The sequence below is a fragment of the Primulina huaijiensis genome, chromosome 15 (assembly GCF_012295235.1).
Source record: "Primulina huaijiensis isolate GDHJ02 chromosome 15, ASM1229523v2, whole genome shotgun sequence".
In the NCBI taxonomy this organism is placed as follows: domain Eukaryota; kingdom Viridiplantae; phylum Streptophyta; class Magnoliopsida; order Lamiales; family Gesneriaceae; genus Primulina; species Primulina huaijiensis.
The window spans coordinates 24,155,686-24,291,592 of record NC_133320.1 but is presented as its reverse complement, the minus strand read 5'-3'; the positions used below and the strand labels follow the sequence as shown (position 1 = coordinate 24,291,592).

Here is a 135,907-nt window from a genome sequence, read left to right as displayed (position 1 = left end):
ATTCAAAAACCTATGCCATTACTTCGAGACTTGGATACTTCCCATATTTTCCAAGATATTTAAACGGCCATTGCCTATCAAAATACATCGTAAAATTTTTTATAATTACTCGCCACCTAAGCAATAAAATCACTATCATTTAGAAAAAAGCAAAGAAATTTGATCTGAACATGAAATTTATAACTGCAATTCAATACTCCTTGATACGATTTGAATAATAACAACAATGACAATTCATTGCATCCCTTAAAAAATCAAACTGAAATAGTATAAGAAAGAAATTACCAACAGATTAAGCAGTGAAGTGAACCAAAGGCAAAAATCAAAATGAAATTATGAAAAAGGATGGAGCAAAAAGATTAAAAAATAAAAAATAAAAAAGAAAGAGAGAGAAAAAGGACCTTGCGTGAGAGATCAAACTGACTAAGAATAATCTCAGCGGCCTTGAGCGTTTTGTCGATGTTCTCGTGCGCCCTCCTTATTGAATGCGTTCTCAGCTAAACGAGAAGCAAACAACATGAATTATATCACACATATCCACCGGCAAATGTTCATGCATTCATGTGCAAAAAAAAACCAATTATTGCGATTATTATCTCAGTGCCATCGTCCATCAACTTAAAAAATTGGGAAAAGAGAAAATCAGTAAAAGTGCCTGAGTGGGGCGCATGGCGGTCTCTAGGGCAGAGAGGCGGTGGTCGAAGGAGCCGAGAATGGTCACCATGTTATCGGTGATAGCCTGCGTTTTCTCCATGGATTCTCTCATCTGAGCCGCTCGTTCGCTTAGGGTTTCAATTTCTGCGTCGTGTGTCGCCATTTTTTCAGGTTTCCGAACAGATTTATGGATCATTCTGCGAAACGAAAAGGAAAACGTCTGGGGGGGAGTGGGATCGAGAGGCTGGGCTTTATATAGTTTTCTGCTGTTGATCTAACTGCTTGCTACTCATTTCTAATATCCAACGTATTGGAATTTTATATTTTATTAATTCAATGTTCATATAAATTTTGGTATATTATTATAGAATAAAAACAATATGATAATTTTAAATTTGCCAGAATTTTCAGAGTTAAACTTGCACTATCAAAATGAATAGGAGTAATATTTAATAATGATAACAACTGAAAAATTATTATTCAGATCTAGTAGTTTAATGTGAAAATTTTAATTAAATTCCCCAGCTTTTATTTATGAGTAGGTCTCTTGTGAGACGATCTCACGAATCTTTATCTGTGAGACAGATCAATCCTAACGATATTCACAATAAAAAATAATACTCTTAACAATAAATCCCAAAAGTTCTTGTAACATAATGTGGAAGTGGAACTACAAAAATATTTCGTGTGACTTTTGCTTTTTTTATTAACTATTTTTATTTAGCATCATTCCTAAAGAAGCGTAAATCGAAAGCACTGCCAATCCGAAAGCTGCCGCCTGCCAACTCGCCCATTGACTGCGGGAGATTACTTGGTTTTCAAGCAACAACTCCGCCACAACGCGTGAGGAGATTACTTGGTTTTCAAGCAACAACTCCGCCACAACGCGTGACTATTGGGCTATTATCTTCTCGAATGTTTTTTTTAATACAATGGGAATTAGATTTTCGTGTAATAGGAGATTTCCAATTTCAGACTATTCTGACAATCGTTTTTTTTATTAGTGTAGTAAAATTTTCCTCTTTGGGGAAAAAAACAAACAAAGCTTCACTCTCTAAAATTACTATGTAAACAAAAATTGCGGTCACCTTTTTTACGAATGATTAATAAGTACCTTCTAATATTTTTGCGTAAACCATGTCTTTTTTAGTTGGAAAAAATATTGTTAGTATTGAATTGAAACCTCACTCCAAATTTGAAATCTTTATGTCAGATTGACTACAAATCATCGACATCAAAACCATATTCGGGGGAAAAAAAAAAAGCAATGACAATAGATAATAGTGAGTCAGTGACAAGAGTTGGAGTTTGAAGCAGTTTTAATTTGAGAAATAATACAGAAATAAAATACATTAAATAGGACGAGATGGTTCATCTTTTTACATAGAGGAGTCATATTCATTTAAAAAAAAATTCAAATCGAACACGAAAGGTTTACTAAAATTAGCTTCATGGTTGAGTTAAAATTATAGTTAGCCTCACTCTTATTAGTACTTCGGATAAAAATCATCATCATCACTCAGCATATGATATTAGAACCATTTCAAACACCCCGTATATTCTCTTCAAGGACTAGGAACTAGCAGTAGCAAGAAAGCAGTTGAACAAGAAGAGGTATACCGTATAATCTTCTCAAACTACCACAAAACAAACAGATCGTGTTCATAATATTGCTGTGAGATAAATGCTGTCAGTAGGATGCTTCTAAGTTCTAACCTCTTTAGAGATCGAAATTATTTAAAGTAATAAGAATCCTTAAACCATGCAACATTCTGAAAGCATAAGTTCAAACAAAAGTGTTGGCAGATCCTACCGTATGTGGTACTTGTACACTTGTTTAATCGTCTCTTACTCGTCGTTACTTGTTTTATACACCAAGAAAGAAGTGGTTCTAGTATAACTATATATGAAAGCTTTCCCAAGTGAGGTGGGTTGAGAAAATGCCAATTGCATTTGCTCCAGATATACGTCTGTGCAGAAACTTTTCCTGAAGGCAGGATATACAGATGGGAGAGGCATTGTTAGAAATATTCGAGAAATAAAATAAACAACATTTTCACTTATAAAATGTCTATAGATTCATTTAGAAAAGAATTTTAGCGTCATTGCCACATTTCTCATGGTATGCATATCAATGGAGCAAACCTACTCTGCTTTAACAGTTGGAGTCGTTTTGCTAGCATGAATCAAATTGATTATCACTTGAATTTTTGTATTTTGCTTAAGCTAAAATTTCATCTAATTCGTTTGAGCTCAGTTTGAGAAAAGAACTATTTTGAAGTGGAATTTCACTCCTAGTAACATTATAGATTGGGTTTGGGATGGAACTTTTGTTTCCAAGCTCTATTTTGACTCAATTTGATTCTAAGTACAAACCAGCTCCAAAACCTCAAAAACCCAGATTGTATCATTTGCCTCCACCGCTGATAAAATTTTATGGGAAGTATTAAAAGCCAGCATTTTGTAAAATATACCAGTCCTGACATACCTTGCAGCATCAAGCAGATAAGAGGCTATGTGCTTTCTTCTGTTACATGGAGCAACCCAAATGGCTCTAATCCCACAAGCAGCAGGCACAGAATCCTTCTCGCATAAAATCACTCCATCAGGGCTCCCTTCTTCGTAAGGTTTAGCAGAAGATTTTTTCATAATTTCTCTCTGAAGATTAACACCGCCAAATACAAGTGCAACTGCACTTCTTGCTTCTTTTGCAGGCACGTTGTTGTATTTTTCATCTACTGTGCATGGGATAATCTTGTGAGCTTTCTTTATTGGTTCAGCTACCAGACATCCTGATATCCGTTGGGATGAAACAAACATGTATACCTGCTATAAAAAACAATGCATAAAGCATCTCCCCAGTTGCAACTTTTAGCAAACGAGTGAATTCCACAAATTTTGCCAGTTCAATCAACAGGAAAAAATTATACTCTCTACCAATCGTGTAGAGAAACTAACAGCAGGTTTGGGTTATATGATGACAAAGGACCAGATATACAAAACAATCAAACGGCCAATCCCTGATAAGGAGCGTAAGTCAGGAAATTTGACACTTGATGCTAATAACACGGTAAGATACAAGAATGATAAAGAATCTAAACAAAAAATGAGGAGAAATTTATCGAGAGTATGATATCAGCTTGCAACCTTACACTGCTTATGAAGTATCCACCCCTCTCCAAGCTCCATCTCCATCATGTGCACAACATCCTGAACCTGAAAAGTGGAATATTGGCTATACATCACAGAAAAAAACTGCACCAAATTCAAGTCATGCAAACAGCGAAAAGTATAGCCTTCGGCAACCTTCTTTTGTTGTGTGACAGGATCACACTCTTGCACCAAAATTACACGTCCTTTTTCAAGTGAATCAATAATCCTTTCGCTACGCCAACCCTTGAAATGATAAAAAAAAATCGCATCATTTAAATCGAGTGATAAAAACATTAATGTAAATTGTAGGTACACAATTTCGTGCAGCCGGTTTCTTGAAACCTTGAAAGGGATCCCATGAGTGTAATTCTTGTGAAATGTCTTGTGAACCTTCTCGTCACCTTCGTCCCCAGTAGAATACATGAACCCGCATGTTTTACATGTATGTAGAAGAAAATCAGACTGCCCGACCTCCAAGTATAGCTGGGCATAATTTCTCTTCTTGTTTAAAATATTTTTACACTTAACCAGCCCAAATTTGTCCATTTTCCCTTCGGAATCCTGTTTCTTCGATGCCTTCTGATTTGATGCATGATTGTTCGCACTACCAATCCAAGAAAGTATTATCGAGCTTGGTAAACTTGTTAATTTAGTGTACACATGTATTTACCATAAGATCGCACATGCTTTAATATATAGTCATGCCTTATTACATATACTAAGTACAGGCTACATAGCGATTTGTTTGAAACAGCTCACTCGTATCCAAAACAGGGTATAACTGATGCATAATAAAACGNTGTGACGTGTGAGAAGGTAGGTATTTTGGCATTTAGAACCGTCGCAAATGAGCGACGATCTAAAAACCGTCGCTGATTCCAATAAAGCGACGGTTAAAAAACCGTCGCTAAAATTAGCGACGGTGTATAAACCGTCGCTAATTAGCGACGGTTTTTATATATATTCCGTCGCTACAATATTCCGTCGCTTTCGTGGACCAGCGTCCGTGCTTACAAAACGCCGACGCTACTCTACGTGAGCAGCGTCCGCGTTCCGTAAGCGCGGATTGCAGTAGTTTTGGAAATGTTTTTTTTTTTACATTATTTTTGAAATAAATTTTTAAAATTAAATTATTTTTTAAAAAACCCAATCAAATAGCATACTGTGTTTGATATGCATATTTTAGACCTTTTATTTGACCCACTTTTTCTTGAATTTAACAAAAGCAGTAGTACCTAAAGTGAACATAATTTGTTCGCCTTGGTCTCTACAAAGATGGGCCAAGTACTCTGCCAGCTACCTGTGTAGCAAAACCTCTTAAAAAGATCCCACCTGAATAAAGATTATTTATATTACAAGTATTTAATTTACTGTATATTTTAAATTTTAATTTTGGATTTTGGCTGGACCCAACTAATAAAAAATATTACTTTTTTTTATGAATCGGGTCAAGTGCTGGTCTCACGATTATACATATGTGAGATCTCGTTTTTTGAAACCACGTTTCTACTCTATTAGTTACATTGTATATTTTTTCGCAATTTTTTAAAAATCAATATTCTGAAGCTGGTCTTTTTTATTTTTATTTTTATTTTTTGTCATCCATCTTGCTAAGATACGGGCCGCTTCACTTGGAAAATGGGCCACTAATTCATTAGTGTATCATCCATCACTCTCAATTAAGACATTTTATAATATAATAATTCTTTTTGTTAAAAGAATAAAATATCTATCTTAAGACAAAGATTCTATATAATATAACTCGAATAAGCCACGTATCACTACTTTCGTGGCTGTCTCTTTAACACATGATCGAGTAAAACATATATTAAACTCAAATTTGCAATTCGTACATTTGAATATTTTATGATATTTGATTGGTAAAAAGATAGAAAATGAATGAAGCGATCGATCAATTGAAAGATGCATGCACTGCCACCAAGGTTCTAAAAAGCGTGAAGCGTCTCGAAGCGCGGATGTCGAGCTCCAAGCTTTTCAAGTTTAAGCGAGATTAGCACAGGCTTAAGCGTGAAAAAACGTTTTTTATCTTTAGTGTAATTGTAATTATCTCAAACCAATAAATAGATAAAATAATACATAAATATGATAAATTTAAGTTTGATGCATTAATTCTCATATTTATAAAATCATAAAAATATCAAAATTACAATCTTTATTTTTTTTACAACTAGACCACATTAAAAATATTAAATATATGTCAAATCATTATCAGACACGCTTAATCATAATTAAAATTAAAAAATAAAAAACTAAATTATAAACTTAATTTATTATTTTAAAATAAAAGGACATACTTTCAAAATTAAAAAAATTAAAAAAANGGATAACTTCTTTTAAGGTCACAATCCATCTCTTTTGGAGATTGAATTGACTGTTTATTCCTCTTCACTAACATACTCCTAGGTGCCCCATTATTCATGCAGCTATACAACTTTTCATAGAACCCATTATTATTTATCTCTAAGCAAAATATTCGTCGGAAGCAAATATGTAATATAAAATGAATAATATTTCATATTAGGGTTTTTATTATTAGATATTATCTATGTTAACCGCTCTCAAATCCATTGTCTTCTTGTGGGAAATGCGAAGAGTTTTACTTTTTATTGTGAATATTGGTAGGATTGACCCGTCTCACAAATAAAAATTTGTGAGACCGTCTCACAAGAGACTTACTCTTTCTTGTGATCCGGATTTTATCTATCATGAAATTATTTAACAATATAAGTAACCAAAAATTCTAATTTTTCCGAATAAGTTACCATTACGATGAGTTAATAGACGTGGCGACGACTATAAGCTCGAACGAGAGCGGACGATTATCTACACAACTAAGAATCCGACATTTGTCGTGCCGACAAAGAGGTTAAGTCGTCGATTTGTAAATTATTAAAAGTAATGGCCAATGGCCATACGTCTTTCCTCCTATTGGCTATTTTATTGACTTTTTCTATATTTTTAAAAATTTTGTCGAAAAAGGAAGGCCCATGGGGGCGTGAGCTCAATCGCTTTGTTTGATTAGACACGTGGGGCTGACAAATGCGAATCTTTGTTGTGCCGTTCCCGTGTGTTCAGGGGATGTAAGGTTGACGCGTTCATAGTTCGCGTGGGATCCTACCCTTCGTTTTTCTACTAGTTATACATACATCTTCGCCTATTAAATATTATTGGTCTCAATTATTTGTAATCGATTTCTTTTTTATATATTAATTAACTGCGTAACTATTTGGGCATCATTATAATTTCCAATAAATTTATATTTTTCATGTAGATTTTTCTAGCTCTGTATATATATAGTTAACACAAACAAATATCACAAAAAATTTTATAAAATCGTCTCACGGGTAAATTTTATACAACGAATCTTCAACCAAACCAAATTCTATAAAAAAAATTATTACATTTTGTTCCTAAAATTAATAGAACTATTTATCCTCGAACCAACGTGCTTAATTAGCTGATTGTTAAAGGGCCAAAAAATAATTATTAACGTGGTAGATAGCACCTTTAAGCGAACAATTTGTTTAAGCCATTTTAAATATATCATAATTTTTTGTAAAAATCCGAGTAACACAATTTTTAACATGGCAAATGTTTACAAGTGATTCTATATTTCTCCAGGTGCATTTTTTGTAAAAGATGTTTGCGCGGATATCTTGATTGAAAACAATTGTGTGACATGTCATTATTTTTTGTTTTCAAATGAGATGTTATCTCAAACATCTTCTTGTACAAATACATTAAATGTGTTTATCCTGATTTTTTTTTTTTGGGAAAAAAAAAAACCAAGTATATAGCCTCTAATTTCAAGTAAAAATATAACAATTAAATTAATAATAAGCTAATTATTCTTACGTGTTTTATACGTGTGGAGTATCATCAGTGACAACAACGATAAGGAATTGGAATCCATTAAATTAGGAGGATAAAAGTTGAGCAATTTAATCTCTATGTGTATGGGATTTTGGCAAAAGAAAGAATCCCATGATTCATATAGTCAAGAGCCACTCTAAGTGATCGAGGAAGAAAAGAAAAGGGCCCACATGAAACTTCGTGAATCCTTACAAAAAAGATTTCACTAGATCAATCATAAAAATAACACCCGAGCAAAAGTAATATGAACAGTCTGATTCGTTGATCATCTTTAAAAACAAAATTATGTTTTAATTTCTACTGATATTATATCGTAGAGTATTTTGCTTTGAAAATGTACTAATTATCATATTGTAACATCAACTACACATTTAATTTATCATATCGGTCCCAAACAAAGATGAAGATTGAAAGTTCCGTTTCTACAGTGTGAATGTGATGAAGGTAAGTGTTGTGTGTAGCATAACGTAGGTGTTGTGCGTAGATATTGTAACACCCACGAAAACATGCAGCGGAAATTATAGTTTAACACATTAACACGTAACTGGAATGATAACAATATGAGATACGAGATCTAAATTATGCACAAGTATAAAATACTTGCGCGGTACCTCAGGGCAAAAATTAATTCACTAGAAAAACTTGTAAGTTTACAAAAATCAATACTAGTGAAAGAATAAAACAACTCTCTTATTAAGGTGAGTAGACAAATTACATCATAAACCTCTAATAAACTGTATAACCAATATATAAAATATAAAATTGAACCATTTCACGAATAAAGATCCAAAAGACCATTTTAAAATAAAGTTACTCATTATATTTGTCATCGACAGGAGAATCTAATGAAGTGAGGGGCCTTTTGGAAATAAAACAAATTAAACGTGATTTTGATGTGATAGGAGAACGACAGGTGACAAAGCAAAAGCCAACATCAATAACCTTTAAATAAAGTTCTTATTAAACATAATAGATATTTTTTTTTTGCGTTAAAACAATTTATACACCTGGTGATTTAATTATATATAAGTTTATATTAAATTATTAAAATTTTGCCCTAAATTGAATGTATTTTAGAAGATCATGTTTTTATACAAATGATCTTCATGGAATCTATGGATTTGAAAATTTAAAATATTAATTAATTTTATTCTCTATTGGAAATTATTTTATAAGAAAATATTTAATTAAATAACTAAATGAAAAGATATTTCATCCATATTTTAAGTCCAAAAAATCATCACGTGTATACGTCATTAATTTTCCCAAATACTTGAAAGTTATGTATATTAATAAAATCCTTTTCATTATACTTTTAGGTGCTATTTCTATCGATTTTAATATTTAATATTTCAAATGATTTATCTTAACTTTTTCCTTTGTAATATTATATATATGTCCTAATTCTCCCCACAACCACTACACGATTAATTTATTGTATAATAGAATCATCGTAATTAGAATATCAAAACAGTTTTTTTTAAATAAAGAATATTAAAACATTATATATACTAGTTACTATGCACACGCGATGCGTGTGTATAATCTTTTCTATTATTATCGATGAACTAAAGTGAAATTTGATAATTTATGGATGAACTAAATTGATATTTGAATTGTTGAAATAAAAATAANCAATTTTGTCGCTTTATTGGTATTTTTGAAGGACCACTATTCCCTTATTTAAAGTAATTGACCAATAAACAAGGAAACGGGGGTCCTCCAATTATGGTTTTCTTTCTAAACTTTTTGGCGAAACCTAAAGTCTAAAATTACAAACTATCATAATTAATTATATTAAATTTAAAATAGCCTGCCTGTCCCCATTATATTTTCTTGCATCTCCTAGTTATTTTTTTAATTAATTAACCATATACATACAATAAATTAATTAGTCTATCACAACCAATGACTTGATGCGAACTAACGTTATTATTAAATAACGTTGTTTAAGTGGTTAGTTGAAGGATTAAACGTGTATAAGTGAACGAGATTGGTTTTACTTCTTAAAAAATTTGAATTTATATATATTTTTAGAAAAAAAATGAATTTTTGAAAAAGTTTTTCGAGAAGAGAAACGGAAAATCTCTATCAAGAACAATTATATATCCCACCCCAACCAAATCTTGCATGACAATTCATTTAGGCAAATTTATAATTAAATTAAACTAAAAAATACTTGAGACGGTGTCACAGATCTATTTTATGAGACAAATATTCTATTTCATCACCCATGAAAATACAGTAAATTATTGGAATATTTTCCATGTTTGGCTCTGATATATTAATTCGAAGTATCGAACTTCTGTGTTGTTGCCACTACAACAAAAATGGCTTTTCGCAGCGCGCAAATTCGCTTTTCGCGGCGCACATTGCACGCTGCAAAGTTGAAAGCTGTTGAAAGTTCAAGATAATCCGCGGCGTGCATAAGCACGCCGTTAATACAAACTATTACTCGCGGCGCGCATACGCACACTGTTGATAGTTGAAGCAATTAGCGACGGTTTCAATATTCAGTCGCTACTATTAGCGACAGATTTTATTTTAATTCCGTCGCTGATTAGCGACGGAATATTTAAAACACCGTCGCTATATTGCGACGGTGTTTCAAAAATCCCGTCGCTAATTAGCGACCGAATTAAAATAAAATCCGTCGCTAATCTTGTTATTACAATAAAAAAAATTACGTTTACAATTTAATAAATCTTAAAAAAACGTACACTATAATAACAATATTCATCTTAACTAACACTTAAAAATTTACAAAAAATTGAAACAAAAAGCGTACCTTAAATCGAAATTTAAAAAAAAATTGAAACAAAAAAACGTACCTTAAATTGAAATTTAAATTGCTTGAGAGAGAAAAATTTTAAGTTTTATGGAGTGTTGTGGTAGAATGTGGTTCGACAGGTGGTATTTAAAGACAATCTGCGACGGTTTTTGTTTTACCGTCGCCATTAGCGACGGTTTTGCTTTTAGCAACGGTTTTTTACTAAACCGTCGCTAATGGCGACGGTTGTTAATTTGTCGTTAATAGCGACATACGTATCCCGTCGCTATTAGAGATGGTTATGATTTAATCGTCGCTAATTTGAATGTTGCGACGGTTGTATTAAACCGTTGCTAATGTTAGCGACAGTTTGACTACAACCGTCGCTAATGTAGCGACGGTTTTGCATCGGTTTTCAAAAAACCGTCGCTAAATATTAACGGCGCACATTTTCATGCATGCTGTCGTTTGTTTAATTTTTTGGCGGCACACAGAACAGCACGCTGTGGATATTCACGCCGCGGATAAGTAATATCCACAGCGTGCGTTTTAAGCACGCCGTTGATACTGTCAAGTGCAATAATATCAACAGCGCACATATGAGTGCACGCCGTTAAAAGCAATATTCGCAGCGTGCTTTTAATGCACGCCGTTGATGACGTGCTGCGGAAAATCATTTTTCTTGTAGTGTGCAATTCATGCAGACTGAATAATACAGAGACTATCCACACTTGACAATTGACACCATCCAATGATTCAATTAAAGGAGACATGCATGCTCTGCGTCAAATCAACGAACCATTTAGTACTCGATTGAATTAATTTACAAATAAAAAAAGAAATGAATTACCTCTACACGTTTATATATACTCCATCTGTATATTTCCTTTCTTTTTGTTTTTGTTTTGTTTTAAATATATAATTAACTTTATATTTTCAGTAACATATTTTTCTATTAGTCCTAGTATATTCATATAAATTAAATATTGAGAAATGTGCAACAATTTTTCAAAATTATAAAATATGGAAGTAAGTTCATAAAAAAATAAAAAGAATATGTTGGACTACCTCGCCCTAGCTCGCCCTCCGTACGAAAGATAACAAATGTCATGTGGATAAACGAGTGAATTATAAATGTGAACATCTTTTTCCAACCCAGTTGTGGGGACCCGAACCTAATTCAATACTTAATTGTTATTAGGATCAAATATAACAACTAAGTAATGTGGGACATAAAATTTTTTAATATACAAGATATACAAGTGCGGAAACGTAAGGTAATCAATTCTAATACACATATACATCTAATGATACAAATCCTGTACACCATTTATTTATTTCAGCTAAAGTTTAGTTACTAGATCAAGTACTAAACCACTCTACTCTAAGTCCGGATCTCCACGCTACTCCCGAATCTCTCATCCTCTTCCTGCTCCAGGTCCTGCCCCACCTGTTGTCATGCACACATACAAAACAAGACAACAGCCGGATAACTCCGGTGAGAAATACATCCCAATATAAACAATGTATACATGCAATCCTATAAAAACATATATCAAAGCATATAGCAACTATCATTAACATGTAGCAAATCAACAAACATGAATGATATAAAACTGTAAATCAACTAGTCATCTCAGACTCGACTCAATCGACGCGTCATCTCAGACTCGACTCATTCCTAATCTAGGGATCCCGGGGTCTGGATATTGACAAATATATCGAATCTCAGTAGATAGGAATGAATCAACCCTACACGGCATCGATATAATGCATATACCCAGTATCTGGGCGAATCAGCCAACAGAATAAGCGAATCAGCCCAAGGACTCAGCGAATCGGCCGAATAATAGGCGAATCAGCCAAAGACTAGGCGAATCAGCCTATGACTCAATACATGCATTATCTATGAATCAATAGATCACACACATCAATTCTCATAAATTGCAAGTATCAATGCAATAAACTGAAGTATGTGATTTAGGGAAACTCGAGTCAAACCTCACTCGAGTTGTGCAATCCCAACTCAACATTAGTTTATACCTTTAACTCTGTTACTCTGACTAAGTCGAAGTCTCTGATTCAAAGCCTGTTAATATCAATCTGGCCATCACAATATATGGTATCAATACACCACTCGATCAATACTGGATATAATCAGAATTCAATCAAATTTCGTTTTAACAGCATAACGTCATAATCTCAATGTACCCAGCAATACCATATCAATCAGATATCAATCCCAACACCTCATAATCGATAACAAGTCAATTCTGATATCAAATCAACTCCAAAATTCATAACAATTTCATATGGTATCTGTTCTTCACTCCGGTTTCGATTATACGATGTCTAACATGCCAAGAACATCCTATATGAATCATATCAGATTCTGACAATACCATAATTTCAAATCATATCAAAACGTAGCAAAACTTACGTCCAGTTGTAGTCTACGTCGATAGGAACACAGTACTGAAGTCAGATTCAAAATCTGACGGACGGATCGAACTAAAAAGACGTAAGGATTTCTTCGAACTTCCCTCGTTTCCTTTCTCCGTTTCTTCTTTTTGATTGAAGGCATGAACATATATATATGACCAGGTGCATGGCTAGAATACGTGTCATCATTTTTCACAACTTTCAGGCGGCGCTCGGGCGGTAACCGATTACCGCTCGGGCGCGGAATGTTCTGCCCGAGTGCTCGACTTGTTACACACTGGCGCTCGGGCGGTCATTTTCTACTGCTCGGGCGCCAGACGTTCTGTCCAAAAACCACCTGTTGATGCACTGGCGCTCGGGCGGTCATTTTCTACCGCTCGGGCGCCAAAAGTTCTGTACAAAAGATTAGTCTTGTGATGTACCGACGCCCGGCTACCCCACTTGAGTTCCTAAAATCTCGTTTCTGTCCAGTAATTAATGTCTGATTACCGTGATTAAATCTCGGACATTACACCAGTTGTTTTAGAGATATTTGGGAGAATAATTTTTGACATACTTTATTTTAAAATAATACAATGTTATTTTTTTAAAAAAATATTTGACCAAAATTATTTTGCTAACGAAACCACTTTTTCATATATCTCTCGTTAAGACTCAAGAGGAAACAGGAGTTGAGAGTTAAATGGTTTCATATCAACAAATTATTTAAAGTAAGCACCCACTTGTAAATCACTATTTTATATAAAACAAAATCACACACACACACACACACATATATATATATATACTAGGAATGATCATGTGCATCGCACGTGGGTGATTAATAATGAAATATATACTAAGAAGATTTAAATAATTTTTAAAATCGTTTAAATAACATCTTGTTTATGAGTATTTATTGATCTAAATATATCAAAACACAATAAATAAAAATACATCATAATGATAAATCAAATATATTCACTTATTTATATAACATTTTTCAATTTGCATGACTATAACATAATGACAGCTCTATCAAATTAACAAAGATAATTTTCATCCAAATATCATTCACAATGAAAAACAATAAAAATAAAATTAAGAGAATAGTAAATTTTTCTAAAATCAAAATCACAATGTATTTAAATGGAGTGCATATAGTGACTGTCAAATAAAATTCTCTTAATTAACTAAATTATCATAATGATGTTAAAATAAAACCCCTAAACTTGTTATTAAGTTAAATATCAATTGTGTTTTTGCTAACTTTTAACTCCTTGCGAATTTTGTTTAACTTTTTCTTTTTTTAGAATAGATATTACACATCAACTCAAATATTTTAAACTGTATAGTAGCTCAATCATCATGATTCGATCGATGTATCCAACAAAGACAATTATTGCACTCCAACAATATCAATAATTACACTAATTGCAATATATGAGAATTGATCTCATGACTTTGACTCTTATATATACCAATTGTAGGATCATGCATTTGCCGCTTTACCAAAGGTTATAACCAGGGTAACGATGCAACATTAACTAAAATCTTTTAAAATCGTAAAACAATTCAAACGTCACATTTCGATTGTTATACCTTACATAAACAATTATTGCACCTAACAAATATGATATAGTTGTTATTTTACATTCTAGAAATCATTTTTCTAAATCAAATTTATTCTCACTAATCAAATAATTTCATCGAACACAAAGTAGTTTTAATTACTAATAATAATTTAAACACAAATATTAATTGTTAGGGTGACCACTATATGTCCTCACCTATGCTTCATTAAATTGCAATCATAATAATAATGCACAATGAATTGGTAAACATAACTTAGTTAATTTATTAAGTGAGTAATATTAAATAACAATTTTGTTATTTTGAAATGTGAAAAATAGCTTATATATATATAAATTCATCATATATAATGCTAAATTAATTAATATGTAGAAAAGAGAAAAAATTGTTTTTTATGTATGTAATTTCATCATATACAATTAGAAATTAATTAATAGGTTGAAAAGAACAAACAGTATAACAAATAATATATTATATATGATGATTTCGTAATAGAATAATGTTAATATAATCATATTTTGTATTATGTTTAGAACGCAATTGAAAATTGATAACAAAATATATAATAATAGAAACTTTAATTTTAAAAACATTTTTTTATCTAAAATATTATCATAATACATAATGAATCATAAGTGAAATCACTAAATTGTTGAGTAACTATTTATTTAATTATTACTTAAATCAATTTATTGGAATTTGTCAAAAATTTAGCATTTCTTATCATCTACATAAAAATATCAAGAGCTTCATAAATTCATTGATATTAATTAAAAAATTTAATTTAAATACATAAAAAAATTCTTAAGTTCCTAAAAAAATTATTTTATAGTTATATCTGAAATATTAAACATTTTATTAGAAGTTTTTTTCTTATCAGCTATATAAAAATATCAAGAGTTTCACAAATTTATAGACATTAATTAGTAAAAATAACTTAAATTAAATATATAAAATTTATAAAAAATAATATAACGTGTTTATAATATTATGAAAAAATTGAAAAATATAGTTGAAGAACTCACAAATTTTATTAGTTATATTTTAAAAATTAAAGCGAGTTACACCCATATATGGTACAAGGTTTTCTACCCCGCAATGAGATGTACAAGTAGTAAAACCACAATTAAAAAATAATTCATTAAAAAAGTAATTTGAGAATAGTATTGCAAAATTGCAATTACAGAATAATTTTACGTTAAAAAAATATTCTTACAAATAATCTTTAACATATTTCAATATTTACAAAATATACGATACTTCTTAGTTCATATTTTAAAATCAATTTGTTATAAAAGTAACTTATTTATATGTAAAATAAAAGAAAAGATAAGATATAAATATTAAATATTCATTAGCAACCATGAAGAAATACACTAATTTTAGTAACAAATTTTAGTAGCAACAAAGAAAAATATTGGGTAAATTGATAAATTCAATATGCATTAATATCCAAAGACATTTAAGATAGACAGTAAATTATAAAAAAATCCATTAAAAATTATTATTTTAAAATCAATTTGTTATAAAAGTGACTTATTTATATGTAAAATAAAAGAAAATATAAGATATAAATATTAAATATTCATTAGCAACCATGAAGAAATACACTAATTTTAGTAACAAATTTTAGTAGCAACAAAGAAAAATATTGGGTAAATTGATAAATTCAATATGCATTAATATCCAAAGACATTTAAGATAGACAATAAATTATAAAAGAATCCATTAAAAAATTATTATTTTAAAATCAATTTGTTATAAAAGTGACTTATTTATATGTAAAATAAAAGAAAATATAAGATATAAATATGAAATATTCATTAGCAATTATGAAGAAATACACTAATTTTAGTAACAAATTTTAGCAGCAACAAAAAAAAATCATGGGTAAATTGATAAATTCAACATGCATTAATATCCAAAGGCATTTAAGATAGACAATAAATTATAAAAGAATCCATTAAAAAATTATTGATTTAATTTGCTAAATTAAATGAATAAGGGTATATTAAAACATTCACAATTAGAAGTGATATATTTATATGTATGTTAGATGTTAGATTTTACTAAGAAATGTAAATAAATAATTTTTCTGGCCTAAAATTTAAAAAAGAAATAGGAATGTGTATTAATGTCCAAATCCATTTAAGATGGACAATGAATTAAAAAAAACTCCTAAAAAAACATATTAATTTAATTTGCTAATTTAAATTAACAAGAAAATTTAATTAAATAGTTTTTTTTGGCATAAAAGTTAGGAAAGAAAGAGGAATGTGTATTAATGTCCAAATTCATTTAAGATGGACAATGAATTGCAAAAAAAACTTTTAAGATAACCTATTAATTTGTTTGCTAACTTAAATTAAATTAAATAAATGAATCAGGACAAATAAGGAAATTCACAAATGAAAGTGGTATATTTATATGTATGTTAGATGTTAGATTAGATTAGATAATTATATTATATATAAGCTCTGTGGATGCCTGCCTATGACCGCCTGTTTCTGTTTTCTGATATGATGTGTGTCCTCTATCTTTTTCATGTAACTCAATATTCTCACACACTGCTGCTTGCTGATGATAATTTCTCCCAAGATTGAAGATCACTTTCAATATTGATCTGCAGATGACGATGAAGAAGCACGTGTACGCTCTGATTGGTACATATATCACCAATGATACAATATATATATATATATATATATATATAAAATTTATTTATTTTAATAGTGTTTATAGGATTCTTGGTTTTCCTGATAGAACTTAGAAGGTAGCAGCTCCAAGGGGTTGCAGAAAAGTAGATTGTACAGTGTGTTGGACTTTTTGGTATGAGGGTTCTTTAAAGGAATAATAATTTATTCATTGTTGTTATTATTTTCTGAATATTTCAGGGTTAATCCCGCTGTGGCACTGATTTCGTCTTTGGTCAATTTTCATAGATTTCAAGAACAGAAATTTCATCAACAGGTACGCGCGAGAGATATATATATATGTTTCATGTAAATTCGCAGTTGTAATGATCGGTGTTTATATTCCTCTCCAAGATTGATGGCTACGTACTTTCATGGGAATTCGGAGATCCTAGGAAGTGGCGATGGATTACAAACCCTTATTTTCATGAATCCTGCCTACGTTGGATTCTCTGACAACCAACCGCCAGCAGCTGAAAAAAGCAGCAACTTCGTATTCCTCAACCCCAACTCATCAGGGAATTCGCTCCCTTTTTCCAACGCGCCGCCGTCACATACTCAACATTTTGTCGGCATCCCCCTTCAGAGCTCCGATTCAACCGCCGTAGCTGCCATGTCAACCCAACAGCAGTCTCAACAGCCGAATGTATCGGCTCTCCACGGATTCCTTCCGGGAGTCCACTACAATCTTTACAACCAGCATATCGACCTACAGGAGGCGCGTGAGGTTTCACGCTCTCATCAAGGACTTTCTTTGAGCCTGTCTTCCCATCAACAGCAGCAACCGCCGGCAATGGTGTATGGTTCTTTCGAGCAGGAAAGAGAGGTTCCCACTCAAGCAGTCGTGACCACCGTTTCTACTCTACGTGGCGGTGATTTTAAGGGTACTTCCGGAGGATCGCCATCATCAACTTCCGGCGTTTTAGCCGGCGTGAATGGGGCGCAGAGTGTACTGTGGAGTTCCAAGTATCTGAAAGTGGTGCAGGAGCTTCTTGATGAAGTTGCTAATGTTGGGAAAGGAGAAAAGAGTAGAAATGAATCCGACAAGGGGATTAATGGGCAGCTAGAGACTAATGGAAAATCAAAGGCTGCGGCGGCCGATGCGGCGAATGAAGATAGGCAAAGTGGTGGAGAGAGCAGCGCAAAACGTGGGTCTGAGCTTAGTACAGCAGAGAGACAGGAAATTCAGATGAAGAAAGGGAAACTTGTTAACATGCTTGACGAGGTAGGCATATTATATTTCTGTTTTCGGTTGAGTAAGAATATATGACAAGGAGGCTTTTAAAATCTGAAGTTGAACTAAAAAATTAAAGGGTTACCATCATTTGATTTTCATGTCAGGTGTGTTCTTTTCCAACTGTTCTGTTTTCATTATTACAAGAAAACTTGATTGCGATTTCTATTTCTTTTATTTAGGCCTGCCAAAAAGAAAGAGTACTTTCCACTGCAATTCCGTATTCAAGAACATGAAATCTGTTCAATCATAAACCAAATTTCTTCTTTTTTAAGTGTTTTGCATACTGTATTCTTTCATTCAGCATAGAATTATCGATATTTCTCACATCCAATTTATAAAGTTTAACCATGCAAACATGTGTTCTAAAGGTTGAGCAGAGGTACAGGCAATACCATCACCAGATGCAGATTGTAATTTCTTGGTTCGAACATGCAGCTGGAATAGGCTCTGCAAAGGTTTACACAGCCGTAGCTCTTCAAACAATCTCGAAACAATTCCGGTGCCTAAAAGACTCAATCTTGGGCCAAATCAAATCTGCAAGCAAAAGTCTAGGTGAAGAAGACAGATTCGGAGACAAGGTGGAAGGTTCGAGACTCAAATATGTTGATAATCAGATTCGACAGCAAAGAGCTTTGCAGCAACTGGGAATGATCCAGGAAAACGCTTGGAGACCCCAGAGAGGACTGCCAGAAAGATCTGTTTCTGTACTGCGCGCCTGGCTTTTCGAACATTTCCTCCATCCGTAAGTTGTTTCGAGATTTCTTGAAGTACCCCCTCTATACTTTTCTGCAAGGTTTATGAGTTTTCTCCCATTGAATTTGACTGAATTTGATTGCCGTTGGTGTTTAGTTTTGAATTTGACTGAATTTGATTGCCGTTGGTGTGTAGTTATCCGAAGGATTCAGATAAGATCATGCTTGCTAAACAGACAGGACTCACCAGGAGTCAGGTACAAGTTTATTCATTCCGTAGATTCTTGATCGTTTCTTGTACTTCATTTTTGTATTTGTATATAATCTATATGTCATTTTACAGGTGTCTAATTGGTTCATAAATGCTCGGGTTCGACTATGGAAGCCGATGGTGGAGGAGATGTATTTAGAAGAAGTGAAAGAAAATGAGAAAAATGGATCCGAGGATAAACATCGCAAAAGGGAACAAATCGATGAATCGATCTCGAAATCTCCAGAAACGAGCCCAGGCACCAAGAAACCGAACAAAAGCATCATCTCAAGTCAAGAAACACACCAGCCATTAAACCATAAAACTGCTTCAACAATGGCAATACCTACAAATTCGACGTCCCAAAGCGGAGCAAACATCAGAAACCAACCAGTTTTCAACCTCGTTGCATCGTCCGAAAGGGAAAGAATCACCCAACCGAGTCCCAAGAAACAAAGGAATCCTGAAATAATAGACTTTGCCTCCAAGACAACCGATACCGGGCTGATGTCCCTAAAATTTGGCACCGAGAGGCAAACCAGAGATGGTTTCACATTTATGGGGGCTCCCACGAATCTCATTGGAGGGTTTGGCTCGTATCCAATGGGTGAACTGGAGAGATTCGGATCTGAGTCATTCCAAGCTCCATATTCCGGAAATGGCGTTTCACTCACCCTGGGCCTCCCCCACTGCGAAAGCCTTCCCATTTCGGGATCGCATTCAACATATCTCCCAAATCAAAGCATACAAATAGGAAGGGGAGTTGAAATTGGTGAAGCAAACTTCATTACTTCAGAATACTAAGTTCCTTTTACAATGGCGTGGAGAAGGAAGAAGATTCATATAGAATAGTATATGTATATATACATTTCGAGTTCTTACAGATAGGCTAGGATCTTCAAAAGGATATATATGGGTTGTGATTGTACATTAATTTTGTTGCTGCAGATAAGTAGATGATTGTGATACCGAATATGTAGACGCCTGCAATATTGGGTGGGTATAGAAGAATAAAGGGTGAAACTTTTATATTATATGTATATATATGGATCATTTCATCATGTATAAAGATGCAATATTTTTCTGATTTGTTCAGTTGATTATGTGTATTTTGCTCAATTGACAACTGGGCATACATCTCCAAGTCCAGATTCTGCTTTGTTCCATTTCAGGGAGACCGAATATTAGCAGACAGATCGAAGCGAAGCTAAAGCGATAAATAAGACCCTTTTTAAAAAAATTCAATCTAACAAGTACGATTGAAAGAGATCCATTCATGATTCTGTAGAAGATGACAAAATTATTCTAAATACCAATTAAAATAATTTTGTAATTTCAAATACATTTTGTAAACTAATTTGTAACAGTCGTCGTTGTAAATAAACAAGTGCGAGAGAAAATATATGTATCATATGGCCAAAATCTTGTTGCTTCAGAGTACGATGGATCGACTGGAAACCAGCAATAAACTAAAAGTGGCGATTGATTCTTTGTATACTGAATAGAACGACAAATGTTTCTTTGAATAAAAAATCCCAAAAAAGAATGGCTGCTTGTATGAGTGGGAGATAATCAGTAGACTAACTTTACAGCTTTATCATTTTGAATCGAATTTGCTGCGCACCACAGGAGAGCGAAGACCTTATCCTGTAGAGCTTGCTCCAATGTATGTGGTAAAGAGAACATTACAAAAAATGAAAAGAAAATAGCCTTTTGGTTCCAATAAAAGATAAGATGGCTAGAGGTTCCTTGAAAGATCAGTCAAAACGGCTGCCTTTCTTCAACATGATAATTCTTGAAAAAACCATGCCGTATCAGACTTTATATGTTAGGTCTTAGTATTAAATATCTTGCATCTGTGTTCATATTCTAAATCTTTGTCCATGAGTGAGTTTATATTATTTCAAGTGTTCTGCTTCTGATGAGTTTGTATTAGATGTTCGTACGAACACTTCACTGCAAAGTAAAAAATACTGATAAACTCTATATTTTTTGTTTTGAAGTGTTAATTTCATCAAAACATCTTGTACAAAAACAAAAACAGCTGAGATAGCTACTCCTGAGAGAGCATAGACGTTATGGAATCGGCTCTAATTTTATGTGGTTCAGTCCTTCGGTCTTAATAATACTGTTGGGCCTCCCAACGTATATTATTACCCGAGCATTATTCTAAGAAGCCCAATGTTTTAGTGGAGGCCCAATGTTAGTCATTTTAAATTCCGATTCCAACACGGAACTGACTTTTCTCTTTATTTTTTTTTTTTATAAAAAACTAAAACCCATAACCGCTATTTTTGCTGTATTATGGGGAAATCCAAAATGTAAATACAATATTTTGCAAACCACGATTATAATGTAAACTACACCAGACAAGTCTTGTGTGACAGACTCAAAGTTTAGATAATAGAGACAAGAAAAAAATTGAACTCCTAACCTCTTGATAAAAACTCACCTTATTTTACCATCCAAACTACCTTGGGCAACACTGAACTGACTATTGAGCCGAGCAAAGCAGAATATATACTGAAATAAAATAATGATACATTATTGTAAAACACTTGTGATATTGGGTGCTAATATGGGTTCATATTTTATTCCAGCGAGTTAATATTTTTGATATAGATATTTACAATTTATATATTACGGAGTTGAGGTAGAAAAATTGAAAAAAAATGAATTAGATAAGGTGAATAATTCTTCACGAGACGGTCTCACGGGTCAATTGTGAGACGAATATATTATTTGAGTTATTCATGAAAAAATACCACTTTTATATTAAAAATATTATTATTTATTGTAAATATAAGTATGACTGGTTCGTCTCACGAATAAAAATCCGTGAAAATGTCTAAATCTACTCATAATTCTTATGTAATAGATTTATTCATACATCATTGGATAAATTCATACTACATTATCATAAGGATGAATCATAAGCTAACATTAAATAAATCGGGATAAGACCAGGTTGAAGAAGATTTTATCAACGTGGATGTGAATTAATAATTATACAAGTCTCTTTTTTTCTTTTTTTCCCAATTTAGACAGTGATATGTCATATCGACCCATTAATACTCTTGGTCAATTGGCTTATTTAAAAACACAAAATTGGCCAAGTTGATGTAAAAAAAATTCAAATAAATAAAAAGTAATTGAAAATGAAGCTATTGCAAATTCCGTGTGCTTCGTGCCATATGCGAATAGGGTTGACCCGAGGGGCCCAGACAGTGAAGGTTTAAGCAGCCAATTATGAAGTAAGTTGTTTGACATAGTAATAATTTAAAATACATAATAATAATAATAATAACAGATAGCTATCAACAATTAAGGGAAGATATGCCGATGATGATGGATTTTTATCAATAAAACTGTCTTTTCTTTAAAAAAATTATTTAATCCGAAAAAATAAAAGTAAGCATAATGGTGAGACACCCAGGGGGAATATAACTTTTTAGAGTAGGTCTCTTGTGAGACGATCTCACGAATCTTTATGATATTCACAATAAAAAGTAATATTCTTAACATAAAAAATAATACTTTTTTATGAATGATCCACATAAGAAGATTCGTCTCATAAAATACGACCCGTGAGACCGTCTCACACAAGTTTTTGCTAACTTCTTACACTAAAGAGTTGTTTTTTGAGATTTAATAATTTTCGACCCATGTAAACTTTTGTTTTATTGAATTTTATATTACAAGAATTAAAAGTCAAAACGGAAGTTGCTTACAATTAATCTACGAATCTAAAAGTTATTAGTACAAACAATAATTGAATATATAAAAGGGTTTGTGATTAAATGGACAAATGCTATTTGACCTTTCTTTCTTGTATAATTTAAGAGAAAGTCAAAGCGTCGGTGGCAGACAACCCATTCCAGCTCACAAAAATTTCCACAAATTTATTACACATAACAAATAAGAAAAGTCTAAGTCCAAATCCCCAAAATATTTAAAAATTTAAAAAATCCATCTAACTTAATTCACACAAACTACACACAATTGCGTGTGTTGACTTTTGAAAATTTTGACTTCCCCACATATAAAACCGATTCTCCAATACCTGAATTTGCAAAACAAAAGCAAATCAACGATTACAAGATTCCATATTCTCCCGAGTCCTAAAGCGGAAGTTCAATAATTCTTGATTCTTGATATATAATTATCAGAAGAAATCAATGGCGGAAGTTGAAATTCCTCCATATTATCTGTGTCCCATTACTCTAGACATGATGAAAGATCCGGTGACGATCTCTACCGGCATCACATTCGACAGGGATAGCATCGAAAAATGGATATTCACTCACGAGAACAACAAATGCCCGGTCACGAAGCAGCTCCTTTCCGACTCGGAATTGACCCCAAATATCACCCTCAGGCGCCTGATCCAATCCTGGTGCACCATCCACGCCTCGCATGGCTTCGAAAGACTCCCCACACCAAGATCTCCAGTTAGTAAGTCTGAGGTTCTGAAGCTACTCAACGATGCCGAGTCTCCACAAATGCAGATGGATTGCTTACGAAGACTTAAATCCATCACTTCACAGAATCTGACCAATAAAAGATGCATGGAAGCAGTCGGAACCGCAGATTTCCTGGCGTCGTTGATTGTAAATAAAACCCTGGAAGCTTATCGCGCTGATAACGACTCTGCAGATAAATCGGAATCGAAATTGATATGTGAGGAGGCTTTGAGCATTCTTTGCAGTCTCAATCTGTCAGAATCGTGGTTGGAATCAGTCAGCAACCAAGAATTAGTCGAATCCTTGACCAATATGATGCAATTTGGGAGCTACGAATCACGGGCTTATGCAATCATGCTACTAAAGTCAATTCTTGAAGTAGCCGATCCAGCTCGAATCATCATCAACCTAAGTTCCGAATTCTTTCTTCAATGTGCACTGATCTTGAATGACGAGTTCTCGAAAAAGGCTACAAAAGCCACGCTCAAAGCGCTGATCAACGTATGTACGTGGGGGAGGAACAGGATCAAAGCAGTGGAAGCAGGCGCGGTTCCTTTATTGATCGATCTTTTACTCGATTCGTCGGATAAAAGGGCTAGTGAGATGATGCTAGTGGTGCTGGACATATTGTGCCAGTGTGCGGAGGGGAGAGCCGAGCTGCTGAATCACAGCGCTGGAATGGCCGTTGTTTCGAAGAAAATACTTCGGATCTCTCAGGTGGCAAGCGAGCGGGGTGTGAGGATTTTGCATTCGATTTCAAAATTTTCGTCTACGCCCGGAGTTTTGCAGGAAATGTTGCAGATTGGCGTGGCGTCCAAATTGTGCCTAGTTCTTCAAGTGGATTGTGGGAGTAAGTTAAAGGAGAGAGCAAGAGAAATTCTTCGATTGCATGCTAGGACTTGGAGGAATCCTTCATGCATACCTCATAATTTGATTTGTGCATATCCATCTTGATCGGATGGGAATCAACACATTTTTAGAATATACAATAATTAGTCGGAATTTTTTTTTTTTTAGCTAGAGAAATACAAGGTCAACCAGAATATTGGAGGCCCTATAGAACAATATTTTCTTAAAAAGATTTAGTTTGAACTTAAAATTTGAAGTTTCCGAACTTATTATTTGTGTGACAAAGTAATAAATATAAATCATTTGTATGCTACATTAAACAAGTCGAGTTTAACAACAATGGAATCTAAACAATAAGCGAATTATATGTACAATTGATTGGCCACAATTCAATTCGAAGTTGTCAATGTAACAAGTACTGCCAGCCTTCGGAGACCCTATATTCCTTACATTGAAATGAGTTTTCAATTTTCTATGTGCTCTTAATTATATCTGTAACTACTATTTGTTAATTTTTCATATTTAAATTTGTAGCGTTAAATTTCACATAAGTAATTTCCATCTCTATATATATATATATATAGGCATCACGTCAAATTACTTTTAGTCTTTATTTATTTGCTCTTTTGTCTAAACGGAATCACTGGTTTGGTACATATAAAAACAAAGGACGTTTTAATCGTGGCATAAAAATTAAGAAATTGTAATCGTGGCATAAAAATTAACTTATTGTTTGTATCGGAACAATTACTTTGAAGTTTGAACAAAATTCCAAATAATGATTTAAAGATTAACATAAATATATGAAACCATCCGAGATATTAAATCAGGCTTTTCCTGATTCAAAATCTCAGAATAAATACCTAATATTCTCCCAGAATGAACAAAAACAAGTATTCAAGCAAATACAACAACGAAAAACGTAATCATGGTCGAACAAAGTTAACTTGTCAAGATTGAAACTCAATGATCTGTAATTAATTGATTACTTCCATGGCCGAATGGATAGAACAATGATCAAGATGATAATCAGCAGCAGAATAATCCCATAACAAGCCCATTTCCTCGAACTCTTCTGATGTTTCCTAGCAACCTCGAGTTGCTGAGTCCCACCTCTCACAAAAGAACTAGCCCTATTCACCTGGCTCTCGATATCATCAAGCTGCTCTCCCTGGCTCTGCACCAGAACCGCCATGTCCAAGAAAACCTGATGCAATTCCCGCAGATTCTTCTCTATTTCCTTCACCGCATCGTGCCTCTCTTGAATCTCCATTATAGTATCCATCACCTGTCCTCTACCCTGCTGCTCTATCGCCTTCTGTAGAAAGCTCTCGCTCTCTCCTGTTTCTATCAACTGATCCAAAACTCTCTCATCCGGATTTTCACCGGTCACCGTGTAGTATCTCCGCTGAACAGTTTCCCTGTACTCGGATCCAATCTTCTGTCTCAGGTCGTTGAATCGGGCCATGGTTTCCTGGAGCTTCTTTCTCAAGCCGTTGACCACGGATGTTCGAGTCCGGTCGGAGGAGCTTCCTGGGCCGCAGCCGGGGATGCTCCGGTTGGCGGCGTTGGAGCGATCCAGTGCTTCTAATCTGACTTTGATGATTTTGGCTTTCTTCAGAGAGGCGGAGATATTAGCCTCCATTCGTGATCGGAGATCTTTAATGGCTTTTGCGTTGTGCATAGTCTTGGTTTGCTCGTGCGATGCCTGGAGCTGGGCGAACAGAGATTCCAGGTCTTGGAGCTCGTCTTTGATGGCTTCCACATCCTCGAAAAACTTGTCGAGATTGACTCCGCCTGTGGAGCCTGAGTTAGTCATCTCGATTGAATGTGAATTTGGTGGCGGGGATTGATCTTGCTCCCGGAAACGAGAGAAGGATCCTGAGAAAAGATCGTTCATTTCGTAGAATCTGTGTGAATGAAAAATAGAGTTAATTTCTGATCAATTTTGTACTTCAATTTATGACATTCAAGAGTGGGGAGCTGGTTCTGTTTCAAAACAATGGAGCGATGGTGACGAGAGAAGGAGGTTTAGAGTTTGATGCATGGGAAAATGTACCAAGAAATGGGAAGTTTGGTGAGATAAGATGAAGAAGAGGACAATGGCCGATAGGAGTTGACCAGGTATTTGTCCACTCGATACATATTATGTAAATTGAATCATTTTTAGATAATACTTTTTAAAATAATACATAGGACCAGAAAAAAATTTACAATTTTTACTCTTAACTTGTATTTTGAAATTTAATTAAAAAAGCACATTTTCACTATATATCCAAACATACATTACGTACTTATATATACATAACACTGTTATATAAAATATTTTTCTTAGATTATATGTAAGATAGTGAATATAATATAGTTAATTGATATATAATTTGAATTTGAAATGAGAGATGAGTACACGAGACCGGTATCATGGAGGCGGGCTGGTTCCTTGCACGACTTTCCCCACCCAAGTCAACGAAAGCTAAAGATTTTCAAGATGTAAATTATATAGAGTTTTGATATGTTGCACACCTATCGTGCACATTTATTTTAGCACCAATGAGATGTCACTCACCTATTAGATGCACAATTTTTCTATATTTCATCACATCCAATAAATGAGTGACACCTCATTGGTGCTCACATAAATGTGCACGGTAGGTGTGCAGCATATCAAAACTTAAATTATATATACATTTAATTTGACATATATATAAAACATTATTAAGAATCAAATGAATGATCTTGGCCAAAAAATTTATGAGGTCAAATATTCATCCATTTTTATTTTATCAGAAAAAATAGAGATTTGTTAATATATATGATTTTTATATAAATCTACGGAAAATGGAGGAATATCAAATTATTTCAAATCTGTGAAGTTTTACCAAGTATATTTTGATTCTGATTTAAGAGTTTATGACTTGCATTTGAAACAAAATTAGTAGTTGCTTTATTTATTTTTATATATAAATATTATCTTTTATCGTAAACGAAAAGCGTTTCGCCATTAAGAAATTATAAGCCTGGGAAAAATAAATATTTCGTGTTGTCGCACTGGATGACTTCATAAAACGTGTAGTTAAAATTGAAACACGACTTAGACTACTTCTTCAGGAAATTTTTTTCTCAAAAAAAAGAAAAATCGCCGATTAGTTCGGTTCAACCTGTCCTTTTACTCAGAGACATTTTCACAGACACTTCTTTCTGAACGTATTGGTCATGACAAGCAGCAGCATGAAGATGATAGGCAAGTAATTTCACCATTTCTGTTCTTCAATTTTTGTTTGCATCCGTTTTTTTAATCCAATTCGCTGTTTTTCTGCTTGTTTCGATTACAGATATAGCCGTCAATTTCACAGGTATAAATGTGCGATTTCGTTTTTCTTTTCTTGTCTTTCTCTCTCTTTTTTTCTAATAAATATCTTTAAACAGTCTTGATTTTTTTGAGTAATAAAATTTATAGAAGAATAAATGCAGATAGTATGTTCAGAGGAATGTATAATGGAAAGCATTATCATGTAGCTGATATTTCCACCGTGCTCAGCAGGGCTTGGAACGCTGGTGTCAATCGGATTATTGTATATTTTTCAGCCTATTATTTTATTTTATGCACTTTTGTTCTGTAACTGGTTTTGTTGCGGAAGAGCGTTAAATGTCAAATGAATCGTCAAAGTCAAGTTCTTGGGGGGAAATTTTGGCATTTAAACGGTTTGAGTGGTTGCCAAGAATGTTGAGCGAACGAAGCTTGAGAAATGAAAATCTTGGGCTTAATTATAATCTGTGGTGGTATATATATCTATAAATCAAAGTTTCTGCCACGTTAATGCTGACACTTCAAAATATTTTTGTCATGTTCAACTGCATTTTCTGTTTGATAAGCGATTTTTAAATTTTAGAGTTGAATCAGGAGAGCTAATGACAGTCTCGTGTTTTCATCTTGGATTTTCTGAAAATGTATGATTCTATGATTGCTAATTCAGGTCACTGGAGGATCCCTTGAGGAGTCAAAGGAAGCTCTTGCTATCGCCGAAACTGATGGTCAGCTCACCACATTCTACTTTATAACTTTACTCTATATAAGTACGGTGTTTCTGATTTTTGCTATTGTCAACTAGTTTTCCTCTTCATTATACTATGATTGCTTATATTGTGAATATGCTTGTCATTACAGCAAGACTTTTCTGCACTGTTGGTGTGCATCCAACAAGATGTAATGTGAGATTCTATACCTGCATTTATGTGTCAACACAAACCAAACATTGTATTTATAATCGCAAGATTTTATCTTCCTGAGATTATTTAATCTTTGATTCCTCCCATTAGGAGTTTGACAACAGCGGTGATGCAGAGAAGCATTTTGAGGCTCTTTTGTCTTTGGCAAAAGAAGGAGTTGAGAAAGGCAAAGTATGTTTATGCGAGCACTGTGAATAGATTTTAATTCCTATCTTTCACAAAATAAAAATAAAAATCATGCCTTTAATTAAATTACTAGTTTGAGGTAGCCTATGATCTTTATTGCAACTGGTGCCACATTTTTTGATCAGCACTATAAGTCATTCCTATTTTTAAATCATGTCATGATTAATGAAGAAGTTGTTGGTCATTTCTTTCCTGTCAACTTAATGTCAAGCAAGGTGGTGGCAATTGGAGAATGTGGATTGGATTATGATAGGCTTCACTTTTGCCCGCCTGAAATTCAAAAGAAGTACGTGCCTTCCTCTGATCTCGCACTTGGAGTTTAATTTTCGAACAAATTGCTTATATATTTTTTTATTTTCTAATGTTGTTCTCTTCCTTCCTCTGATCTTGCATTTGGAGGTCTGAGTTGAAAGAAGTGGTAGTGAACCTCTGAGAGTTTTTATTTGTGCATGGGATATAATCTTATTGTTTCTTAATTCTCTATTTTGTGCATATCATGCTTTTTCTAGTTGCAAATCTTCCTGTTTTTGAAATAGTAAAATTCAGGTACTTTGAGAAGCAATTTCAATTAGCATATGCCACAAAGTTACCAATGTTTCTCCATATGCGAGCTGCTGCTGAAGATTTCTGTGGCATTCTTGAGCAAAACAAACATAGGTAAGATTTAAAACTGACCGCAACGTGTTAATAGCTATTCCCACCGCTAATAATACAGTAAATGCAAATAATGACGCCTCAGTGTCATGGTAATCAGTAAAAGGTGTGTGTTGAGATATTGTTTTCTTTTTACTTGTTGAAAAACTTTGAAAAAAACTCTCATAGTTAGAATACCTTATCCGCTATCTCTTGGTGTCAAATCAGTCTTCTAATGTTTGTCATGTTGCTAAAGTAAAAGGTATGAAAATGCCAAGCAGTTGCTGCATTTAATTTTTAATGCCACGTCCAGATCTGTAGTTCCGTTTTGTCCCTTTTTAAAAAAAATTATTCCTGGCAGTTTCTGCTCTGGGGTTGCTCATTCTTTTAGTGGCAGTGCAGAAGATCGTGATCAGCTTCTTTCATTTGAGAATCTATTTCTAGGTGAATTCCATATTGATTCCGCTCTTCGTTGAATTTTGATATGTCCCTCAGCATCTTTTATGTATTGAGTATCGATTTTTTTTAAGAATTATTTTTATCTTATTTGATTCTTTCTTTTGAAGGTGTAAATGGATGCTCTTTGAAGACTACTGAGAATCTCAATGTTGTGAAGGGGATTCCTCTTGAAAGAATGATGATCGAAACAGATTCACCTTACTGTGAAATCAAGAATACACACGCTGGAATTAATTTTGTGAAATCTTTATGGCCTTCAAAGAAAAAGGAGAAGTATGATCCCGAGTGTGTTGTCAAAGGTCGCAACGAACCATGTTTAGTACGGTGAGTGGAAAGCATTGAAATACCTATGCATTTGATTCTGTTCTGATCCCGTTTGTGCAAGAGACTTATTTTTCCCTCAACAGTCTCTGTTGTAATCGCACAATGTCAAATAATACAGTTAACTTTTCCAGGCAGGTGCTTGAGGTGGTTGCTGGCGTTAAAGGTGTTTCAGACATTGATCAAGTGAGCAAAACCTTGTACCACAACACTTGCAGGTCACATACGTTCTCGTTTTCCTCCGTAATGAGTATAATAAATTGCTAAACATTTTCATCACAGTATTGTTTGCTCATAATGATGCTGCTGCTCTCTTCCGAAATCATAATGTATACGCGACACTTAACTACAAGAATTTTCAACTTGTCCTGTGATCTATAGTAGCTATAAATTTTAACATTACCAGAATTTCAATACTAAAATTGTTAACAAATACTAAGCCATGGGTCTGATTCCTCGTCGAAGCAATCACTGTGGAACATAAATCTTGACACTAAAACATTAGGCATAGTCTATAAGACATCGAGTGTTTTTCGTCCAGTATAACGTGGTAAAATCTCAGCCTTTGATTCCTTGAAACATAGGGTGGGGATGGGGTGGCTTTCTCGTAAAACACAAAGATTCACATGACGGAAGCTGTGGTTGAAAGATAGTGTAGAATTTATCTGCAAGTAGCGTAGTTCATTTCTTTTTTCACAACTGCAAATTGTGCTTTCTCAACATATTATGATTGAATTATTCGTAGTAATTTTTTTTTGGAACGGATTGGTTAATGTGCGTGCAGGGTGTTTTTCCCCCAAGACCTGGACTCGGTAGCCGATGCGCTTCTCGCTAGTGGCCCAAGTACCGATTGAAGCCCAAACAAATTTCAAGAATTGTAACCATATATGTATTAGCATTTAATTAAGATTAAAATGCGATTTCGTAATTAATAAAAATCATCATATACTATGTCTAATTAATAAACCGTAGCTAAACTTGAGTGTGAATTTGGATATAAAAAGTTATTTTATCAAAAATATCTTTTAAAAAAGGTATTTTTTGCAGAAATAAAAAAGTACTGTTTTGATGCGAAAGTTGGTTAAAAGGCTGCTTAAGCAAACATGAGTTTCAAATGTCTTTTAGGCTTCCGCTTCAATTTTGTTAAAAAAAAAATACTATTATATTGGAATATGAAATTTTATTTGTTGTTTAAAAAATATTTAAAATTCTTCAAATTAATAACAAGGCAAAAATTTTTTTTTTATAAAAGAAAAGAGATATATATATATATACACACTCCTCGGCTCCCCTGAGATTCACAGACAACAAAAAAACCATCTTTTATTTTCTTCCGCCACTGTTCATATCTGCAATGTCTAAAGTCAAGAAAAACTTCATTCTCAATTCAGTCACTGTAGATTTAGGCTGCATCAGCACCTGCAGAAGGCCCAAAATCTCGTCCATACTCCACAGCCCAAAAATCCGTAGACCACAGAACTCCTCCTCCTGCTCCGGCGCCTCCCCCAGCTCATGGAACACCACCACCACAACCTTCTCTTCCGTCTTCAACACCCCTCGGTCACTCTATTCCTCATCCTCCGACACCGACTCAGAAATCAAGAGCCTGAAGGCTGTTCAGGGCTTCGGCAGAATCGGCGGCGAGAGTGTGGCGGTGGAGAAAGATTCCGACGATCCGTATCTTGATTTCCGCCACTCCATGCTGCAGATGATCCTGGAGAAGCAGATTTACGCTAAAGATGACCTGAAAGAGCTTCTGAACTGCTTCTTGCAGCTGAATTCTCCGTACTATCACGGAATAATTGTTAGAGCTTTCACGGAGATCTGGAATGGGGTTTCCTCTATTAGGCCGAATGCCTCTTCGTCTCCAAACTTGCACGGGACGTGGAAGTCACGTGATGTCCCTGAATTTCGATTTCGACTAGATTAAATATTAATGAAAGATTCTCATGCATGCATGATGAAATCGTCTAAATTTAGAATCTAGAATTATTGCAGACTATCTGTAACGGGGTTTGATGTATATTGCTATGTATCTATCAGTTGCTCGTTACGAGCTAATTTATTATTATAATTATAATTATCCCGAATATTATTATAAAATAACTCCTTTTAATTTAATTTAATTTAGAAACTGTTAATATTTTCTCACGAGTTCACTGAATAATAAAACAACAAATTTATGCAAAGAATCGGTAATTATGTAATTTTAAATTAATTTTGGAAGATATACATGTCTAAACATTGGAATATGAAAAATTAATTTAGGGTTTGAAAATGTACTTGTTGCTTATTCAAATTCAAAAAAAAGTATGTGTAGTTGCTATACATTTTAATGCAATTTAATAAGGCAATCAATTAATATTGATACGACTTGTTTGTCCAACTTATTGATTGTCCTTTCTCTTACCCGTGATATCTTTGATTGTTCTTGGTAATTTAATTTTATATTAATTCAAGTTTATATAATTTTTCAAATATTTAATAATATATGCATGTATATTTGTTGTGTTGTGATATATATATTCTTTAAATATATGAAATTTCTCATCAAAATCGACGTTGGTGTTAAAAATAAAACCATACATCGATCGATCTCAATTAACTGATCTTTTGGGATTATGAATTTGTTTTTTTTTTTTCAAAAAAAAAACAAATTCTCAAGCGTAGTTTTTATAAAAAGAAATTAAATTTAAGCTATATACTTTACTTTTTAATTAATGGGAAGTGAAATTGATTGTGGCGATGTGATATATAGGTGTAACAGTGGCTGTTCATTAAATTACTGATCGAACATCATTTCATAAGAAAAGAAATTGTCCATTCTGCAGCAGTCTGAATAGAACTTCACTCACAACCCCAAAAATTGCGTGTACCAATTAATTAATTGATCTTATTGCTAAGTTCATTAATTATATAACTCAGGTAGCCTTGGACAGGCAAATACGGAATTTATTTAAATGGATGAAATTATTACCTCTTCTTTTTTATACGTTACTTATTCTTTGTTCCTTACTTTATATGCACGTTTTCGGAGAGACTTACTCACTCACGCCAATTGATTATCAGGCATTGACGGACGTGATTTCAGTCGATGTTTACATAGATTTTCATGCTGAGTGTTCATTATATCAAATTATCTTGGTTCATGGTAAGATGCAACTTTGTCTCTCTGTCGAGATTGCTAATATCATGTTAAGATTGAGAAAATTTAGCTCAAAGGGATGATGATTGTTCAAATCTATACATACACAGTCTCAAAAATTTGATCTAACCGACGTAAGACAACTAACAGTTACTGATCAAGATCATAGATTTAGGTAATATTGATAATTATTCGATGTTGAAAATACTTAATTGCTATGAAAAAATTGGGCTGAGTCTACTGTTTAGATCTTGTCCAATATTAAAGGCCAAAATATATTTTGCTTGCTGCCTTGCAATGATGCTTCTGTCCAATGAACACTAATTAAATGCTTGTCAGGGTTTAATCTTTATCGCACTCGATCAGCGTCTTATATTTTCGATATCCAAGAAATAAACTAAAGCGCCTATTCTTGAATTTCATCCACAAATATAATTCGTAAATCGAACATTATAAAAATAAAAATGGTCGATTTTGTGGCGGAGGAGCAAAGTTCTTTGTGCTCAATAATATTAATAATTCTTTTCAAGAATGTGGCTATTTTCAGCTCCCTTCTCGAACTAGAATTGTGTTATTACATTAAAAAGGTTGAAATTTGGTTGAGGTGAAGACAGAAAAGACCGAAACCATGTGAATATTAATTTTTAGAGTATTGTCTCAGTGGGAGACATCTTTTTATATGTTACGAAAGAAAACACCGAACAATTGTATAGCAGAATTATGATCAGAATTATTATATCATGGGACCAATTTTTGTTACAAAACGATCAATAGTTTTTTAACAAATAAAAACAATATTTTTCAGAAATAGGCTAAAAAATAGATTTTTTTAATTATCAATATTCGTTATGTATATACATTATAAGAAACATAAATAGTATTGTATGGTTGTTTAGTGTCATTTTATGTACTAAATGATGGTTTTTATCACATCGATATCTTTTATCCTAAAATTAGATTACGTGAAATCTCATCTTGTTGGCTAAAAATCGGATATAAAACACAGATTCTTGAAAATCAAAAGATTAGTAAAAATCAAGGGACCGAATTAAGCTACCTTTTTTTTCTCCCAATGAGTTGAAATGTTTTGATTTAAAGCATCAAAATTTGAGGCCTCCATTGAGTTGTAAAACCTTTTGATCTGTCAACTCTTGTCAAACACCAAAAATCATTTAAATTTATCACTGCTCGCTTAGATACGGGAACAAGCGACCCCCATTGCACCAACCTTTTCCACAAACAAAAGGACTTCCCTCGTAGAAAAATTCTTCTTGGTTTTTTTTTTTTCTTTTTTGTAAACCTATTTTATACATAATTTATAATAACAAAAAATGAAATTTGTTCATCAAATAATCGATGTTTTTCTCTAGTTAATAATATTCTTGAGCTCATGCAATTGAACTTGTTCAAAAGTAACTACGCTAACTTTTATAATGCAATTATTGTCTCATTGTAATGCTTTCAACTCAAGATTATTCAATCTGTCGTTGTCACATTAATTCTTGTGCAATAGTGTGAAACGACCTTAATTTGTGATATCTCACAATTAAATGTAACTCATATATATATNTATGGACAATTCATGATTAAAGTTTAAAATCAATGGACTTTGGAGAAAAAGACATCCACACATTTTATCGTAAGTTTTGCTAAAAGATTAATTTATAAGTTAGGGATATTTCGAATTCGAGAATTTTATTTTAAATATAGAACATGTAAATTATAATTCGAGATTAATTAATTTATGAATTTTGGAATGTTGAGTCATGTTCCATGGTTTTACAATTTCATAAGGGTGAAATTGAATTAAAAAGAATTGTGAAAATCAAATTGCAAATAGTGAAGATTTCAAGGGCTAAAGTGCAATTAATGAGATTTGAGTGGGACACTTGTCTTCACCATGCACTTGGATATATATAATTCTTCATTCTTTAGATTTCTCCGGCAGAAACCGAGAGCAAGGCATGAAAATTTCCTCAAGCTCCATTTTGTCTTAGAAATTTGGTTGTGCAAGATCCGGCCATCAGAATTTTGATACAATGCATGTTTCGTTGTTTTATACTCGGATTATATTCTCACCGGAGTTATCCGGCTGTTGTTGTGTTTGTATGTATGCATGACAACATGTGAGACTGAATCAGGGTCAAAAAGAGGATGAGTGATCGAGCTTATAGTGGTGATTCCGGACTTTGATGTAGATTTAGTTTCAGCAGTTGATGTATAGTTGTTGAACCCTAGTTCGAATATATTTTGTACAAGACTTGTACTTTTATGTTGATATGTATATTAGACTGATTCCATTACGTTCCGCATTTGTATAAATTTTTTTTTAAACCCAGTTTTAATCAATTGATCCATTTATTCCCAAAGAATGATTAAGAGGATGATCAGCGTCCGAGTCCCCACAGAATCGGCTCGTTTTTAGTCATTCAACATGATTTTTAGTTATTTCCAATCAAGATTGTAGAAACAGAAACTGTTACGTTGCCAAATAATATTATAATAAAAAATTATAAAATTTTAAATCGTATAACAACTTAAACTTCTTGATTTGATAAGTGATACATACTGTTGTTCCTAAAAATTTTTCTTTTTCGAAATTTTTTTATCAACTTGCAATTTTAATTTTTCGAAATTTTTTTATCAACTTGCAATTCATCTAATAAAAAATGCTGACATTTATAATAATAAATAAATTATATGTGATATGAAACGTGTCGGTATATAGGTATATATTTATTTCATAAATATATTCCTCAAACATGCGTTTTGTGTTTGAAAATTACCTATAAATTTTAACATAAACATTTTTAGAGAGTTTGGAATACTTTCGACACCCATTGCGACTGGGCCTTGGCCCATTATTAAATGCTACCAATGACCTAAAAAAAACCTCGGGAAATGATGTTTTCATTTAATTTTCTATACTAAAAATAAACCAAGCAACACAAGAAAAAGTACGCATTACTCAATGTATCATCACTAAAAACGATATTCGAATGGGTGTAAATGATAAATTTTTGGTCAATAGTTCGTTCCCCTACCACCATCTTCTTGCACAAATTTGTTGTATGAAACATGTCCGATATGATTTACTTGACTAATATATATTAGTACGAAATTTATCTGGTATGCATCGAAAACATCGAAATGTAACAACTTTGATTCTCACCTCATAAAAAAATGAAATGATTCGCTGAAATTGGTTAGTACAAAAAGTGTAGCTGAGCCAGACTAACATATATAATTGAAATATACGAAATCTTTACTTGTGATTAAGAGAGCAATATAAATAAGTGCATGTAGTTTTTCATAGACTCCAGAATCTTATAATCCCAATCATTATACTCTTTTCTTTTATATAGCTCATCCATTCTTCTTAAATTTCCCGTCATTTTGTTAAAGACTAAACGTTTATCATTAAATCGAAAATTCTTAATATAAAATGGATACAAGAGACGCTTTTGGATTGTTAAAAATCGATAATTCTTTTAATAGAAACTCTAAATTTTTTGAATAAATAAAATGGGCAAAATATCTGTAGCAATCTCGGTATTTAACAATAAGCTAGTTAAACAAAGAAATCATTAATTTCAGGCAAACCGTCGAAATTTCAACTGTCTTCTTCATATTTCATATATGCCGAGGATCGGAGCAAGTTCCTCCAATCACCTTTTCTACAGTACTGTTAACTCCGATGCCAGATCAAACACGAGGGTTAACAAAATAAACTGCCACTAATTTTCTGAAACTAAATATTTTAAAGTATATTTTTTCTCCTAATAAAATCGATATAACTAATGATTTGAACATTTTTTTGTCCTGAATATTAATCTAATCTTCATTTTCCAGGGAAGACAAACATGGGCTGGCTGATGAAGAAGTGGAAGAAGGAACCGACATATGAGAAGTGAAAGAACAGTGAGTAGCAATCGAAGAAGATGAGCAGCGTTTATCGATGATTGCAGGATTTGAAGAAACTTTAGTTGAAACAGCAAGATTTTGAAGATGGAGCAGCAAATCCACAAACGCTCTGATGATATAACCATGATTACTTCTGCAATTTACTCTCAGATAGTAAGCCAAGAGCTCCTCCAAGCAATCCCAATCATCTTTCAACCCATGGGCTTCCACCATTTCCTCCATTGAAACCCTGAAATCTGTTAAAGGGTCCCTGGAATCCATAGCGAAGATTTTGACACTTTTCGTACGTGGGAAGATGCGGGTTTTCGCTTCTTCCAGGATGGAACTCGTCTCTCCAGGTTTGAAGAAGAGCCTGTTTGACTTCAAACCTTGAACCACCGCAGTAGCTGCAGATGCATCATTGACGTTCATATTCTGCTGACCAATGATTGAAATTTCAGAGTTCAAATAGGCGGTGGCGCTGAAAAATGAATCTGGGTTGTCGATAAATTCAATGTTATTCCTATCATGGTCTTCGAGATAGCTGGTTGAATTCGTAACCATGTACGCGCTTTCGTCGGAGTTGGAACGGAAAGAGTGGGTTCTGGGGTTGTTTACACAGGTCGGCCATAGCCAAGGAGAGGCGGCGGCGGCGGCGTTTACTGCGGGTTTTAGCGTAAATGGCAGCTTCATTTTCTTGCTCATTTGGGCTGGTTTTCTACCAAGTTTTGTGACAGCCAGGGGAGAAATCTGGTTGGAAGTATTGGTGTAACGTTTTTTTTTATCAAGTTTTATTGGTACGATGCATTAAAAGCTTGGACATGGTTGGTTCAACGCCAACGGGAGATTTTGACATCAATATTCGAATGTAAAATTTATTAAAAAATTAATATTTTACACAATAATTACAATTGGGTTCCACACAATTAATGCAATTTGATATGTATATGATCGCAACGAAAGGGCATTGATTTATGAGTTCTTTCCTTGCTATGCTTAAAATTAAATAAATGCTATATATGATCTATACTTCTAATTGTTGAAGGCTCTACTCCAGAGGTTTGGTATGGATACAGGACCAAACAATATATCTAGACAATTTAATACTGGTGGAAGTAGAATGAAAGAACTTGTTGAGGAATTTGAAGACGTTATTTATTAAAATCTGTGTCCATTCACATCGCCTAACAGTGGTTCAGTTTAATTAGATAAGTTTTTCATGATTTATTTGTTTGATTAGGTGGGATTATATCGACTTGAGAATCACGTTATATAATCATATTGAAATAGAGATAAAAAGATTTAAAGACTAAAAATTATTGTCTTGGCTAGACTACTGTCTTAAAAGCAAAGGGTTGGACATTTCTGTAACTGGTCCTTTTCATTGCATCCCCGGCCGTGAACGATTCCAATCAACTTTACTTTGTCTAAACAAATATTGCAGTCACAATATATATCATGCAAATTATCAAAATAGGAACCCAAATTCTACAAGTTCAAGATTTCCTTGTAATTTCGGAAGGGATTGAGCCAGCTGTGCATTGTAGATATATGAAGTTATTATCGGTAGTCCGACCCGAATGCAAAAGTATACACTTCTTCTCTCTGTCCTCAAACGCCTGCCATGTAAGGAAGCTATCCGACCCGTCCTCATGGAACTTTCCAGCATGACATTCCACCCCCAACGACCGAGCCACTCTATCCAAACCCCCATGCAGAATTGCGTCAAGTGCTTCACATCATATCACTGTCTCCGAGAGGGTTTCCGGGAGGTCGCTCCCCGTTATTGTTTTGATAAGGTGTAATGTTAGTGATCGACGATTCGACGGTGGCCATGCTGGGATCCAGATAGCAGTTGCCTGGATATGGAATATGTATATCGGGTCCGTACCCACAAAGAAATCGGTCCGATTGAACCCAGACATGACTGGATCAACCCAATTGCCAACTATTAATCCGCTCAAACCCGTTTGTCTGATATTTATCTTTGAAAACAAAATCTCGTTTTCTTATGAATGAAACCATTCTAAATATATATATATATATATATATTGTGATGCAAATATCCAATTCGAGACCGACTCATGAAAGAGTATTATTTTTTATGTCAAAAATATTATTTTTAATTTCAAGTACGAATCAGATCTGAATGATCGCGGTAACAACAAACAAGAGAAATGATATTATTACTACTTTTGGAATTCTAAGGCATTAACCTTCGACTTAAACCTTCACGGATCAAGTCCCAAGCTGAAATGTTGATACAAATTACATTTGATCATCTTAAACAGAAATTCCATTAACCAAACATACCAACACAGTTTCACAAATGGGGAGCAGCAGAGGCAGCAGCAGAAGAATAAATCATGAATCCATGAGAGTTGATGAATTCCCCTTAACATCTTAATCCAATTACTAAACACAGATATTATGGAGCCAGATTCGGTATCTTTACACTAGAAATAGGTAACTTCAGGGGGCTGGACCAGCTTACGGTTATGAGGAGCAGCCATCTCTTTCTTCAACTGAGTCAGTACGTCTTCCATGGTGTACTCTCTTTGCCAATTTGACAGAAGTCCAAACTTTTTTGCTTCCACCTATATGGTAGAGATCACACATCAATAATTCCACTTGTATATGCTTTGACAGAGCTAGGAGTTACAAAATACGCTTAACTTGATGAGAATTTAATAAAATGGTGTTTCGTGGAAAAATCAACATAAAACCCAGGGGAAAAAAAGGTTTCAAGAGAGTTTAGAGCTCAAAAGATGAGATTTTATCCCCATATAGATTAAAGTGACATTAAAAAACAAGAAAAATCATTCAACTCCAACTTACGCCTAGTCTGGTCTGTATACGAATAACTATGATACAAGCCTTGATGCAAGTATAAGGCAGAAAAAAATTTAAACAAACTAGTCTATTTCTATATTCACAATCTTAAAACGATACAGTGACAAGGTCTCTCTATGACAAAAGTATTGAGGTAGATATGAGATAATTGTGTTCGTACCGCTCCATTTTCATGGTTTACACATGTCATGTTAATCCGAGAATGGAAACGGACTGCAGGAGGCTTCTCTGGATAATCTTTGTCGCAAAAGAGCTTCAACTGGTATATTCGCCCTTCATGTACAGACTAACACGAAAAAGATTTCAACGCATTCAAGTTATTGGGACGGATTAGATGAAAAATATTTAACAAACTACAGTCAGCTCAACATTTATTGGGGGCAATATGCATTAGAAAATTCATACTCTCTCGAGAAATGAAAGCACACTTGCTGAAATTAGAGCCATTCTACTGAAATATGATCACAATCTACAACTAAAGTAATTACAGTGCAAAATATTTTTAAGGAGTCTATAAAAGTTTGTAAGATGAACGTCAAGTACTACCGCAGCGCTGTCATCTAATTTAGCATTAAAATTTTAGTGGGATTCATCCCAACACAAAAGGATACATTCATATCCACAGAACAATCGCCACAGGCAATGGCTTCTAGCATTACTAACTAACATAACTTAAACCTACAAACAATTCCACTTAACATAGATGAAGCAATTCGGAAACCTTGTATCCTTAATCCTCACACGATAAACGAGATATTTATTATAGTGTCTATGGAGTACTAATCATCTATGAATTCTCTTGTAAAAGATAAAATGTATAATGTACCGATGCACAAGAAAAGATTTGAATTCACATCACTGCCCATCAAAATGAGATGACATGTAAGAAGATGCTCACATTGTGAGGACCTATTATGGTACCAGTCCAGGATCGCATATAAATGTCATCTCCATCATCCATTCCATAGCTTACAGTGCCATCTCCAATTCCCTTTTCTCCACGTTCGAGTTCCTCAAGCAACCTAAAGTTTCGAGGGACTGCAAAAAAGTACCAAGTTTTCAGATGTTAAATTACAAACATATCATGCAAACACTTAAAGGCCAAAAGGAGTAAGTTCAATAAAACCAAGTACATGTTTCCTGAGCTTATAACTGGAGATTTGGTTCCCATGATATTCATGAAATGAAAAATCTAAATAAAACCATCTCAATCTTTTCCTCACTACTACTCAAAAAAGCAGTAATAACTGTGACATTTCGCACATAAAGTAAACATTGTTAATAAACACAGTCCCGTCGATAACACCCAGAAACAATCTAGCGATTGAGAAGAAATCAAAATACTAACGCGCCGACAAATATTCACAGGATTATAAATTATCCAACAAGTCATCCTTTAAAAGTAAAGAAATCAAATAGAAGCTAGATTAATCAACTCCATCACAAAATACGCATTTCTTTCAATAACAATTTTCCGAAGATACCAACACAAAAGGGTTTAGATAATCAACAGAAGCGTAAATTAATACCATGGGCATAATCTGATTAATCAACTCAAAAAGAACTACCAGCACATAAAAAAAATCCAGCATTTTCAGTCTTATACCAATTGTTCAATATAGTGCGCGCCCGCGCACTATTTTTGACAAAATCCAACAACCATTTTGCAGATTAACCATGAAAAATCGACAAAAAAAATTCAGAGAAAACAAGAGATTGAAAAAATAAATAATTTCAAAAAACTTTTTCTTCGTGAACGGAAAGAGAGCTGACCCACGATGCTGGATCCTCCCGAACAGAGGGTCATGGCGTCTATACGAGAATCAGGATATGAAAAGAGATCGAAGCTAATCGCAGCAAGAAAGGTATTTTGGAGAAGACGGCGTTGATAGAATCTTGAGATTTTAAGATAGATTGATCTCTCGTGGGACTTTAGAGGAGTGAAATCTTACAAAGAATGAGGATTTAATGGAATATGAATTTTTAAAAACAATAAAATTATTTTTGTTATTAAATTTATATAACTTATTTATAAATTTTAAATTTTTTAAATTTTCTATTAGTATCAATTCACACTATTAGATATATATATTTGAGAAAATCAAATAAATTTTTGTATATTTAAAAAAATGTATAAATTATTTTTTACTGATAACTTTATTTTTAATTTAATCCCGATAAACTTTATATTTTTCATTTATTAAAAAAGATATTTAATAAAAATACTTGTTATACGTTAAAAATTATTTTTGTTCTTGATGAAAAAAAAAAGAGTATTTATAGAAAGATTATTAATAAAAAAAATAATTTTCAAAATAACCAACACATTCATCAGCTACTGTTGTTCTATTTAAATTATTTAACGTAATATAAAATGAATTCGAAACTCAATTAAATTTAATCAAAATTTGAAAACAAATCCAAGCGAAACATAAAACCTTCATGGACTATCCAAGACAAACTTACACGAAATACAGCTATAACCAATAGAGAAATCATGCCGTGAAAGATGAGAGGAAAAGAAACTGAAAAACAGCACTCGTCAAGTTTATATAATAACGTTATACTTGAAATTCACAATAAGAAATCTCAAGGACGAAAAAGGGAGTTGCAGCAGAGAGAAGGAATCCAAGAGAGTTGATAGGAAAAAGCCTCCATGGACTTTTCCTTTTACATTTTAATGCCGAACTACTATATGTTTGTAAACCATTACATTAAAAATACGTCCCTTCAGGAGGCTGGACAAGCTTGCGATTGTGAGGAGCAGCCATCTCTTTTTTCAATTGTGTCAGTATGTCCTCCATTGTGTACTCTCGCTGCCAATTAGCTAGAAGTCCAAATTTCTTGGGTTCCACCTGGACCATAAACAAATAAGATGGGCACTATAATATCCTCACTCGACCATAGTTGCATATTCTTGATAAAAAATCATAATATGAAAATAGACAAAAGAGATAATCGTGTTCATACCACTCCACTATCATGGTTTACACAAGTCATGTTGATCCGAGAATGGAAACGAACACTGGGAGGCTTTTCCGGATAATCTTTATCACAGAATAGCTTCAACTGGTAAATACGCCCTTCATGTACGGACTGAAATTGGAGAAAAAATTCATTCAAGTATTTTTTATCGACATGGCAAATGTTCAATGAGCAAAACTGAATGTACGTGGAGTACAAATAAAATAAACAAGGGATAAAGCCAACATGTTTCAGTTGTATCACTTCTACAATAATTTCACGACCATAGTATTCAGATAAAAACACTCCATGAGAGTACAAAACACTTGATCTTGAAACAGAGGAATGGGGTGTGAGTGTGTGTGACTGAACAATGAGGTTAGATGAAATAAACACAGGATACTCACATTGTGAGGACCTATAATAGTACCAGTCCAGGATCGCATGTAAATATCATCTCCATCATCCATTCCATAGCTTACGCTGCCATCTCCAATTCCCTTTTCTCCACGTTCAAGTTCCTCCAACAATCTGAAATTTCGAGGGACTGCACAAAACTAGAGATCTTGAGATGCAAAAAATTTCATAATAATCAAGCTACGACAATTAAAAAAGCATAGATACTGGCAACTAGAGTTCCATTTATCATAATTGACTAAGGCCAAGTATTAAGAGAACTGAGCAACAAAAATGTAAACAATTTACATTTAATCAAAGAAAAAGGAATATCATATAGGAAGTGAAGTCCATACTGCATGATATTAACTCGAACTTGATTTACCAACCACCAAGCCAACAAAAGTCATGGGAATAAATTCAAAATCATGCCACTAAACACCATTTTCAAGATTTTTTCTCGACTTCCTGGAACAAACATATATTTAATAAAAATAACCATCTACGAATTTTTAAGTCCTTTTGAACTTATAATAACAATAAATACATAACACAAGTACACAAAAGGAAATACTAATTTTCCTTCTGAGTGCCAATCAATAATCTCAATGGTGGATCAGTTCAAGAACAAGCAGTATATGAAATAATCCGTTCACCCTACAAATAAATAATCAAATTATTCACCTAAACTTTTTAAATCAAAGTCTTCCGTCAATTCATACCAAAGACAACAGTAAACCCATTCAATCAACATCTCCCTTAATTTCTAGTCGATATAGAAAACAACGGATTCAAGCATGAAACTTGAATTAAAACCTGAACCGTATAATTGTGATATTCAACTTAACAAGAACAACACGCAGTTAGTATCCAACAATTGATTTTTAAACCACGAAATCCAACAACCCATTCGCGGATTTTCCTTTAGAATAACGGAAAATCGATCAAAATTTAAGAAATCACAAGATTGAACGAAATAATAACACTGGAAAAATTCTTTCCAAGAGATGAATAAGTATTTACCCACGACGCTGGATCCTCCTGAACCAAGGGTCATGCTTCGATATATGTATCGGGTTTCGGAGCAGATATCGATTCGATGGTGGATGAAAATTTGGGTGGGTGAAGGCGATGCGATGGCCGCAGATTCTGAACGCAAACAGGAAAGGATAAATTATTTAGTGAAAAAGCCGAATAAAGCAGATACGAAATAAATTATTGGAAATTATTTTTTTTAAAAAAATATATAATAAAAATTACTGTCACTTCAATGTATAAAGCAATTTTTTTTTAATTAGTTGGGCCACTTAATTTTTTTTTAATAAAAAATAAATTAATAGAATCTGTATTTGAACTAGAAAAGATAAAAATTAATTGAGTTGTATCAAAGAATATATTTTTTAAAGTTTAACTTGCTGAAATGGAGTACATGGAGCCATGTTTTTGCCAAATTTGTGGGATAATGCTTGGGACAATGTAGCATCAATCCATTGATCAAATAGCTTTATATCATTAAGAGCACTGCGAAACCAAATTCTTGTACAATGCTTAAAATCCTTGGTGTTTTATGCTTTATGGATTGATGCCTGACATCCTCTTTGAGAGGAGAATGTGGTTTGCATTATTTTCCCTTCGTTTTGGTTCTCTTAGAGAGCAGGAAACACGGGCTAAATATAAAAAATTGTATGTATGGATGAATGTCAATTATGGTGCATTGGTCTTAAGTGGTCACCATGATCCCAGATAGATCACAATAAACCTTTCAATTGATGGTTATGAGATTGGCAAGTTTCTGGTTTTCGCTGTCTTCGAGATACATAATTATAGAATATAATGGGGACTATATTCATAGCCATCCAGATTAACCACTGTTGGGATGATGACTTTTGATTGGATGGAATAGTGTTTTCAGCATACAGTTCACATGAACGTGGCCTTATAGCGATACATCAGCTACATAACTGGTTCATAATAAGCCTCCACGGATTAAGGTTGGATGTTTAAGTTATTGTACTTGCAGACAGTTTCTCGAAGTTGGAGCAATGATTCTGCTGGCTATCATGCTAGAATGACTAGAATAGTTTGTCACTGACCCATAATCTTCGGAGTTTTCGAGTTGTGAATTGTGATACGACAGAAAACTTTGATCTGCCTTGCTTATATATGCTACTGGATTGATACTTTTTTTCACAGGGTACATTTCCATCAATTATTTGATGAGTGCATTGATGAGATATCTTGTTAAGCGGTTCGTGCTCACATCAAGAAATCAAAAGCCATTGCAACGAAGGAATCTCGGAGATTTATAGTCGACTTATTCATTTCAACCCAGTGATATACATACGCGCGTCTTGGAACACCAACATCTGGATGAGCAACACCGGCACTATGCTTTTCATTTTTGGTGCTTAAACAGATGGCAGAGGATTCTAATTTATTTGTTGATTAATTTACAAGTCAAGAGGTGGATAAACTTACGGTTTTCTTTATGGATTATGAAAGCTTCTGTATGCCATTTCCCATCCTATTTAACATTTCCTTAGACTCATCTTGGAAATTTATATGTAATTTTCTCGAGTTGTGCCTATGTTATATGAGTGCAGCTGCTGAGGTTCGTCCGTTTTGTAGTTAAGTTGGTAAATAACAGTATTTACAATCATGGAACTACGAACAAATATACCTTATTTCATGATTTCGTTGCATATGAGAAAAATTTATTATTTAGTTTAAATTTGGCCATATCTAATGAGAAATAAATTTGTATCTTTAGTTTATTTGAACAATTCGAATGTAAGATCGAACGTTTATCATTTTATAAAAAGTTATAACTAATGATAACGGTGCAATTCAAATCTTTTAAACCGTACAATACCTCAAGATCATAAGTAACACGGTTCGATCACTCTCATAACAAATACAACTCTTATAACAAGGACAATCATTTCATCTAAACGTAAAAATATATTAATTTTCTTAATAGATTTAAGCCATGGAATTGAAAATATTAGCTGATTTATAATAGTGGAATTTGGAGTAAATTGTAATGGAGGAAAAACTGAAGATTGCTTTTAGTGCCAATTGGCGCAAAAACAATATAAAGAGTAGGTGAAGATGAGCATTGAATGGGCAAGATAAGGAAAAATAGTTTCCATTGAATTCAAGTTAGTATTTTTAGCATATGATGTAATAGCTTCATTTTTCCCAACGGTCTCAATTACACTTGCATTTATTTTGTATTAATGGTTCTCAATCTAATACGCCACACTTTTCTCCTCTTGTGCAATTACAAAATCATCCTTTCTCTGAATGGATTACATTGAGTTGAAGATTTCAGTTGTTGTGGGCTTTTTAACATTGTCATTATATTACTACTTAACAAGGCATTTCTTGATTATTACTTTGTTATCAATTATATATAAGCATGAAGTGTAACATCGATATATATACACACACACTACAAAACGGAATTCGTGTTAAACTAGTAAACGTTGCAGTGAATGAACTTTTGGAAATACAATGTTAATGTTATTGCATCGATTGATTAACTTTGCATTCAAGTTAGGTATCACATCAAGCAATTTTAAGGGGGCTTGATCTTTATCATTTTGATATAATTGTTCTTGGAAACGGATCGGTGCTTGGACTTTTTTTGCGCTTGTGTGATGCTGTGATTCGGTGAAGAACTCAAGCATGTCTTGAAAGGCTTTAAAAAATGCGGACCAGAAATCACACAACATTTTGATAAGAAAACTTTGGTCATGAACATTGTATTTTGTAAGAGATCATTAACACCACTGCTCGACCGGAACAACTTCCTCGACTGCTTGAAAAAGGAGATAAACAAAAGCAATGGAATCGAAGAAAGCAGCACCATGAAGGCTCCACTCTTTTTTCCTTCTTTTTTGCGCATACTGAACTGGAAATGGAGCATCAATGGTGCTACTTTCTGTATACTTGAGGGTGGGGGAGAACTACCTAGTAATACTAATGACAGAATTTCAAGATTTTGATCATTCTTTGGATTTCTAACTATTATGTCTTGTTGGTGGTGAGTTTCTTATCATGGATTATGTCGAGTAAAACAGTGCTCTTGCATTTGGGGCATCGGGGATCCTCCTCTGCCAGCATAACATACATGAGGCACCTCGGGCACCCTGCCAGCATCAAGGATGTGGCTTCTGGGCTGGTGGAGTATTGGAGGCCCTCTTCTTGCTGGTTTGTCTCCAACGACAAGCATGAGCGAGTTGGAGAAGCCGGGGATGATTGGCTTGGGGACTGGACTAGAGGACTGCTCACTTTTGGTGGGGACAAATTCAGCTTCAGATCGAGTTTCGGCCCATTCCTTTGACTCATAGCTTCCAAGATTGTTGATATGAACGTAACCTACCCTTTTTCTTCTCTTTGAAATATATAGTATATTCCAGCTGCACAACTTATTACAACAAAAGAAGAAACTGGTGAGAAAAAGATGTCTAAATTACAACTGAGTTCTAATATTAACCTTTTCTGGATTGATTAGCTCATGTATTTGCATATCATATTTGAATAAGGCTGTAATTGCACCAGCAACATGAACTTACTCGCTGAAATATACGTCTTACTTTGTTGGTTTTAGACCTCAAAGAGCCATTATATATACACATACACACACACGAGAGGGTTGAAGAGAGGAGAGATGGGATTTGCTTTAAAGTGTATATAATTATGATGAGAGGTGGAAGGTGTAGAAAAAACAGTTGTGTGTGAAAAAAGGTATTGAATGGAGTTGGAAGAATGGTGGGTAAATTGGCTATGGCACTCCTTTTGTTATTTTAAATTGGTTTGCAAAATCTATGTGCTTAAAAACCCTACTTGTTTTCTAAATTGATAGCTAAACTCCCTGTGTTAATATATATTTTTTGTTTAATTTTGTCTGCGATAATTATTAGTATTTATACATAAAACCAACTCCAAATCAGGATTCTCAAAATTGAAAATATCGATATGAATAATATCATGAACCTTTTCTCGTTTTCAGATAGATTTATGGTCATAAATTTGTCATCTTGGCACAAGAATTCATTTTGAGGGGAAAAATTGACATGCAAGCATTTGGCATCCATTTGACATGTTGCCGTGAATGCTATGGTCGGACGAGTATCATCTCAGATTTGCTTGGTGTCAGATGAGTTACAAGTCGTCATCGACTAATTTTTTCCCCACATATCATTGTTAGTTGTTTCTATTTTTCTAATGCAGTGTGTATTTAAACTTTCAAGATTTCTTAAATAATTTAACTGTATTGTTGATTTGTTTGTTCTGAAGTCATAATTTTCATCAGTGTCATTTATTGTTAGTTAATGTGTAAGTTGAATTACGAAATATTTATGGAGTAGGTAGTTACTTATGAAAATAAGTTATGTGCATGGCAATTGTTGTAAAATCATTGAAGATTCTTTTTATTGAAACATATAAAAACAATTTTTCATCTTCGTCCTATGGTCGATTATAAAGAGGATAAAAAAAATCATCATTATTTCAAAAAAAAAAAAATTATACATGGTATATTAGGTTCGTCCCGTTATATAAAATAAGTGAGTTGAAATGTCAATTTTCAAAACCATCAAATGTAAGCCAACTCACCTAATCTAACAGTTAAAACTATCAAAATTGATTAAGCTTACCCCTTTTTATAAAAGAGTGATATTTTATTTGGGTCATACATGCAAAAGTATTACTTTTTATGCTAAGAGTATTATTTTTTATTGTTAATATCGTTAGGATTGACTCGTCTCACAGATAAAGATTCGTGAGACTATCTCACAAGATACATATTCCTTATAAAATAGGGTGTTTATGTATGTAATTTCCGACCACCAAATTGGCGGGACGGCCCACCTCGTAGGCATGTTCCGACTGTAGTAACAGCAAAAAAAATTTATATACTAACATCAATATTTGAATGGTTGTAAAATTTTATGATTTTGGGAATTTAAAGTCCATCATCATTATTAAGCATAGGAATAACGATCGAGGGGAAAGGTTTGAAAATAATTCTCAATTTTGAATTATCTCACAAGTGTGTGTGTCCGGTCTCACAAATCTTTATATGTGAGACATGTCAATCCTACCGATATCCACAATAAAAAGTAATACTCTTAGCATAAAAAGTAATATTTTTTCATGGATGACCCAAATAAAAGATTCGACTCACGAAATTGATCCATGATACCGTATCACAAGAGTTTATGTGTGTATTTAAATAAACTTCAATTTTGACGTGCATGCACTAAAGAAATTATCATGTCAAAACGAGGGCAAGGCTTAATTAATGCATGCTTTGTCCAATAATACCTGTGAAATTTATTTTAAAACATGGTCAATATTTGGAAGTGGAGGTTTCTTATTATTAACAGTACATCCGTGCACCCAACTCCGTGCGGTTATTGCGTGCGTGTATAATTTTTTTCCAAACTTTATATTAAAATAAAAATAATATCATAATTGTAAAAATTAATCCGAGATTATAGTACAATTTGAGAAAGATAATATTAAAAATAAGTTGTAATGACTCTTTCGGAAAAAAAATTTGTTATAAAGATAATTTGAGAACAAAATGTTGGTATCTTTTTCTCGACATATTCATTATATATAGTATAGATTATTATTATTATTATATTATTATTATTATTATTTTATCCAATTATTGTAATATATATTTTTGGGATTAATCTCAAGATAATTTCGTTGACTTTGAATATTGATGACATTAATACACCATTAAATCATGTTAACCACAATAACTGCCGATATTACCGAGCTAAATTTTAAATAAAAACAAAATTAATTAGGGAATAATAGGGGAAAAAACAGAAACTAAAAGATTGACCTTTGAAATAACGTCCAATAGTTTTAAAAGTAGTATGATTTCACCTCAATAGAACTTTTATTTAATAGTCAAATAAATTTTTGAAAAAAAAATAAATTTATTGCAAAATATAAAAATTTAATTTTTTTTCCAGTTAATAGTTTTGAAATTATGAATGCATCGTGATATAATTAAAAAGAAGAAAACAAAGTGAATTCAAAGTACAATAAACATTTGTAGTTTGTTGTCCCAACCAAACCTTATCACAAGCTGGTCAAATTAAAGAAGAACAATCAATTAAGTTAGATCGTGGTCACCAGTTTCTTTAAGTGACATTCATTTAAGTTTCTATGAAAGGGAAACCAAAAAATGTTAGTTTATTAATTTTTTTAAAAAAATATATAATAAAAATATTTGGTTTTAGAGCAAGCCCATCTGCAATTAATTTCTTGTTGCATTTTCCTATGAGGGCTTTTATTATATGTTGATAATGTGAGGTGGTCCAACTAATATGTAAATGAGTCGAGTGAAATAATATCATGTTTGAACTTGGCTCGTTTAAAGTATGTATAGGTTCGAACTCAATTCGAGCTTTTATCATGACGCTCAAGCTTGACTCGTTTTAAAATTATTAGGCTCGCAAATAATTCGAACTCGACTCGTTAATAGTTCATTTATCATGTATAACGAGTCTGACTAAAGCTCGGCTCGTTAAGAGGACTAGTTTTTAAACTCGTTAAACAAGATCATTTTCCTATGATGACTTTTATTCGAGGTGGTCCATCGGTGTCTAGATCTAAATTTCTAAATATTTCATCAGCTAAGTATACTTGGTTTGCATAGCGAGGTGTGTGGTTTATCTGATTAATATAATTTGCAGACTACTATGTTAAGCTTGAAAGTTTTTCCGATGCACACTCAAAAAACAACGGTTGCGAATTCTCCGTGTAAAAAAATGAGATATGATATATATTAAAGAAAACTTAGTTGGATTGAATATTAGAATCCATTGTCCTGATTGCATGTACATCAAATTTATAGTTGACTGAATTTATATTTTCATCCAGTTCTGGTTGATATATTTATTGTATAATGTCTATAATTTTTTAAAGCTGTTTGAATAATTACAAATCAAGTTTAAAAAAATAATTTGTAGCATACAACATGCTATCACAAAATAAATAAACTCATTAAGTGCAAACAGTACAGTCAAGCTTAATGAGCAGACAACTCTTAATTAAAAACTATATGATGATCTTGAAATTAAACATCCAATAATTCTCTATTCATATTAATTACACGTTTTTCATTGCATTTTATGCTTGATCAAGTCAAAACCATTTTTAAAATGTAACTATAATTTTATCTTCACTCTCTCGTATCAAAATTTTTTAAAATCGGTGCTTCGATTTTGAAATTAAACATATGGTTCGATGGTAATCGACTTGAGCCAACTAATCAGACTCATGAACCTGTTCGACTCAACTTGGACATCCATAGATTATGTCTGATTTATATGGATAAGTTCTACTGTGACTGTTGAAATAAATTTGATATGTAAAAATACTAATATGACGATTTAAAAATGTCAAAATGGACTGGTGAGATTGGTCTGATCGCAACCCACCACCACCTCGCTCACTATTTGAGTGGGGTGGAAGAATGACTCAACGAATCTAACTTATTTTAACATAAATAATGCTAAAGGTACAACTAATATATCGTTACAGCGATATTTACAAACATTATATCGCGAGATTTTACTGTTATATCGCGAGATTTTGTATTCAATTTATAATGAAATTTTCACAAATTGAATATTTGCATTGAATTTTTTGTGTTGTACAAATATAGATGTACATATAGCATCACTCTTTTAACATGTCTCCGTTTATTGATACAATATTATGCCGTGGATCGTAATACGTTTTTTTGGTCAAATAAAAGTACTTTAATTTAAAGAGTAAATAAAACTTTTTGGCTCATATTTGCCATTATCGGACCAATAATAGCTTGCAACTTTTAAACTTTGCAACTTGTGACTGTGAACAACGTAGTCCATGGGCCAATATGTTTTACAAGCCCGTCTGATCCAAATTAGATGTTCGAATAACTGGATCCATACATGAATCGGGCAATGCTTCACTAAATTCAAAGTCCAATCAAAGTTATGAGTACGCACCGGTTCCTTCTTTTTTCGAGTCCTCTGATTAAATAAGCCAGAAAATGGCAAATGGGAAGTAACCAGGAGTTCGGAGAAATAGGCAATTCTGGATCATCGTCTTCCGCCACTGATCACCGCTTTGCTTACGCTTCCACGTTTCCTTCTTCTCGAATTCCAAAATTTCTTCGTTGCATAGCTCCCTCTTTTGTGTGTTTATCTGTATTTGATTGATATGTTAGTCCCCTTAAGTTGATTATAGAGCGTTTACTCACAGGGAATTGGAAGACTTGAGATCGTTCTTTGACTCACTCGTACCCAGTCACAAAGCAATTGAAACTACGTTTCTCCTCCAGCTCTAAAGGCGCATTTTGTTCTTCTTATGCTTACAGTAAGCTGATCTTTTAGCACGTGATATATAGGAACACACTTGCATTCACAGGCCTATATTGGCATTGACGGGCTTCTCGGGGATAGAGTATTTTAAAGCATTTTCATTTATCTGCTAACATTCCTGTTTATTGTTGCATATCAATGAACAGTGGATCATCAGCTACTGTTTCAAGGAAGGAAGAAAGATTTAGTTCTGCTGCATTTTTGCCACTTTGGTTTTAAGCAATTTTTTCAAAGCTTACATGAGTGGATATGGTTGTGATTCGATACAGAATACTTAGAGAAAGCATGATTAAGTTAAAACTCGGTGAAGATTTCGGTTCTGGTGGTTTACATTGACTTTTGAGATTGATCTTTAGTGCTATCGTATGTGGAAAGTGAAAGTGGTTGAAGATTTCAGAAAATGGTGTGCCTTTCTGCCATCAGTCAGGAAATTTCTTTGCAGTTTGGTGATGCCATTCGATTCAGGTATCTGATTGTGTTTCCCCTTTTTTTTTTTTTTATTACTATTAATCATCTATTTTTTTTTTATCAAATATGACAATCATGTAACCTCGACTGATTACTGGTTGTGGAGTTTCTCGCTTATTACTTCTTCTTGGCAGGTTCTCAAATTCCACAACTACTGCATCGGGATCACATTGATCCTATGTGCTTGATTTGTGTGAATACGAGCTTGTGATGTTAGAGTTTGTCATACTATGTATTTTTGTTCATAGGAGTAAATTTTGTGAGATCGGATGATCCGTGGGCCAAAATATCCTTGAGATGACTATTTTCTGCCAGTACACGTGCGGACATTATTTCTTTCATGTACTTGTTTCTGTAAGATCAGATTCATGGTGTAATTTTTCTTTCAGTCATTCCCTATTTCATTATTGCCTCCAAGTACTTAAGCATGCTGATTTGTCTATGCTAGCCATTGCTGATCGGAATATTTAGGCATATATCTGTTTTTTGTATGTGAATGCTGTTATTTTTTTCCCCAGTTTCTCGGTTGCTGCTACTTTCTTTTAATAAGGCTGAATGGGTAATTGTTCAAATTTAACTGCAGAGATGGTGGACCAACTCTGTTGATCATTAAAGACAAAGAGGGTTACATCTACGGAGGCCATGCTTCTCAGCCATGGGAAAGACGCGGTGATTTTTTTGGGGATATGAAATCTTTTCTTTTTCCAGAAGATCGCCATATGCTCAACAGTCCTGCAAAGGTTTAAAGAAGATCGCCATACGCTCAACATGGTTGTAATTGCTAATTCGAGCGAGTAGTCAACATCTTCGGCTGTTCTTATGTAACTGCCTTCCGCCCTTATTTTTTGTGGGAGCCATGCACGTTTTTATGCATACGAATTTTGTATTGTTTGAAACGTAGTGTCACTCTTGGAAATTTTTCAAGACCTAATAAATTTGTGTCCTCGTTAATTAAGACCCTTAAAATAACTTACTTTTGTCAAAGACACTTGTTTATGCAAAACATATAAATGAACAGAGTATAATTTAACGAAACAGTGCCTATATTTCTTGATTACTGAAACAGTTGTTACAACGATAAAGCGTCTACATATGAAGTTGCCCGCCGGTTTCAGTGGATTAAACATAACGCATTGTGAGTTTGGTCGAGGAAGTTCTAAGTAAAATTACGAAGTTTTTTGGGTTAAAGAAAGTGTTGGAAATCTTGTACGAGTGATTGAAATACAGACAGTGGATCCTGAAACAAGATTTCAAAGAATTTCAACAGTCAATGACGAATCATAGCGACTATACATATTACATGAGTTGTGTGATAAATTAACAATTTTTATGCATAATCCCGAACAAAATAACAAATAAGCAAGAAAGAACCAAGATGTGGAATAGACAACAGAATTACAAATTCGAACACAGTAGCGAGAAGAAACCTATTATTTTGAGCAAAAACAGCACATTACAAACACATACACCGTAACCATGAACCATTACAGGCACACAAAGGATCCGAGTCCCCTATCTTGCAGTTGTAATTAAAGTCCCTTACTAGACAATATTCAAGTAATGATTTTCCTTTCAAAAGACTAATCAATTCGAAGTTCTCTCTTAAACAAGAATCGATAGTGGATCAAAACAGTGCTGACACTCACAACACAAAACACGAGAACAAGAATCATCAACTCCAAACTCAATGGTACTCAATAGGTTATAATCAACAACTCCGAACTCAATAGGTTCCAGCAGGATAATTAGCATAGGTACACGTAAAACAAAAGCAAGATTCCGGCTTCCAAACAAAAAATTTGGCAATGTTGCACAATAACAAGTAAACAATGTCACGATTGAACAAAACATATGAAAGTTCAAAGCTACAGGATATATTTTGAATAAAAACACACACATCCAAGCAATATCAGAAACTTAATTATAGAAAATATAAAATGTAAAATATTAAACACACACCAAAACACTAGTCTCAAATTCCCAGAATGCATAGTCTGAAAGTAAATGTCTTACACCATTTCGCAAAATTAACTGTAACCCATCACCGAATAACAACTAACATAACAAAGAAACCTCCAAGAAAAGACCTTTTTTTCCTCAGTATCTCCTTCCACCACCACGGCCGTAGTTCACAGGTGGCGCAACATTGATGGGCCCCTGATCCTCCCTGAGCACAACACCTGGGAGCTCCTTCATCCCCATGGATTCCAACAAATCAACAGTTTCCTGATCAACCTCAATGCGGTCAAGCTTAATTGCTGATTCTTCGGGCACGAAATCCATTCGACGCTCGCGCTCCTCCTCCTGAAGCTTCAGGGAGATACCACGGACGGATCCCTTCTGGATACGCTTCATCAAATGGGTGGAGAAACCAGCTATCTTATTGCGTAGGCGCTTCGAGGGGATGATGGCTACCTCCTCCAGAATCTTCTTGTTGGTGTGGAAATCGAGGGTCATCTTCGAATAGTACCTCTCGATCACTTGCCGTGATGACTTCTTCACTGTCTTCGTACGAACACGACCCATTTTCGACGATGTACTGCTGTTGAGAGTTACCGCCGCGGAGGTTTGAGACTTGAGAAAGGCTTAGGGTTTGTTCAAGGGTATGAGGTAAGTGTGGATCCAACCATATATATCACGGGTAAATGGGCAACGCTAGGGTTTAATGTCGGGAATTTGCATATGCACCCTCGTAGGTTTTTTTACTCATGTGTAACCCCTTGTCTTACCCTCGTAGGTTTTTTATTCATTTATAACACCTTGTCTTTATAATTTTTTTTTTATTACAACTCACGCGGAGAGGAGAGATCGAACTCGAAGAAACCGATTATTCCGACAGGAGATGAGATCACTGCACTACAAACCCGATCTCGTCTTTGTAATATTTTCAAAGGTTCTTGTCCTGTTACTGTTGCTTTTTTAACTAATAAAAAACTATCTATGATCACCCCCTTAAAATCTAAAATTTGACTACTCCAAAAAAAAAATCTAAAATTTGATGTTCTTCAAATAAATTAATAAAATCTAAATTTGACGATTTTACATGAACTGTGTAGTATCAATGCCGAAAAATAGCATAATTATTCAACATAATTTGATATGTTTTGAAGTTGCTAACTATGTCACTCCTCTAATGAATAGGAGCTGGGAACATAGTAGGAAGTCAACTTTAAGCAAAACAATTTCGATATTTAATGTATTTGAAGATCGAATGGCTTGATTTCAAGTTACTCGTTACTATCTTAACATTCATATTTTGTCAAGTTATTAACGTTAAGTCGACATCGAATCATTGAAAATCATAGAAGTTCGTACACAAATTTTGTTGATTCACACAGTCGCCAAGTGTCTATAAAGTTCATACTCAATTATTTCATGGTTTTAACTTATATATGAGATTTGCCAAATATGTACCAAATTGAAATTAATTTCAGATTGAAATCCAAATAAATATAACATTTTGAAATATACAAATGAATTTTACATTTGCTTCATTATATATTTTCCCGTGAACGAGGAAATAATAAAAAGAAACCCACTTACCAACCAATTATGCAACCAAAATAATATTTGAAACGTAAACCAAACACCACCTTAATCGGTGCATCAATTCATGATGATGACGATAAAAAAAATCAGTCATGATCAGTGACTTGCTTAATTTTTCCTGAGAGCCAGAGCAGACAGCACCACCAAGAAAAGTATCAGAACTACCGCAACGAAAGCCGCTACCACTGCTCCGCTGGCCCTCTGGCAGAAATCGCTGAATTGCGAGCATACCGCCAGCCAGTTGGCTCCCGAGTTCCCAGTGTGAGCCAGGTACACTATCGCTGTGGAGGCGGAGGCGGCGGAAGTAGCCAATGTAACTGTCAGCTGCAAAGAATTTGACACTATTACAACCGAAATAATCAATGTTAATCAAAAAATATTTGCATTTTAATTAGAGATTAAAACTCACTGTATCGCAAACAATTAACAGGACCCTTGGTGCGGTAACGAGAGGTCGTGCGACGCATACTACAGCGAAAGGGACGGACAAAACCAGATATCCGGTGACTATGGACATAGCTATTACAAAGAAGCTGCAAAAATCAAGAATCTTCTTCACGTACTTGAACTTGAAAATCATAATCACTAGTAGAAACAAAATAGTAAAAAATTACGTACGTGAAAGCGGGAAGATCATCATAACTGGCTTGAAACTGGAAGAACTGGGTGAAGAATGGAAGGGTCTGCTCTGTAGTTCCCATGGTGATGGTGGCCGCTAAAGCCGCAGTGGCCGCGCTTATACGGAGGACAACATCGAATATTCCTATAGCCCTTTTATATGATACTCCCCTTGAATTCCCCACAAAGGGTGCTTTCCCTTTGCTCACCCTCTTTGTTACTCCAATCTCCATGTTCTCCATGTATACGGATCTCTCAATCTTTGATAAAACTTGAAACTGATCAATCGGGCTTGTGATATTATGAGAAATGATGATCAAAAGGGAAGAGGCTCATGAGTTAAATAGCGATCAAGCAAGATTTGATGAATTCCAGTTCGAAATTAAATATGAGATGATGGAGTAAGAATAGTTGTTGCATAGTTGATTCAATGTTTTATGAATCGATCACTTCTTTTTTTTGGTTGTATATAAGAGTTCCTTTCGAGCATTAACGTTGTTGGGGTGGTTAGGCATGGAGTTTCGATCAATTCTGGTGCATTAAAATATACTAAATAAGTCATGTTTCTTGGATTAATTTCTTTTATTTTTTTTAAAAAAGAAAAAATATTGAAAAAGATGATATTCAAATGGAGGCACTTGCTCCTGCGCCACACCTAAACACGACACTTCCACCTCTGGAGTCTGGCCCGCTCGTGATTGGTCAACGGGATAATCATAAAATGATGGGTCAACTAGAATCATCCTAGAGAAATTAAAGTATATCATAAGTACTAATATTATTTATGAGTATTTTTACACGATCAATCAACTAATAAAGTGTAATTTGTTGAATCTATTTTCTGATCCACTACTAAAGTGGAGCAGTGCATTTATACTTGGTTTTTGTGAACACAATTGTCATTCGTAAGGCTGAGACTTAATTTAATTTCCACATTACTTTAAAAAAAAAAAAAAGAAGAAGAAGACATTTTGCATAATTGGTAAATATAAAACAGACGAATGAGAAAATAAAACAGAAATTGGTGAGCACAAAAGACGTTCAAAATGCAGAAACCAGACATCACAACCCAATGTTGTGACTTAAATATTTTTTAAAAAATAAAAGCACAGCTTTATACATTACAGAAACCGGCAGAATTGCAATAATATATCCGCAGTAGAAGCCCTTAGCTCTAAAACTTTATGTTCCTGCACTAAATTTTATACCTTGACCAAATACAAATATCTACTTGAGTAATTCCTATCAGTCCCCCCAAGCAATTTCAGCCCAAATTCTACCACATCACCATCCGAGATATGGTGCGTTCATAATTCACAGGTCATCTTCAATTCAAAGAATTATCGAACATTTGAAGGTCAGCTCAACTTGCCTGGGTTACAGGTTGTTTTTCTAGACAACACATTTTCTTCTCGATTTGAAGTGCTGAAGGAGGAAGATGGCTCCATGTTAAATCCGTTGGCCTTGATGGGTTGTGTAAGGGGATCATTTCCAGAATCATTTATCTTCACTGGGTCGGTGAATCTGACATCTGGATCTCCCCAAACATCTTCTTGTGCATGAATGTGCTGTTTCTGTTGCATCATTTCCATACGCCTCAAAGATGGCACGTCGCCCTTGCAGTATCTCTGCCACATGCACCGGTAGGCTGACTCTAGGCCTTTTGTAAATTTTGATCCATCACATACGGGAGATTTGAGCATGAGATTTCGGAGACTCATTCTCAAGCTTGAGAGGGACTGTATATCAGAGGATAACTGTAGAGCCAGTTTTACGTATTCCTCTTCATTCTTGGCGACTAAATTGCTCAATCCTGAANAACATTATATCGCGAGATTTTACTGTTATATCGCGAGATTTTGTATTCAATTTATAATGAAATTTTCACAAATTGAATATTTGCATTGAATTTTTTGTGTTGTACAAATATAGATGTACATATAGCATCACTCTTTTAACATGTCTCCGTTTATTGATACAATATTATGCCGTGGATCGTAATACGTTTTTTTGGTCAAATAAAAGTACTTTAATTTAAAGAGTAAATAAAACTTTTTGGCTCATATTTGCCATTATCGGACCAATAATAGCTTGCAACTTTTAAACTTTGCAACTTGTGACTGTGAACAACGTAGTCCATGGGCCAATATGTTTTACAAGCCCGTCTGATCCAAATTAGATGTTCGAATAACTGGATCCATACATGAATCGGGCAATGCTTCACTAAATTCAAAGTCCAATCAAAGTTATGAGTACGCACCGGTTCCTTCTTTTTTCGAGTCCTCTGATTAAATAAGCCAGAAAATGGCAAATGGGAAGTAACCAGGAGTTCGGAGAAATAGGCAATTCTGGATCATCGTCTTCCGCCACTGATCACCGCTTTGCTTACGCTTCCACGTTTCCTTCTTCTCGAATTCCAAAATTTCTTCGTTGCATAGCTCCCTCTTTTGTGTGTTTATCTGTATTTGATTGATATGTTAGTCCCCTTAAGTTGATTATAGAGCGTTTACTCACAGGGAATTGGAAGACTTGAGATCGTTCTTTGACTCACTCGTACCCAGTCACAAAGCAATTGAAACTACGTTTCTCCTCCAGCTCTAAAGGCGCATTTTGTTCTTCTTATGCTTACAGTAAGCTGATCTTTTAGCACGTGATATATAGGAACACACTTGCATTCACAGGCCTATATTGGCATTGACGGGCTTCTCGGGGATAGAGTATTTTAAAGCATTTTCATTTATCTGCTAACATTCCTGTTTATTGTTGCATATCAATGAACAGTGGATCATCAGCTACTGTTTCAAGGAAGGAAGAAAGATTTAGTTCTGCTGCATTTTTGCCACTTTGGTTTTAAGCAATTTTTTCAAAGCTTACATGAGTGGATATGGTTGTGATTCGATACAGAATACTTAGAGAAAGCATGATTAAGTTAAAACTCGGTGAAGATTTCGGTTCTGGTGGTTTACATTGACTTTTGAGATTGATCTTTAGTGCTATCGTATGTGGAAAGTGAAAGTGGTTGAAGATTTCAGAAAATGGTGTGCCTTTCTGCCATCAGTCAGGAAATTTCTTTGCAGTTTGGTGATGCCATTCGATTCAGGTATCTGATTGTGTTTCCCCTTTTTTTTTTTTTTATTACTATTAATCATCTATTTTTTTTTTATCAAATATGACAATCATGTAACCTCGACTGATTACTGGTTGTGGAGTTTCTCGCTTATTACTTCTTCTTGGCAGGTTCTCAAATTCCACAACTACTGCATCGGGATCACATTGATCCTATGTGCTTGATTTGTGTGAATACGAGCTTGTGATGTTAGAGTTTGTCATACTATGTATTTTTGTTCATAGGAGTAAATTTTGTGAGATCGGATGATCCGTGGGCCAAAATATCCTTGAGATGACTATTTTCTGCCAGTACACGTGCGGACATTATTTCTTTCATGTACTTGTTTCTGTAAGATCAGATTCATGGTGTAATTTTTCTTTCAGTCATTCCCTATTTCATTATTGCCTCCAAGTACTTAAGCATGCTGATTTGTCTATGCTAGCCATTGCTGATCGGAATATTTAGGCATATATCTGTTTTTTGTATGTGAATGCTGTTATTTTTTTCCCCAGTTTCTCGGTTGCTGCTACTTTCTTTTAATAAGGCTGAATGGGTAATTGTTCAAATTTAACTGCAGAGATGGTGGACCAACTCTGTTGATCATTAAAGACAAAGAGGGTTACATCTACGGAGGCCATGCTTCTCAGCCATGGGAAAGACGCGGTGATTTTTTTGGGGATATGAAATCTTTTCTTTTTCCAGAAGATCGCCATATGCTCAACAGTCCTGCAAAGGTTTAAAGAAGATCGCCATACGCTCAACATGGTTGTAATTGCTAATTCGAGCGAGTAGTCAACATCTTCGGCTGTTCTTATGTAACTGCCTTCCGCCCTTATTTTTTGTGGGAGCCATGCACGTTTTTATGCATACGAATTTTGTATTGTTTGAAACGTAGTGTCACTCTTGGAAATTTTTCAAGACCTAATAAATTTGTGTCCTCGTTAATTAAGACCCTTAAAATAACTTACTTTTGTCAAAGACACTTGTTTATGCAAAACATATAAATGAACAGAGTATAATTTAACGAAACAGTGCCTATATTTCTTGATTACTGAAACAGTTGTTACAACGATAAAGCGTCTACATATGAAGTTGCCCGCCGGTTTCAGTGGATTAAACATAACGCATTGTGAGTTTGGTCGAGGAAGTTCTAAGTAAAATTACGAAGTTTTTTGGGTTAAAGAAAGTGTTGGAAATCTTGTACGAGTGATTGAAATACAGACAGTGGATCCTGAAACAAGATTTCAAAGAATTTCAACAGTCAATGACGAATCATAGCGACTATACATATTACATGAGTTGTGTGATAAATTAACAATTTTTATGCATAATCCCGAACAAAATAACAAATAAGCAAGAAAGAACCAAGATGTGGAATAGACAACAGAATTACAAATTCGAACACAGTAGCGAGAAGAAACCTATTATTTTGAGCAAAAACAGCACATTACAAACACATACACCGTAACCATGAACCATTACAGGCACACAAAGGATCCGAGTCCCCTATCTTGCAGTTGTAATTAAAGTCCCTTACTAGACAATATTCAAGTAATGATTTTCCTTTCAAAAGACTAATCAATTCGAAGTTCTCTCTTAAACAAGAATCGATAGTGGATCAAAACAGTGCTGACACTCACAACACAAAACACGAGAACAAGAATCATCAACTCCAAACTCAATGGTACTCAATAGGTTATAATCAACAACTCCGAACTCAATAGGTTCCAGCAGGATAATTAGCATAGGTACACGTAAAACAAAAGCAAGATTCCGGCTTCCAAACAAAAAATTTGGCAATGTTGCACAATAACAAGTAAACAATGTCACGATTGAACAAAACATATGAAAGTTCAAAGCTACAGGATATATTTTGAATAAAAACACACACATCCAAGCAATATCAGAAACTTAATTATAGAAAATATAAAATGTAAAATATTAAACACACACCAAAACACTAGTCTCAAATTCCCAGAATGCATAGTCTGAAAGTAAATGTCTTACACCATTTCGCAAAATTAACTGTAACCCATCACCGAATAACAACTAACATAACAAAGAAACCTCCAAGAAAAGACCTTTTTTTCCTCAGTATCTCCTTCCACCACCACGGCCGTAGTTCACAGGTGGCGCAACATTGATGGGCCCCTGATCCTCCCTGAGCACAACACCTGGGAGCTCCTTCATCCCCATGGATTCCAACAAATCAACAGTTTCCTGATCAACCTCAATGCGGTCAAGCTTAATTGCTGATTCTTCGGGCACGAAATCCATTCGACGCTCGCGCTCCTCCTCCTGAAGCTTCAGGGAGATACCACGGACGGATCCCTTCTGGATACGCTTCATCAAATGGGTGGAGAAACCAGCTATCTTATTGCGTAGGCGCTTCGAGGGGATGATGGCTACCTCCTCCAGAATCTTCTTGTTGGTGTGGAAATCGAGGGTCATCTTCGAATAGTACCTCTCGATCACTTGCCGTGATGACTTCTTCACTGTCTTCGTACGAACACGACCCATTTTCGACGATGTACTGCTGTTGAGAGTTACCGCCGCGGAGGTTTGAGACTTGAGAAAGGCTTAGGGTTTGTTCAAGGGTATGAGGTAAGTGTGGATCCAACCATATATATCACGGGTAAATGGGCAACGCTAGGGTTTAATGTCGGGAATTTGCATATGCACCCTCGTAGGTTTTTTTACTCATGTGTAACCCCTTGTCTTACCCTCGTAGGTTTTTTATTCATTTATAACACCTTGTCTTTATAATTTTTTTTTTATTACAACTCACGCGGAGAGGAGAGATCGAACTCGAAGAAACCGATTATTCCGACAGGAGATGAGATCACTGCACTACAAACCCGATCTCGTCTTTGTAATATTTTCAAAGGTTCTTGTCCTGTTACTGTTGCTTTTTTAACTAATAAAAAACTATCTATGATCACCCCCTTAAAATCTAAAATTTGACTACTCCAAAAAAAAAATCTAAAATTTGATGTTCTTCAAATAAATTAATAAAATCTAAATTTGACGATTTTACATGAACTGTGTAGTATCAATGCCGAAAAATAGCATAATTATTCAACATAATTTGATATGTTTTGAAGTTGCTAACTATGTCACTCCTCTAATGAATAGGAGCTGGGAACATAGTAGGAAGTCAACTTTAAGCAAAACAATTTCGATATTTAATGTATTTGAAGATCGAATGGCTTGATTTCAAGTTACTCGTTACTATCTTAACATTCATATTTTGTCAAGTTATTAACGTTAAGTCGACATCGAATCATTGAAAATCATAGAAGTTCGTACACAAATTTTGTTGATTCACACAGTCGCCAAGTGTCTATAAAGTTCATACTCAATTATTTCATGGTTTTAACTTATATATGAGATTTGCCAAATATGTACCAAATTGAAATTAATTTCAGATTGAAATCCAAATAAATATAACATTTTGAAATATACAAATGAATTTTACATTTGCTTCATTATATATTTTCCCGTGAACGAGGAAATAATAAAAAGAAACCCACTTACCAACCAATTATGCAACCAAAATAATATTTGAAACGTAAACCAAACACCACCTTAATCGGTGCATCAATTCATGATGATGACGATAAAAAAAATCAGTCATGATCAGTGACTTGCTTAATTTTTCCTGAGAGCCAGAGCAGACAGCACCACCAAGAAAAGTATCAGAACTACCGCAACGAAAGCCGCTACCACTGCTCCGCTGGCCCTCTGGCAGAAATCGCTGAATTGCGAGCATACCGCCAGCCAGTTGGCTCCCGAGTTCCCAGTGTGAGCCAGGTACACTATCGCTGTGGAGGCGGAGGCGGCGGAAGTAGCCAATGTAACTGTCAGCTGCAAAGAATTTGACACTATTACAACCGAAATAATCAATGTTAATCAAAAAATATTTGCATTTTAATTAGAGATTAAAACTCACTGTATCGCAAACAATTAACAGGACCCTTGGTGCGGTAACGAGAGGTCGTGCGACGCATACTACAGCGAAAGGGACGGACAAAACCAGATATCCGGTGACTATGGACATAGCTATTACAAAGAAGCTGCAAAAATCAAGAATCTTCTTCACGTACTTGAACTTGAAAATCATAATCACTAGTAGAAACAAAATAGTAAAAAATTACGTACGTGAAAGCGGGAAGATCATCATAACTGGCTTGAAACTGGAAGAACTGGGTGAAGAATGGAAGGGTCTGCTCTGTAGTTCCCATGGTGATGGTGGCCGCTAAAGCCGCAGTGGCCGCGCTTATACGGAGGACAACATCGAATATTCCTATAGCCCTTTTATATGATACTCCCCTTGAATTCCCCACAAAGGGTGCTTTCCCTTTGCTCACCCTCTTTGTTACTCCAATCTCCATGTTCTCCATGTATACGGATCTCTCAATCTTTGATAAAACTTGAAACTGATCAATCGGGCTTGTGATATTATGAGAAATGATGATCAAAAGGGAAGAGGCTCATGAGTTAAATAGCGATCAAGCAAGATTTGATGAATTCCAGTTCGAAATTAAATATGAGATGATGGAGTAAGAATAGTTGTTGCATAGTTGATTCAATGTTTTATGAATCGATCACTTCTTTTTTTTGGTTGTATATAAGAGTTCCTTTCGAGCATTAACGTTGTTGGGGTGGTTAGGCATGGAGTTTCGATCAATTCTGGTGCATTAAAATATACTAAATAAGTCATGTTTCTTGGATTAATTTCTTTTATTTTTTTTAAAAAAGAAAAAATATTGAAAAAGATGATATTCAAATGGAGGCACTTGCTCCTGCGCCACACCTAAACACGACACTTCCACCTCTGGAGTCTGGCCCGCTCGTGATTGGTCAACGGGATAATCATAAAATGATGGGTCAACTAGAATCATCCTAGAGAAATTAAAGTATATCATAAGTACTAATATTATTTATGAGTATTTTTACACGATCAATCAACTAATAAAGTGTAATTTGTTGAATCTATTTTCTGATCCACTACTAAAGTGGAGCAGTGCATTTATACTTGGTTTTTGTGAACACAATTGTCATTCGTAAGGCTGAGACTTAATTTAATTTCCACATTACTTTAAAAAAAAAAAAAAGAAGAAGAAGACATTTTGCATAATTGGTAAATATAAAACAGACGAATGAGAAAATAAAACAGAAATTGGTGAGCACAAAAGACGTTCAAAATGCAGAAACCAGACATCACAACCCAATGTTGTGACTTAAATATTTTTTAAAAAATAAAAGCACAGCTTTATACATTACAGAAACCGGCAGAATTGCAATAATATATCCGCAGTAGAAGCCCTTAGCTCTAAAACTTTATGTTCCTGCACTAAATTTTATACCTTGACCAAATACAAATATCTACTTGAGTAATTCCTATCAGTCCCCCCAAGCAATTTCAGCCCAAATTCTACCACATCACCATCCGAGATATGGTGCGTTCATAATTCACAGGTCATCTTCAATTCAAAGAATTATCGAACATTTGAAGGTCAGCTCAACTTGCCTGGGTTACAGGTTGTTTTTCTAGACAACACATTTTCTTCTCGATTTGAAGTGCTGAAGGAGGAAGATGGCTCCATGTTAAATCCGTTGGCCTTGATGGGTTGTGTAAGGGGATCATTTCCAGAATCATTTATCTTCACTGGGTCGGTGAATCTGACATCTGGATCTCCCCAAACATCTTCTTGTGCATGAATGTGCTGTTTCTGTTGCATCATTTCCATACGCCTCAAAGATGGCACGTCGCCCTTGCAGTATCTCTGCCACATGCACCGGTAGGCTGACTCTAGGCCTTTTGTAAATTTTGATCCATCACATACGGGAGATTTGAGCATGAGATTTCGGAGACTCATTCTCAAGCTTGAGAGGGACTGTATATCAGAGGATAACTGTAGAGCCAGTTTTACGTATTCCTCTTCATTCTTGGCGACTAAATTGCTCAATCCTGAAAGTATTAATCAACACACAACCTGATTTATCCAACCAATTTACAACATTTTCAAAGGGTGCTAGCCTGCTAGGGCTTGCATAATCATGTTCGAGTGGAAAAATACGTACCAACCGTGTTGAGGAGACTTACACCAACATTATGAGCATGAACATCACCTGCCATTGCAATACATGGAACTCCCATGTATAGAGACTCGCATGTGGTAGTTGTCCCCGCATAAGGAAAGGTATCCAAGCTAGAAATAGAAAGAGTTTGTCACTAACATCAAGAAAAATGTGCAATTCATTTGAAAAAATCTAGCAATAGAAGCTAGAGTAGCAAGGAGTGAGAAGCAAAACTGCAAACTTAATTATCCCCGCTATCATATGGGAGAAAAAAAAAAGATGATACCTGATGTCCATTAAAGAGTATGCTTGCATATGATCATGGTTGAGAAGAATTAAAGGCAGAAGATCAACCCGTTGTGATTCCAAACCTAACTTTTCCAACAATGAAAGAAATTGAAGCCTCACGCTTTCAGAGCAAAAGGGCTTGCACTTCACAATAAGCCGGGAATTTGGAACTGCACATAAAATCCTTGCCCAGACTTGAAGCACTCTAGGTGTTATCTGGTGTATTTGAAAATTTTTGAAAAACGAAAAGAGAGAGAAGACATGATTTAACGAATAAATGTGAAAATGCGTATTCCACTTTTACCAATAGTGAAACACTTGCTCCAGTTTTATCAATACCTTTGCAAGATTGTTGAAGCTACCAAAAGTAACAAAGCCATTTGATTGGGCAGGAGTTGGACACACTGGCCCTGCTTCAAGTGAAGGAGTGTAACAAAGGAAGGACTCTTGTAATCGAACTAACTCTTCAACATGTCTGGCATCCATGGAAGAATTACACAGAATTTTAATTCAACTAAAACAAGGATTCGACTTCGGAACCAATAAACGGAAAAATTAAAAAAAAAAGTTGACAAAGCCAGTTACTTTTGTTTTGTATCAGGGGGGTCAGCAAGAGCATCAGTGATTCTATAATCAATGGAAGGCAAACCAGTTGTATTCGGGTAGCCAATCCAAGTTACCTAAAGAGCCAAGTCATTCAGAATCAGAGAGTGAGAGTAAATAGAAGGGAATAAAGATAAATCATGTCAAAACCTAATAGTTGGTCATGTTATACTGGTCACTAACTTTCATCACGCTAAGATTGCTATATGAACATCTTTAAAAAGTCAGAAGCATGATGCATTTAGTAGAAGGGACTGAAGAAGTTAAGGAACCACAGCATTCGCCAAATTCTGACTTAAACATGTCTAACAGAAAATTTTCCATTGATTATGATTCTCGACATGTATGAAAAACTTATCCCCATCCATGAAAAAATCATATTACCTAAAGTTCTCAAACTCAATTTTGAGTAAAAGTTCCCCAAAACCATAAAAGCAGAAAAATGGAGTCAGCAATTGCTCAGAGATACCTGCACAGGCGCAGGTCGGCAAGCCATCATCCCCAACTTGTTGTTTGCAGTATGGCCAGTAAGTTCCACCAAGATATCAATTTCATCTTCCCTAACCAAACTCGCAACTTTTTTCTCATCGATACCATAAATGTCTCTCCACTTCCCTCCATGCTTTAGGACTCTGTCTCTGAACTTGTTAGTTTTTGCGTCTGCCTGCATCTCAACAAAGGAATATCTCAAAAGTAAGAAACGTAACTGAGAATCTAGATTTGCTTTTGAACTGTTAGCACATAAACAGAAACTAATTGACCATCGGAAAAAACCAACACACTACTCTATTCGGCAAAAATGACCAGAAACTCAGATATTTTGAATTAGGGAGTAAGGTGAAGTAGCTATACCTTTACAACTGCCGAGTAAACAACCACCTTGTAGTTCCCGTAGTCATGATAAATCAGTGGTGCTTCAATGAAATATGATACAGAATGGGTAAAATAATCAGGAGACACATATCCAATCACAATTGGCCTTTCTGGATCCTTAGGGTTGTCCCATGATGTATACTGTGGAAACAATCTCATAAAGCGGATACCCCAATCCCTGCAATTGCACATTTCAAATCAGAGTACCCCAAAAATAAAAATTGTCCATGCTACCAAACACCAAAAGGATAATCCAACCTATCATGGTGTTAACTAGAGATATATGTCCACTCTCATGTAAAAACGGTATCCATACAGCAAAAATGCATACATCCACACATGTGTGCCAACTACACTTGAATAAACACAGAGGTACACATCAATGCAAGGTCATGGTACAAATGATTGAAAATTGGTGAAATTCAGAAAAGGCCGCTATAATTAAATTATTATGCATCTATCATCAAATCAAAGATCAAATAGTTCTTACTACATTGTCACTGAATTAATACATACCCCACAAAAAGATGAGATACTGAAAGATTAACCATTTTTTCTGCGACCACCATTATTTCTACAAATACTGTACACCAGTGCGAACATAAATTATAAAATTATGGTCAGATGTTTTACCTGTGAGCTTCATATAACGTGTCATCGCTACTCTCATTTATGTAGTTCATGGCAAGCAGCCGATTCTGAAAGATATGTGTAAAGGTGATGTTAGGAATTCGATTGGCTAAAGCAATAATAGATCAATCGCAAATGTAACCCAAGCAGAACTTTTACTATTAAGAGCAGTAATTAACAACTATTTTGAACGGTCAGTGTAGAAAGAACACAATCCAAGTACCCAATAACAAGTCAAAACAAGAAACAATCAGAACAACAGTATACGGACCACCAGACAAAAAGAGCCACATCTGATGCCAGAAAAAAAGAGCATAAATTGATCCATGACGATCACATGCAAAGGATCACCACATGATTTTACTGATTACTAACAACCTAACAGAATAACCTGTCCAGCATTGCGAGAATCAGGATCTATTTTGAGGCAATGCTCATATGCTTCAATTGCCAGAGATATGTTCCCAGCATCTCTGTAGAGAACCCCTGCAGAATAAAATTACAAATTTAATACCACACAGCAGTATGGCTGATAAGAAAGGGATTCCAAAATTCCCAAAAGGAAGGCAATAGATTCCATACATGAATGAGTCTGATGACCAACTAGATAATTCAAAGCACGATTCTGTTTATAGTTCTCTCTCTTAAATATGAAAAATGCAAGGTGAATATCAACCAGGCATATCTAAGCACTATTGTATGAGTAGGTTCTGCTTTCCCAATATCCACTGACGCAAATACATAACAAACAATGACAGTACACCATGCCCATACAAATCCAAATTCTTATTTCCCTTTCATGGGCGGTATAATTCTAGAAGTATCAATTTTTTGGTGATATCATCAAGCTCCCAAAATAAGCAACAGACTTAATATGATGGCACAGTTAACCAAACAAAAAATTATGTACTTCATTCAAGTAGAAGAAGTGAAGATGGAAAGGGACCTAAATTATTATATGCTTCTGCATAGGTAGGATTTGCAACAATAGCTTTCTCAATCATGCTCGCAGCAGCATCCATTTTGCCCTGAATATAGTGACAGAGGTACAGTTTTACCAACCAGGCATGTTCTCCATTAAAAAAAAGAAAAAAAAATATGAAGAGAACTACAGATACAGAACCTGGACAGTATACACTACTCCAAGATTGTTTAATGACTGGGAAAAGTTTGGTTTGATTGACAATGCCATCTGTAAATACATGTTTATTATACCAATAAAAGGTAAGCATGTGAGATATTTCATGAAGAAAGAAATGCAGGAGCCAAACTTGCCTCATAACACTCTACTGCTTTATCAAGGTTATCTCGATCTTTGTATATCACACCTAAATTGTTACATGCCTCTGCACAATGGGGATTGAAGTGGAAAGCAAGTTCGTAAAATACAATGGCCTGCATAACAAGGATGTTTTACTTATACACATAAACGATAATCAGAAGATACACCACTCATTATAAATCAAAAAGCTAAAACAATAATGCTCAAACAACAAATATAAAAAAAATCCTTGAAATGTGTCTTATTCAAGATTATCATCTAAAATTAGCTGCCAGTGTTACAAGAACAATAGTCTGTCGGCATTAAGAGGGTAAACTTGTCCATGTATTTTATTTTCAATTACCATGTCAAACTTCAGCATTTCTCCATATGCAACTCCAAGATTGTACATGGCATCAGCATAATGCCAGTTGTAATAGAGAGCTTTCTTATATAATGCCACACCATGACTGATGTCACCCTCCAATTTAACCTGCAAAGTAGCAACCTCCAAATAATCAGAACAAGTGTTCTCAAGGATCTTTGCTGAATTCATAAATAGTATAGTATGTTTAACTGATATGCTAGCTATAAAGTGCTCAACCAGATAGTATCATTTAATATGCGGCCATAACAGCTTAATTCAAAGACTCCATTTGATTTAGAGATACATAACAGGAACTGAAAAACAGCCTTGTGCGACCCGACTCCCGAGGCCCTAAATGAGAAAATATTTTAACATAAACAGCAAATCATTACACATAATGCCAAATGGAGTCAAAAAAGTTTCAGTTGGCCAGCATTTTGACATCAAATATTGAGGAAATATAAGATCATCGTGCTTCAGTTAAGTGCCCAAGAGATGGAAAAAGAAAAAAACAATCATTTAGGATGAAAGGATGATGAAAAAGACTGACTAATTATTTAAATTTGTAAAATATTTGTTGGACTTGATTAAAGACATAAATGAGTAAAAAATATCTAGAAATCACCTTTGTGCCTAAATCAGTTAATGCAATAGCCATGTTGTTTTTTGCAATCTCAAAGTTTGGGGAGACAGCCAGGCACCTGTATACAAATTAAGAAATAGAATTCAGTGCATCATTTGGAGGAAAGTAAAATTCAGCAAATTAATAAAAAAGATGATAATAACAATCTGCGAACCTCTCATAACAAGCAATAGCTGACTCCAGATCCCCTCGATTTTTGTAGATAACACCCATATTGCAATATGCTTCAGCATACATGGGTCTCTCAATTGCAGCTTTTTCATAACAACTGAGGGCTGTGTCATATTGCATCATTTCTGAATAGACTACACCCAGATTATAATAAGCTGGCTACACATGAAAAGGGGGCAGAGTTAAAATTCAAATGCGCGTGCAGAAAGATTGAAATTCATTAGAAATCACAAAATGGAAAACATGAAACACGGAATTACAGCATAGTGTGGATCAATTTTGATAGCTTCATAATACTTTTGTATTCCCGCCTGAGTGTTACCAGCCAGCTTCAAGCTTGTTCCAAGATCTGTTAGTACGATTGCCAAGCATTCTGTGGCTAGCTTGAAGGAAGGGTCAGCCTTTAGAGCTTTCTGATGCATCTGTATTGCAGACAGCTTATAAATATGAAACAAGCCTACTTATTCACAGCTTGAGCCAAGCTCCAATTGCAAAGACAATGACTACATGCTTTTCAAAGTGTTGCTCCAAACATCTAGTAGTTATCAGGAGCTTCCCAATTACAACTCAAAAAGAACATAATTATGCGGTTACACACAATCGAGAAGGATGTTCCTAGAATAAATTGGGAGAAAATTAATTTTCAATTGAGATAAAGATACGAAATCCATTTTAGTGCATTTATTATTAATCACAAAGAGAGTAGAGAATAAAGTACAAGGTTCTAAAGAATAAAATTATAATACGAAATCCATTTTTAGAACTAATCCATGTCTACACTGAGAATAAATTCTCTCTTACACCAATTAACCAACATGTCTACCAAAGATAGAAAATTTTAACACAAGTTTAAGATTTAAGCAAGATCAGCATCGACATTTAATACGGGCAACCAAAACAAAATTGGAGAAGTGACATGTTGCAACAGCCAAGTAGCACCAACAGTTGGGATTTCATACCTCAGCAGCCTCCACCAGTCTACCCTCGTCTTTAAACAAAATCCCACAATGTGTGAGAGCAAATGCGTTTTGGGGTTCCAATCGAATTGCTTCGGCAAAACTTTCATGTGCAAGGCTACCCAAGTTCTGCATCTGCAGGCAAATTCCTTTGCCAATGTGAGCTTCAACATTTTCAATGTCCTTTTCCAACACACTCTCATAAACAGCAAGTGCATCCACAAACTTATTCCTAGAGCGGAGAATGTCTGCAAAAGATAAGGCATTTTTCCCTTCGATACTTTTTCTGACAGGGCCGTTGCCCAGAGGGCTTCTGATTTCAGTAAAAGGCTGCGCTGGAGAAACCTGGCCATCAAGTGGTTCTTTTCTTTTTTCCTCGCCAACATCGTTTTCAGTTGACCCCATTCAAGTAAATAAACAACTTCAGACTCCTAAAACAAGACACTGAACAGTAAGAAACCGACAAGACTATGACAAACCATTACAAAAGCTATGTTTCCTAGATACAAACTCAAAAAATATTCCTCCCGCCGACGCCCGAACCCTGCAACTGGTAGGTAAGCACTCGGTTAATAAACTTAAATCTGATGAGTAATTTTCAAAAGTCGGTAGCTTTTGCACCAAAATAGATTTGATAGCCTCCTCAGTAAACAAGAGACATCGGATTTCATGCAGTTCAGTAGAGAGGGTGAGGGACAACGAAAATTAAATTATATTTTCTCAACACAATCATACATCATTTTTTTAGTCGCGCCACCCATCTCACTTGGTCGGCCCTGAGTTTCACCAACGAAAACAACTGCTACTGAGCATTAAAAATCGAGCACTTTCTCCTTACCTAAATTAATAGTGCCCAAAGTAGGTTTCCCCTTCACTTCCCAACACAATGAGTGCCTATTAGCTGCATAATTGGGAGGAAGGGGGAAGGCGGCACAACAAGAAGGGATTAAGGTTGGTTCAGAGGACGTAAACTTTCCCTTCAGAAAATTGAAATCCCAAAGCAATCACTCCATACCATCACAAGTGGTTGCTTCCATTTTATTCAAAGACAAAAGGGCTGCGCATAAATCAGACTCGGAAGCAAAGGGTTTCGTCCCCCGAACAGCCAAGATTTTATTTTTGTGGATCAGACCTCTCGAGTATGACAAATATTTGTTCCCGTACCTGACCAATACAAGAAAAGGGGTGAAAATATACAGAGAATGTAGCTCAACTGTAAACTATAAGATTTTCACTCAATAATTGGAGAAAACCCCATTGAAGAAGCTGCAGGTTTGTGCCAATTTATATGCATGATATTATTATTTTACTGAAAAACGTCCGACGGGTTTTGTAGTTGGCCCATGTGATAGCGGCAAATGGGCCTATTGTGTACCCAAGATCGGATTTGGGAGTAATAATTGGTGATGGGATTGTATATGTAAAATCCTTTTTGATAAACATGGGTAGTATATCAAGGAAATTGACCATCAGTCCCATCCGTCGATTTTTTTTGTATTCAGTCTTTGGATATTTTTTTAGTATCACATTTCCACATGAAGTGTACCACATTTTGTATGATATAGTACCACAATTTTGTGGGTAGGGAGTAAACCAAAAGAAATATTTTAATTGGAGATTTTTCACCAACTTACCCTAATATATTTGAAATCTAAAATAAAATGGAAGTGTTTCCAATTCATTTCTCTCACATATTAAATACATCCTCAGCAAATAAAATTCTTACCTTCACATCGAAACCACAATACCACCAATCACTAAAGCCCACTAAATTCTAACAATATTGGGCCATTTTCGGGCTAATTAGGCCCACATATTCGACCTAAAACTCTGTCTATATAACAGAACCACTTCCTCTTCTCACATCACCGCCCTCATCAATCCCTGAAAATTAGGGTTTTCATTTCTTAGGTTCGATTGTCTTCAATTTTTTCCAATAAGCGCAGCCCTTAAGATCGCCTTTCACTGTATCCCATGGAAGCGTTTTGAGTCATAGCCGCGCTATATCAAACATCTACGCGCACATGCGCGTGAAGTACGCACGTTTTGTTCGTACGAGTGTGCTTGTGCGGTTTTTATGGCGTTCTTTCAAGGGTTTTCCTTCTTCAGAATTCCATTTTACCACATCCTGTTTCTTAACGAAGCTATTCATTTCTTTCGGATCTATATATTCTTCTCTGAAATTTCGATCCTCCGGGATAAATAGTTATGCCGGTGCCTCGAATTACAGGATTTTTATTGATCCGAATTGGTTCTATCCTGAATGCTTCTGAGCTACAGGCTGGGGACATGAATTTTTTGCCAAAATTGTTTCAATATTATTCTTTCTGTGGCAAGAATGATGAGAAAATTAGATGTATGAGAGGTGAAATGAATCACCTCTTTGAGCTGAAATACGAGGCTTATTGATATACTGACTTGCCGTTTTGAATCAAATTTTTTGTGCTTTTTGATTTTTGTATCTTATTTTGTTGTATTTTAATTTTAATTAATATTTTCACTTAATTTGCGACTCAATTTTTTTTACTCTGACTTGTGGTCGAATGTTAATCAATTGGACCTTGTCGAGAATTCTCATTTAGGCTTCAAAGTTCTCCAAATCTTTCAAAAATTGGAAGAAATAAACAGCTCGTGATTTGGATTTTCTATTTGAAACTATAAATCTACTAGGTGGTTGATACTCGAAAGATTATGTGACGAATGTGAGCTCTTTTCCGGCATATTTGGAAACACGATTAGGCACCAAATTCTTGATGGCAGCATTCCACACCTCAGAAATTATCTGTAATGCTGGTTTTATTGTGGATGAAAAAGCAAGAACTCGTATCTTATACACCCTGAGAGAATGGCATCGCCGACCCTTTATATATCCCGAGGAATGTCCATCCTTGTAACACCCGGAACCTCATTTCTCGCTAATAAATATATGCGAAGTTGCACCAGCCTTGCCACAGACATGAAAGATTGGTAGTAGAAGGATACGACCATTCTGATATCTTGATTGGCGAGGAGTCTAATGTAAAAGTTCTTCCACGCATAGTAAACCATGTCAGATTGGCGGAAAAGGAAAAATGATTCTTCCAATTCCAAGAGTATGTAATATGGATGTAGTCACAGCTGCCTGCTTCATTGATGTTACCTCTGTTGATACATCTCGTTTGAATCTTAATGAATAATGATCCGCTATTATTCCAAAAATTAAATTGAACGGTAAATCAAAATAATAGAGGCATTTAATTGCAAAAGATATTCTTGAAATGATAACAGTAACACACTAAAAAATGGTACATTATATTTTGGTTGCATGTACGTACGTTTAATTTTATAAATAGCAAATAATATGTGGAGTATCATTGCTTTCGAGTAATTCCTTTTTCATTAAAATTTCTTTTTTCATATATCCATTTCTTACAAAAATAAGGATAATACAATATATGGATGTTTTTCAAATATAAATTTGATATAATTTAGAGAATAAAAATAGTTAATTTAGTTTTAAATTGCTGTGTACTGTAATCTTTAAATAGTTATAAATAACATAATGTTGAAAGTTCAACAGCAGGACAGTTTGGCCGAGTGGTCTAAGGCGCCAGATTTAGGCTCTGGTCCGAAAGGGCGTGGGTTCAAATCCCACAGCTGTCAATAATCCTTACGAAATTTTTTTTTTATTTTAAAAAATAAATTTGTATTTTCTATCTTCCAATAACCGTTAATTCCAAAATCCAGCGGAATCAGTGTAGAAAATGTGGAGAGAACATTAGCAAGAATCGTTTTTACTCGCCTTGTTCACCTGTTGATCGCCGCTACCACTGCCCTCGACAAATTCGAACCCTAGCCTTTGAAGAGATCAAAGCCACCCCTGGAGAAACCACACCAGTAGGCGGCGTTGATACTTCACGGCCTCCACGAATCCGGTCAAAACTGGCGTTCTTTTTCACGCTTACCTGCTGCGTCATTAGCCCCCGCCCGTATGTCCATATTTTACCTTCGATCCTCATCGTTTACATACTATTCTGACCGAAGCTTCATGCAGTTATATAATTTTTTTTCGCTCTCGTTTTTATTACCTCGAACATAAAAAACACACATCAATCACTTGAAATAGGAGGCTTATTAAATGTTATTATGAGAACTTAAATTACTTCCTCCACAAATATATGATGTTAGAATCTTATATCCAAAAGTTATGGGTATGATGCCTTACAATGCTGCACAAGCATTTGTATCAGAGTTTCTTATCATTTATTGTGATTTTTAAATTGTAGGGTAGCTTAGTACCAGAATCATGAGTGCACTTGTGGTATTGTGACAAGATATGTGATTGCTCAATAAAACAATTGGAACCAATCTGCATGACTACAAATTCGCGCAATTGAATACACCACTGAATGGTTTTCTCAGGTCTTTATCATTTCCAGAAGACAATAGGATCGGGAGGAAACAATTAATCAATGAGTTTTGACGTGTTGCTGTTGGTCATATAATAGCATAAGTCGTGTTTTGTAATTTTCTCAATAATACGTTTATACGGTTAGTGAACTTAGAGCTTGTATATATAGCTCTCTGTCTGTAAGACTTTCGGTTGGGATATTCTTCAATAATAAAGGACTGTAGTTCCTTCATTTCAGCTCACTTTTACATGGTATCAGAGCCACAGATCTAGGGCATCGGATCTGAATTTGTATCTGAAATTTCTTTTCTTTCAGAATCGGAGATCATTCCAACTCTAATTTGCTATATTTCAGCAATTTGCTGAGCAATTTGGTCTCGATACATCCACGGAGCTTGCGGTTGCTAATTTTTTTTGCGAAGTTCTTCTCAGTTGATCATAATCCATGGCAAATTTCAACAACTTCAGTGATCCTCTTTCGATTCAACCTTCTGATACTCCAGGAATGAATATTATCAATGAACAGTTGACTGGTGTTGAGAATTATCGAGTATGGAGTCGAGCTATGTTGATTGCGTTGCGTGCGAAAAACAAGTTGGCATTTATTGATGGAACTTGCCAACGTCCAGCTGCCGGAAATCTTACGCTTCATCAGTGGGAACGATGTAATGCATTAGTGTTATCGTGGATTATGAATACGATTTCGAAAGAGATATTTGGGGGAATCGTGTACTCTACTGATGCATCAGCTGTTTGGAAGGATTTGAAGGAACAATTTGATAAAATCAATGGTTCTCGAATTTTTGCCATCCACAGAGAGATCGGCGGATTGCGTCAGGGTAATCTTAATCTTTCTATTTCTACATATTATTGTAAACTCAAACAACTCTGGGATGAATATGCATCGTTCATTACTCTTCCCTCCTGTACGTGTGATGCTGCTCGTAAATATGTTGATCATGATCATCAACAAAAGCTGCTCCAATTCTTGCTTGGGTTAAATGATAGTTACGTACATATTAGAAGCCAGATTTTGATGATGGATCCGCTTCCAACTGTTGGACAATCCTTTTCCATTGTATCTCAAGAAGAATCGACTCGATCGCTATTGGTCGTTGAACCTCCTCAATCAGTCTTTTATTCATCACATACCAGGGTGGATGAACGTAAATCAGATGTGATTACCTGTGAATATTGTCATTTGATTGGTCATTCTAAAGCCAACTGCTATAAACTTGTTGGTTATCCACCGGGTCATCGTCTGTATAGGCCTCAACAATTTCGAGGACCTAGAAAGCCACCTAAAGACAACACTAAACAACGGAGAGGTCATGATGCGCACATGGCTACTGAAACACGTGTGGAGAAAGAAAATTCAGAGATAACCAACATTGAAGCTACTCCAATTTTCACCCCTGCTCAATATGCAGAGATACTGAAGCTATTGGGAAGTTCTGCAGGACAATCTCCTACTGAGTTGGTTGCAAACATGGCAGGTAATCTCGATACACTTTGTGACACCAATTGGATAGTTGACACAGGAGCAACTGAACATATGACTGGTAACTCGGCGTTGTTACAAGGAACTAAGTCATTGTCTAACTCTACTAGTTCAATTAGGCTGCCAAATGGTAACCACATTTCTGCCACAAAATTGGGCTCCGTAGCCTTATCCACATCAATTACACTCCCTCATGTTTTATACATTCCTCAATTCCAATTCAATTTACTGTCCATATCTCAATTCACCAAAACTCATAATTGTTCAGTCACCTTTTACCCACATCTTTGCCTTTTTCAGGACCTCAAGAATGGGAGAATCATGAGGATTGGTAAGGAGAAACATGGCCTTTATCACCTTACCAGTGTAGCTTCTGCACCATTTGGTTCGAGTTCCTCACCTTCCTTGTTAACACACTGTAATAAGTTTTCTATTCCCCAAGCTGTTGTTTCTTGTATGACCATTAGCAATGAACTTTGGCATAAAAGACTTGGCCATATGTCCCTTACTAGAATGAATATGTTGCCTTTTATGTCACCAAATTCAGTTTTAAAGAATTGTCCTATATGTCCTCAAGCTAAACAAACTAGATTGAAATTCCCACAAAAGAGTTTCTCTACATCCTCAAGTCCTTTTCAGTTGTTACATATGGATATCTGGGGTCCATTTAGAGTGCCCACCTACAATGGTGAACGTTATTTTGTTACTATCGTTGATGATTTTTCTCGAGGAACTTGGGTATATCTCATGCATTCAAAGCTGGATATACTTCGCATTGTCCAACAATTTTTTGCTATGGTGCAGAATCAATTCTCCAAAGATATTAAAGTTATTCGTACCGATAATGCCTCTGATTTTTTCAAATCTGAATGTAGTTCTTTTCTCTCTTCCCTTGGAGTCATACACCAAAGCTCTTGTCCATATACACCACAACAAAATGGTGTGGTTGAACGAAAACATCGCCATATTCTTGACATAGCAAGATCTTTGCGTTTCCAAGCATCACTTCCACTAAAATATTGGGGTGATTGTGTTTTAACTGCGGTTTATCTCATTAACCGCACTCCTAGTCCTCTTATTAGGAACCAAACACCTTTTGACATACTATTTTGTAAATCTCCTTCTTACTCTCATCTTAGAGTCTTCGGCTGTCTTTGTTATGCAACAATATTAACCCGTGACCACAAATTCTCTCCAAGAGCAAATGAATGTGTCTTTTTGGGTTATTCCAGTGTTCAAAAGGGCTATAGACTCATGGATCTTAAGACAAATAAATTCTTGATGTCGAGAGATGTAGTGTTTCATGAAAATCATTTTCCTTTTGCTCATTCAGTAGACTCTCCTCCCTTTTGTTCCCATCCATTATCCGTTATGGATTCTTCTGATCTTCACAATTCAGATTCCATCATTGAATCATCTACTGCTCATCCCATAATTTCTCCACCAGCTGATGACTCCGTGGCACAGCCACGCAAATCAACTCGCACCACTCGGCCTCCCATTTGGACCGCTGATTATTCTTGTCCTTCTCTATCTAGAGATAATACTGCTTCATGTGTTTATCCTATATCCCGTCACTTATGTTATTCAAACTTTTCGCCATCCTATCAACACTTTGTAGCAGCAATTTCTTCAATGACCGAGCCCCGATTTTACCATGAGGCAGTCGTTGATCCTAGATGGAGGGAAGCAATGAACTTAGAACTTGCAGCATTGGAATCTAATCACACTTGGACAGTGGTGGATTTACCGGCGAACACTAAACCCATTGGATGTCGCTGGGTTTACAAGATCAAATATTTGCCGGATGGGAAAGTTGATCGTTTTAAAGCAAGATTAGTGGCGAAAGGTTATACTCAACTTCCGGGGATAGATTTTCATGGTACATTCTCCCTCACGGCCAAAATTGTCACCATTCGATGTTTATTAGCCTTGGCAGCGATTAATCGATGGAGTCTTAATCAAATGGATGTGGCCAATGCATTTCTCCAAGGCGATCTAGATGAAGAGATTTTCATGTGTGTGCCACCAGGATATAAAGTTCATGGGACTAACAAAGTTTGTAAATTACGTAAGTCCTTATATGGCCTCAAACAAGCGTCTCGCCAATGGAATCTCAAATTTGCTAGTGTCATGGTTGAGGCAGGATTTCGACAGTCACAATATGATCATTCTCTATTTTTGCAGCATAATTCTGATTGTATTACCCTTTTAATTGTTTATGTGGATGATATAGTCATCACAGGTAGTAGTGAAGTTGCCATTGCGCATATCAAGCAGTTTTTACACTCCAAGTTACAACTTCGAGATCTGGGGACTTTACGGTACTTCTTGGGACTTGAAATTGCTCGATCTAAGGAGGGCATTTATCTTAATCAAAGAAAGTATGCTTTAGAACTCATTTCTGAAGCAGGTCTTTCGGGGGCAAAGCCAATTGACACACCGTTTGAACAACATAAACGGTTAACCAGCTTGGATTTTGATTTGATCATGAAACATGATGCTTCAAATGATTCTGCTCTTTCATCTCCCGACTCTTATACTCATTTAGTTGGGAAGCTGATTTATCTTACAATCACAAGACCTGACTTGTCTTATGTTGTTCAGCACTTAAGTCAGTTTATGAGCTCCCCAAAACAATCTCACATGGATGCAGCCCTTCGAGTTGTGAAATATCTTAAGAAGTCGCCTGGTCTTGGTATTATGCTTCCTGTCAACAGTAGCCTAACTCTTACTGCCCACTGTGATTCGGACTGGGCAGCTTGCCCCATGACGCGACGGTCCCTTACGGGTTACTGCATCAAATTGGGAGATTCCCTGTTATCTTGGCGAACAAAAAAGCAAAGCACCGTGTCGAGGTCTTCCGCTGAAGCTGAATATAGAGCCATGACTACAACCACATGTGAAGTAGTCTGGCTCACTGGTCTGCTCTCAGACATGGGTGTGTATTTGCAAGGTCCGGCCATCTTATATTGTGATAATAAAGCAGCCTTACATATTGCGGCGAATCCTATGTATCATGAGCGCACCAAACACATCGAAATAGATTGTTATTTGGTGCGTGAGAAGATCAAAGCAGGCTTGATCAAGACGGAGCACATCTCTACATCTCAACAACTAGCGGATATATTCACTAAGGGATTAAGCAAAGAGCAACATGGTTTTTTGTTGTCCAAGCTTGGTGTCCGTGACCTATACCAAGCTTGAGGGGGGTGTGTTGGTCATATAATAGCATAAGTCGTGTTTTGTAATTTTCTCAATAATACGTTTATACGGTTAGTGAACTTAGAGCTTGTATATATAGCTCTCTGTCTGTAAGACTTTCGGTTGGGATATTCTTCAATAATAAAGGACTGTAGTTCCTTCATTTCAGCTCACTTTTACAGTTGCTAGCAGGGTTAATTGAATCATTATTTTTTGTGAGATGGTGTAAATAATAAATGCACTTAAAAGATAATCCAGGATTTTTGTTATGTCTTCACTCTGACTACGTTTTCCATTCAAAACAGTTCTCAATGATGTATCATGAATTGATGAAGCTCTCACTTCTGAATGCATTGGTCATTTGGTTGTGTTTATACTTGTCAAGGTCTTATGCATTACTTGACTGTGATGTAAGTTTTGGAGTATGTGGTTAACCCAAGAAGGCGTGAACAAGGGAAAAAGCCCACATTCTCAGAAATGATTGTTCATTTAGTTTCTACATTTATGAATTAATAGCTAGTGATATGAACGGAATGGAGAATGGGGCTTGTTGATTTGAGGAACCATGGGAAGTCAGCTGATCTAGATGGATTTTTACCCCATTACAATTTGGAAAATGCGGCATAAGATTTGGCCAATATGTGATATCTCAGGGCTGGGATTTGCCCGTTGTTCTCGGTCATTCAATGGGTGGAAAGTTAGCTTTGCAGTTTGCTCAAAGTTGTGCAAATGGGGATTACAGGGACATCGATGGTTTGCCCAAACAGGTAATTCCTTCTATGAACACTTTAAGTTTTGCATTGTGGAGTATCTTACCAAAAAAAACATTTTTTTCTTACTTATGATTTGTATATTTTAAAATCCTGATTTTCTGGATAACTTTGGATTTTATGTTGGCTAACTGATGTGTGAAACTGTTGCAGAACAGCTGTGGGTATTAGACTCTGTCCCTGGTCAAGTAAGCCGAGAGAACAGTGATGGTGAGGTGGACAAAGTATGGCGAACTTTGCAGAGTCTACCTTCAACTGTGCCCTCTAGGAGGTAATATCCTTTTTCTTTCATTATTTTCTCTCCAGAAGCACTATCTTGTTTGCGGTGTGGCGCCCAGTCGAAAAACAGTGGAAAAAGTTGGAGGTTTTTGGACGTATTCTTTATTTTATGCTTTTAAGTTTTAACTGGCAATTCTGTAGGGGTTGCAGGTAAACCTTAATTTTTTCATGGTTGAGAAGGTGATTTGTTCTAGTTTTTCTTTCTGTAGGCGAGGAAGGTGGGTTGAGTTGGCTTTACTAATATCAAGTCTCACTTCTGTCAAATAATTTCTGGAATATTTTGAATAATCTATATATTTTCCCCCACGTGCTGTTGTCATGAAATTTGACGTGTTCCTGGTTTAAGGTGGCTGGTAGATCACGTGCTACAGCTTGGGTTTTCGAATTCGTTATCGCAATGGATTGGAAGCAACCTTAAAACTTCATGAAAAGAAGTTACTTGGGCTTTTAATCTCGAGGGACCTGTCCAGATGTTTCATTCTTACGGGTATAGAATCTAAATCGAGTCTTGCTGAATATCATTAACTGATTTAGTGTTAATACAAAACGTGCATTTTTCTATGTACAATGTCACAGAAGGGAAAGTCTCCGCTCATGTTCTTCCGAATACCGGCCGTTGGGTTCATGTTGATAATGCCAAGGGACTTCTCGAGATTGTTGCCCCCAAAGTTGCTTAGATTAACAAGTTTATTGGTTATTTATTTTGTGTGTCATATTCGATGCTAAACTATATCATGTATCGTTCGTGTACTTACATAAGTTTATTTGTTTGTTTGAAACTCTCAAATTGTAAATAACAAATTATACAATTAATAGTTAGTGGTTATAACTATGGACTATGCCGCATTTTAATTTTTATTAGTCATATTCTAATTTAAGAAAAGATAAGAATAATTTTATTCATTGGATTGAGACAGCTAATTGCCTAATTTGATGGGGTTTTTTTTTTTTTTTTTTCATAAAAGGCTCTGAATAGTGACGAGGATTTTGAGTATATTGATTTCATCTTCTTGTTCTTGAAAGATCTTGTACATATGGACTTGCTAGATTGTTAGTGGAATCGAAACTAGATAGTTGAGGTAGGTTTGGCAATTCAAAGAAAATCAGGGGTATTTACGGTACACCACAAGTATCTCTGGTCCAAACCCTAGAGATAAAAATAGAATCAAACGGTTGCCCCCTCTCGTCATTAGGGTTTTTCAGAGTATCAGAAGCGGCGTAGCCCCGTTATCCTCCTCCATCACCGCTGCAATGGTAAGCTTCTCTTTCCTCCAACGAACCACACACAAGAACACATGTTGATGCGAGGGCGAATTGGCTATCTACTCATATGATTTTGTTTTTTTTTGGACTTTAAAGATTTCCGCGGTGCTGTTTATTCAATTTTTGCCCCTTGGATTGCACAGTGGATATATTACCGTCGAATCAGTCTTGTTTCTTTTTCTTTTTTTTGAATTTATGATGCTTAATTTTTTAAGGTTTTTTAATTGTAGCCCGACTTAGAAATTTCTGCCCTATAGTTGTTGGATTGATAGTGAATTAATGAAGATGCAAAATTCGATGGCTGAGATTGTAGATTTGGGCAATACTTTCTAATCGATGTTTTTTGTGAAAGTGTTCTGGAAATTTCTTCGTCGGTATTTTTTCCCGTGGATTGATATATGGAACTTCAGCTTCTTCATTTATTTTCTTCACATGAAAAACTTTACGTGACAGTTGAATTTTATTGTTGTAATTGCTTTCAAAATAGCTATTATAAAAATATTTTGTTGTCTTATTATCTTATGATTATGGGTTTGATTATCTCTCTTTGCATGAGAAACCTTGGTTTTTAATTTTGTGATCTTCTGCTAATATCTCGACACCGGCTTATTTATTTTGCAATTACTGCATTTCATTCACAATCTCTACTTTGGGTTGACAGTCGAAGAGAAGGAACAGAGAGCCCAAAGAAGAGAACGTAACTCTTGGACCTGCCACCAGGGATGGAGAAATAGTGTTTGGTGTGGCTCACATCTTTGCCTCATTCAATGATACCTTCATCGTGAGTATATTGGTTAACTGCTATTTTATGCATTTTTTGTTGTTTCAAGTGCTTCTACTTGATTGATGTTTTTGCTTGCAGCACGTGACTGATTTATCTGGAAGGGAAACCTTGGTTCGTATTACAGGTAACAGTGACTTTTGGTTTTCTTGTCTGTTCTTTTTTCAAATTATTTTTCCAAATTCTTCCTATATTATTTGAAGTCACTGTTAAATTTTATGATCTTATTTCTGTTCATTGGTTTCCATTCAATATAATGCTTCTAAATGTAACTTTGGTGGTCACGATTCTGTTTGCTAGGGTAAATGTGATACAATGTATTTTTGTTATACAAATCTCTCAAGATCAGTGCTTTACACTCGAGGCCTGTGTAATGAAACAAATGTTATAACTTATAAGTAGCATCTTAGGAAATTTCAATATTTAAGTTTTTATGCTGAAATCTGATGATTTCATGTGCAGTTACTTTTATAAATAGATCGATGAACTAAGTTATTGATGCACTTTCATCGATAATATTTATCCAAGTTTATGATACTACTGAGAATTACTTGCGAGTACCTATTACAGGTGGTATGAAGGTGAAGGCTGATAGGGATGAGTCCTCTCCTTATGCAGCCATGCTTGCAGCACAAGATGTTTCTCAACGATGCAAGGTTTTACAATTTTATACCATTGTCGTGCAATTGTTGTTTATGCTGGGTTATTGTCAGTTACTGATGCTTGTAATCCTCAGGAACTGGGAATCAATGCTCTTCATATTAAGCTTCGTGCTACTGGAGGCAACAAGACTAAGACTCCTGGACCTGGTGCTCAATCTGCTCTTAGAGCCCTTGCTCGCTCTGGCATGAAGATTGGTCGCATAGGTAATATTATTATTTTCTGTGATTCATTAAAGACTGGGTTATTCTTTGCATTTTATGGTTTTATCTCTTCACAGTCACAGTGCATACCTGCTAGATGTTGATTAGTATGCTACTTTTCGTCGTTCATGATAAATTGTTCCTTTCTGTTAATTCTTCCATCTTCTGTCGATTGAATAATTTTACTTTCTTTTTGTATCAGAGGATGTGACTCCAATTCCCACCGACAGCACCCGAAGAAAGGGTGGTAGAAGAGGAAGGAGGCTGTAACGTGTCGTTTGCCGACTTCCGCCACACTTCTTCGAGCTATTTTGGGATGTTTTTGCTAAATTACAAGTTTCAATCTTTCTTATTTTATGTTTGAACTATTTGTAGTTTGAACATGAATTATTTCAAACGTTGGCACAGTTATTTTGTGGATTGTTGCCATATTACCAACAACTATTTCCGTGTTTGCTTTCTTTTATTGATTTCTCAGTTTTTTTGCTTGTAATTTTTTTTGCTTTTAGTTGCATGAAAATGGTTACAAGACTAAATTGTCGATTTATTATCCCTTAGAGTTTTTACGAGATTTCTTTGGTCATGGGAATATTAATATTAGCCTCTGATGCCAATGGAATGCTAAAGAGGATTTAATACTTCCCTATATCGATTGCCATTCTTCTACTTTGTCAGCTGTTTCTCATTTCTTGCAGTTGATTTTCATGGCTGGTACATGCTATTTTTGCTTTTCATTGTTGTGATTTTATAAGTCGTTTCTCCTACAAAATGTAATTTTTAAATCTTTTAAAGTTCATAAGTTAGGAAGTATAATTTGGTAAGCTAAAAAATTTGAACGCATAAATACGTTACAGTGTTTAAGATCTTCTCATATCTTTTATAATCATTGGTTTTATTCGTAAATATGCAAAAATTCTAAAAAAAAATTGAACGCAATAGAATTAAAATGTGTTTAACCTCCTTTTATTTCTCAAAATGTGTACAGCATTTTCGACAAATAATATTAAATCGTAACAAAATTACACTTCCATGTGAAACAAACGACGTTTAGACGAGGACACTCGAGAAACAATATGAGACAATTTTTAAAATCCCTGACAGGTATGGCTTAAAACTATATTATCTTTACAAATTCACCAGTTGAATTTACAACCTATAAATCAACTTCGAATTTCAATATTTTCTGTTTGATCCGTCGGGTGGACGTACGTATAACGAATACAGATACAATGAAATAGATAAAATCAGGCTACTAAATTGCAATTACTAGTTAATCTGTGAAAGAGGGGCTCGAGGAATCAAAGATGTCTTTATTTCTTTTACTTGGCATTCGAATGTATAGTTTTTCCGAAATTCTTCTTGAAGAACTTCCATTGGCATGGCTCGAAGGGACTCGATGGTGCCGTTTTGGGGAGTGTTAGGCTCACTTCGAATTGGAGTCGTCCCTGTCGGCTCATAATCCTAACATTAGAAAATAAATTGAATTACATTGCAAAGGGGTGTATCCACCAACAGTTTCTACACATCCGAGTCAGAATTCAACATACCATATATTTCTGCCAGAAAGTATCAACAGCATGTTGTTCAATGTATGCTGATTGCTGGGAATGATCTTTCTTAAGGTTTTCAAGTGTGTTTGAATGAGATTCAGAAGTAGTCAGAATTTCAGAAACAGATGTTCTCTCCTGCTCTGATAAACCTGAAATTAAAGAAATACAGCTTGAAAATAAGACAAAAGCGCCTCATTAAATACATACACATCATCAATACATGTCTGGATCGCCTTGGCCATGTGAACCTTCAACACGACTACACGAGTGCGAGTAATTAAAACATGAAGCTGTTGAAGCAAGCACAACTAACCATCAAAATATTGAATTATATCTTCACTATTTGTTTTGATATCTTCTTCGACATTCATTCTTGCAGCTTCAATTTCATCATTATGTCGTTCATTACCCTCACATATGTTCCTGAAACATGTGTTTAAAATATAAAAGATGTATTTTAGCTTCGATCACTCCTAGTAAGATTCAAAAAAGAGCATCCATCAATGAACATCTGAGCTCATATCTTCCAGGTAGTTAGCATATGGCACTCATAATTTTTAACACTTAGCCAGACTGGAGAACAAAGACTCGTCAGAGCACAAGCAATTAAGTGGTTGTACGCAATAGGACAAGGCCAACAGAAATAAACTAACCTAACATTTCCCTTCATTACTAAGGCGTGTTGGCTTCCCATATCGCATAATGATTCTTGTGTTTTTTGCCACCGCTTCAAAGCAGTGTCAGCATTGTCGAAGCTGAAAATTAAGAGGAACAAATTCAAGAGTTAAAAAATCAGGAGTCAAGATGCAAATAATGCTCAAAATTGAACACGTTGTTTATCATATGGACACAATTAAAATAACCGCATTAAAAGTTTTTCTGACCATTTCTGTAGAACCAACTCCATACTACAATGCTTGGCTGCAGAAAAGTCGGCATTGTCATTAAAGTTGGTCTCTGCTTGTGTAAAAGAATCCTGCCATTTCCTTTTTAGATCTGTTGTAATGCCATCCATTGTTGAAACATGTCCTTCCAAAAACATCTTGTTTCCGATTACAGTTTCTTTTAGATCACAAAGCCTCGCATCCACCTATCAGCAATTCATTAAGGTATTTACATAAGATTACAAAGAGAAAAATAGAAATAATGTAGCATCTAAGAGCAAACAGTCTCTTTCTGACGACGCATGCAATCGGAAACAAGAGTAGTCACATCAGTGATGAGCTTCTCCGTAACTGATCTTGATTGATCCTGCAAACTCAACAAAATTTCCATGTAAAACCAAAAAAATTTCAATATAAAACTAAAATAAATCCGAGTTTGAAATTGACATAGAATTTGACTCGTAAACCTCGTAGGATTTGTGAAATTCAGCAATACACTTGGTTTGTATTTCATCAACTTGAGTTACATGGTGTTCAAGTGCTTTTGACTCTTCTAAAAGCTTATCAATGAATGTATTAAGGGATCCTGATGTCTCCATCAATTGCCCAACACTGGCATTGAATCTCTGCAAAAATCTCAAGTATTATCATTGATAAGGATGAACAAATAAGAAATTAAAAATGACTCAAAATAGTATGAAACAAATAACTACGGTAAATATGCAAACCTGCCGTAGTTCACTTGCCAAATGAGCCATTTCCCCCTGATGATTAGACAGACTTTCTTGAAGATCATTGAAAATTGAACTCACTTCAACAGCCTCTGTAGCTAAAAACTATATCAATGATTCCAATAAAGAGGGTGAGTGTCAATTATACAAGTTGACATTACAGTTGTTAACCCAGTACAAACAAAAGTTCTTACTTCTCGACAAGACTTAAAATTAAAAGATGCCAAAACAGAAAGTTCCTCCATAGAAGCATTTGAACCAGCTTTGTGTAGCCGGACGACTTCTTGTACAGCCTCAAAATGTGATGAATACAAAGCCTTCGAGACACTAACTTTATTTTTTAACTCTTTGGCAGCCTATGACAAAATTTTGTAAAATAAATATGTTCAAGTAAAAACGAAGTAAAAGAACTTTTGTTGAGATGGTTTTTCCACCTTGTCATGTATTTCAAGACAATAAATGCAGAGCTTATCAACAAGCTGGAGGTGTTCACTTTGTTGAGACAAAGATGCAGCAAGCAAGTTGCCAAGAGACCCCAGCTGCTTAGCAAGTTCAGCTTGAAAACTATTCACAATAGACCTGTTATATGAATTTAGTTTGTCCTCTCTGGCTGTGAAAGTAAAAATTAAAAGCAATGAGTTGCACCCTTCATGGTTAATTGTGTTGAAAATAATAAATGCCAGAAGAGATACCGACCCATTTTGAGGAATAGCGAGGAGTTATCCTTGTGGGATTTTTCCAAGTCAGCACGTAAAGCACATGCTTGATGAGCCAGAGCATTTTCTGTTTTCACTCCAACATAAATTAGGTACCACCAGAAAGGTTAAAAATCTTGTACCATAGAAGCGATAAAATACCAGATTTTTTTTGTTCCAATATGATGAAATCTCTCTCCTTAAGAGAATACTGGCATCGACGTAACTCATCCTCAGTTTTTTCCAGCATCGTGCAAGTATGGTTCATAACTTTCTGCAAACAACTACGAGTAAGAACTTGCAAATCAACTCATTATGAGTACACCATATATTGAAGATAACTTGCCTGTGTCTCCTCGAGTGTGTTGCTCAAGTCAGAGCATTGTTGGACCTGACCATTATATTTGCTATCTAATTCCTCGATTTTCTGTGTAACATGACCAAAGAGATTCATCACTTTTACATAGGCATGCCTAGAATTTACTTTTTCTTTTTTCTTGTACAGAGCCCCTCTTGAACTGACCTTCTGTTGATTCTCGATTGTTAATCCCAGTTGTTCAATTTGATCAGCCATAGCCTAAATGGAGTAAATTATTAAGATAAGAGGAAATTGAATACTAGTTTTTAGATAATGAAAAACAATGCATGCAAAAGCACGTCATCACGACTCTAAGTCCTGTGAAGAAGTCATTTGACATATGAAATCAAGAGTCAAGAAATCGATATTAAACCCAAGATTTAATATGTGGCAGTACCTTTCTCTCTGTCTCCTCCTGATAATATCGCTCTTTGGGAATGTAGACTCCATTTTTCTCTCTTGCGGCATAAACCTCTACACAGGAAGAGAATGAGACACACAGAGAGTAAAGATGCGAGTAGCTCAACTTTTGAAGGCCGATTGATAAGTCCAGATACACATCCCATCATAACCACAAAACCATTACCTCCCTTAAGCCGCTCAATTTCACCATATAGATCTTTAATCAGAGTTGATTTCATCATCTTCTGATTCACCTACAATTTCAAAGAAAATATCTTAAAAATTCTGAAGTTAAAAACTGCATATGTTTTGGGAACCAATGCACGGACGACCACCATTTGAATCAATCTTTACATTTATGAGATTGATCAAATAGATTTATTGGCTCCGTCAATTAATCAGCATAAATGATGGTGATGTCTGACAAGAAAATAAAAGAGTGAAGAAAGGTGCGTGAAGAAAACAAACTTTAGGAAACATTCAACAGCGAATAAATATGTAAAGGCTTCAATAGAACCTCTGGCTTATTCTTTATATTCTTAGCCCTGTGAGCATAATCTAAAGTGCTAAGGGTCTCCTCGAGACAATGAACTGCAGGTGACACAGTGGCAATGATGCAGGTCTTGGTTCTTCCCCCCAATGAATCACGAAGTAATCGTGTGAGCTTGCTGTCCCTATCAAAGGAATTAGCAGAGAGGATCGAGAGATCAATATTGCACAACCAAAGATATTTGAAAGAAAAACTAAATTTAATAAGTCGAAGTTTAACCTGTATGGAACATGTCCAAGATGCTCAACAAGTGCATTTATTACCCTTCCTAGTGTAAGCAAACTTTTATTTATTTCTCCAGCTTCCCTTGCCCTACCCTGCACGTATTCAAAAGACATTAGGATAATTATAAAGTACAATGACAAAGATAACTTCCAAAACCAGGAAACCTACTTTATGCAGAAGCCAAACTAACCTCCCTAGCACCAGAACGGGAGATGTTCTCTGAACCAGCTAAATCAACAAGATTCAACTTGCCACATTTAATTAGTTCTTCACCTTCTGGTGTAGCTTCCTTTATATGTATTGTTATAGAAAACAGAGAATGTGATCGACTGAAATTAAAAAGGAATTGCAAAAAATATTTTTTTGAGAGTTTCGAAACTCTATCACACAACTAGAAGCAGAGAAATAACAGTAACCTTGATTGCTTATTCAGTAAGGTTTCAGCAGTTCGGCGTTTAGCAGATCCCCGTTCAAGTAAAGTGAAAATCTCAGATGCACTTGCTACAATCTCCTCTTCTAGTCCTCTAACAAGAACGCCCCCTTTCCCATCTTCCATGAGTGGCAATAGCTTTTTCTGCTTGTCCTCCATGGTAACTCTAGATATATCATCTGGTGCTAACAAGTCGGTTATTTCTTCATTATACAGCTCCAAGAAAGTGACTTTCACACTGTATTCTGCGTTTTGACTCTCTAAAGTGTCAAATATTTGCTTTACTGCTCGCTGTATAACTCCTGCTTCTGGAGGCAATTCTCCATTTGGGTCACTCTTCAATATAAAGAAACATTGTGAGTTAAATTCAAGGCTAGTCCAAGTGGTTCAATAAAACCCAATGTTGATCGGTAAAATAATAAAATGATAACAAAATACAGTACCTTTGACCTCTTACATTCACCCTCCATAGTATAAGTTTTTCCTGTGCCAGTCTGTCCGTAGGCAAAGATGGTACAGTTAAACCCTTCCAAAACCTCATTAACTATGGGGACAACTGCTTGTTGATAAAGATCACTTTGTTGGGCACTGGGACCGAATACCTGAACAACAAAAATATATCAAATTGTCCAGTTAAATGCATCTTAAAAAAAGCGCTTATTGGAGCATGTAATGATTTTTATGCAGTAAAATTCAACACTTTAAATAGTGAATTTACTTAAAAAACAGTTTCTCTACCCACACACACACCGCAGTTTTCAATGTAAACACAAGAAGTCTAAATCACCATCACTACAAAAATATAACGTGTTTATGAATCCGCACAACCCATATTGATATAAATATTTAAAGAATCACTGATTATAAAATTCATATCCAGAAAGTAAACACAAAATCACCTTGTCAAAAGTAAAAACCCTATCCATGTGTTTCCCAGCGATATTCTGCGAAACGGAGACCTCTCGTAAGAACTCATTGCAGGTCACCACCTGCGGCGCGTTATTCCGCAACTCCTCCTCACTGAAAGGCCTAGTACATACACCACAAACCAACACAAATCTAACACCAATACACAAAAATTAATATGAAAAAACACTAATAAATTCAAAAACTATTGCATCAAATCAACTACACATTACCTGCAGCGAAGCAGCACCTGAACATTTACGCTCTTTTCTTTCTCGTGACGATTCGACATCCTTGAGCGTGCGCCTGTGAATGGATAGGAGCGGGGGATGTATTGGGAGAATGAAATTTGAAATTTTGAGCAGCCGTTTAGGAGAGCCAGCTGTTTATATATGACCCGATGATGAATGGATTCATTTATTCGACAATTCCATGGGCTTGTTTAATCTACCCATATTTGTGGGACACCTAGTGGGCCCTTATTGGGCCAAACCAGTTGAATGGAAATTAATTTATTAGCCCAATTTCAATCAAAAACTTAAATTCTAGTAATAAGAGAAATTTTTAATTGTATTAAGATAATTAAAATCATAGTTGTATCAGTCCATCAATCTTGCACACCAATGACTTGACACTCAATTATTAGATATGATGAAACATATCGAAACTGTATATTCAATAGATGAGTGTCACCTCATATGTGGATACAAAAAAAGATATACAATTAGGGCCGAAAAAACCAAGACATAATACAAAATTTGTGGAGTAGGTCGCTTGTAAAACGGTCTCACGAATATTTATCTGTGAGATGTGTCAATCATACCAATATTCACAATAAAAAATAATACTCTTAGCATAAAAAGTAATATTTTTTCATAGATGATCCAAATAAGAGATCTGTCTCACAAAATACGACCCGTGATACCCTCTTACACAAGTTTTTGCCAAATTTGTGATTTTGGTATCATATATATTACAATTAATCAACCGTGAGTTAAGTGTTTTTCTTTTTGAGGAAGGAAGTCGAGTATTTTAAACTTATAGAAGATAAACTAAAGGTAAGAGAATAGTGTTGCATTTGTTTCAGAAGCGGGAAAGCGAATTTTTTGAAAGAAAACCAAGATATATAACCCAAGTTACTTAACCAAGAACGTGGGCGTCATATACTCATATCTAGAGTTTTTTCACATGATTTGGCAACCAATTAAGCAAGAATGCTCGTTAATCGACTATAGTTGAGTTGAAAATGGTTGAACTTATACAAAATAAATGGTAGGCGGGGGGCCATCTACCGCCTACCACTTAGGTGTTTCGCTTAGTTGGTTTTTTGAACCTAAATATATAAAAAAAATAATAATAATTTATCTCCGTATTTCTCCAAGAATTCATCTATAATATATTCAAACTCAAAATCAAAGACATATTTTTTTTTTATACGTCATAAATTGATCGAAAAATATGACAAAAGACAACTTCTAAAAATCTAGACGATAAGCAATCGTCCAACGCATAGACGATATTTGCGATTTGCGAGGTTGCTAGGCAAGATATTTTTTACCACATATTGCCGTAAGCTGGTCCCATTCCAACGTATGCTTTTCTTCTTGGTTTTTTTTTTCGTTTTCGAAAACAATGTCGATGCGTACAATTATTGTATGTTTAGGAATTTATAAATTTGATGCTTGTGGGGCTTTAGGATTATGTCGTCGAAATAGAATCATTTCGGACTAAACAGTTCATATGTCTCATTTATTAAAATCATTTACTTGCAACCTTTTTAGTCGAACATAGGCGATGAAACCTAATTTATCGAACTTTAACTCTGACCCGTAATCCATGTTATTCATGCACCGCCGACCCATGCATGCACCATAGCTGTCGGACAACAGTAGAATGAAATTTCGGTCAATATATATCAAGTATTATGCGCAGCAGGAAAAAGAAAATAAATATAAATAACTCATTTTTCATGACATTCATATGTTATTTTCTAATTTTAAACATTATTATAAGGAGGAGCTTAAACCTCTGATAAAAATAAATAAATCAATAATTAGAAAACAATCTAAATTTGAAAATATATCTCATCATCGAAAGATATTTACTTTAGTCGAAGTCGAATACTCCAATTTTCAGGATAATTATTTTATATGCTTGAAATTCGATCGCGTAGAGGAATCATTGAACTTCCTTTAACAAATTCTATACAGAATCATCAACTTTGTATAATCCTGTAAAACATTATTTAAACAGGATCTTGAAAATGATAATTAACCAATATTTAATCTCTCACGCGATATTTATTTTTTGCATTATTATAAGCAAAACAATAATATATATAGGCAATACGCATGCTTGGTTTCTCCTCCCATTACACATGCACCCGTGGTTAAGTATAGATCCTATTATCTTCCTCAGTACTCCTCAAAATACCCACAGCTGCCGTTCAGTCGCCGACTTTTACAAGCTAGCTAAAATGGCCGGCCTCAACTATGACAATCCAAAATCCCGAAGTCTCAGCGACACCGAGTACACTTGGTGCCGTGCTGTATCCTCGGGCACAGGCAATACTGTGTTAGCACTTCAGATCGCTGATAGAACACCCTCAGAAATCGCATACCTAACCAAAACAATCCACGAACTTCAGATTTCTCACCCTCTTCTCCGCTCCAAACTACACTTCGATCCCAGTAGAAAAGAGTACTCGTTCCACATACCAAGTAGTCCCCATGTTCAGATCAATTTTCACGACTATTCATCGACTTCACAAATCATACGAACCCTGAAGACACATCAAAACTCCGGAATTTCCGATTTTCATTTAATATTCGAACACGAATTGAACAACAACAGATGGATTGATCCTTATTCATTCCCATGCAACGGGATTGAAGTGTTCTTCTCGAGCGTGTACATGTTGTCCGAAACAAAGGCAGTGGTCGTGCTGAAGCTTCACGCCGTGGTGTGCGACCGGCCCACTGGGGTGTCGTTTCTCAGAGCGATGATGGAGGAGAGTCGAGAGGCTGGAGGGGTAGAGAAGGGAATAATGAATGACGGGGAGGGTGATTTGGGGATCGAGAGTCTTGTTCCGAATGGGACGGGAAAAAAGACGATTTGGGCTCGTGGGAAGACAATGTTTGGGTATTCGTTAAATTCATTGAGACTGACGAATTTGGAGTTCGTAAATGCTAAGAAGCCCCGATTTTCCAAGGTTGTGAGACTGCATGTTAGTTCAGAAGATACCACCCGGATTATTGATGTAAGTGGATTTTGGTTTTTTTTTTTTTTTACCACCTCGTAAAAGTTTTTGTTCCTATTTTATANGAATTACACGTGAAATTTTCAAAATTTTCTCTTTTTAATAAATTAAATATTTTTATGAAAATTAATTTAAAATTCAAAATTAAAGAAAATGTTAGGTAAGGCGCCGGATTGGAGTACAAGCATGGAACTAATTAATTTGGTAGTGAACATATGATATTTTCCCCATTTCTGCTCGTTTAGTATTTAGTCTTGTCAATGGATAGACAAGAAAAGACTATACTTTCCAAATAGTGAAGTTTTCAGTTGCCAAACTCAAAAGAGGATAAAGCAAACCTTCATATATATCACCATCAGTTATAAGTCATGTGGAAACTGCTTCATTGTATTCAACTTGTATAAAATCTGAACAGGGCTGCAAATCTAGGAGGATTAAACTGTGTGGAGCCCTTGCGGCCGCTGGATTGATCGCCGCCCATTCTACTAAATTTCAATATGATCAGCTAAAGAAGAAATATGGAGTGGTTACTCTGGTTGATTGCCGCTGCAGTCTTGAACCAGCTCTTTCGACTCATCATTTTGGTAAACATGCATCATACGTTAAATTAACCTCGCCTTAAGCATTAAATGTACGCAAGTTAAGGGTATTTTTATTGTTTACGAAAAAATGTAGCTAGGATATCATATATAAGATTCATGTCTAAATCCTGTTAAACAATCCAGGGTTCTACCAATCTGCAATCCTTGACGTACAAACCGTAAAAGGGAACGAAAATTTCTGGGATTTGGCCCAAAGTATCTACTCCAACTTCGCTGATCACAAGAAGTGCAATAAACATTTGACAGACTTATCTGATATAAATTATCTTATGTGCAAAGCCATGGAAAACCCGAGCCTGACCTCATCATCTTCACTCAGAACTTCTTTCATTTCAGTATTTGAGGATCCTGTGTTTGATGATTCCGGTGAATTGAAGCAAGATCTTGGAGTGGAGTGCTACATGGGGTGTGCTTCTGCACATGGAGTTGGCCCTTCAGTCGCTATATTTGACACTATTCGTGATGGAGAGTTGGACTGTGCTTGTGTTTATCCATCACCATTGCATTCGAGGGCACAGATGAATGAGCTTGTTGATCGTATGAGAAGAGTGCTGATTGAAGAGAGTGATTAAGATGCAAGAATCAAGAACGCTTGACACCAAGATTAGGGGATGAACGTCTTTGTTGTGCTATGATATATATTATTTATTAATGCTTAAGAAAATTGATTGTGGATTTTTCTTTTACAAAATTTTACAAATTTGTAAAGAAAAAGTGATCCATAATCACATTTTTTTAACAATTTGCAAACTCTACCTTTAATTTTATACATATACACTAGTATTTGTGGCACACATGCACTTTATATTTTGATAACTTAAATAAAGAATAAAAACTATATTTTGGCCAATATTTTAATTTTGTAAGATCTCATTGATATAATTGAGATTTTATAAACAGGAAAGAAGTTTGGGAAAATTAAATAACATATATATGTTTGATTCTTAAAAGTGAAAAAGTGAAATTATAATTTTTTAATTGATTGAATTTTGAAATAAGAAAATGCAATATTTGGAAAATAAGATGTTATTTTAGGAAATCTACATTTGGTGAATGTGAATCGGATGGAACATGGATAATAACATAAAATCAATTGAGCACTCCGGGCAGAAGACCTCTTGTCCAACCACTCGACAACGTCCGAGAACACTGTGTCAAGATTTTCCGGTAGCTTTCCATATGTCAAGGCAACTTGAAGGCCTTGTCAATGGCACGAGCCGACTCGTACAAGACTTTGCTTACGGATGGATCGTTCATCTTATCATCTTCTCCGTGCAGAATTAAGAATGGCAATAAAACCTGTTAAAGGTGAAACCGGAAACACTTTAGCCTAAGAAATACGTTTTGGTATAGGATATGGTAATTTGAAAATAACTTTTTGGTGAATGAAACCATATTTTATGCACTGTAAATTTGTATTTAGCAACCTTTTCGAGTCTTTTCTCCAAATCAAGGCGGACTGTATACAGTTGGTAACCAGACGTCGGTGTACCGATTGGCTCTGACCTGTCATGGGTGCCAAATTTCATAAGTTTAAAAGCCATAGTACTCAAGTTGTCATAATTATTCCATGGAAAAACAGCAAAGATTGAGTTGGCTAGCTAAATGCCCGCAACAACTTTGGAAAACTAATATAAAAAATTATTTTAAAAAATCGAGAAAGAAGCGTAATCTACATGAAAAAGGAAAACCCACGTACATGTCGCACGCTCTGCTTCGTAACTTTTTTTCTTCGTACGTCAGAAATAAAAACATTAGTATTTTTTCACGGACGATTTGAATTAGAGATTCATATCATAAAATTGATCCGTAAGACGGTATCATAACATTTGTTTTGAGTAGGTCTCTTGTGAGACGATGTCACAAGTCTATATCCTTGAGACAAATCAACTCGCTCTATATTTAGATAAAAGTAATATTTTTGGCAAAAAATAAAAAAAATTCATGACATGTGTGCTGAGTGATGAATTATTATCACTCATCCATACATCATAGTTAAATGAATAATCATAATTTGTCCACTCAATACATGTGCTGAGTGAATAAGAACACTACTCGTATGGATAAGATGAACATAACCAAAAGATTTATCTTGATAACCACATGATTTGGTTTTATGTCATCTGCTATCTATTTTATGAGTGGGTCTCATGTGAGACCGTCTCACGGATCTTAATCTGTGAGACGGGTCAACTCTACCCATATTCACAATAAAAAGTAATATTCTTAGCATAAAAAGTAATACTTTTTCATGGATGACCCAAATAAGAGATCCGTCTCACAAATACGACCCGTGAGACTGTCTCACACAAGTTTTTGTCCTATTTTATTTAAATTCATCATAAAGCAAAGTCATTTATTGTCGAGTAATTAACAAATTATTATTCCAAGAAGTCGAATATACACGCAATGAACCAATGATTGTAATCGAGCGTTACTACTAGTATCACTTCTGAAAATATAATTTCTCCTTACAAGTTTAAAATATAATAAAAATGTAAATTTTAGGCTGATATATATATTTTTAGAACGACAAAAAGTTACAATTGGATTTTAAACTGGAATCTTATTTTAAATTTAAATTATTAGTGTTAGATTAACTATAATTCCTCCAATCACTTGTCTTTCACAATTACACAGCCATATTCAAGACCATTCAAACAATCCTAAAGTCTTGTTAGATTAAAGAAAATAAATTTAGGTATGTATTTGATGAGTAGCTTTCGAAGTTTCCTCCCCTAGCTACCTTGGCAATCAAAACGGCACCGTCCCAAAATTCTTGCTTCTTCCCATGTAGACGTAGGGCCGTGGCCTCTCCTGCCGTAAGTCGTTCAAGTCCCGAATTTTGAATCGATAATTTCCTGTCACGACTTGAATGATGTCGAGCTTACTGTTTTGTAGGTTATCGGAGGGAACAGTGTGGTTAACGTCGTACATCGTAAAAGTGATGAGATTTGCATATATAGAATTCATCTTTTGCTTCATCTTTTTTATTGTTGGTGTTTAAATTTTGTTAAATGTATGAATGGGATTGATTCATTTCACAACGTGAAAAGAAAGCAATATAAATGTCTTTTGTTGGGGCTACTTTTGCTTTTCTTCGTCATTAAAAAACGTAAATAGTCGTTGTAAAGATAAACAAACACGTTTTTTATCACGCCTTAAATGATAAATTAATCAAAGAGTCATATAAAAAGTTTACAATATAGTCAAAATGTTAAAATAACCCAATGTCATGTATATTTTCTTCTTCTTTATTCGCCCCAAAATGTGATATTAGGAAAAATCGAACACCTAACTATTTATCAACCACTCATTTATTCCATCAACTCAAACATATATTTGAAACTAAATTTTTTTTTTAATTGCACGTGAAGTATATCATATAAAAGTTTTTTCACAACACGAACATAAATTTTTTAATCCGACGGGTTTTAGAATGTATATCATATAAAAGTTTTTTCTCAACACGAACTAAAATCTTTTTGACATGTCAGATAGAATATAACATGAAAATATGTGTTTTAGACGAAAAAATAGAATATAGTAAATTTATAAATAAGTAATATATATATAGTAAAAGATTAAGTTGCAAAATAATATTATATATATAAATGCAAAATCTCGAGTCGGAGGCTTATCTTTTTAAGTAAATTAGGTATGCAATAATATTTGTCCATATCATTATTCTTTCTTTTTGAAAATTAAAAAATAACTCATTAGTATTTGTTGTATAATTACTGGCTAGCACTGATTGATGGGTTTCAACTACTCCATTTTCAAGAGAAAAATATCAAAATTCTTAAAATTATACATACATACAATTATATATATATAACCAATATTTGATATTTGTCAATAGCCCAACAACTCCAACGAGTTAATCTCACTTGGATAAAATATGTTTATTTTATACGTACATATACAGCTACTTTGGCGTATTGTGTGTTTTGGACAAATATATAAAAATCTTTACATACATAAATTCGACAATCATGTCAAATTTAAGCAAATTTAAATCATGGTGATTGAATTTTATGGTTCCATATAAATGATTGTTATGAATGGAAAATTGTTATGTTTCAATTATGAACATTTTATGGTGCATCATCTAAGAATCGTGTCCAATTTTAAGACAAATATTTGCACAAAGAAAGTTATACATGATGTCCTTAGATTAAGCGAAAGCTTACAAATCTTACGTTATTGATATCACGCGCATTTCAAGAAGGGTCCCCCGACACACTAACTTATGCTCAAAAAATGGAGACAAATTACTCGTTTTTTTAGTAAGATTGCGATGATACTCGATGTTGTAATTTTTTTTAGTTTCGGTCAAAAATTTTTTTTTTTTAAAGAAAATGACCTCCTCAAGTGTATTCGAGGCAAATTAATCGTTTTTTTAGTAAGAGTGTGATGATACTCGATGGGGTAATTTTTTTTAGTTTCGGTCAAATTTTTTTTTTTTTAAGAAAATGACCTCCTCAAGTGTATTTGAAATACACTTGAGCAGGTCATTTTCTTTAAAAAATAGTTGACCGAGATTATTTAACTAATTTTCCTGATACTCAATCTAATTCTTGATTTTAGGGTGGAAATCTCATAAGCTGAGTCTCTTTTAATTGTTATTGCTATTTGTACAAGTATAACAAATATATATTTTCAAATATCATGTCAATAAAATTTATCTGAAGATATAAATATGAAAAATAACACTACTAATATAATGATATAAAGTAACTAGTCCTTTAATTTAGCTTTAAGTGGATCATTTTATACGAGTAGGTCTCTTTTGAGACGTTCTCAAGAATCTTTATCTGTGAAACGGGTCAACATTGTCGATCATTTTATACGAGTAGGTCTCTTTTGAGACGTTCTCACGAATCTTTATCTGTGAAACGGGTCAACCCTGTCGATATTCACAATAAAAAGTAATACTCTTAGCATAAAAAGTAATATTTTTTCATGGATGATCCAAATAAGATATTCGTATCACAAAATACGACCAGTAAGACCGTATCACACAATTTTTTTCCCATTTTATACTACATTTGCAGTATTTTATGATCAAATGTTAGCATTTGGATTATACGTCGACTTTCATAAAAAATACGAGGAATCCACGTGATTTAATGATATTGAAATATAAAGAAAAAAAAAATCTGAATAGAGTACTCTTTTTTTGTTAAATAGAAGATCAAGAACATAGCAAGAATATTTGCCAATATTGATTACCATATGTGATAAGATTTACGGAATATTTAAGCTAAGTTTGAATAATTATTACTTCATCCCTTGAGAATACCGAAAGTATGAGAAATAGAGATATATTAAACAAATGAAAGAAAAGGAGAGATGATGATGTATGATTCTCACCTTCTACAAATCTTTCCTTGAATCCGACTCCAGTCTTAACCAATTTCTCAAGCATTCACATCCTATACCAAGAAACCCCCCCATTAATTCTCGTCTTTCTCCTCGTCCACCAACCGATCCCACACTAAAGACAAGACCAGGAACCCCTACACCTAATGAATCCATTCCATTGCACCCCATAAAAATCTAATCTTGTAACACACTGTACACGCGGTTGCTACGAAAAAGGTTAAAAAATGACAGTAATATTGCCTTCACACTCAAGCTCCATTACATGTGTAGCACCTACAAACAATGATGCTTTGCCCCAACAAACCTTTCTTAACCCTGTAGCTTTGTACAGGGGAAATATTTGTGACGAGGATAACTATAATACTGGTACACAAATACTCGGAATAGAAGGAGAAGAGAAAGGGGATCAGCTCTCTGTTCTGGCAGTTCTGGTGACTGTTTTCAGGAAATCTTTGGTGGGTTGTCGAAGTACAAGCTGTGAGCTTGAAGAACAGCTAATGGAGATTGGGGTGCCTACCAATGTAAGGCATGTTGCCCATGTTACTTTTGATAGGTTTGATGGGTTTCTTGGTCTCCCGGTTGAGTTTGAACCTGAAGTTTCGAGAAGGCCACCTAGTGCTAGGTCAGTCTTTTTCCATTTTCTCTTTGTATATTGATTTTTTATTTTCTTGAAATTCATGTTTTGGTTTTTTCGTGCGTGCCATTTGTTTCTACAAGATGGGGTTTCCTTAATTTTTAACTATGTTCTGTGTGGTAGAATCTACACGTAATGTAAATCACTGCATTTTTATATCTCTTTTTGGGAAATTATATTGGTGAATTGGGCAAGTTTTAAATGCTCATCTGCATATTCTTTCCTCGTATTTGTTACAACTGGTTGTTGATTACTTTTTTCTTGCAGTTAATGTACAAAGCATTGAATTATAGAATATTTCAGTATTTGGTCTGAATGGTTCAATAACGGGTCACAGTATTACCAATTTCCAAAGTTAAGACTTTGAAAAAAATTTCTTCATAAATTTTGCAAGGCCTGCTGTAATTTAGGTGAGCCGTCTTATAACATCGTGACTACCCTTTTTTTTTAGTTAAATGGAACGTCCGAATTGAGTAACTGGAAATCAAACACTATAGTATCGATTGAAAGTTCCCGTTTCTTACTGTTTCCTTCATTAATTTAGTTGTTTTTCAAAGAAAATAGCAACAAGGGAGACTCTGGACTATTTTCTACGCTCGTCCCTGAATGTAATCTGATAGTATATTGTACAAATGATGGGATTCATAAATTAGATGAACAAGACAAGAGAAAAGAAGAGAATACCTATGATTATTCCATCAGATTGACTACAATTTGATATCACTGTGTACAGTACAAGGGTTTTTGGAGTTTCGACGGAGTCGATGCAGCTTTCTTTTGACTGCAGAGGTAATTGTGTTCCAACTATACTCTTGATGATGCAAAGACGCTTGTATTCACAAGGTGGCTTGCAGGTATTTTGTTTCCCTCTGTAGTACACATGGAAAACCAGAGAAAGTGTTATATTATTTGTTCCAATTTTCGCAGTCAGAAGGAATCTTCAGGATTAATGCAGAGAATGGTCAGGAAGAGTATGTTCGGGAACAACTAAATAATGGAATGATTCCAGAAAACATTGATGTGCATTGCTTAGCAGGACTGATTAAGGTACCAATCCTTCATTTTGTTTGCTTTTACTTTCGGTTTTAGAAATTTTTAAACGAGCTCTAGCTTAATCAAACCCCCAACTTTAAATACCCATGCATCCGGGATTTGCGCTTTTCTTTCTTCTTTCTTTTTGCCATGTCTGCCCATGTCTCTCTTTATTTTTGTGTCTTAAATCTGTCCCTTTATGTATTAATGAAAATATTGAGTTTGTAGTTAATTGGATGTCATTAATTCTTTGCGGTTTTTGCTATTTAGGCTTGGTTTAGAGAACTCCCTCGAGCGATATTGGACTCCTTTTCGCCAGAACAGGTAATGCTGGCTCAATCAGAAGATGATTGCACTCATCTTGTTAGTCTTCTTCCTCCAACAGAAGCAGCACTACTGGACTGGGCAATTAACCTGATGGCTGATGTTGCTCAGCTTGAATATCTCAACAAAATGAGTGCACGGAACATTGCCATGGTTTTTGCACCCAATATGACTCATGTAAGCAAGAAAAATCGATGGATGGGCTATTTATGGTTTTCTTTATTTGTCCATCTTAACTGGTGCACTCTATATAGTACCGGATCCAAACCTGACAGTTTATGCTACCTACAGATGTCTGATCCTATGACAGCATTGATGTATGTTGTCCAAGTCATGAATTTCCTCAAAACTCTCGTCATGAAAACGTTGAGAGAAAGAGAAGATTCGGTACCAGACGGTGGTTGTGCACTGCATTTGAAGCCTCCAGATGAAGATGCCCATCATGGCTCGTTGGGGCGTGTATTTCTTGAAGCCGATGAAGTGAGTGATCAGGATGAACAAATTCGCGTTGGCAAAGAACCATTGTCAGAAAACTACAATGCTAACTCTATGTCCCCAACCAAGCCAGAAACTAGCAATTCAACCAATTGTTTCCTTGGTTCTGTCGAGAGCATTCTAACTGATGGGTCTGATAACCTTTCTGCAAGCAGACTTGAATGTGAAAAAGCTGCTGTTGGGAATGGAAGAACACAGCAAAAGAATTGGAGGACCGAAAGAAAATCCAACAATGTGAAGAAAGAGTCCAGAAAACCTGCTACAAAAAGCAAGGAATTAAGCATTACTAGCCGCTTAAATTCACAAGCCGAAAGGGTGGAATCCTGGAGGTGAAGTTCTTGAAATCATTATATTTAGGCAGACAAAAAGAGAGAATCACATGCTTTGTATTTAATTTTTATTTGGAGGAAAGCATCGTTCATCTTCTTATTTAAATATCAGACACGTTCTTGCCTATATTAAAAATTTGAAAATGTTCAAAAACAAATTCAAGTTGAATACAACTTGACTCAGGCAACGAGTTCAGTAGAGTAGGATGAGCTTGATCCTTGATCAAACTATATTCGGGATATTACAATTGTGGTTGGGAGTTGAAAAGCAAGTCAGTTGAGTCGAGATCCTTAATTTTGGATGCACTTGTAGCACAGAGTAACTTGTGATTTGGATAAGCATTCCATAACTCCCAAATTTGTAGTGTAAAAGATATGTACTTTATCCACTCCCATGCAAAACAGAACATAAAATCAACACAAACTGTAACTCTGAGTTCTGAAAGTTGATCTCAAAGATGGCACGTTCAGAGGGATTTCCAGCTGCTGATACAGAGAAAAACTTGAATCCAGATTTGAATAATGATTTTCAGGTGGATCCTTTATCTTCAGACCTCGCAACGTGAATCAAGGTAAACCGGTTTTGAGTAGATCAAACCAAAAAGAGGTAGGAAATTCGCCCCTGTTTCTGAACAAAATCTTCAGGAGCAGTGGCTGGTGCAATCTTGGCCATAACCAGAAAATGAGACAGAAATGAGGACCGGATTATGTTGGTTCACATTTATAATTTATACTGTATTTTTTCAAAAAAATATTAAATCTCACTAACTCACTTTCTTAAAATCTAATAATAAAAATATTTTACAATATCACATCTTTTTGGTAACCATCTTGATAGAAATATTTTATAAAATTTTAAAATAATACTTCACAATTATAAGATAATGAAACAGACTATAAGACGTAAAATTTATAAATATTTTAAATAAGTTCTTTAAATATTTAAAAGGAAATTATTTTATAAATATTGGATTTAATGATTTGAAACACACACCCAAATTTACATTGAACTTGTAGTTAGACATCAAAGTCTAGGAAATGTTTGCTCGCAGTCTCACTCGAGGTAAATACAAATTCGATTTGTCTCCAAATTCCGTTCGGCGATAAACTCTTCGCCACCAATGAGACCTAAGAATATTGTCTTCCTCTGATCTATTCAGTCAATCTGCATCTTTTACCCAATTTTCTCTCAAGATCAGGTTTTTATCTTTTATTTTTTTGTCCAGTCTTACAGTCAGTAATGATTTTGGCTTGTTATTGCTTGTGGGTTTTTGCTGTATGTCGGTAATTTTTAGTTTAAGGCGGCAAGTATGCCTGCTGTTTGAAGAATTGAGGAAATTGAGGGCCAAATTAGGGTTTTTTTTTTATGCATTTCTTCACTTTATATTATTCTAATTAAGTTTTAACGGTTGTACTTCCCCTGAAACGTAAAATGCAGTAGATTTAACCTCTGTTGTTTTGTTTGCTTCTGTACAATTAACCCATCGATTGGCGGAAATCCATAAGTTTCGCGTTCACGACTCTGGAGTCACAAAATTAATCTTCTGTTAGAAATCTTGGTCATGCCAATGCAAGTACAGTACAGAGTGAGCTATTGAATCAATGGATTTTGCACTGTGGTTTATGTTATTTGCAAAATACTATATCATACTTAAGTTTCGATGTTACTCCTTTACCAGTGTGTTGTAGTTCAGCATCTTTTGTTTCTTCTGTCAAAAGGTGTCCCTTTCTGCGTTTTATCCTCTGTGTGGAAGAAATGTGTAAATGTCAAATCTTATCTTTAAACTCAATGCAGAGGGAAAATTTATCAGAAGCCAATGAGTGGTGCTTCGACATCTAGTAGTGTACGAGCAGCTTTATCCTATTGTGTTCAACAAGTACGAACTTATGATTACCATCACTATCTTTGCCTTCTCGAACTTCCACCTTATATGCGAAAATCAGCTTTTACTCTGCGTGCTTTTAATATCGAAACAGCAAAAGCTATGGATGTCGCTTCTGATCCTAGAATTGGTCTGATGCGTCTATTATGGTGGCAAGAGGCCATTGACAAGATATTTTCAAATAAGCTAATCGAGCATCCAGTAGCTCAGGCACTTGCTTCGGTTTTACATGATCACAAAATTAGCAAGATTTGGTTGAGACGTTCTGTGGAAGCTCGGATCAATGATGCCAAGAGAGATGTTACTGATATCCCAAAAACTGTGGGAGAGTTGGAGCAATATGCTGAGGATACTATGTCAACCATTTTTTACTCGACACTTCAAGCTGGTGGTATTAAGTCTACAGTAGCAGACCATGCTGCATCTCATATTGGCAAGGCTAGTGGTCTTCTATTGCTTCTGAAGTCCCTGCCTTACCATGCAAACCGAAACTGCCATTTTCGTTATATACCCATCAAGGTGGCAGAAAAACATGGACTGTTGGTAAATGAAGGCGGGCAGCTGGCCATTCAGATTGATTCTCGTGAGGGACTGCGTGATGCGGTTTTTGAAATGGCTTCTGTTGCCAACGCGCATCTGCAAAAGGCTCGCGAATTGGCTGGAACAGTCCCTGCTGAGGCTCGCCCGGTGCTGCTGCCAGCTGTGCCGACGCAGATCCTTCTGGACACCTTAAATCGTGTTCAGTTTGATGTGTTTGATCCAAAACTGACACGAGGTGTTTTAGGGGTTCCACCGTTGTGGTTTCAGTTGAAACTAAAGTGGCATTCGTGGCGAGGGAAATACTGAAACTCGGGTAGCATTAGTGTGACTGCATTTGCCTGAAGGATACAGTATTGAGCAATGGATTGAGTTTGGAAAAATTAAGACTCAAGGGACATCCATGTTCTCTAATTTTTTCTTCCCAATATTCCTTCGAACACAAACATCGTACTTCTTTTTTGTTTGGAAGGAACGCTTCGACATATGTATTTGTCCCTTTGAACTTTCAGAGATGAAATAATGGAAACAAATGTTCTAAATAATTAAGACAGTGTAATTGTTTTTTTTAAAATTAAAACTGGATTAACCGAATTAAATACTAATCAAATTCAAATATGTAGAGAAAAAGAGTTTTTCGCTCTGCGTTTGGTTTCATTCAGTTTTGATTTGGAAAAATGAATAAAAATTATTAATCTTTGAAACATCCTCTCACATAAATTTGTTTTTTTAGAATACTTTAGAGAAAGTTAGTTTAAAGGAACATCGCTGTACTTCGATGATTTGTGGTTTTACAATAGATTGTATTTTTATAACTTCTTTTATGATATTTTAAAACTTTTATTAAAATACCATTCATTTATATCAATTTAATTCAAAACATTTTAATACATAAAATATGACATAACTGTAATAAAATAAAAATATCAAAATGGACTATACATAAAGTAGATAGAAAGGCTAATTCCCGAACCCGGCCCGAACCTGACTAGTCTGATAGTCACCAGAGTCCGGTTGAGTTGGGTTCAGATAGCAAAAACTCTACCTGACCAAATCAGATATCCGAGCCGAATTATCCAAAACCCAAAAAATCTGACACTGCCTTATGTTTGGTCTAGGGCGTTGATGTACTTCACCCTTTGTACGCTTTCGTGTACGATAAGCTATATATTTGATTATTTATGTTTGTGGAAATTCATGTCTTACCCATTTATTATTGGGATCTGTTGTTCTAATCCAATATTTATATCTGTAAGCAAAATTGTCTGTTTAACCAAAAAAAAAAAATGGATAAATAAGAATTGGAATATTTAGTAAAAAAAAATTGAAATCATATTTTAATAATTTGATTTTCGATAAAATAACTAATATAATAGCAATTGGAAGCCATAGTGTCATGTTTTGAAACTCCGTATAATTTGTTTCGAACTTGAACAAGAATCAAGAAATTGCTCATTGGAAAATACTTGAAAATAACTGTTTGGTTCTCATGGAAATATCAATTAAATGTATTTATATGTTGACTTTATTCATAAACTTAGTTGTACATCTATGTGCAACAGTTGTGCATTCCACGTGCATTTTTCCAAGTATAACCTAAAAATATGGAAAAATTATCTCCGAAAACAAATTAATTTGGATGTTTAGACCAAACATACCGTATAGAAGAATTATTTTTTAAAAGTTAAATGAAGAAAGTCAAGCTGCTCCTAACAAGGCAGAAATCAGTTCCAGATGTAATATAGAGACAACAGATTGTATAACAACTCCTTGTTTTAAAACTAAGCCGAACAGATGAAGAAAGGGTGACATTGTAGTCCAGTAATTTACATGCATCAAGTAATAATACCTGAATCACCCCGTTCATACAAGAACGATAGGTCTTCCGGGGCTTCTATCCAAATGCGATTAAAGGTGTCGTTTTCCTCCCAATCATTAAGCTTCTTTCGGGGGAAGAATCTCTCTTCAGCCAGAGAATATTGGACGCACCGCTTGCCATAGTAGAGAACCTTAGGGAAATAGACACTATTTCTCATCGTTCCAAGAAGATCCATCACAGCATGGGATGAAAAGAAACTCACAAAGAGCGACGTGTTTCCTAAAGTTTGAATTCTGATCCATGCCATATTTGTCTCGTCTAACTTGAATATGAGCGGGTCATCATGAGAGCTACTGTTTACAAGGTAGACATCTCCACCATGCTCTGCCATGAACTTTCTGCTATACCAAGATTTTGAAGATGAATTCAGGGGCCTCTCAGGTAGGGGCACATGATGAACAGTCCAGGAACTTCTGCTGGGATTATAAAGCCCAAGAAAGCTGCTATTGCACAAACAACAGAAATGTCCCTTGGAGAAAACAATCTTATCAAACATACCGCAGTCAAATGTCGGATGGCTTTCGTAATTAATGGTTGTCCATTCTTTATCACCAGGACGACATGTCCTGATTTCAACGATTGAGCCTACAACTCGCCTAACTGTGAAAAGAACGCAGCTAGGAGAAGTTGGCGCAGCCGAAAAAGCAATCATGTGAAGTGCTAACCGTCGCAGAACAGGCAATTTTATCACCTCTCGGGTATAAGGGCAAAAAAAGAACATGTTTAGAGGTCTAGGGGTCATCATCAGCAACCAACCATCCTTGGCATAGCAAAGTCTAGAGTCTTGCAACTCCGGAAACTTAAGCCAATATTTCTTGCGCTCAGAGGGGTCATAGAATTCATATAAATCCCCATGTTTTGGCATATACATTAACCAGGGAGGTTTATTGGCTTGTCGGACAGAGATTGCAACAGCTAACCATCTCTTGCAAACTGCAGATGCACGAATATTGTCTTTTAAGTTTAATTGGGAAAGAAATTGTTCCAAAAGCTCAATTGGAAGCGCGGACCATGTCTGTTCCTCATCTGAATCCACACTTGAATCTCTTCTCTCTTTTTTTATTGTATCAGCCAACCTACAAGAACAAAAACCGAGGGAAAGAACAACAATATCAAATCGAGAAATGCTATTGCCGTAGTTGCACTTCTTCACTGTTGGTTAAGAATGCTGCTTGAAAAATAAACAAATAGAACAAATATCATATGCAGAAACTATAATGCTCGATTCGTAAATCAGTAAAGAAATTCACATGTGCTTAAATGCAGTAGGAAAATTCTCAAAAGCATAGCCATTCAAGATGCTTATTTAATGTGACAATTCAGCATAAGCAATGATCAGCAATGAGACTATGTACAAACTTGCAATAGAGAACTTTGGTTATTCTTATTTGATTTACAGCGGTCAGACCAGAATTCATTTATATCACTGGTTTTTACAACTAGTTATCTGAATCATCTTGCTCTAGGATCTAAGAATTTGAATGAGTTGTAGCCAACCGATGATGCACTCAAATTTAAATGCAACCTTTTAATTCGGTCCACATCCTATTCTTCCCAATGCCACTCTATTTTGGGAGGTTGTACTGAAATCCAGGAAATTCGAATAATATCACAAGAATTATATTCCAACCTTTTGGCTTATTATACACAAAGAACAATCACACATGCTTAATTATTAATGATTATTCCTCAAAAATTAAATAAGGAACTAAGTCGTTTAGATCAAACAGAGGCGGCAAAAAAACAGGCCACGTGTCAGCAGCAAGGCCGTTATTTAATTATTGTTTTAAGAATATATTGATCATAACTACACACATGAAGAATCAAACTCGAACGCTTAATAATTAGTGATGATTCGGAAACAACCAAAACTACTAATGAAGGGGGTGCCACTGCAATTAAAGAATTGCAAAATTGAAACATGCCACGCCTTTTGCAACACGTGTACGTGGCAAGGCCGTTGTTTGCACAATTGAAATAGGCCACGCCTCTTGCAACACGTGTAAGAGGCGAGAACATTGTTTAACGATTGTTTCTGAACAAACCAATCTGAACAACCGAATCATTCCTGCAGTCATCAAATGCTTAGTTTTCTTTAGTGATCGGTTTCTAAATAAACCAATCCGTACAACCGAATCTTTTCGATCATTATCAAACCATTGGTTTTCAATCTGCAGTTACACTAGATGGAATCTTTCATAAAAAAAAAATTGTCATTACAAATTATGAAATCACCCTTGGCTCCCATTTTTCTTTTCTTGAATTCGATCGTATATATATGATTATCCACGAAGCGGATGCAATCACAGGTATACATCCTTAAATTCCCAACTTAGTTTGTGCCACCCAAATCCCAATAATGTTGATCTCAAAAAAGTTCGAAGGGAGAACTTTGTTAAATTCTAAGCCTACCCAGATTTGATAAACCAGAGAGTAAATAAAACAGGTTCGCTCACGGCTTACAACCAATCATACTTTCTTGGATCCCTCGTCATTCGCTAGTCATTTTCTTCGCAAACTTAAAACTGAATGAATGACACAAATTTCCATTTCTTTCGCTAATTCAGCATAAAAGAGTCAACCTTTACTTGTCTACAAACAATAAATCTCAATCTATGTAAAGCAAGAACATAAAGCATAACACAAAACCCACAAATCTCGTGAAACGGAATCCCAAGAAATGCGTAACAACATGTAAATTGCTAAATGTAGTACACAAGGGCTACTGGAAACTCACAACTTCATCCTTTTCCTCCCCCTGGCCATAATTGAGAAAACTCAGATGGGATTGCACGGGAAATTTTATTGGGAAATATTCTTTTTGTAAGAGTGCGAACTCCGAAGTGAAGCGGCGAAGGGAATAAGAACTGCTGTTCAGGTGACCTGTTTGCATGACACGTGAAGATTCGAGATGTATGCCCTATGGCCACTTTTCACCATAATAAAGCCAATAGATAATTGCCACGTCTGCATTATTAGTCCATCCGTAATTTATCAAATTTCAATTTAGTTCATCCAATAAAAAAAACTGTACACATACGCATCGCGTGTGCAAGTTAACTAGTGTATATATGAATGGTTCAACAAAACATCAAGTATTTATACATCAATTCAACAATCAAAAATAAAAATTAAATATGCCACATAATTCTTTCAAATTCAGTTATTCATTCAGATGTATTTTTTTTACATCATGGTTAATTCATCTAAGTTTCAGAAGACATAAAATGTCTATTATTCATATTTAAAGTAACATATGTTAATATAATCGATACAAATGTTATGAACTCGTGCATCGTGAAATATCAGCATACGTCATTTTATTTCATTTCTATTTTGGGAGCACAACGCACACGATAAACAAATCGAAAGTAATATTTACGAAACTTAATATTTCTCTCTTTTATTTTAATTGAAAAAAAAATAGATTCATGATATAATACTTATAAATATCGATATAATGATATGTAAACCTAAAACACACATATGTCTCTTCTAGACTTGTATCATACCAGGAACACGTGATTCTGTCAATCAAGGTCCGAATACAAGTAGATTTGGTTTTGGACCACAGATTCACAAAAAAATAACTACAATTCAAAATACATGGTTTGAAACTAAAAGCCACATTAACCAATCGAATAGCATAGTTTGACACTACTAGCACATGACCCAAAAATAACCTACCCACTAGCTCAAAAGGCAAAACTACAAAACAAACAAAAACAAAAACCATAGCTATGTATAAATTAGTCATGTAAAATAATAATAACAATAATAATAGTAAAAATCATCCCTTGTGTGTGACAATTGTGTATATGTAGTATGTGAAAGCAACATGACAATTGTGTGTGACAAAATGAACAATGATCAATTGTTTTCAATCAAATTAATTAAATCAATCGTCCACTTTTGAAATGATTCTATGTATATACAGAAAAAAACTCATTGATTAGGAACCCAAATTTGAACGAAACAGTTCATCGCAAGGTGAAGAAAATTTTATATATAAATATATGAATAATTAAATTAAGACAGTTTTTATGTTTAAAATATTATTTTTCAATAGAAAAAAATATATTTTCTGTTAGTTGTATCATGAAAAAAAATTATGAAATATGAAACATACTATTTGAAATACTTATTTACTTTTTATGATTCATCACATCAGATTGTGATAATTATGATAATCCCTTATTTGATAATATAAATAAATAAAACTAATAAAAAATTTAATTATCAACATAAAAAAATTATACAAATTTGCAACACATGTAGTACTAGTATTAATAAAAGGAGCACATAAAAAATTTGAAACATAATTTTTTTTAATTCTTTTCCTTTATTATCAAGGTAGTTATGATTAATATTTTTTAAAAGAATTAGTCTTTGAAGAATAATTTTCATATCTCCTGCATATATTATTTTATTTATAATAATAAATTAAATCAACAGTCAATAAGTTGGAAATTGAAAGTTGAAACTCCAGACAAAATCAACCACTATAAATAATAATAATATATTATTAATATACTAATATAATAATAAAATGTGGAAGCAATTATTAGTTTTTTTATATGTCTCTTGTCAGACGATCTCACGAACCTTTATCTGTGAGACGGATCAACGCTACTGATATTCACCATAAAAAGTAATACTCTTATCATAAAAAATAATATTTTTTCACGTATAATCCAAATAAAAGATATGTCTCACAAAATATGACATGTGAGATCGTCTCACACAAGTTTTTGTCAATTTTTTTTGTCAAAAATTTGTATGAGACGGTTTCACGGTCGTATTTTGTGAAACGAATCTCTTATTTGGGACATTCATGAAAAAATAGTACTTTTTATGCTAAGATTATTAATTTTTATTGTGAATATCGATAAAATTGACATGCCTCACAGATAAAAATTCGTGAGACCGTCTCACAACAGATTTACTCTAATTTTTTTATATATAAAAAAATTGTTACCGTGGACTTGAAAATTTGCCCATTATATTTTCTTCCACTCCCACGATCAGTTAACCTGTTATACCAAAAAGACATTTGCCTATAAAGATTATCTTCTCTTATGCCTCAAGTCGATCTTGTCAGCGCTTGCGCCGGTGGAGGAAATGACCGGAAAATAGTCTGCGAAACTTTGGCAGATGATAATTTACCGGAAAATGAATTCATTCCCGACGAAGAAGACACCGACTTCCCGCCTGAGTCTTTCTGGCTGTCGAAGGATGCTGAATACGATTGGTTCGATCGCAACGCCTTTTTCGAGAGAAGAGATTCCACCAAAGGCAACGCCAACTCTGCGAGTTTGAACCATAATTCTAACCACAGTTCCCAGAGGTTTTCATTTACCTTGAAATCCAAGGCTTCCATTATAGGACTGCCAAAGACTCAGAAGAACACTTTCTTGGATTCAAGCAGAAGGAATGCATGTAGATCGGTGAACGTAAGGCTGTTCCCCAAGCGCTCCACGTCGGTGAGAAAATCTACTATTGCTATAATTGATCCCGGGTCCCCGAAGGTTTCTTGTATCGGGAGAGTCCGCTCGAAGCGCGGCCGACGGAAGTCGAATTCGTCAAAGAGAACCGAGAAACCGCCGGAGACCAACCGTGAGAAGCTGGTGCAGAAACCAAAAACCGGAGCTGAGAAAAAGAAAAAGAAGAAGAAGAAGAAGAAAAAGGGCGGGTTTTATTCCAAGTTAATGAGCGTATTCCGGTCCAAGAAGGCTGATAAGAATCCAGACAGGTCAAGTAGCCATAAGATCGTGGAAGTCGCGGAAGAAAAACCGGCGGCGGTTGAAGCGCAGCGGAGGAGCTTGAGTCAAAAGGCTGCGAGCGAGCCACCGACTTTGGGAGGGCTCACTCGGTTCGCTTCGGGGCGGCGATCCGGTTCTTGGGCCGCGGAGGATCTCAATCAAGTGGTTTCGGAGTCCCTGGACTTGGATCGGCGCGCGCGTGTCATGGCAGAAGCTGAGTATTAGTAATTGCGATGACGTGGCTATAAGTTCCTATAAAGAGATACGGGATTTGTGTACATTAATGTACTTCAAATTTTAGACTAGTGTGCGAGTAATAAAAGTTTTGAGATTCTTTCCACACATGTTCTTACACAACAAAAATATAAATATTTATTAGTTAACTTTTGTTGAAGAATATGCATCTCTATGGCTTTGTTCATGAGTCGGCGATCTAACGGATCAAAAAATATTATTTTTTATCTTAAAAATATTATTTTTTTATTGTAAATATAAACAACGTTGACCCATATCGTGATTAAATATATTTGAGACGGTCTTACAAGATACCTATAAGTTTACATCATAGTAAGACCGGCGATGCTTTGTAGTATCTCAACTGATGTCACAATTATTTTTTCTTACGAACACACTCGTTCAACTACATATAAAAATAAATATGACTTTTTTTTATACAATATTTAGATCAGGAGCTAGGACAGTAGGAACAAATATGTGAATTTGAGTACGTATCTTTTTTTGTTTGTTTGTATGATTAGATTCAACCCTCAATTTTTGCTTTGTGCCGTCAAATAAGAACGAACTTGTGAGGTCTAATCTGTCCCGCAATGCATTGCTTTCAAGTTCGTCGGATTTGGAAAATATGTACATAATATATACACACACAGAGAGTAAATTTAAATTATTATATGTTCTATCGGTTTAAAATCTGGTAATTAATTAGATGGGGTATCTAATATTTTAGAAAATCGAATCAAATCAAAACGTCAGACTTCATCCTTTTACCCATTTATATTTTATGAATAACAATATTGTTAATTTTGAGACTTTTTAAAGTTTGTATGCTCAAAATCATTCATACAATAAAGTTTGTTTATTATTATAATTATTTAATGAAATTAGGAGAATTTTGTTGACTTAAGAGTTACTTTTAGCCTTAATTTTATTGAGGATTTCATTGAATATAATCAATGATGAGTGTCGCAATGTTGAAAATGTATGTGTAACCGTGGTCTATGCATATATTTGAGTATATTTAATTAATTTAATCAAATCAATGCGACAGAATACTGAAATAGAGAGCCTCCATCTTTGACTCTAAACGTGACACACATTGAGGGACTCGTTCTCTTCTTGATCCCGATCATGTCCCACCTGTTGTCATGCACACATACAAACAAGACAACAGCCGAATAACTCCGGTGAGAATTACATTCCCAGTATAAACCATGTATACATGCAATCATACAGACAATCTAAAAGCATATAACAGGCATTCATAACATGTATCAAAATCAGAAACATGAATCAAATATTTATCGCATGTATCAAGATCCGAAACATGAATCAATATCAATAATAAATCATATTCTAAAGATTTACCATAATCAGAAACATAATTCAATATCAATTAATGAAACACTCTCCGTGATTCTCAGACTCAGACTCGACTCAGTCCTAATCTAGGGATCCCGATCAGAATAAGAACATACACCCACCTACACTCCCGATCGGGGTGGTGGTATGTTCTTATTCACGGACTTTGGCCCTTTCCATACCGAACATCAGTAATAGAAGAAACTCCAATTCTATCCACTTCGATATGACCAAACATCCAGTGTCCTGACCTATCCATCAAAGACTATGGCACTTCCGCCATACATTATCCTGTGATAAAGTGNAACTTCGATATGACCAAACATCCAGTGTCCTGACCTATCCGTCAAAGACTATGGCACTTCCGCCATACATTATCCTGTGTTAAAGTGCAATGGGCCAATGACGATTCCTCACTATCCGGCCCTTCTGTCACAAGACCAATCATTTAATACCTGCTATCTATAAATCAATAGAACAAGCATATCAATTCATTCATTAATTGCAAATATCAATCCAATAAAATAAAGTATGTGATTTAGGGAAACTCGAGTCAAACCTCACTCGAGTTGTGCAATTCCAACTCAACATTAATCTATACCTTTATCTTCTCCGTTTGACGAAGTCGAAGTTTCGAATTCAACTCTGTCCATACCCAATCTGGCAATGACAATATCGAACAGGCACAATATCAATATATAACTCAATTCAAAAATCTGTTCTTATCAATACTCAAATCAAAACATAATCTGATCAATGTCAACGATACAACAATACCATCTCAATCAATACTGAATCTGATCAATATCAATCTACCGATGTTTCGACGGCATAACAATACATTCTCGATAACTCCGTCAATCTCAACATCACAGATATAATATCAGAACTCAAAATCAATAACGGTACAACTCATAATCAATAACAATACAACCCTGATATCGAATCTTTATCAAATCAATTCCGAAAATCATAACAATTACATAAACAATCTGTTCTTCGATCTGACTTCAATTCTACGATGCTTACTATATCAGAAACACCATATATGATTCATATTCGATTTTGACAATATCATAATTTCAAATCATATCCAAACGTAACAAACTTACATCCAGTTGAAGCTCTCATCAATATATACTCAGTACTGAAGTCGGATTGAAAATCGGACGGGCGGATCTTTCACAAACTTCCAATTTCTAAACTAAAAGGCGTAAGGATTATTTCCTCACTTTCCTCAACCTTTTCTCGTTTCTTGTTTTCGACTAAACCGAAGGAATTTCATTTATATATATCATGTTGCATGAAATTGAAACGTGGCACACTTTCACCAAACTTAGGTGGCGCTCGAGCGGTTATGAGTCACCGCTCGGGCGCGCAACCTTCTGCCCGAGTGTTCAACTTGTTCTACTCTGGCGCTCGGGCGGTAACTTTCAGCCGCTCGGGCGCCAGACGTTCTGTCTGAATTCTTCTTTTGTGATGCATTGGCGCTCGAGTAGTCATCTTATACCGCTCGGGCGCCAGATGTTCTGTCCAACATCTTAGCTTGTATTGCACCGACGCCCGACTTCTCCACTTGAGCTCCTACAGTCTCAATATTGCTAATTAATCCACTTTTGATTACAGTAATTAAATCTCGGGCATTACACACACGTGCATCCAATTCTAANGTAGCAAAAAGAGTAGTTGTTGATTGTTGAATTAGTTGGGAAGAGATTACATAATTCAATAGTAAAAAAAAAAACATTTATTCAATTTGTAATCAAATCTACGTACCATCTTCTTGAAACCACATTTCTTATAAAGAAAGGCTCTTGTTCTCAAAAATATATTTGGGTTTTAAAATATATTTCCCATCGATTGTTGTTATTATTATTTTTTTGATCGATTATTTCTTCAAATTAAATGAATATATATATAAATCAGAAATGCAGTTGTACATCCATTTCGTTGTTCATCTATTTTGCTACCTCAAGTTCAAGAACTAGTTCAACATGTCAAATATATATTTGTTATCAATAAAACTTGTAATAATAAGAAAAGTAAACTACCACACAAATTACCCTTAATCACGACTCAACTCTATACATGTGTAAAGAGATTATATTGCATGAATTAATTTCATAATTATATGTTTTCTTTTCTTGGAGTTTGCATTATTTGCCTACATGAATTCAAAAAGTAAGAAACTGAAGCTTATTATTATTATTATTCTGGTGCATGAAGAGAAATTATCTCCAAGTTAGTCAGACAGACATAAAATAAAATGACAGAAAAATAATTCACCAATAAATTTGAGTTTTACAGAATCAACAGCTGTTCTCTGTTTGAACTAGCTCTTCTCTCCCTTCTTCCACCAGCGATTCTCGCGCCGACATGATGCTGCTGCCAACCAAACTCGAGTCAAAATCCGAGCAGTCAATCCAATCCTTGAGCAAATCCTCATGCCCCCAAATATCCGGGATCCAGACCCCACCCGCCACGTCCACCCAGTGCCTCTTCATCCTCTCTCGCCCGCAGCAACTACTCTCCTCCGCCCCGGCGTCTCCGCTTCTTGTCGATGCAGCGCCATCCGTTCGCGTGTTTGAAAGTGGTGGTGGTTGACGTGGTTGGTGAGTAGCTACTGCCTTTACCTTTTGTTCTGATTTATTGTTCATGGATGGGGTTTTGGGATTCTGGGGGCGCATGGTTTGGTACGATCTGAGACTGGTGCTTGGTGAAATCAACGAGGAGGAATGAATGAGAGAGTGTGCAGACTCGTATGCTAGACAAGTGTTTCGTGTTGTCTTCTTGTTTTTTTAGATATTGGATTTTATTTAGTTTGGTTTCAGTTTCCGCAGCCCTTTCGGTAAATCATTGTAGCCCATCATATGCAATCGCTTTACACGAAGTTACGTACCCTTGATAAAAATTTATTTAATTATAATAGAGTATGTAAAGACAAAGGAGATGATCATATTCTATCAAGTAAATTTTTGATGCAAAATAATATTTAATGTATGGAGGAGAATAGCAATGGGGATATTTTAAGGTTAGAGTAGTGGAGAGAATGACATGTTCCTTCCATGTAAGGGAATTTTTGTGTGGATATGTGAGGCCGATGTTGATTTGATTATTTATTTGAATTTCTAATTTTTTTTGGCCCGTTCACGATGGAGAAATCGATACGCAGACGATGTGATTTTGTCTGGAATAAGCTCCACGAAATATCTCAAGTACTCTTGCAGCGTGGAATACTAATATAACAACTAATTTTTTTCTGGCATTGTCGCTGTTTCAGCATTATTAAGTTTTGTTTTATGAGTCATGTGATTTCAAATTTTTTTTGATAACGTGAAATTTTTATGTATAGTAATCTTCTTGTACCTTTATGATGGAATAAAAATATTCGAAATTTAATTTAATTTCATTTGACTAGTAAAATGTAGTATTATCATCTAATTAAATATTTTATTTTTAAATAAATAAAAAAAAAAAAAAGACGAAAAGCGAAGCCATACCAGGAAAAAAAATGATTCGAAAGAAGATGAAATATACGTAGAGAAAAGATATTAAAAATTGTTTTAATTCGAAATATTCAACAAAAAAAAAGCTCACCCAATTAACTAATTTAACTTTACTATAATTAAGTTTTTTAGATTTCCGAATGTTCCCTCTCACAAGGCTCATAGCCAAACATAGGATGGGCCACTCGTCGTAGGGTCCTCCACATTTCTTTTTTTTTTTTGTTCATTTTTTCTTTTGTTTTTTCTCTTCTTCTGAATCTCTGATCTATTTTCCCAATCTACCTTTCCAAAGTTCAGATATTTGTTCTAATCTAGAACCCAGTTTACAAATCTTCAAACTAAATTCTCTGCCTATTTGTTTCACTAATCATATGATGCATAGGCAAAATAACCATCACTATTTTCATCTTTTAACATTTTCAAAAAAATTAGATATAAAAATACACTTGGGCATAAATTTTAGGTTTTTCACTGCACTAGGCACAACAGTGTATTCAGATTTGTTCATGCAACCATAAGGGTAACACCTTTAGTGTTAATCCAAAGGCTACAACCCATATATGCATTTTTTCCATGTAAAGGAGTGTGTGGACTCGTGAAAATACATGTAGCCAGCCTCCTTGCAGCCCTTAGATCAAGATATGAGCCGCATCGAACCACCCCGGCCAGTACACTTGAGGATTTTTCTTCCACGTGTTTAGGAGAACGTAAAAATTATGTGTAACACAAGATTTTGTGCGGGGCTCAGATAGGGCAAACTACTAAGCTTACTATAGTTTTTAGGTGCTCCGACTCAAATACATAGATTTATCATGTTTAGTAAAAGGAAAAACCTACGTCTCCATCGCTTGTCAAACTTAAGATTCATATTTTGTATGAAAGCCAAAAACCTGTACAGATGACAATCAAGTCAAAGACTTACTTCAAGGCCAATAAATATGTAACAGTGGAATGGACCGAGAGTGTTTTCAAGCTCGGGGATAGCGGGAACGTCCTTTCTTCCTCAGGAACTCGGGAATCTCAACTCTGCCATCTAAAAACGATGATGGCTGTCTGTTCTCGGCCTGGGAAAGCTGATTTGCCTGTATTTTAGTACGGGACAACAAGTTGTCAGGATCGAGTGAAAAGTCGAGCAGGCATAGCATAATTAGAAGTATGGATGATATACCTGCAGGTTTCTCCCATCGCTTTCCTCTTGACGTTTAAAACCGGTGGCGATCAATGTTATACTGACCTGAATTCAGTAGCATATATATATAGGTCAACCTTTTATCATATTTTGAGCTTCAGAACTTGTATTTAATAGAGAAGAGAGAAATTCATAGTTTCTATAACATTGCAATATTATTGCTTTCACCGGTCCCAAATTTTGTTAAGCAGCTCAGTTTCTTTCCCTGTGTTAACACTTCGAGCTTCAGGAATTTATAATGTCGAGTTCAATGAGCATTATTGCAAAGTTTGAGGATGTATGCTAGAAATGGCGGTAGTGATTGTAGTCAGTTTTGTCAATAAAAGGAATATTAAAAAGATAAAACTTACTTGACCACTTAGCGACGGGTCTATCACAGCACCAAATATTAGGTTGGCGCTTGGATCGACAAGATCGTATATGACCTCTGCTGCGGCGTTTACCTATGGTCACAGATTGAAAAAACACAGTTTCTGAATAACATGAATAAGAGAGAAATCATGAACAAAGTATACAGAAGATAGATACACGATATCACCAATAAATATCACACGTAGCAGGGTTTATTGCAAAAGAAAATCTCTCTCCCTCCTCCCTCCTCCCTCCTCCCTCTCTCTCTCACAAATAAAATGCTTATTTTTTTATTGACCTAGCTACAATGCAAAAAAATCATCGCAGGAGGTTTCCTTAAAATTCATTAAACCATGTAGCTGGGAGCTGAAAGGAAGAAATGGTTCAATCAACATCTAAGTTGAAAATAAATTATGGGAGGACAAGAAGAGTGGATTGAAAGCAAGGCAACACAATCAATATCACAGAGAGGAAACCGTAGTGAAGTAAATACAGAAAGTTTTCACTCGATCCTTTTTTCCCCATAATAGACGTGAATTTCACATCAAAATTAATAAATCACACTTCTAGATGTTAAACGATGTAAATAGAAACAAATGTCACAAAAAATATACTAACATAAAAACTAAGTTTAAACCAAAAAAAGTGGGGAATAGGCCATAGTTCACCTCAAACAATGTCAGATCAGAGCCACCAGTTATATTCCACACAATTCCGGTGGCTCTCTCAATCCCGATATCAAGCAAAGGCGACTGAATTGCATTCAATGCAGCATCTCTGGCCCTGGTTTTCCCTGCACACGGCAATATTTAGACCAAACTATATGGTAGAACGTTCTTGTAAAAAGTTTTTTGATCGGAACAGTGGATTTTGTATTTTTGTCCACACCCATTATAGTGAAAACTAAAAAGATGTTCAATATAAATAAAACTATAAAGATATTTTAGGAACATTCTGAAACAGATTCACTCTGTGAGCAATTTGTTGGCTTCTTTTTCTTTATGCTCACTAGATATTTTCCATAAGATTTCTGATTTTTCATGTCACCTCTTATATTTGGACCAAAAATAAAGGAACACAGAAAATATTCATTTACGTTTTTCTCCCTGGGTATAACCAATATAGCACTTTACTAGGGTGGAAAAAGCCCCGATATATGCAAAATGCATACATATCTAACCCCCAACGAAAGTACTAGTCCCTCATAATTTATTCATAGCGATTGCTCATTTTAATTTTATTTCCCAAAATATTTCAAAGCGTTGAAAACACATATGTAGAGTCAGAAGCAACAAGTATCTATCTCCATGCTTGAAATTCTTGAAAAATGGGGCGAAAAGCTAAATATCTGGTGTTATTGGGAAGAGTAAACACAAGAGATTGGTTAACAAATGACGAGAACGTAGGAAAAACGGAAATCGAAATTCATCCAGGAAGCAACGCATGAAACCAAATGGTTTATTTGCAATACCTGTTGCAGTTCCTATTCCCATTAATGAAGAGCCTGCATTAGCCATAATAGCTCGCACATCAGCAAAATCTACATTCACTAGCCCAGGTATCTGCAAGTAATGACACTGGCAATTAATTTCCTTCGAACAGGAGTGTTAAGCAACTGATTCTCCCCAGATAAATATAGAACAAAACTAAACAAGCATGTTTATAACATGCACGCACAACTGAACACAACACCATCTAGAACTTCAGATATGGATGATACTTAAGAAGATTGTGTCCATGATTCAAACATCATCAATCTCTGTAGTCTGTACTTGCTAAGATCGACTCCAAAAACAGAAAAAAGTGTAACTTCGTAAAGCGAATCCAATCTCATCCTCACTTTGGTGTATAGTAATTTGCCATCAAATTTGAGTTAACCTAAATAAAAGCCAGATTCCTGACACTCAGTAATGAAGTTAAATATTAACAAACAAGAAAGCAATTAAAAACTTATATAAAAATAAAAACAACACTAAAAGCTTTCCGCTGAAGAATAGTTGCATGAATAACAACATAAACCAATCAAGAGAAATTAAAAATATAATCAACCATAATTATTAGAACAATAGCATTTGTTATACAGGTACATACCGTAATTATATCAGAGATACCACGAACTCCTTGCCGAAGAATATCATCAGCGAGATTAAATGCTTCTGTTACTGGGGTAGATGCAGAAACGGCAGTCAACAGTTTATCATTTGGAATCACTATTAACGTGTCAACATTTTCTCTCAAAGCAGCAATTCCTTCTTGGGCTTGGACAGATCTTCTTCGTCCCTCAAAAGCAAATGGAGTCGTAACAATACCAACAGTCAAAATACCCATTGATTTTGCAATTCCAGCAATCACAGGAGCTCCACCAGTGCCTGTTCCTCCACCCATTCCAGCCTGCACAAAACACAAGATGAGAGAATGAAGAAAACAGAAGCAACAATTTATGTCCGCAACAACACTAGTTTCTTGCCAGTTAAATGCTGACCCAGACAAAGACATCATTATTTCATTAAATGTAGATTTTACACTAAAATAGTAGGAATTTAGGAAATGAACCCACATAATGATTATTGCTTGGTTTCACTTTCAAATCATTCAAAGGCATTCCATTTGCACATCATATGTATGAGTGGACTGGCAAGAAAAGCATAAATCTAAGTAACGGTATATAGAAACAACATGATGGCATTAGACAACATCCAGTTGGTTACATTTCAACTAAAATAAGACTTTTCACAAGTGACTAGGATATGAAATTAAGATTTCTATAAGCAAAAAAGTTACAAAAATAAAATCACAAGTATTTCTAGAGAACAGTCATCTCTATGGATCCAATCAAATCATGATTGAGACATAGAAAACAAAAAATTCAGAATAAGGCTCTGGTTTATTATAGCCGAAATTATTGCTGCTAAAAATAGCTGCACTCGAGGTATTACTCATTTAAACATAATTGTATTTATGAGTGACAAATATTAAATACGATATGGCTTAATATTTTATCGACGACAAGCTAAACTTACCGTAACAAAGACCATGTCTGATCCATACACTGCATCCTCTATAGATTCTTTGCTCTCGGTAGCAGCATTCATCCCAATATCAGGGTTTCCACCAGCCCCGAGTCCTCTAGTCAGCTCCTGACCAATCTGCAGCCGATTCTCTGGAAAGACGGGTGACATCCTCATCGCTTGGACATCAGTGTTAACGATCCAGAACTCAACACCTTTCATTGAGCTCTCTATCATCCGATTAACGGCATTTGAGCCACCACCTCCAACGCCGATGACCTTTATCTTGGCCTCGTTATAACTGTTCAAACTTGACGAATCTTTCAAGCTCTCGGAGACACTTCCGCTCAAACTATCCTGCCTAGAATCTGTAATTGTAGGGTTTGTGTCACCCCTAAGCATCGAGATCTCCGGATGTAGATTCAGAAACGAGTCCTTGCTCTGAAACTGATTGACACTATGAGAGTTTGCGGTGCATTTTAGCTGGAGGAAACTCAAACCACCTTTATTACTAATGCTTGGATATAAATTCTTTTCTTCGAACACTTTGAAGGGGGTAATTCTTGGACCAGGAAAATTCCTCAACCTTACCGACCTTTGAGTATTCGGAGGAGTGAAGTAAGGGGATGTGCACGTGACCATTGCGGAAAAAATATGAACCAAGAAGAATTGCGTTTCAGCCCAAAATGTGCAGATACAATCAACTAAATCCCGGTTTTTTGCCTACTTTTCTTCTCACAATCTGTCATTAATTAAATCTGCAAATAATGAGACTGCCAATTTAAAGTAACGCCAATGTGCAAAAGAGTAAACACATTACAGTTGTAGCTGAATATTGAGAAAACAACTGCTTATCACAGGACTAACTCGCGCACAATTATAAACGGCCAAGTAAAGCAATAGTAAACGAAGATAGAACAAAACAGAAAGCGGCAACTAAAACCCAGAGAGAAAACCCCATTCCGCACTTCCAAATGTAAGGGTTTTAGAAAAGCTCGTATCAATCTCCTTTATCAATAATTTTCAAACACAAAAGAAAAAGACGTTCCAAAAATAGCATTAAACGGCAAATACAGCGAGAAGAACGAATTAAACTCCAAAAAATGAAGGTGCTCACCTCAGCCAACAAGCAGCGTCGAAGCGACAAAGAAGACTTCAATCGAAACGTGTGCTGCAATCGAGGAAATGGAGAATTTCCGCTAGCAAATGGTGGTGTCAAATTGCCGGCGGAGGATGAAAAAAAGGAATCACGAAAGATCTCCAGGGTTCACAAATCACACGAGTCAACTTCAACAAACTCTCTTTTCGACGAACTAAATTTAATATAAATTTTTAAAATATCTCGTAATAAATTCATGTATTAGCCGCTTGTCCATAAAATTTTTGTATATAAAATAATATACATTTATCCATAATCTTTTATCCGTATACAATCAATTTAATTTTACCGAAAGGAAGATAATATGTAAATAAAAATATTTATGATTATTTTAGATAATAAATTAGAAAATCGCATATATGGATGATTTTTTTAATTATTTTTCCAAACATGAATAGGGTTTTAAAACTGTAGCTCAAATTTGGCAAATTCTTGTCCGTATTATTATAAAAAAAAAAATAGACAATATTAACCCGTCTCACATATCTTTCACTGCAACAAAAAAGCATTTACTTGTTGTGTACACTGTCCCGTTTAATTGGACTCACATGACGAGCATTTTAAATGAGTCCGTGATGGATATAACATCTTTTTTTAGAAAAAATATCCCAAAAAATGCAATTACGTGAACAATGAGAAAAATAATACATCAATTCCAAGAGAATGTCTAAATAGTGATCCACATATTACATTTGCTTGCTTCCTTTTTGGCAAGAATTGGAACGTGACTGCAGCTTTAGCCGGAATCGTAATTAATTTGTCAACCATTCGTTTGATCAATATGGACAACTAAAGCTCCTCCTCCAAGTTCTCAACTTCTCCTTGGCTTTTGGAGCCTTGGATTGCATCTTCAGTACTTTTGCTTCCTCACATCTAAATTCACATGGCTCGCGCTAGAACAGGTGAATGAACGTATAATTAAATTATGTACATACCATCATGCCTACCAATATAAGAACAACGTTTAGAGGGAGACATACATGTGGCTAGTTAGCTAGTCTAAATTCACACTTGGGGAATTTTAGTGACATGACTTTTGTCATACGGGTGTGGGTTGCATGAGAGAAGTTGGATTGTGGACCAAAAAATTTACCTGCTGTTTCCTTTTCCTCTCTAAATCAGCCTGCAGAAGAATCAAGAAATAAATCTTGTTTTGAGTAGAAAAGTTTTTTGAATCATGACATGTCGATGGATAGTGATTTTCCGAGTAATTACCAAAGCTTGTTTCAAGACTTCGTTCTCTTCTTTTAACTGGTTCAATTCAGCTTCAAGTTCAACTGTATAAGCCTGCCAATTTAATCGATACATCAAACTTGAATCATCGATATCGATTTAATGTTTGAAATCATTAAGCCACTGATCAAGTACCTGCTTTCTTGCTCTTGATCGGGCAGCCGATTCTCTATTCTTGATCATCCTTCGTTGCCGCCTTTCCACCACCCTTTCCACCGGCCCATCTACGATCCTCTTTTGTCCCCCACTCACCCCGTCCATTCCATACTGATTACCGGTACTATCAACTTGATTCGTGCACAATCCATCAGAGGACACTGGACTTACTGGAGATCCAATTCCTATACCTGCCTGCCCCTGCCCGTATCCTACTCCACAGCCATTCCCCATTCTACCAACAAAATTACCGGCACTTGGCTGCTGTGTGTACCCGTTGCTGCCTCTTTTTGCCCCACTAGAATAACTAGACACGTCTCCGACGCCACTCTGGGGAAGCGGCTGATAAGTTCCGACCACAGGCCTAGCAACGAAATCGTGAACCATTTCTGGATGGTTGCAGTTTTGGTACATTCCATATGAAGGTGGCTGCTGACATGGTGCGGAGTGGTGATCTTGTTCTTGTACAATGCCAGCCCGAACCAAGAAATCTTCCAGCGTCATTTCTCCAAATGTACGTTCTCTTTGAGCAGGATTCGGATTTTGAGCATGGCTTCGACCATCTCCACTTCTGTGGATTTCGGACCACACTTCATCCACAGTTTTACGACACAGCGGCTCCGGGACACTAAGAGAACCTTGTCTTGGTAAGCTAGATTGCTTGGCCATGCCCTTATACGCAGACAAATTAGTTTCGCAATGGGGAAACTGCACTGCATTAGCGGCGTTCATTGTCATTTGAGTTTGCGATTGAGCCTGATTCTCTTCAGCAGTCCATATGCTATTGAGGAATTCATCCATGTTCACAGACCCGAAATTCTTTCCACCCTCACACACACTGTTCTGAAACTCGTCGAGTGTTAGCGAGTATACTGATGATTGGAACGGCTGGTTCTTGGAGTGTTGCTGCTTCGACTGTGACGAGGACTCGACATCTCCCGGGGATTTGGTATCAGAATCGGTAGTAACCATTTTGGTCTATGTAGTACGAGTCTTTCCCTGATTTCGCACACAAGTTTATCAACCAACAAATATCAGCAGATCAGTAAAACCACCTGCAGGCCCATGATCTCATAAGTCTGATACTTAAATCTACTGAATTTAATATGCTCAAACGCTACGAATATGGAAAAATATAAAGCAAGGGCACACACTACATCAGTGCAAATTAAACCAAATAAATAGGAGAAAAACCATAAACAGGCCACCAAACATATACTATGTCGATTGAAGATTGCCTATCTCTGTCGTCTCCACTATCTCTACTATATTACGGATCGTCATTGGTATGACCTATTACACTTTTTTTTCTTCCGATTTTACCCCAATCTCATATTAGATATTCGGATTCCATTTGGTAGACTTAATTTTAACATTTATATCAATAGTTGACTCCAGTAGTCTGAAAACTGAAGAGAACCAACCATACAGGCATGGATAATGGAACCAAGAACTGGAAAAGTTACCTTTCCTTTACCAGATTAAAGCTAAATAGTCAGCAAAATCTTCGCAGAAATTTATGTAGCTCCAAGTACCAAACAATACGCATCAAAAGAAAATCCTGCTGCGGAAAAAAATATAAGTTCCCAGAAGACGAAACCTCCAGCATCACATGCACTTCTATTCACACGTCAGCTTATATGTGTGCGTATATATATATTAATTCCATCGAGAGAGAATTGACGAGAATACGAAAAGGGTTTACTTGCAGCAGCAGCAAGTTTGCCGGATGGCAGAAAAATGGAGGAGTTGCCCAAATGAGGACTTTGCCCGGAAACAAACAAAATAGCTGCTGCATGTCTAAGTACACGTGTTGGACATGTGTTTTCGATACAGTTCCGGATTCGGAGCCCTGGTTTGCCCTATGTCTACACGTATCCATTGCTGCCGTTTTTCCCAGCTGATGATCACTCAGGCCATGAGTGGCTTTATTTTCTAAAATCTTCCTCTTGAATTTTCTTATTTTTTTCCTAAAATCTAATTGGTCCATTGGGTTGGACTCGCCTGAGCTCAAACAGCTCAAACAAAAAAAATTTGGGCTGACCCGAATACAGTTGGGAGTCGGTCTAATGAGATTGGACTCAAATATAGAGCTTGAGTTAAACAGGCGAAGTTTTTTATTAAAGCCCGACCCAATCTAATATAAATTTATTTTATATTTAAATAATAATACGGTGCTACAATTTTTAATGGCTGAAAAGAAAAATAATAATATGTTTGGATCCGTTCGGTTAAACTTACATATATTATTTTCAAATTTATATATAATATTATTAAATATGAGAATCTTAGAGTAACTAACTTTTGATATTATGATCTGTTTTAATAATTATATATATTAATAAAGTGTTAAATTTTGAATGTAAGTCATATATATTTTAGTGGATAGAACCTTCATTTCCTAAACTTCAAGTTGTAGATTTAATTCATACTTTACTTCTTTTTTCTCTTTCTTTTTTATTTATTTTTAAATTCATATATCAAAATTACAGTATAGTCTCTTACTATTTCTTATACTTATTACATCACTATTTCTTATACGTGTATTTTGATCTTCATTTTTTTTATTTATTTTTAAATTTATATATCAAAATTGTAATGTAGCTCCTCACTATTTCTTATAATTATATTATGATCTTTATTTAAATATAAACCAAATGAATTATAAAAAAATATTATACGAACACGCAACGAATGCGTCGGTGAACTAATAATATAAATTTAGCACTCTTAATAAACAGAAAAAATAGCATGATGGTCCCCTATAATATCATTTCTAGCTTATTAATAATAATAATAATTATTATTATTATCCTTGATCTGCAGTACACAATTAATCGGTCGACGTTCTTGTGCAACAGACGAAATCTACCCGTTGTTTCATTCTCCGATGGAATCGACGCCTTCTACTCCACAATCCACCGATCAGCAGCCTCCCCCGCAAAATCCCCAGCCACCCTCCCCTGCCGCCGCTTCCCTTCCAATACCCACCACCACCACTGTTTCTTCTCCGAATCCGAATCCCTCTAACCCACAATCTACCGCTTCCCAAACAAGGCCGACGTTTAACACCAGACCATGGCAGCAACCCACATCGCCGTATGGCCATTTCTCTCTGCCGCCGCCTCCCTCGATTTCTTCTTCGTCTGCGTCGACCTCTTCGATTACTGCCCCACCCCCATCTTTTTCCTCGCTCACACCCCCTTCTTTCGCCCAACAATCCCAGGTATATGTATATCCCCCGCCCCCCGGAAATTTTTTTGCTCTTACACGCAGTCTAGCCACAACTCAGGGCCTATATCTCTACTCACATGTTCAGTTTGAACCACCTTGTAATGTATTGATTGTCTGTGAGTGACCATTTTGTTCTAACATTTCTAGATGCTATTAAATTTATTCAGAAAACAATTTGGATAAATTTTAGGTTTTTGCCTTTGGATTAAAAGGAATTAAGAAGTAAATGGTGATCGATTTTGAGATGACATTGGATTTGGCGCTAAGAATTGCACGCCCTATTTATGTGTCGATTCAAAATGAGTACTTTTAATTGGATTGGTATAGTTCTAGAATCAGTTGTGAAATTTTTTTTAATTGGTTGTGATCGTGTATTACAAAAATTTACTATTTCTGCTTGTGTTTTTGCATTTATGGAACTTGGGTTTTTGGTTTTATGTCACTCTCTGGGGTTTAGGTAAGGCAGCCAATTCAGGGGATGCAAGGAATAGGAATGACTGGAGCACTGGGCACAACATCATCAATAAGACCGTCCGCGGGGGTTCCTACCCAGCAGTTTAGACCTTCTCAGTCACCTCAAAGGCCACAGATGATTCCAAGTAGCCAATCTCCAGCATCACAGGTTGGTTCATCGATAAAATTGTAAAATATTATCTGGCTGTAAACTGCTGAGATCGTTTCTTTTTGATTGTTTTAACTTTGGGTGGTGCCATTTTGTCATCAAGTACTTATCCATCATCGAGTTTTGTTGAGGCATCTATCATCGGGAGATCTTTGAAAATCTGTTTCTGTCCGTGATTGGTGGAAACTTTTACCTGTTTTTTTCCCTAAACATGTCTTATATGTAGGTTCTGAAGATTCTTAGCATTTAATGAAGTTTTTTTACATACTTGAAGACTTACTAAGCCGTGACAGTATATTTTAAGTTCCATGAGAAGACTTACATATTTAGTGTGTCATTACTCCAGCTGCTACTCTCTACAAAGGCATGATGGCTCATGAATAGTCTGGCACTTGTTTTCGTTTGAAAGAGTCGAGTCCTGGAGGCCTAACACTTCTCAGTAGAAATATGATGACTTTTGTATGCTCTACCTTTTACTTTATTAACTGTTTATAACTATTGATTGTGCCTTTTGTCAAATTAAAAAATATTGCTAGTTGTTGATAGGTGAGTGAAATTTGTATTGCGTTGATTGATTGTATTTATCCAAGAGTGGATGTCTTTGAGAGTTAGGCTGCGATTACATGATGGCTAAAGTTTCTCTATATTTATGAAATGTCGTGCTGGTTGATTGAGAATTGAGTTATTTTTAGTGTAACGTCAAATTGTTTTCCGATTCAGAATTTTCAAGGGCATAGTATGCTGAGAACTTCTTCTTTGGGATCTTCTGTATCACAGTCCCCCACCAGTGCTCAAGGGACTCAGACCCAAAATCAGCCATGGTTGTCATCTGGAACCCCAGGAAAACCCCCTCTACCAACCTCGTCCATTCGACCTCAACCAACCCCTCAATCATTTCAGCAAAGACCTCACATAACTCAGCAACATCACAACATTCCTACCACCTCTCACAAGCAGACGATTAATTCTGGCCAACAGGTGGCACAACCCCCAGCCTCAGGTCAGCAACAAGAGCATCATGGCCAACAACTTCCATCTTCAAGGATTCAACCACCCTCATCTCATCAACTACAGCTCACCAAGAGTCCAGGATTGGGAGGCCAGAGACCACCTCTGGGCATGACACAGTCTGGTGCACTCCAGTCTGCAGCGCTCCTTAAAACAGCCACTTTGGAGACTGAAGAAGTTCCTAACAGGGTTGTAAGCAAGCGGAGCATTCAGGAGCTTGTAAACCAGGTGTGTTCCACTATCTTTTCTATGTTTGACTTTGTTTGAGTTTTGACTTGACTTAACTTGAAGTTTGGTATCCATTGGCTCTTTCTACGCAAGAATTGAAACCAAATTTGACGAAGATTTTACTGTCTCTCGGTGAATTTGATCAGATTTTTGTTTTGGCTGCTGCTTTGTTTATGGTTTCTGCCACTTTTATTCTTTTACACTGGTGGGAGAGTACTGTTCTTTTTAATCATGTTTGTGTGGTTTCCAGCTTGTGATAACCACCTACCCTTTTGGGCTAGCATGCTCAACAAAATCTGTTTTGAAATTTAAAACCTCGTTAAGTTATGAAAGCTGATTAGCCGAAGCACATGTTTTCAACCAATCAAATAATGAACAAAACTTGAAAGATTGGGACTTTCTCCGACCTCCAGTGGTGGATTAGTCTCTTCTTTTTGTCATGTAGCATCCTCTCGCATTATTCTTTTAAGGAAGTTTTTTGTAATAAAATTAGTTTGCTATGTTCGTGTACAATGTATTAAATTCTGAGTATTTGTTTTAATTAAAATATGACTTATGTGCCACATGCATTTTTACAGATTGATCCATCAGAGAAGTTGGATCCCGAAGTTGAAGACATTTTGGTGGATCTTGCTGAGGATTTTGTCGAAACGGTAAGTGAGATATTTCAAAATTTTAAGTCTTACCTAAACATTAAGGACATTTTGTTTCATCATCGTTATCATAGTACATTCCTGCTAGATGCTAGATTGCCTACATGTATATTAGTTTTCAAAACCAAGCTATTTTTCCACCTGTCATATCTTAAACCAAAATCTAAGATATCCTCTTTAACCAAGTTTATCCAAGTTTTCAATGGTCTACCGCTCCTACTCCTTCATTAACCTGTCAATCTAACATATATCGGATTGGAGTCATGTTTGGTCTTTTCTTCACATGACCAAACCATGTTAGACGTCTTTTCCTAATCTTATCTTTTATAGGGTTACACTTGAGTAGCTCATAATCTTTTCATTCCTAATTTTATCCTTGTGCATTTTGCCATACATCCATATTGACATATGCATCTCTGCTACCGCCATCATGCATATATAGTCCTGTTTGTTTTAAAAATATATTTTTCTGGTGTATTTGATCGAGTTTTTCATATGTTTAGTTTGAAATTTGAAATACGAAAATACTCTGTCACATTTCAAAAGTAGTGCATCAGTTTCTTGAATGCTTAAACTATCCTATTCTGATAAAAATCTGGTTGAAAACTGTTCTATTTTCTGAATGAGTCTCTGGTTGCATGCTCTACACGTATTCTGTACTCTGGTACCATCTGATTACTGTCGTTTGCCTTTCTTCATTAGTCTCCCATACATTGAAAAGCTCATCAACTTTCCCTTCGATTTTGCTGTACCAGATTACGACATTTGGTTGTTCATTGGCCAAACATCGAAAATCCACCACTTTAGAGGCGAAGGACATACTCCTACATCTTGGTTAGTTTCTCTGTGTTGCTTTTATATATTCAATTTTGATGAAAATATGTGTGTTAAAACTTGTTCCCAATTTTTTTTCCCAGAAAGGAACTGGCATATGACTATTCCTGGATTTGGTGGAGATGAGATCAGGATTTACAAAAAACCGGTAAAATTTTCTTTGCTTATTATTTAGCCGGAGGGGCCACTTGTAAAATTTCAAATCTTTTGAAGGCTCTTCTATTCCTACATATAAGCATGTCCAACATTTCAAATATGTTACTTCTACTGATCCATTTCGCATGGTTTTCCAGTTTGTCAGTGATGTTCACAGGGAGCGGCTTGCAACAGTGAGTGGTTCTTATTTGTTTCCCCTTCTTTCTCTGAAGTCATCGTTTTCACTATGCATGGAGTGCTAGCTTGTTTTGATTGGTTGAAGATGATTGGATACTTGTGAATTTTCTTGTCATCTGTAAATTCTGAGGATTATTAGTTCAACTCTATTTATATGCCTTTATCTGAATTTAATTTCTTTGATCCTTCCTTATCTTAGCAGATAAAAAAGTCAACCGTGGCCCCAGCTGCACAAACTGGTGGGAAAAGTCACATGGCAAGGGCACCTTCCAATATCATTGGTTCTCCTCCTAAACCCAAAATACGAGAAGCTGCATGAGACATCACATGAAGCTGGAAAATTTATTTTTCTGGTATTTGGTAATTGATACTTTTTTAGTTTTTTTGCATTCGGAAGTATATCTCTAGAATGATTGTTGAAATCACGAAAAAGCACGATTCATCTTTTAAGCATTACTTCCAAAGTTTGATTTACTCGATTCTTTGCTTGTACAATATATCAGATGAGTGAAGTGTTGAAAATTGAAATTCATTTATTCTACCCGTTGCCTTCTCAATATCATTACATCATTTTTTGTGGAAGTTGGTCACGAACCTGCCTGTGGACAAGCTGTTGGCACTATAAGTAAGAGTGGATCATGTTGTCACTGGGATCAATTCTAGAGCAGAGTACTTACCATTTTATCGTTCACCATTATTGTGCAGCTTATCGATTCTTTCTTCTTTGATGCAGGCCGATTCTCGGAAGTAAACGAGGGCAGATCTTTTGAGCGACTTCTTGTTCTCGCGCATTGCCTATAGCATACAGCAGTGGCTGACCTGGGGATAGGCTGGATTGTCTCTTCTAACTCTTTTAAGTTTAAAGTAATACTCAAATCATGAAATGTGTAAATTGAATTTAGTATCACTAATTTTTTTAAAAAAAATATTAGATTCCCCCACCCTTCTCTAGTGTTCTTTTTCCATCACTGATAGACTATTGGAACGTTTGGCACTACTATTTCATGGGCAATCCCAAGTTTATATTTGGTGAAATGTAAGGGATATGACATTAGTTTGAAAATCATAGAAAAATTATTTGCATTTTAAATATCTTAATTTAATATTTTGTATTATGCAATGTGTATTTTGGGATACGTATAGTGGTGTATAGATTATAGGAATGCAACTAACGGAATATGAAAATTTTTAATGCTTGAAATAGATATATTTGAGTTTGAGTTCGATCAAAACTCAAAAGTTTTAGTATTGTTTGTTCTAGTTTGGTTCGAAATATTGGTGAGTTATTTGAAAATATGTATTAAATTAATAAAATATTAAAATCCACGGGTTTGTGGATAGAAAACAAATTAACACCATCCTGAAGGAGGTACTTAGAAATTTAAAATGAATTCATGATTGAGAATTTAAAATTTTTTTGGCAAATTTTTTTAAAAAATATCTGAAATTGTGGATGTGTTGATTTTGTAATATAATAATTTGAAAGTTACCCAAATAATTGAATAAAATTATATTAGAATTTGAAATTTTTAATAATTGGTAAATATTTGAACAAGCAATTGATTGGTGGAATTATTCAAGAATTAGGACCATATAACTCAATGGAAGCTGGTCAAATTTCAAAGATTTTGTCTCATTACCATTTAAGAAAGCAGTTAAAGCAACTCTCTTTTGAATCATCAATAAAGCGATCAAGTTGGATACGCTCTATTGACCACATTGCTTAATTAGGAATATTGATTTATATAGCATAAAATCAAATAAGTTGATATTATAATAACTTATTTATTAAACACAGTATATTTCTGATTTTCAGTTTTTCGTTTTTGTTTTCAAACACTAAATCATTTTTTTATTTTTCTCAACTTCTTCATAATTTACAAGTACTTTAAACTGAATTCAATGAGATTTATGCACTTGTGACCAAAGTAGGACAATTTCTTCAAATTGTAACGTAAAAAAGATGCAACAATATCAAGGACTTGAATATATACAAGTTTAAAAACAATTAATATCTTATTATATTTTTCTATTTTATAAAAAATTTGGGCTTGGTACCTTTGGTACGCCCGTCCGTTTGATGTCATGGCCAATATCTTTTTTTTAAAAAA

At 35.1% G+C, this 135,907-nt stretch overlaps 26 protein-coding genes and 2 non-coding genes across 41 annotated transcripts in view; 13 read left to right on the top strand and 15 right to left on the bottom strand.

Annotated features, from left to right (window-relative positions):
• Positions 1-945, bottom strand: part of LOC140960014 (exocyst complex component EXO70A1-like) — a 6,716-nt gene extending 5,771 nt beyond the window's left edge. The window contains exons 1-2 of the mRNA XM_073418114.1: positions 656-945; positions 402-497 (exon numbers count right to left, since the gene is read on the bottom strand). Of these exons, the coding sequence (XP_073274215.1) occupies positions 402-497; positions 656-850 (291 nt within the window). The 5' untranslated portion in view covers positions 851-945. The remainder of the gene's footprint in view (positions 1-401; positions 498-655) is intronic.
• A 1,188-nt stretch (positions 946-2,133) lies between these two features.
• On the bottom strand, positions 2,134-4,513 carry LOC140960147 (protein CHROMOSOME TRANSMISSION FIDELITY 7-like). The gene is made up of 5 exons (XM_073418296.1): positions 4,150-4,513; positions 3,961-4,050; positions 3,802-3,870; positions 3,143-3,480; positions 2,134-2,641 (listed from the first exon to the last, which is right to left on the bottom strand). The coding sequence occupies exons 1-5, from the start codon at positions 4,351-4,353 to the stop codon at positions 2,503-2,505; spliced, it is 840 nt and encodes a 279-aa protein (XP_073274397.1). The 5' UTR covers positions 4,354-4,513; the 3' UTR covers positions 2,134-2,502.
• A 12,469-nt stretch (positions 4,514-16,982) lies between these two features.
• On the top strand, positions 16,983-20,389 carry LOC140959099 (BEL1-like homeodomain protein 1). Of its 3 annotated transcripts, none has more exons than XM_073416853.1 (6): positions 16,983-17,148; positions 17,380-17,455; positions 17,533-18,403; positions 18,784-19,157; positions 19,304-19,364; positions 19,451-20,389. In XM_073416853.1, exons 3-6 carry the CDS (start codon positions 17,537-17,539, stop codon positions 20,159-20,161), a joined length of 2,013 nt encoding a protein of 670 aa, XP_073272954.1. In that variant the 5' UTR covers positions 16,983-17,148; positions 17,380-17,455; positions 17,533-17,536; the 3' UTR covers positions 20,162-20,389. The 3 variants fall into 3 exon arrangements, with proteins under 3 accessions (XP_073272954.1, XP_073272956.1, XP_073272955.1); XM_073416855.1 differs by lacking the exon at positions 16,983-17,148 and adding an exon at positions 17,267-17,285; XM_073416854.1 differs by lacking the exon at positions 16,983-17,148 and adding an exon at positions 17,274-17,292.
• A 3,052-nt stretch (positions 20,390-23,441) lies between these two features.
• On the top strand, positions 23,442-24,829 carry LOC140958659 (E3 ubiquitin-protein ligase PUB23-like). The gene has a single exon (XM_073416186.1). It carries the CDS (start codon positions 23,536-23,538, stop codon positions 24,772-24,774), a length of 1,239 nt encoding a protein of 412 aa, XP_073272287.1. The 5' UTR covers positions 23,442-23,535; the 3' UTR covers positions 24,775-24,829.
• Positions 24,830-25,384: 555 nt separating this feature from the next.
• LOC140959682 (syntaxin-121-like) lies at positions 25,385-26,794 on the bottom strand. The gene has a single exon (XM_073417633.1). It carries the CDS (start codon positions 26,567-26,569, stop codon positions 25,655-25,657), a length of 915 nt encoding a protein of 304 aa, XP_073273734.1. The 5' UTR covers positions 26,570-26,794; the 3' UTR covers positions 25,385-25,654.
• A 975-nt stretch (positions 26,795-27,769) lies between these two features.
• LOC140958326 (uncharacterized) lies at positions 27,770-31,446 on the top strand. Of its 2 annotated transcripts, XM_073415741.1 has the most exons (12): positions 27,770-27,910; positions 28,002-28,022; positions 28,141-28,241; positions 28,644-28,701; positions 28,835-28,878; positions 28,987-29,067; positions 29,298-29,368; positions 29,629-29,739; positions 30,077-30,159; positions 30,282-30,498; positions 30,630-30,713; positions 31,280-31,446. In XM_073415741.1, the coding sequence occupies exons 1-12, from the start codon at positions 27,883-27,885 to the stop codon at positions 31,347-31,349; spliced, it is 969 nt and encodes a 322-aa protein (XP_073271842.1). In that variant the 5' UTR covers positions 27,770-27,882; the 3' UTR covers positions 31,350-31,446. The 2 variants fall into 2 exon arrangements, with proteins under 2 accessions (XP_073271842.1, XP_073271843.1); XM_073415742.1 differs by lacking the exon at positions 27,770-27,910 and having other exon boundaries at positions 28,127-28,241.
• Positions 31,447-31,792: 346 nt separating this feature from the next.
• LOC140960287 (transcription repressor OFP6-like) lies at positions 31,793-32,573 on the top strand. The gene has a single exon (XM_073418499.1). It carries the CDS (start codon positions 31,850-31,852, stop codon positions 32,423-32,425), a length of 576 nt encoding a protein of 191 aa, XP_073274600.1. The 5' UTR covers positions 31,793-31,849; the 3' UTR covers positions 32,426-32,573.
• A 4,679-nt stretch (positions 32,574-37,252) lies between these two features.
• LOC140960485 (transcription repressor OFP13-like) lies at positions 37,253-38,337 on the bottom strand. The gene has a single exon (XM_073418771.1). The coding sequence runs from the start codon at positions 38,246-38,248 to the stop codon at positions 37,475-37,477; it is 774 nt and encodes a 257-aa protein (XP_073274872.1). The 5' UTR covers positions 38,249-38,337; the 3' UTR covers positions 37,253-37,474.
• Positions 38,338-39,702: 1,365 nt separating this feature from the next.
• LOC140958250 (ubiquitin-conjugating enzyme E2 variant 1C-like) lies at positions 39,703-42,340 on the bottom strand. The gene is made up of 4 exons (XM_073415634.1): positions 42,170-42,340; positions 41,295-41,434; positions 40,557-40,682; positions 39,703-40,140 (listed from the first exon to the last, which is right to left on the bottom strand). The coding sequence occupies exons 1-4, from the start codon at positions 42,201-42,203 to the stop codon at positions 40,000-40,002; spliced, it is 441 nt and encodes a 146-aa protein (XP_073271735.1). The 5' UTR covers positions 42,204-42,340; the 3' UTR covers positions 39,703-39,999.
• Positions 42,341-42,908: 568 nt separating this feature from the next.
• LOC140958227 (ubiquitin-conjugating enzyme E2 variant 1C) lies at positions 42,909-44,950 on the bottom strand. Its single transcript, XM_073415604.1, has 4 exons — positions 44,780-44,950; positions 43,768-43,907; positions 43,367-43,492; positions 42,909-43,251 (listed from the first exon to the last, which is right to left on the bottom strand). The coding sequence occupies exons 1-4, from the start codon at positions 44,811-44,813 to the stop codon at positions 43,111-43,113; spliced, it is 441 nt and encodes a 146-aa protein (XP_073271705.1). The 5' UTR covers positions 44,814-44,950; the 3' UTR covers positions 42,909-43,110.
• A 10,576-nt stretch (positions 44,951-55,526) lies between these two features.
• On the bottom strand, positions 55,527-56,246 carry LOC140960276 (small ribosomal subunit protein eS17-like). The gene has a single exon (XM_073418483.1). It carries the CDS (start codon positions 56,152-56,154, stop codon positions 55,726-55,728), a length of 429 nt encoding a protein of 142 aa, XP_073274584.1. The 5' UTR covers positions 56,155-56,246; the 3' UTR covers positions 55,527-55,725.
• Positions 56,247-57,047: 801 nt separating this feature from the next.
• LOC140960331 (casparian strip membrane protein 1-like) lies at positions 57,048-58,300 on the bottom strand. The gene is made up of 3 exons (XM_073418565.1): positions 57,796-58,300; positions 57,587-57,710; positions 57,048-57,501 (listed from the first exon to the last, which is right to left on the bottom strand). The coding sequence occupies exons 1-3, from the start codon at positions 58,035-58,037 to the stop codon at positions 57,286-57,288; spliced, it is 582 nt and encodes a 193-aa protein (XP_073274666.1). The 5' UTR covers positions 58,038-58,300; the 3' UTR covers positions 57,048-57,285.
• A 4,496-nt stretch (positions 58,301-62,796) lies between these two features.
• Positions 62,797-63,516, bottom strand: LOC140960248 (small ribosomal subunit protein eS17-like). Its single transcript, XM_073418443.1, has one exon. It carries the CDS (start codon positions 63,422-63,424, stop codon positions 62,996-62,998), a length of 429 nt encoding a protein of 142 aa, XP_073274544.1. The 5' UTR covers positions 63,425-63,516; the 3' UTR covers positions 62,797-62,995.
• Positions 63,517-64,317: 801 nt separating this feature from the next.
• On the bottom strand, positions 64,318-65,570 carry LOC140960329 (casparian strip membrane protein 1-like). The gene is made up of 3 exons (XM_073418561.1): positions 65,066-65,570; positions 64,857-64,980; positions 64,318-64,771 (listed from the first exon to the last, which is right to left on the bottom strand). Exons 1-3 carry the CDS (start codon positions 65,305-65,307, stop codon positions 64,556-64,558), a joined length of 582 nt encoding a protein of 193 aa, XP_073274662.1. The 5' UTR covers positions 65,308-65,570; the 3' UTR covers positions 64,318-64,555.
• A 562-nt stretch (positions 65,571-66,132) lies between these two features.
• LOC140958888 (probable UDP-N-acetylglucosamine--peptide N-acetylglucosaminyltransferase SPINDLY) lies at positions 66,133-74,075 on the bottom strand. Of its 2 annotated transcripts, none has more exons than XM_073416477.1 (18): positions 73,608-74,075; positions 72,784-73,201; positions 72,085-72,246; positions 71,808-71,983; positions 71,636-71,711; positions 71,008-71,136; positions 70,658-70,777; positions 70,506-70,574; positions 70,329-70,410; positions 69,774-69,868; positions 69,386-69,450; positions 68,732-68,930; positions 68,349-68,543; positions 67,862-67,956; positions 67,616-67,751; positions 67,275-67,492; positions 66,992-67,119; positions 66,133-66,878 (listed from the first exon to the last, which is right to left on the bottom strand). In XM_073416477.1, exons 2-18 carry the CDS (start codon positions 73,183-73,185, stop codon positions 66,424-66,426), a joined length of 2,802 nt encoding a protein of 933 aa, XP_073272578.1. In that variant the 5' UTR covers positions 73,186-73,201; positions 73,608-74,075; the 3' UTR covers positions 66,133-66,423. The 2 variants fall into 2 exon arrangements, with proteins under 2 accessions (XP_073272578.1, XP_073272577.1); XM_073416476.1 differs by having other exon boundaries at positions 72,784-73,211; positions 73,619-74,074.
• Positions 74,076-75,107: 1,032 nt separating this feature from the next.
• LOC140960593 (small nucleolar RNA Z266) lies at positions 75,108-75,207 on the top strand. Its single transcript, XR_012172197.1, has one exon. It is a non-coding gene; the product is annotated as a small nucleolar RNA Z266 (small nucleolar RNA).
• A 1,135-nt stretch (positions 75,208-76,342) lies between these two features.
• TRNAL-UAG (transfer RNA leucine (anticodon UAG)) lies at positions 76,343-76,422 on the top strand. The gene has a single exon. It is a non-coding gene; the product is annotated as a tRNA-Leu (tRNA).
• A 320-nt stretch (positions 76,423-76,742) lies between these two features.
• LOC140958228 (uncharacterized) lies at positions 76,743-83,494 on the top strand. 2 transcript variants are annotated; one of them, XM_073415606.1, is made up of 4 exons: positions 76,743-77,245; positions 82,058-82,642; positions 82,799-82,916; positions 83,271-83,494. In XM_073415606.1, the coding sequence occupies exons 2-4, from the start codon at positions 82,462-82,464 to the stop codon at positions 83,350-83,352; spliced, it is 381 nt and encodes a 126-aa protein (XP_073271707.1). In that variant the 5' UTR covers positions 76,743-77,245; positions 82,058-82,461; the 3' UTR covers positions 83,353-83,494. The 2 variants fall into 2 exon arrangements, with proteins under 2 accessions (XP_073271707.1, XP_073271708.1); XM_073415607.1 differs by having other exon boundaries at positions 83,134-83,494.
• A 510-nt stretch (positions 83,495-84,004) lies between these two features.
• Positions 84,005-86,400, top strand: LOC140958226 (small ribosomal subunit protein uS11x-like). Its single transcript, XM_073415603.1, has 6 exons — positions 84,005-84,178; positions 84,849-84,968; positions 85,050-85,095; positions 85,539-85,624; positions 85,705-85,834; positions 86,034-86,400. Exons 1-6 carry the CDS (start codon positions 84,176-84,178, stop codon positions 86,099-86,101), a joined length of 453 nt encoding a protein of 150 aa, XP_073271704.1. The 5' UTR covers positions 84,005-84,175; the 3' UTR covers positions 86,102-86,400.
• Positions 86,401-86,939: 539 nt separating this feature from the next.
• On the bottom strand, positions 86,940-92,919 carry LOC140958836 (kinesin-like protein KIN-5C). 4 transcript variants are annotated; one of them, XM_073416403.1, is made up of 23 exons: positions 92,796-92,919; positions 92,556-92,685; positions 92,100-92,258; positions 91,643-91,992; positions 91,417-91,555; positions 91,221-91,318; positions 90,969-91,125; positions 90,636-90,705; positions 90,447-90,523; positions 90,215-90,268; positions 90,034-90,118; positions 89,854-89,961; positions 89,693-89,779; positions 89,431-89,606; positions 89,191-89,352; positions 88,994-89,101; positions 88,733-88,891; positions 88,549-88,632; positions 88,266-88,471; positions 88,035-88,136; positions 87,695-87,804; positions 87,379-87,530; positions 86,940-87,292 (listed from the first exon to the last, which is right to left on the bottom strand). In XM_073416403.1, exons 1-23 carry the CDS (start codon positions 92,852-92,854, stop codon positions 87,098-87,100), a joined length of 3,027 nt encoding a protein of 1,008 aa, XP_073272504.1. In that variant the 5' UTR covers positions 92,855-92,919; the 3' UTR covers positions 86,940-87,097. The 4 variants fall into 4 exon arrangements, 3 of the variants coding, with proteins under 3 accessions (XP_073272504.1, XP_073272503.1, XP_073272505.1); XM_073416402.1 differs by having other exon boundaries at positions 90,034-90,268; XR_012171842.1 differs by lacking the exon at positions 87,695-87,804 and having other exon boundaries at positions 90,034-90,268.
• Positions 92,920-94,942: 2,023 nt separating this feature from the next.
• On the top strand, positions 94,943-97,273 carry LOC140958837 (uncharacterized). The gene is made up of 3 exons (XM_073416405.1): positions 94,943-95,821; positions 96,237-96,405; positions 96,547-97,273. Exons 1-3 carry the CDS (start codon positions 95,039-95,041, stop codon positions 96,993-96,995), a joined length of 1,401 nt encoding a protein of 466 aa, XP_073272506.1. The 5' UTR covers positions 94,943-95,038; the 3' UTR covers positions 96,996-97,273.
• A 4,499-nt stretch (positions 97,274-101,772) lies between these two features.
• LOC140958838 (rho GTPase-activating protein 5-like) lies at positions 101,773-104,923 on the top strand. The gene is made up of 5 exons (XM_073416407.1): positions 101,773-102,433; positions 103,179-103,299; positions 103,373-103,492; positions 103,748-103,978; positions 104,093-104,923. The coding sequence occupies exons 1-5, from the start codon at positions 102,036-102,038 to the stop codon at positions 104,627-104,629; spliced, it is 1,407 nt and encodes a 468-aa protein (XP_073272508.1). The 5' UTR covers positions 101,773-102,035; the 3' UTR covers positions 104,630-104,923.
• A 693-nt stretch (positions 104,924-105,616) lies between these two features.
• LOC140958180 (uncharacterized) lies at positions 105,617-107,420 on the top strand. 4 transcript variants are annotated; one of them, XM_073415539.1, is made up of 3 exons: positions 105,622-105,824; positions 106,421-106,502; positions 106,603-107,420. In XM_073415539.1, the coding sequence occupies exon 3, from the start codon at positions 106,611-106,613 to the stop codon at positions 107,352-107,354; it is 744 nt and encodes a 247-aa protein (XP_073271640.1). In that variant the 5' UTR covers positions 105,622-105,824; positions 106,421-106,502; positions 106,603-106,610; the 3' UTR covers positions 107,355-107,420. The 4 variants fall into 4 exon arrangements, with proteins under 4 accessions (XP_073271639.1, XP_073271640.1, XP_073271638.1 ...); XM_073415540.1 differs by having other exon boundaries at positions 105,669-105,688; XM_073415538.1 differs by having other exon boundaries at positions 105,617-105,688; positions 106,421-107,420.
• A 1,278-nt stretch (positions 107,421-108,698) lies between these two features.
• On the bottom strand, positions 108,699-111,871 carry LOC140958634 (F-box/kelch-repeat protein At1g57790-like). The gene is made up of 2 exons (XM_073416155.1): positions 111,662-111,871; positions 108,699-110,000 (listed from the first exon to the last, which is right to left on the bottom strand). Exons 1-2 carry the CDS (start codon positions 111,688-111,690, stop codon positions 108,881-108,883), a joined length of 1,149 nt encoding a protein of 382 aa, XP_073272256.1. The 5' UTR covers positions 111,691-111,871; the 3' UTR covers positions 108,699-108,880.
• A 2,052-nt stretch (positions 111,872-113,923) lies between these two features.
• Positions 113,924-115,026, top strand: LOC140959641 (uncharacterized). The gene has a single exon (XM_073417571.1). The coding sequence runs from the start codon at positions 114,003-114,005 to the stop codon at positions 114,909-114,911; it is 909 nt and encodes a 302-aa protein (XP_073273672.1). The 5' UTR covers positions 113,924-114,002; the 3' UTR covers positions 114,912-115,026.
• A 5,511-nt stretch (positions 115,027-120,537) lies between these two features.
• LOC140959467 (cell division protein FtsZ homolog 2-2, chloroplastic-like) lies at positions 120,538-125,638 on the bottom strand. Of its 3 annotated transcripts, none has more exons than XM_073417296.1 (8): positions 125,454-125,638; positions 124,349-125,109; positions 123,420-123,719; positions 122,800-122,890; positions 121,997-122,121; positions 121,328-121,420; positions 120,957-121,022; positions 120,538-120,870 (listed from the first exon to the last, which is right to left on the bottom strand). In XM_073417296.1, exons 2-8 carry the CDS (start codon positions 124,976-124,978, stop codon positions 120,757-120,759), a joined length of 1,419 nt encoding a protein of 472 aa, XP_073273397.1. In that variant the 5' UTR covers positions 124,979-125,109; positions 125,454-125,638; the 3' UTR covers positions 120,538-120,756. The 3 variants fall into 3 exon arrangements, with proteins under 3 accessions (XP_073273397.1, XP_073273396.1, XP_073273395.1); XM_073417295.1 differs by having other exon boundaries at positions 124,349-125,094; XM_073417294.1 differs by having other exon boundaries at positions 124,349-125,078.
• Positions 125,639-126,081: 443 nt separating this feature from the next.
• Positions 126,082-128,600, bottom strand: LOC140959468 (protein ABSCISIC ACID-INSENSITIVE 5). Its single transcript, XM_073417297.1, has 5 exons — positions 128,351-128,600; positions 126,864-127,939; positions 126,711-126,782; positions 126,589-126,618; positions 126,082-126,388 (listed from the first exon to the last, which is right to left on the bottom strand). Exons 2-5 carry the CDS (start codon positions 127,854-127,856, stop codon positions 126,272-126,274), a joined length of 1,212 nt encoding a protein of 403 aa, XP_073273398.1. The 5' UTR covers positions 127,857-127,939; positions 128,351-128,600; the 3' UTR covers positions 126,082-126,271.
• A 1,118-nt stretch (positions 128,601-129,718) lies between these two features.
• Positions 129,719-134,120, top strand: LOC140960105 (transcription initiation factor TFIID subunit 12-like). The gene is made up of 8 exons (XM_073418239.1): positions 129,719-130,110; positions 130,576-130,740; positions 131,461-131,976; positions 132,555-132,629; positions 133,385-133,463; positions 133,547-133,611; positions 133,757-133,792; positions 133,999-134,120. The coding sequence occupies exons 1-8, from the start codon at positions 129,775-129,777 to the stop codon at positions 134,113-134,115; spliced, it is 1,389 nt and encodes a 462-aa protein (XP_073274340.1). The 5' UTR covers positions 129,719-129,774; the 3' UTR covers positions 134,116-134,120.
• The last annotated feature ends 1,787 nt before the right edge of the window (positions 134,121-135,907 follow it).

Bases quoted from the DNA above. Each gene is read 5' to 3' on its own strand.
- LOC140960147 (XM_073418296.1), bottom strand. From the start codon at position 4,353: ATGGACAAATTTGGGCTGGTTAAGTGTAAAAATATTTTAAACAAGAAG. The intron at 4,051-4,149 runs GTTTCAAGAAAC...TATCATTTCAAG, and splicing joins CTCATGGGATCCCTTTCAAG to GGTTGGCGTAGCGAAAGGAT. The intron at 3,871-3,960 runs GTTGCCGAAGGC...TCCACTTTTCAG, and splicing joins CTGTCACACAACAAAAGAAG to GTTCAGGATGTTGTGCACAT.
- LOC140959099 (XM_073416853.1), top strand. From the start codon at position 17,537: ATGGCTACGTACTTTCATGGGAATTCGGAGATCCTAGGAAGTGGCGAT. The intron at 18,404-18,783 runs GTAGGCATATTA...TGTGTTCTAAAG, and splicing joins TTGTTAACATGCTTGACGAG to GTTGAGCAGAGGTACAGGCA. The intron at 19,365-19,450 runs GTACAAGTTTAT...GTCATTTTACAG, and splicing joins CAGGACTCACCAGGAGTCAG to GTGTCTAATTGGTTCATAAA.
- LOC140958659 (XM_073416186.1), top strand. From the start codon at position 23,536: ATGGCGGAAGTTGAAATTCCTCCATATTATCTGTGTCCCATTACTCTA.
- LOC140959682 (XM_073417633.1), bottom strand. From the start codon at position 26,569: ATGAACGATCTTTTCTCAGGATCCTTCTCTCGTTTCCGGGAGCAAGAT.
- LOC140958326 (XM_073415741.1), top strand. From the start codon at position 27,883: ATGACAAGCAGCAGCATGAAGATGATAG. The intron at 28,023-28,140 runs GTATAAATGTGC...GAATAAATGCAG, and splicing joins TATAGCCGTCAATTTCACAG to ATAGTATGTTCAGAGGAATG. The intron at 30,160-30,281 runs GTGAATTCCATA...TTTCTTTTGAAG, and splicing joins ATTTGAGAATCTATTTCTAG to GTGTAAATGGATGCTCTTTG.
- LOC140960287 (XM_073418499.1), top strand. From the start codon at position 31,850: ATGTCTAAAGTCAAGAAAAACTTCATTCTCAATTCAGTCACTGTAGAT.
- LOC140960485 (XM_073418771.1), bottom strand. From the start codon at position 38,248: ATGAGCAAGAAAATGAAGCTGCCATTTACGCTAAAACCCGCAGTAAAC.
- LOC140958250 (XM_073415634.1), bottom strand. From the start codon at position 42,203: ATGACCCTCTGTTCGGGAGGATCCAGCATCGTGG. The intron at 40,683-41,294 runs GTGAGCATCTTC...TTTTCGTGTTAG, and splicing joins CCATAATAGGTCCTCACAAT to TCTGTACATGAAGGGCGAAT. The intron at 40,141-40,556 runs GTACGAACACAA...TCTACCATATAG, and splicing joins TAAACCATGAAAATGGAGCG to GTGGAAGCAAAAAAGTTTGG.
- LOC140958227 (XM_073415604.1), bottom strand. From the start codon at position 44,813: ATGACCCTTGGTTCAGGAGGATCCAGCGTCGTGG. The intron at 43,908-44,779 runs GTAAATACTTAT...AGTTTTGTGCAG, and splicing joins AGGAGGATCCAGCGTCGTGG to TCCCTCGAAATTTCAGATTG. The intron at 43,252-43,366 runs GTATGAACACGA...TTTATGGTCCAG, and splicing joins TAAACCATGATAGTGGAGTG to GTGGAACCCAAGAAATTTGG.
- LOC140960276 (XM_073418483.1), bottom strand. From the start codon at position 56,154: ATGGGTCGTGTTCGTACGAAGACAGTGAAGAAGTCATCACGGCAAGTG.
- LOC140960331 (XM_073418565.1), bottom strand. From the start codon at position 58,037: ATGGAGAACATGGAGATTGGAGTAACAAAGAGGGTGAGCAAAGGGAAA. The intron at 57,711-57,795 runs GTACGTAATTTT...TGATTTTTGCAG, and splicing joins GATGATCTTCCCGCTTTCAC to CTTCTTTGTAATAGCTATGT. The intron at 57,502-57,586 runs GTGAGTTTTAAT...AATTCTTTGCAG, and splicing joins TGTTAATTGTTTGCGATACA to CTGACAGTTACATTGGCTAC.
- LOC140960248 (XM_073418443.1), bottom strand. From the start codon at position 63,424: ATGGGTCGTGTTCGTACGAAGACAGTGAAGAAGTCATCACGGCAAGTG.
- LOC140960329 (XM_073418561.1), bottom strand. From the start codon at position 65,307: ATGGAGAACATGGAGATTGGAGTAACAAAGAGGGTGAGCAAAGGGAAA. The intron at 64,981-65,065 runs GTACGTAATTTT...TGATTTTTGCAG, and splicing joins GATGATCTTCCCGCTTTCAC to CTTCTTTGTAATAGCTATGT. The intron at 64,772-64,856 runs GTGAGTTTTAAT...AATTCTTTGCAG, and splicing joins TGTTAATTGTTTGCGATACA to CTGACAGTTACATTGGCTAC.
- LOC140958888 (XM_073416477.1), bottom strand. From the start codon at position 73,185: ATGGGGTCAACTGAAAACGATGTTGGCGAGGAAAAAAGAAAAGAACCA. The intron at 70,778-71,007 runs GTAATTGAAAAT...CTTGTTATGCAG, and splicing joins AAATGCTGAAGTTTGACATG to GCCATTGTATTTTACGAACT. The intron at 67,957-68,348 runs GTATCTCTGAGC...TTGGCTCTTTAG, and splicing joins GCCGACCTGCGCCTGTGCAG to GTAACTTGGATTGGCTACCC.
- LOC140958228 (XM_073415606.1), top strand. From the start codon at position 82,462: ATGGATTTTTACCCCATTACAATTTGGAAAATGCGGCATAAGATTTGG. The intron at 82,643-82,798 runs GTAATTCCTTCT...AAACTGTTGCAG, and splicing joins TCGATGGTTTGCCCAAACAG to AACAGCTGTGGGTATTAGAC. The intron at 82,917-83,270 runs GTAATATCCTTT...TCCTGGTTTAAG, and splicing joins TCAACTGTGCCCTCTAGGAG to GTGGCTGGTAGATCACGTGC.
- LOC140958226 (XM_073415603.1), top strand. The intron at 85,096-85,538 runs GTAACAGTGACT...TACCTATTACAG, and splicing joins AACCTTGGTTCGTATTACAG to GTGGTATGAAGGTGAAGGCT. The intron at 85,625-85,704 runs GTTTTACAATTT...TGTAATCCTCAG, and splicing joins ATGTTTCTCAACGATGCAAG to GAACTGGGAATCAATGCTCT.
- LOC140958836 (XM_073416402.1), bottom strand. From the start codon at position 92,854: ATGTCGAATCGTCACGAGAAAGAAAAGAGCGTAAATGTTCAGGTGCTG. The intron at 88,633-88,732 runs GTTTACGAGTCA...TTGAGTTTGCAG, and splicing joins AATTTCACAAATCCTACGAG to GATCAATCAAGATCAGTTAC. The intron at 87,293-87,378 runs GTATGTTGAATT...TTCTAATGTTAG, and splicing joins CTTTCTGGCAGAAATATATG to GATTATGAGCCGACAGGGAC.
- LOC140958837 (XM_073416405.1), top strand. From the start codon at position 95,039: ATGGCCGGCCTCAACTATGACAATCCAAAATCCCGAAGTCTCAGCGAC. The intron at 95,822-96,236 runs GTAAGTGGATTT...AAATCTGAACAG, and splicing joins ATACCACCCGGATTATTGAT to GGCTGCAAATCTAGGAGGAT. The intron at 96,406-96,546 runs GTAAACATGCAT...TAAACAATCCAG, and splicing joins TCTTTCGACTCATCATTTTG to GGTTCTACCAATCTGCAATC.
- LOC140958838 (XM_073416407.1), top strand. From the start codon at position 102,036: ATGACAGTAATATTGCCTTCACACTCAAGCTCCATTACATGTGTAGCA. The intron at 102,434-103,178 runs GTCAGTCTTTTT...CACTGTGTACAG, and splicing joins AGAAGGCCACCTAGTGCTAG to TACAAGGGTTTTTGGAGTTT. The intron at 103,300-103,372 runs GTATTTTGTTTC...CAATTTTCGCAG, and splicing joins ATTCACAAGGTGGCTTGCAG to TCAGAAGGAATCTTCAGGAT.
- LOC140958180 (XM_073415538.1), top strand. From the start codon at position 106,443: ATGAGTGGTGCTTCGACATCTAGTAGTGTACGAGCAGCTTTATCCTAT.
- LOC140958634 (XM_073416155.1), bottom strand. From the start codon at position 111,690: ATGGCCAGGGGGAGGAAAAGGATGAAGTT. The intron at 110,001-111,661 runs GTGAGTTTCCAG...TTGTTCTTGTAG, and splicing joins GGGAGGAAAAGGATGAAGTT to GTTGGCTGATACAATAAAAA.
- LOC140959641 (XM_073417571.1), top strand. From the start codon at position 114,003: ATGCCTCAAGTCGATCTTGTCAGCGCTTGCGCCGGTGGAGGAAATGAC.
- LOC140959467 (XM_073417296.1), bottom strand. From the start codon at position 124,978: ATGGTCACGTGCACATCCCCTTACTTCACTCCTCCGAATACTCAAAGG. The intron at 122,891-123,419 runs GTATGTACCTGT...CATTACTTGCAG, and splicing joins GTATCTCTGATATAATTACG to ATACCTGGGCTAGTGAATGT. The intron at 121,421-121,996 runs GTGAACTATGGC...CTGTGACCATAG, and splicing joins CTGATCTGACATTGTTTGAG to GTAAACGCCGCAGCAGAGGT.
- LOC140959468 (XM_073417297.1), bottom strand. From the start codon at position 127,856: ATGGTTACTACCGATTCTGATACCAAATCCCCGGGAGATGTCGAGTCC. The intron at 126,619-126,710 runs GTAATTACTCGG...ATTCTTCTGCAG, and splicing joins AAGTCTTGAAACAAGCTTTG to GCTGATTTAGAGAGGAAAAG. The intron at 126,389-126,588 runs GTAAATTTTTTG...CACCTGTTCTAG, and splicing joins AGAGGAAAAGGAAACAGCAG to CGCGAGCCATGTGAATTTAG.
- LOC140960105 (XM_073418239.1), top strand. From the start codon at position 129,775: ATGGAATCGACGCCTTCTACTCCACAATCCACCGATCAGCAGCCTCCC. The intron at 130,741-131,460 runs GTTGGTTCATCG...TTTCCGATTCAG, and splicing joins GCCAATCTCCAGCATCACAG to AATTTTCAAGGGCATAGTAT. The intron at 133,612-133,756 runs GTAAAATTTTCT...ATGGTTTTCCAG, and splicing joins TCAGGATTTACAAAAAACCG to TTTGTCAGTGATGTTCACAG.